General features: G+C 55.2%; 3 protein-coding genes and 1 long non-coding RNA gene across 6 annotated transcripts; 1 reads left to right on the forward strand and 3 right to left on the reverse strand.

Moving 5' to 3' along the window:
* Positions 1-356: 356 nt before the first annotated feature.
* LOC122430150 (EMI domain-containing protein 1-like) lies at positions 357-4,320 on the reverse strand. Of its 3 annotated transcripts, XM_043450969.1 has the most exons (5): positions 4,104-4,320; positions 3,647-3,802; positions 3,453-3,520; positions 1,886-2,096; positions 357-1,002 (listed from the first exon to the last, which is right to left on the reverse strand). In XM_043450969.1, exons 4-5 carry the CDS (start codon positions 1,967-1,969, stop codon positions 400-402), a joined length of 687 nt encoding a protein of 228 aa, XP_043306904.1. In that variant the 5' UTR covers positions 1,970-2,096; positions 3,453-3,520; positions 3,647-3,802; positions 4,104-4,320; the 3' UTR covers positions 357-399. The 3 variants fall into 3 exon arrangements, with proteins under 3 accessions (XP_043306904.1, XP_043306905.1, XP_043306903.1); XM_043450970.1 differs by lacking the exons at positions 3,453-3,520; positions 3,647-3,802; positions 4,104-4,320 and adding an exon at positions 2,685-2,701; XM_043450968.1 differs by lacking the exons at positions 3,453-3,520; positions 3,647-3,802; positions 4,104-4,320 and having other exon boundaries at positions 1,886-2,393.
* Positions 4,321-16,019: 11,699 nt separating this feature from the next.
* On the forward strand, positions 16,020-84,123 carry ITPR3 (inositol 1,4,5-trisphosphate receptor type 3). Its single transcript, XM_043450965.1, has 58 exons — positions 16,020-16,402; positions 30,487-30,557; positions 43,100-43,221; positions 45,029-45,115; positions 45,590-45,748; positions 45,936-46,034; positions 46,861-46,944; positions 47,473-47,619; positions 47,855-47,950; positions 48,478-48,528; positions 48,721-48,863; positions 49,734-49,833; positions 50,150-50,310; positions 50,920-51,061; positions 52,545-52,706; positions 54,857-55,029; positions 55,539-55,658; positions 56,007-56,189; positions 56,872-57,123; positions 57,213-57,357; positions 57,893-58,034; positions 58,692-58,891; positions 60,888-61,017; positions 61,601-61,658; positions 62,851-63,016; positions 64,358-64,522; positions 64,597-64,671; positions 65,058-65,183; positions 66,234-66,356; positions 66,438-66,638; positions 67,616-67,867; positions 68,128-68,253; positions 68,366-68,491; positions 69,770-69,890; positions 70,399-70,589; positions 71,062-71,210; positions 71,348-71,456; positions 71,578-71,668; positions 71,772-71,941; positions 73,095-73,269; positions 73,424-73,608; positions 73,993-74,193; positions 74,338-74,448; positions 74,908-75,003; positions 75,125-75,226; positions 75,304-75,390; positions 75,887-75,997; positions 76,092-76,284; positions 76,506-76,631; positions 77,020-77,192; positions 78,033-78,197; positions 78,851-79,043; positions 79,495-79,599; positions 79,687-79,814; positions 80,478-80,643; positions 81,215-81,375; positions 82,605-82,766; positions 83,347-84,123. The coding sequence occupies exons 1-58, from the start codon at positions 16,314-16,316 to the stop codon at positions 83,413-83,415; spliced, it is 8,016 nt and encodes a 2,671-aa protein (XP_043306900.1). The 5' UTR covers positions 16,020-16,313; the 3' UTR covers positions 83,416-84,123.
* LOC122430154 lies at positions 45,597-47,303 on the reverse strand. The gene is made up of 3 exons (XR_006266245.1): positions 47,138-47,303; positions 45,914-46,024; positions 45,597-45,727 (listed from the first exon to the last, which is right to left on the reverse strand). It is a non-coding gene; the product is annotated as an uncharacterized LOC122430154 (long non-coding RNA).
* An 892-nt stretch (positions 84,124-85,015) lies between the features above and the next one.
* LOC122430153 (ubiquinol-cytochrome-c reductase complex assembly factor 2) lies at positions 85,016-110,979 on the reverse strand. Its single transcript, XM_043450974.1, has 4 exons — positions 110,804-110,979; positions 89,200-89,274; positions 88,378-88,447; positions 85,016-85,196 (listed from the first exon to the last, which is right to left on the reverse strand). The coding sequence occupies exons 1-4, from the start codon at positions 110,939-110,941 to the stop codon at positions 85,069-85,071; spliced, it is 411 nt and encodes a 136-aa protein (XP_043306909.1). The 5' UTR covers positions 110,942-110,979; the 3' UTR covers positions 85,016-85,068.
* Positions 110,980-122,468: the final 11,489 nt, after the last annotated feature.

Consider the following 122,468-nt stretch of genomic DNA (forward strand, 5'->3'; position numbering starts at 1 on the left):
GGGAGGGCAGGGACCGTCGGGGAACGCCCCGGGCCGGGGAGCAGCAGGGGCCGATGCCCTGAGGCAGGAGCAGGCCTGGGGCCTGTGAGGGACGGGAAGCAGACCTGCGTGGTGTGGCGACAGGGGCAGTGAGATCAGGAAGGAAGGAGATCACATCCTTTGTTGATCCGGGTTTTGAGAGTTTATTTTTATTTATCTTAAAAGTTTCTCTTTATCTGCCTGTGGCGGGTCTTAGCTGCAGCAGGCAGGGTCTTTAATTGCAGTTTGCAGGATCTAGTTCCCTGACCAGGGATCGAACCCCGGCTTCCTGCATTGGGAGTCTTAGCCGGTGGATCCACCAGGGAAGTCCCTTGAGGGGTTTAAGCTTATCAGACCGAGTGACCAGACGTGGTTAACATTTTAAAAGACCCCCTTGGCGGCTGCATAGGGACGAGACCGTAGGAGTGAGCGGGGGTGAGGCGTGGGCCGCGCAGGAGGTTGCTGGGGTCCGGGGTGAGTTCCTCGCTGGCTGCTGCTGTGAGGAGGGCAGTAGGGCGGCGTTGAAAGCGGCAGTGAGGAGTACCGGAGGGGCTCGACCACCAGGGGGCGCCCCCGGCCCTCGGCGCTCAGCCGGGCCCCCGCCGCCGCCTCCGGGTGGGCAGGGTCAGCCTCGCGGTGTGCAGTCGGAGGAGGGCCTGCCGGCCACCGTGGGCGACGGCGGCCGGGGCAGGCGCTTGGCCTCAGCAGGGCCTGTGCGCGCTCAGGCCCCGCAAATGCGCCCTGGCCTCGACGGCCCCGCCATCCGAGGATGCCCCCGCCCACAAAGGTGTGCACCTGGGCCAGATGCCCAGCAGTGGTTATTTTCATGTCCCCCTCACCCCGCACCCCCGGATCCCCGGGTCGCGGAGGGCTGGGGCTGCCTCTGCTGAAGGCAGTTCCATTTAACCTGTCCGGAGACCAAGCAGAAACGATTCCTCCCTGTCCTCCTGAAATCCACAGTGGGCAGGTGGGGTCAGGGCAACCCTGCAATAAAAATCAGAGCAGGATGTTGCTATATCACAGGATTGGAAAGCAGAGGAAGGAGCCAGTGATTCCATCAGGGAGGAACCTAGAAGGCCTCAAAGAGGAGGAGGCACCATCTGTGACTTGGGCTTGCAGGAGCAGGAGGGATTTGACAGGTGAAGCAAGGGGAGAGGGCATGCCTGCCAGGGGGACCCGCTGGGGATGGGGGGAGTGTCCAGTCGGCACTGGGGCCCCACTATCTGCCTCTCTGACCCACACGGAACCGCCCCGGTCTCCCCTCTCCCAGGTCTCCCTGTTTGGTCCGCCCGTATGTGAACTGGGCTCCCTGACGACTGTCTCTCTGTACACGTGCGGCCTCGGGCCTTGGCTGGGCTCGGATCACAGCCACACTTCCCGAGCCCCTCACGGCTGCTGCCCCCAGGTCTTCCCGGCTCCTTCTCACAGCCCTGCCCACCCTATACAGCTCGACTCTGGCAGCTCCTCTTCTGGGGTCCTCACAGCTCCCTGCCTATGGAACTAATGGGGTCCACGTGTTTCCCTGCTCCCCCCTCCCCTGGACAGATGCATCGTGAAGGCAGGCCCCGGGGGGCTTTGTCCCCAGGCCTGCATGCCCAGCACGGTGGCTGGCACAGAGCGGGCTCAGCAGTACCAGGCTGAGAGAGGGAGGGCGGGCAGCGGCAGGAGGGCCTCGAGGGCAGAGCTGGAGTGTAGGGGCCGGGCTACATAGGGCCGACTAAGCCAAGCTCAGCGGCTTGCTGTGCATCCTCAGGGCAGTGGGAGCTGTCGAGGGCTATAGAGGTGGGGGAGCGGCTCTATCGTGGCATCTAGGATGAGGCGTGCGGTGGAGAGGCAGTGGGGGCAGGGGGTAAGTAGGGGCGCTTACACTTGTTGTAGTGAGAGGTGCGGGGCTGAGCTGGGACAGAGGCAGGCGGGGTGGCCGGGAGGACCCTCCGGCAGCGCTTCTCATCGGGGCCGTCGTGTCTGCCCAGGGACATTCGGCAGCGTCTGGCAACGTTTCTGGCTTGTCACAGCTTGGGCCGGGGTGCTCCCAGCATCTCGTGGTGGAGACCTCCCTAGTATCAGTGTATCCTCATCTTTAATGAAGATTATTGGGAAGAGTAAATGGGTTAATGCACGTTCAGTGTTTCGAAAAGTGGCTGATGTATTAAGCACTAGGTAACATGAGTTACTGTTGCTTTTTCCTTTTTAGCCACACTGTGCGGCTTATAGAATCTTATTTTCCGGATCAGGTCAGAGATTGAACCTGGGCCCCAGCAGTGAAAGTGCTGAGTCCTAGCCGCTGGACTTCCAATGAATTCCTGAGCTCCTGTTATTTTAAAACATAAACGCTTTAAAAATACTAAAAAAAGAAAAAAAAAACAGTTTAAAAAAACAACTAAACAGTTAATATTAATAATAATTCCTCTGTCGAAAGCCCTACACTGAATCTCCATCACCCAAGTGAGAGCCAGTTCCTTCCAAGGCCCCTTCCCGTCTGGGCCCTCTCTGTCTTCAGCCTCATCTGTCTGCCCTCCTGCTGTCTCTGTGTGCTCCGGCCATGCTGGCCTCTGCTGTTTCCGGCACACTCAGCCGGCTCCTGCCTCAGGGCCTTTGCACGTGCTGTTCCCGCTGTGTTGCCAGCTCTGCTCCTAGAAATTTACATGACTCACTTCCGTACCTACTTGACGTCTTTCCTTTGCTGTCATCTGTCACCTTCTCAGTCACCTGTATAAAGAAAAAACCTCTCTCTCTTCCAGGCCACTCCCTCTCTGTGCCCCTCCCCTGCTTCATTTGTCTTCACAGCACTTCCATCATCTGACACATGTATTTAGTTTGTTTATGTGCTTAGGGCCACTCAGCTGGAACATGAGCTTCACCAGGGCAGGCAGTGTTGCCTGTTTTGTTTGCTGCTCTGTCCCCAGGGTCTAGAGCCTTACCAGTACCTTCCAAACACCCTTACACATTGCTTAAATGAATGAATGGAGTGAATGCAAAGCCCCTCCAGGAGAGGTAGGGCAGGCATGGAAAGAAGGTAGGACTGTGAAGGGGAAGGAGGGGCCTGAACGTATCTCTGGAAGGGCCAAGGTCCTGGCACTGCCTGGAGCGTGGAGCTGGCGCATCCGCCCTCCCCAGACCTCCCGCCCCAGCCCGCTGGCTGGGACCCTCCCGCTATCAGTGCCCTGCCCTACCCGCCAGGCCCCAAACACGCCACCCCCAGTCTGGGCAAGTGACCAGGTCTGAACAAAGTGTCCTTTCCCCTTTGATAAGCTGCCTCCTTCCAGGGGCACTCAGGCCAGGATATGTCCTGCTGCTCAGGAAGTGCCTGAAGGCCTGGGTGGGCCCCTGGAGTGGGCACTGGCTGCTGCAGCAGCCACCCTGCCCAGAGGCCCAGCAGAGGAGCGAGGGCAGCGGCCGGGGGCCCCCTGCCCACAGCCAGCCCCAGCACGCACCTGCGCCTCGTTCCTTCAGCGGAAGTCTCTTGAGAGCCTCTTGGGTGCACAGCTGTGAGCAGGGGGCCCTGGTGGGCGTGGGTGAGGGAGGGCAGAGGCTGGGTGACAGGCTGTCACACGTGGGGTGCTGGCCTGCCTGGGGCACTTTGCCCTGGGGACTGTGGGGCAGGCGGGGTGCTGGGGGGACATTTTACCTCTTGGTTCAGGGAGGAGCTGGAGATGACGTGTTTGTCTGGCCTCTCTGGCCCCCCACACCCCCTCCCCCGTCTCTGCAGGTGTTTCCGTGGTTGACTGTGCCACCAGGAAGCTGTCCATGGTTTCTGATGATCGTCACCCTCTTCTTGAGAGCCCTGAATCGTGAGACCCCAGGATCTGACTCCCAGCCCATAGGCTTCCTTCACGCTCAGCCCCTCCCCCTGAAGCCCTGTCCCCCCATACTGCCTTGACTTCCCCGTCAGCTCTGCAGAACCTGGGTCCTCAGGGAGGGGAGGACCTGGGTCCTTGGTGATGGAGCACAGTTTCTTCCAGGGAGTGGGGCAACCCTCCCACCTCCAGCCGCATGCACGAGTCCTTGTGGGCACACACACTCACACTCAAACACCGCTGGGGCACTTGCACCACCACCCACACACACCTCTCCAGGTCACTCACCCATCCTGGGCCTCAGGGCCCAAGGGCCCCTTGGCCTTCACTGTCACAGACGGGCTGGATGGAGCTGAGGCAGGTGCAGGGGCCCAGGCTCTACACTCTCAGGGCCCCAGTCTTTGTAGGACGGATGCTGCCTCGAGGTCTCCTGGTGTCCCCCATGGCCTGTAACCTGTGAGATCCCAGGTTGCACGGGGAGAGAGCCCTGCTCTGAGACGTCACCTGAGGTCAGTCTAAAACATGGGCCCAACACCCTTTGGCTGTCTTCCCAGGGAGAGGGGATCCGTGTCCTTCTCCGCTTGCTTCTGGAAGGGCCATGACTGCCTCCATCATCAGGTACCGTGGGAGTGATGCTCTGTGACTGCTGAGGCTGAGTTAGAGAAGACCACCCAGGTTCCACCTCTTCCCTCTGGGATAAAGCAGCCCCTCTGTAAGAAGTCAGAAGCCACGTGGAGGGGGTCCCATCTGCAGTTCAGGGGCGCTCCTCCTGCTGGCCCTGCCGGGAGCAGCCATTGTGCACCACCAGCCCAGGGGAGCCTTGAGATGACTCCACCCCAGCTGGCATCTGACGGCAATGACTCGGCAGACCCCCAGCAAGACCCAGTTTCTGGAAGCCAGGCCCTTCCCAAACTCCTGACTCACAGAACTTTGAGCAAAATGAAATGGCCGTTGTTTCACATGACCAGGTTTTGGAGAATCTGTTAGGTAGCGGTAGTCATTAGAACATTGTACCCAAATATTTCTCGGTTCTTCCCTTAGTTCTCTCCCCAGCTTGTCTCTCAGGCTGAACCCGCCTGGACTGGACTCAGAGGCCTCAGAGATGTGGCCTGGGGTCTGAGGATGCAGGGGGAGCTGGGTCAGGCTGCCCACCACCCACCCCGGGAGCGCTTCCCGTACCTGATAGCAGTTACCTGCCAAGATCTGACAGTGAGCCTCGGCAGCACCTCCACTGGCCCCTCCTGTTTGGCCAGGACAAGGGCTTCCCTCCCTGCAATGCGGGAGACATGGGTTCGATCCCTGGGTTGGGAAGATCCCCTGAAGGAGGGCATGGCAACCCACTCCAGCATTCTTGCTTGGAGAATCCCCATGGACCGAGGGGGATTCAGAGCCCCCATGGTATCTGCGGGCTACAGCCCATGGGGTCGCAAGGAGTCGGACACGACTGAGCGACTGAGCACATTCACATACACAGGGTGTCCTTGATGCCTATCTCTGTGCCCGTGCTGGCTCTCAACCAGGCTCAGCCCTCAGCCTCTGGCACCCCTCTCTCCAAGGCCTGGCCTCCTGTCCCCGTCTCTTAGCTGAACAAGGCAGAAGCGCAGGATGGCCGGTCAGCAGGGCTCAGAGCTGCAGGAAACTGGGGCCTGGCACATGACTGGGGTTTGAAGCCAGCGGGGGTGAGAAGGGCACATCAGAGACTGACCCGGCTCCCCGAGCTCCCCAGGGGGACTGGGCTCCACATCTGCCTCGCCTCTCCCATCCTCTATTGGGGTTCACTCTGGTCACCTCCATTTGTGTGTGTGCCCTTGAATCTCTGTGTCCTGGGGAACCCAAACCAGGACTGAGATGGCCAGGCGAGGCCTCACTGATATTACAGAGTTAAGACGATGAGATGTCAATAAGAGAGCGTATGAGATAAACTCAGCAATGACAGCTGCCTCTGTAAAGTGCCGCCTCTGTGCCAGGGACTGGTTGCAGGGCCCGATGTCTGTCACCTCACTGGACGCTCACCACCATCCTCTGCTGTTTGGTGCTTCATCATCCCTCTTGGCAGGTAAGCAAACAGATTTAGGGAAGTCACTTATTCCAGGTCAAGAGCTAGGAAATGGCAGGTTGGCCTGGAGAGCCGGGGCTCTGATTAGCAGTGGTCCCTGTGGGCAGCCCCGCAGAGGGCAGAGGTCCTGGGCAAGAAGCGGGACATTTAAACTTAACCTTGAAGGACGAACAGATGTTGGGAAGATGGGGAATCCTGAAAAAGGCCTCGAGCCTCGGTTTCCTTGCTGTCAAGTGGTCAGAAGGACCATAGCTTTCTGAGGGCCATTTGAAGGTGACATGAGCTGATAGAGGGACCGTAGTACATGTTCAGTGAGTGCTCATTCTTCCTGCCGCTGAATGGGACCAGCGTTTGCTGCTGGTATAGGCCTGGCTGCAGGTCTGAACAAGCTCTGGAGGCAACCTTCCAGCTCCCATCCCAGCACTCGGGCCTGGAGGGGAGGAAGCTGGAGGAGCCAGAGGAAGTGGATTAGTCCGGAACCCCTGAATTTGGAATCTCACTCAGGCAGCCTAGCATATTCCTCTTTTAAAGGACCCCATCTCCTCAGACCCCTAATTCTCGAATCTCCCATTCCTGACAGCCTGGACGTCCTCCCTGCTGTCTGACCCTTTTCCTCATGCTGTGCATTTTGTCTGTTGGGACAAGGGGGAGCTAATGAATCACGGTGGTTGGCACTGGAATCTGCTGGAATCAGGGCAGGTGCACCCTGTGTGTGGCCCGCAGATGGTGGTGCCCAGAGGCAGCCTGTCCTGGGTGCGGAGGCCCGCCTGGCCCAGGATGGAGGGAGCCAGGCCGGTCCCCCTGGAAGGTGGAGTCGGAGGAAAGAACTGGGCGGCAGCTGGAGGTGGAGGCTGGAGGCACAGGCCTTGGTGGGATCCCTGTCCCAAGTGCGAGGGTCCCCCCCGCTACCACTGAGCAGGCATTTGGGGCAGGGTCTGCGAGGGCAGAGGAGCCACTCTCTGCCAGGAATCTCTGAGAACAGAGTCCTTCCAGGTCCCCTCTCTGGGGCCCTCTGAAGCCTGAAGATGAAGCCGTAGGCTCCCTGGCCAGGCCCGCCTGAGTGCGAACCCCCCTCCGTCACTTGCTAGCTGTGTGACTTTGGGTGGATCTCTTCACCTCCCTGAACTTTCTTCCTCTGAAAAACGGAGACACCTTAGTAGCTGGGCAACCTCTACTGACCTGTTCAGTAGCGGAATTTCCCCGTCCGTCCATCAGCTATTTGTCTCCTTGGCTACAGTGAGCCGCAGCCTCCTCACCTATAAAAGGAGGATGGCAGGCTAAGAAGGGAATGGCAACCCACTCCAGTCTTCTCGCTTGGAGAATCCCATGGACAGAGAAGCCTGGAGGTTTAGGGTTCATGGGGTCGCAGAGTTGGACACGCCCGAGCGACTAACAGGCACGCACAGGCCGCGTGCGCTAGTGCAGCCAGAGCGCCACCTAGGGGTGGATGCGAGGTGTCAGCAGTGGGTGGCAGTTTTTGTTTCTCTTTCTGCCCCGCCAGGCCCCGCCAACCCCCGCCCCGCCGCCGCCCCTGCCCCTCCCGGTCCAAGAGCCTGGGCTTCGGGGGCCGTCCTCTCTGCACCCCCAGCCAACCCTGACAAGTGCTGAGGGCTGGCTGAGGTGCTGGGGACGCTCCTGGGGGTGGCTACGTTTACAAACAGGGTGTAGAACAGCAGCAGCGCCAGGCCAAGAGCTGGGCTCGGGGCTGCCAGGCCCAGCCCTTTGTGTGCTGGGGGTCAGGGGCTGGGCGGGAGCCGGGCTCCTGGTGACCAGGCTTCTCAGGCCCTCAGGGAGCTCTCCTCCTCCCTCCCGGTGGCACAACTTTCATCAGTGTTTGTCGGGTCCCGGGCTCAACCCTCCTCACCGGAATGCGGCTCTGAAGGCCCGAGGCTGGGTTCATTCACTGCCAACCAGGAGACTGCTGCCAACGCAGGAGACGCGGGTTCGATCCCTGGGTCGGGGAGATCCCCTGGAGGAGGGCGTGGCGACCCGCTCCAGTGTTCTTGCCTGGGGAATCCCACGCACAGAGGAGCCTGGAGGGCTACAGTCCGTGGGAGGGCTACAGTCCATGGGGTCAAAAGGAGTCAGACACCTCTGAGCACACGCACATAGGCATAGACCAGGAGAACCGCTTCCAGAGAGAAGCCTGCCCAGCGTCAATGGCCCAAACCTGGGGGGTTTTTGCAGCGTTGGGGCCTCAGCCCTAGGACTGCCTTTGGAGGTTCTGTATCTGGGTGGGAGTGGGGTGCCCTTCCTTGGGTCTCGGGCAGGCCTGGGAGCTGGGTGGGGGCTGGGAGGAAGAGGCTCATGGCTGGGCCTGGAACCCCTCCTCTCCCTGGCCCCAGCCCCCGGCCGCTCTCCATCTGGCCAGCAGCTCCCCCGCTGCCCCAGGACAAGGGCCCCAGTGTCTGCTCCCTTCCTGGGCAAACAGCAAGCCTTTCTCTCCCTCTCCCCCTAGAGCGGAGTGCCTCGACCATGACCTCCCCCGCCCCCTCCAGAGGGCAAGGCACACCCCTCGATAGGCGACCTCTTCTGAATGCTCCAGAGACAAAGGCTGGCAAGCCGGGTGCAGGAGCGGCCCGCAGGCCTCTGTCCTGCCGAGGTGGGTGTGGGGTGCAGCTGGAGGCAGGGCCCAGCCCAGGTGGACCTGACGTCACCCTGCTCGTCTCCTGCCAGACAAAAGCTGCTCCTGCCTGGCCCTGGTCCCGGGAGGGTTTTCTCACTCCTTTCTCAAAAGGCTCACGGTGGCATTGACGTGAGCTCACCCCTCCAGACCTGCTTCCCTTGCTGGCAGGTGGAGCGTAGGGACCTAGACAGTTTCCCCTCACGGGGCAGGCCCACCCCCACCCCCGAGCCTGGAAAGACACAGAACTGCCAGAGGCCTCCCTCTTCTCTGGGGCTCCTGCCAAGGTCCCGACCTGGGCACCAAGATACGGTAACCTCAGAGGGTAATGGGGAGCTGTAATCAGACAGCCTCCCCTGGAGCCTCCACCACCCCCCAGTTCTGACTCAGAATGGTAGGGGGCGAGTGCAGCCCAGCCCTGCACCCCTTACTTCCTCCTTCTGGCCAGTGGCTACTCAGCTGATTATTCTACTGGGGAGGGGACACAGAGGTCTGCTTTGTGGATAAAATCTTCTGTCTCATAAACATCTCTCCCCCAAAAATTCATGTCGATGTATGGCACGTGTGAGTGCTCAGTCACTTCAGTCGTGTCCGAGTCATTGCGACCCCTTGGACTGTGGCCCACCAGGCTCCTCTGTCCATGGCATGCTCCATGCAAGAATACTGGAGTGGGTTGCCATGCCTTCCTCCAGGGGATCTTCCCGACCCAGGGATCGGACCCACATCTATTATGTCTCCTGCATTGGCAGGCATGTTCTTTACCACTAGTTCCTCCTGGGAAGCCCTGATATATGGCAGACACCACCGATTAAAAATAAATACATTTAAAAAAAAGTCCATTCTTCGCTCATCCTAGAAAATAAAATTCCACTATTAGGTTGTCATTTCTTTAGGTTCACTGGTATTTCTCTTTATTGAGAACCCTGAGGACTATGCCAGCAAGGACAATTATAGAGATATTTGCTGCTTGAGCTAAAGGTTTTACAAAGTAGTTACTTATGTTATCAGCAGATACTCTCCATTCATCGCCCCACTCCGGATCTGCTGTCCACTATTCCGTGCTTGCTCTGTGTGCTGGGTGGCTGGCCTCTGTGGCCTGAGTTACCCAGGTTCCCTTGTCCTCTGAGTCAGTGGGAGGCACTGGAAAGAGACCAGAGCACTGGAAGGGGGAGAGGGTCAATGACTGGTCCACTGGCTCCTTTCCAGGCCTGGGCTGATAACAGCTCTCCCCGGTCACTAGCTCCCGGGAGCTGCACCACCTCTGGCTGAGCCCTGAACCCTGCCCACACCTCTGCAAGTCTGTCCATTCATTAACCTATCTTTAACCACCCACTGGGGACGTGGTGCCAGTTTCCTGCCAGGATCTCACGAACACAGCTCTCTATTCTTACTCCTCAGGGACACTGAGGTCCAGAGAGGCGGGCCAGCTTCTCTGCAGAGCGCTGCTTGGAGCCAGGACTCTGTGGTCCTGCTCCAGGACTTCTGCTTTTCACAGTTTGCCCAGGGAGGGGTCGCCTTATCTGCTGGCGACCCTCTCAGGGCAGAGGAGGAGGAAAGATCAGGCCCCTTGGATTCAGGACTTCAGAACCAGTGGCTTTGCTCTCAAGAGGCCGTTGAGTGGAAGGACGGGATCACTCTCTTCTGGGACCGGGGGACCAGCAGCCACAGGCTCTTTGATCTCTTTCTTCCCCAGGCGGGGACCGCGCGCGTTCGGGCTAGCTGGCTGCATTCCTCTGTCCGTTTCCTCTCCAGCCCCTTGCATGTGGTCAGTGGTCAGCGAATGTCTGAAATGAATAGATATGACACTGAAGGCTGGGAGGTGGGGGTGGGGGATGACCAACAGAACAAGTTCTGTCTCCTTCCAGGCTCCCTGGGAGGTTGAGCATGTGAATGTGAGTGTGTGTGTGTGTGTGTGTGTGAAGTCTGGCCGGGCAGGCAGCCCTGGCTGTGGCTGAGTGGTTGCTGCGGGCTGGGGTGCCCGCCCAGGGCAGCTTATGGCATGGGGAAGGAATTCTTTGGGAACCCCGGCAGGCGGTGGGTGGGGTGCCCGGCTGACCCGGCAGGGTGGCTGCTGCACTGAGTCAGCCCTTCTGGCCCAACTCCGCCTCCCCTCCCGGCCCGGCTGCTACGTCAGGGGCGAGGGCCCGAGGAAGCCCTGCAGATGACCTCTTATGGCCCCAAACCCTGAGATGGCACCGCCAGCATGGGGGTGGCCATTCTGCCCCTCGCAGGCCCCGTCAGGGAGGACCAGGAAAAGCTCCAAGAGCAGTCAGCACCAGGGGTGAAGTCTGGGAAGGTGGTGTGAACTCTAGCTACAAGAAGGAACCCGAGACTCACAGAGGTCTGGACCCTCTGCAGAGTCGCATGGCAGAGCTGGGGAGAAGCCTAGAAAGGCAGGTGTGGTGGCGGGGAGGCGGGGGGCATGCTGGTGACAGGGCCTAAGAGTCAGACCTGGTGGCCCCTTCCCTCAGCACACGGCCCGAGTTCCTTCTGAGTCTGGGCAGGTCTGGATTGGATGGAGGATAGAAGTGGGTTCCTGGAGGTCTTTCTGAGGGTTCTTGGAGCTTGCCACTTGGAGGGTAAGAATTTGAGCATCTTTAGTTTGGGTTATAGGTTAAACATCCACATGGTCCAAAATTCAAAAGGTTAAAAAAAGAGAAAAAAAAAAAAAGATATGCTGAGACGAAATCCGCTCCCCCCCCCGCCCCCACCCCACAGTCCAGGCCCAGCGCCTCAGTTTCCCATCCTGGAGGCGCCTGCAGTCACTGGCTCCTTGGGAATCCTGAGTTTGGGCTTTCTGACCGGACTGTCCCATCCTCTCTGTTTTCCTTCTAGAAGAGGCCCCTTTGGGAGGTGGTGCTAGAGGAACCTGGCCTTGGAGGTTAGGGCCTGAGCCAGGTAAACCAGTTGCCATGAGGATGGAGGCAGCCTCCTTCCTGGGCTTGATCTTTGCCCCCGCTTCAGGGCATCCCACTGAAGCCCCTCAGGAGGGGTGGGCCGGTCAGGTCTCCTTTCCAACCACTTAGAGCATCCCTGGAAGCTCCCGCCTCCTGCCTGGGGACCCAGGGGTCTGATACCCTGATCCAGGGCTCCCACAGTCTCCTATTATTTCTCAGGATTATTTATTTATTTATTTAAGTTTTTATTTACTCTGGCTGCACTGGGTCCTCTCTGCTGGGAGCGGGCTTTCTCTGGCTGCGGAGAGCAGGGGCGCCTCTTCTTGCGGTGCTCGGGCTTCTCACTGTGGTGGCTTCTCCTGTTGCACAGGCTCTGGGGTGTGCGGGCTTCAGTCGCTGCGGTGCGTGGGCTCAGCAGTTGTAGCTCCCGGGATCTAGAGCACAGGCTCAATACTTGTGGCACACGGGCTTCGTTGCTCCACGGCACATAGGATCTTCCTGGACCAGGGATCTAATCAGTGTTTCCTGCAACGGCTGGTGGATTCTTTACCACTGAGCCACCGGAGAAGCCCTCCTGGAATAATTTTTATACTCTCCCCATCCTCCTCCTCTTTGAGAGTTCAATTCTGCATAGATTTTGTGAACACTTGCTACATACCAGGCCCAGTGGGGACACAAATTAACGCAGACACAGCCTCCTCTATCTAGGAACTCATGGTCTAATGGGGAAGGCCAAAAAGGAGAGAGAGCATTACCATTCAAGATGGCCCCAATCTGTTCTCTGAGAGTGGAGAAACAAAGAAATTCCAGGCTAAGAAGCCTGACAACAGCAAGTGTTGGTGGGGGAGGCATATCTCAACGGACATACTTCTAGTGACCCATGAGAAGATGACTTAGAAAGGCCACTTTGGAGTGCAATTCATCAACTCCCAGGAGGTCGAACTGCACCTTCCCTGAGATCCAGCAAGTTCACCTTCTAAGTTCTCACTCCGGAGTAGAGTTTTTAAATCACTTTTGAACAGGTATCCTCAATAGGCCCACACTGAGATCCAGAACACACATGCCCCTCACGACACAGGACTTTCACCCTAATGGTGACCCCGAAGACATGTCATGCTGGTTATTTCCTAATCAATTCTGAGTTTTAAAAAGTGCTGATCTTTACCCTTTCAGCTGATTTCAGGACTCACTGCCCTAGAGACACTCAAGCGTCTGCATAAGCAGACAAGAATGTACACTGCAACACGGTTGTGGTAGCCAAAACCTAGACAGGCCTTTCATGGTCACCGACCAACAGATAAACAAATTGTGATGTGGACAGGAAGTGGGCTGTCACCCTGCTCCATGTGCCAGAGCATACATGCAGGGTGACACTATTTATTCAACATGTAAAGCCCCGCGGAGAGATAGCGTACATTGTTTATGGATACATCTGTACCACCTGTAAAAACTGCAGGAAACAATATTCCCAAATCAGGGTCCTGTCTGGAGGGGGAAGGGAGAGCTGGGGCAGGGCCCGGCGTAGATGGGGAGGTGTATGTAGGGACAGAGGAGCCTGACGGGCTACAGTCCACAGGGTCGCAAAGAGCCGGACACAGCTGAAGCAACTCAGCACGCATGCACCCATGGAAGGAACCTCAACTGAATTTTTTTTTTCTTTCATTTTTTAACTGAATTGTTTAGTTTAAAAAAATATATGTTGGAACTAAATTTTGCAAAATATGAAGATTTGACAAAGTTGGAGGATACGTACAGGGCACTAACTCTCTTTTTAATCTATTATTTTAAATATAATCTTACTTCTGAAAGTATTTCATAATAAGATTTAAAAGATTGCTGCTCTGGGCATCAGGGAAGGAGAATTCCTTCTGACCACGGGAATAGAAAGCGGGGAGTGGTGGAGCAGGAGTGGATGTGGTCCTGGGGAAACGAGCTTGAACGCGCTCAGTCCTTCTTAACCAGGGGGGTGCTGTGCTGACCGCTTTATCCCACTGCCCCCACGTGTCGGTATGGTATGCTCCCCATTTAACTGATGGAAATGGAGGCTGGGAGAACGGCCTCTGGAAAATCGGCAGAGCTGGGCCTCGATCCCAGGCCCATGAGGATCAGCCTGTGCACTTCACAGCACCATTCTGGAGCAGTAACCTTTGTGCCTGCCAAGGGGTGGGTGGGGACAGACAGGGTCTGGTGTGCTGAGCTAAGTCCTGTAGATTTGATCGTGTGGGTGATGAGGAAACACAAGGGGTGCGTGAACTCACTGCAGTTGTATCATCAGTTTCTTCATTTTATTATTTTTTAACCAACTGAACCTTTCTTTAAACAAACCCTACCTCAGAACCCAGATGCATAAAAGCGCTTCCAGTGGAGATGATTTCTAAGAGGCAGGTGACAGGGGTCTGGAGCCCAGGGGTGTCTCCTCTGGGAACACGGGATGGGTGCCGTGGTCCAGAGGAGCACCCCAGGCAGTGTGTGTGTGGGAGGAGGCTGCCGGGGCATCCCTCCCAGGGCTTCTCAGCCAGGTGACGGTTGCTCTCCCCACCTCTGAGTGCTCTCAGTGGTGGAGGGACAGAGGCTCAGAGCACTCCTGACCTGGGGGTGAAGGGGGAACCAGTGGCAGGTACTTTGGGCAAGATAGGCCTGACCTCCACTTCAGGGCTGTCAGACCTTGGCTGAGTTATGGAACCCTCCGTTTGAATCTTAGCAGAAGGACACGGACCCTTGGATGTGGCTGGGACAAGGAAGGCACAAGTCCAGAGTGAAGCTGCTGGAGGGGGTGTTTCCAGCGCACTCCTCTTCGTCATCACTGACTGGAGCGGGGACTGGCAACTGGCCCGGCACATAGTGGGCCCTCGAGAAATGCTTGTGGAACAAATGCATATGTTTCCTCTCTGTCTGCAGGAAATGCAGTGGAGTCCTGACTTCTGGGAGCAAGTGAAGCTGTTTCAGGGGCTGGCCCTTCCCAGCTGGGCTCCGGGGACAGATGGCTGAGGCTCCAGGGTAGTGTGAGGCCCTGGAGAGACTACTGGGCAGGCGGTCAGGAGCTGGGGGTCAAGGGCTGGGCTTCTGGTTCCAGTTGCCATGTACGGGGCTGTGTGACCTAGAGGTTTGGTTCTCCTTCTCCAGGATTTGCTCATCTCTTTTTGGCAGAGTGGCCAGGGTGAGGTCTTTCCAAGTGCAATTTGCAACTCATTTGGTACATTTAACGGAGCAATTTAGTGGTTCACAATCAGTATTAAAAAACAAAACGAAACAAAACAAATAGAACAGAAAATATCAGAGTGCAATCACAGGTCATAAGGGTAAGTATTGTTTTGTGAAACTATTGTTTTGCTTATAGACAGATGACGGTGCCGACAGGTCTGAGGTAAAATTGATTTGCTATTGTGGTGAAATAGACTGGTGAAAAGACTGGAAAACACTGAACTCAGCAATCCTGGAGGGGTCCTCCTCTCCCATATTCTAGGGGTCTTCGTGAAAAAGCCACAGGCCCAGGGGCTCCCCACTCTCTCCCCCTGGGTCAGCAGCTGTCTCTGGGCTCCTCGTCCTTCATCCCCCCGGGGCCTTACCCCCCCACCCCCAATCCGCAGTCCCCTCCTCCCTTTCTCTCAGGGTTAAGCCTTCCCCTTCCCAGGAAGTCAGGGTGGGGGTGTCGGAAGGGAGTAAACGTGATCCAATGGGTGGCGCTGGGGACTCTATCCCAGAAGCTAAAATAAAAGGACTAGGAAGCAAACACCCCAGCGCCCCGGGACAGAACAGAAAGCAGGAGACCTGGGGACGTGCGTTTGAGGGGAGGACTTAATGAACAAAAGCTCAGCGGCGACACCGCAGTGGGTCACTCCTAGGGGGCTGGCCCTGGTCTGGTCCTCGTTGGCGCTCGGGTGCGCAATTAACCAGCGAAGGTAGTTTTCACTCCTGTCCCCCTCCTTCCCCCCTTAAAAGAAAAGAAAGAAGAAGCCAGGAGTTTCGGAGCCAACTCCTGGAGAGGGAGCGGCTGAACTGATTCGGAAGTTGGATCTCTTTGTACACAGGAATGCGGCGAGGAAAAACAAAACCCACCCCATCGCTTCATTTCCCCTCCAAGCCCTAGCACTTTCTATTGTGCAATGAAAAGGCTTTTTACGTTAAGAAAAATGAATCCCGATGTGCGCTGCGAAGGAATGAGCGCGCCACTCCGCGCAAGACGGCTCTCAGCTGGGAGCGGAGACGGCGAGGTGGCCGCAGGGCGGCCGCAGCCAGGGCGCTCCGGGGCACGTCCTCCGGGCGCGGCTCAAGGGAGCGCCCGCTGGGGCGCCCGGGCTCCCCCTTCCGCGGCCGCCCCCCCAGCCCTCAGCGACTCGAGGGCCGAGTAGACTTTTCGGGGAACCTCGAGGGCGGAGAGCTCCCGCTGGGCCTCCCAGGGATGGCGGCTCCGCAAGTCTGGCTGCGGACTCGCCGGAGCTGGAAATGTCCCGGGAGCCGTCGGGATCGCGCGGGGACGGCGGCCGCCTCGGCGTCCGGGAGGCTGGGCCGGGACGCGCGAGGGGCGCGGGAGGCGGGTCGGCGCACGTGGGCGCCGGCGGGCGGGCCGGGGGGGCGGGGTGTGGCTTCCCCGCCTCCCGGGTGAGATTTGCATGTGTGTGCCGCCGCCCCAGACTTCCTGCTCCTCTGCGCCGCAGGTACGCGCGGGCCGGGCCGGGCGGGCGGGCGGCGGGTGTGCCGAGACGCGGGCACCTCCTCACCCGGACGCCACCTCCGGCTCCCGGGCCGCGCCGCGCCGCCTTCCGCTCGGGGGCCGCCAGCCCGCCCCGGCCGCGCCGAGAGCCCGGCTCCGAGGTGGGGGCGCGCCCCGCTCGGCCTCGCGGGTCTTCTCCGCCTTCCGCACCGCGCCTGGCCGCGCGCCCCTGGGCGCCCCCACCGCCCCGGCTCCCCCGAGGGCCGCAGCCATGAGCGAGATGTCCAGCTTCCTCCACATCGGGGACATCGTCTCCCTGTACGCCGAGGGCTCCGTCAATGGCTTCATCAGCACTCTGGGGTGAGCGAGCCGAGTTCGAGGGGGGCGCGGGTGGGGAGGGGGCGCTGTGGGCCCCGGTGCCGTTTGCGTGCGTTCTGCTGCCTCCCGCCGTCAGGGGACCTGGTCGTCCCCCAGCTTCAAGGAACAGGGCAGCGGCTTGCCTCCTTCTTTAAGAGAAAGGAAGTGAAATATTTGCCCAGGTAGCAGTCGGGCGCCCCGCCTGTGTTGGCAGGAGGCGCCCCCATCGCGAAGCCTCCACCCTCGCACGCTCGCCTTTCTTCCCCAGAGGCGGGGGCGGGGGTGGGGGGCCTGAGACTTCCTCTGCAGGTGGGCCGTGTGCGGGGGGCAGGTGGGTGGCTGTGGCCTTAGTCGGGGACAGTCCGGGCCTGGACGTGGCCGACTCTGGAGCGGGGCGGAATCGTGATGGTGGTGATGGTGAGCGGGTGGACCAGAAGCCCGGGCCGTCTAGTTACAGACCTGCTGCTACTTTGGAGGGTCGTACCTTCTCCTCCGAGCTCTCTCCTGCCCTGTTCCCTGTCTCTAGGAGCCTCTTCGCTGCCCTCTCCTTCCAGGCGTCCCAGGTCCCGCCAGGCGGCCCCTTCTTTCCGCCTCTCCCTGGCAATTTCCTGCTCAGCTCATCTGGCGCCCCTGGGTCCCTAGTCCCAGGATCTCTGGAGCACTTTGCAAACATTAATTAATTCTGGCCGCCACCCCACAGGGTCTGGATGAGCAAGGAATCCGGTCACGTCCCTGGAGAGGGCCAGGCCCAGAGCTGGCATAGGGCAGGGAAAGAATGAGAGGAAATGGGTTTATCTTACGAAGGGCAGTTGAGTGAGTCGCTGGGGCGGAGGGGAGAGTGGCTCCTACACCTCTCCAGCCCCAGGGTGGGGCCTGTTACCTGTGTCCCGTTTTAGTCTGTGGACTTGTGTTAAATGGTCTCATCTACCACACCCAGCGGTTCTTTAGGATGAACCCACCCTTGTCTGCTGACCCGACTCATCTGGACGCCAACTGGCTACAAGGTGCCTTCTCCCCGGGGGTTTTGGAGGACAGCCTTGGCACCCTCAGCCCAGGGCGAGCTGACCCTGAACTCAGGAGGTGGGAGTCACCTGGCTCCCTTGGTGTCTTGTTGGGAGTTTAGCTTTAGTCGTGTGGGAAAGATCTCGCGGGCTGGAGGGCTGAGTCAGCCAATGGGGGACGCGGACTGGGAATTCCAGCATACCTTGCGCCTTATCTCAGCACCTCCAGGCCTTCCCAGCTCCCTCCCCGTTCAGATGCGGACTCCCCAGCCCGTCGACCTCTCCCCACTAGTCTGCCTTCTCTTGGTCGGTTTCCCAGAGGATGGGAATGGGTGAGCGCTCGGTGAGCTGACCTCCGCCAGAGAGCGATGACTCTCAGACTGCCCCTCTGGCCAGACTGCCTGGCTGGCACGGAGTCAACACCTCTGATAACGCCAAGGGAAGGAGCAGAGGGTGTGGGGGGCACACGGGGGCAGATGCTGGAAGCCTCCTTTCTGCTGTCTGGACAGGTCCAGGGCTTTGGGGAAATGACCATTTTCTCTGTTGCTCAGTGTTAGGGCTAAGCACACTCTTGGGGGCTTTTTCAGCACCCGTGAGATCTAACAGAATCAAGGGAAATTTTTGGCCGGGCCGCACTGTCTGGCAGGTGGGATCTTAGTTTCCTGACCAGGGACCCAACCCACGCCCCCTGCTGTGGAAGCGGGGAGTCCTAGCCCCTGGACCACCAGGGAAGCCCAAGGGAAACGTCTCCTCCTGCCATTCACACAGGCCTCATCCGCTTGCCAGGGATTCCCTCTATTGCTTCCTAACACAGCTCCCTCTCGCCCCAGCCCTTCCTGCCCCAGGAAGCGGCCTCTTGCTCGCCAATCTGATTCTGAGGCTGGGCCTGTGACTGCCAGAGCCCTTCTGCTCCGGGGGCCGGTTCCCAGAGCTCCCAACTTGCCGCTGACGCCTGCATGCCTGCCCTCCCAGACGGCATTCTAGCACCGGCATGTGCTGGCCCCAAATTAATTGTCTTTCTTTTTTTTCACCTCCTCTTCACACCCCCGATGCACCACGTGGATTGAGATTCCTGGAACCTTGTCCTGTCTCTACCTTTGTTTCTGTGTTGCCCCCGCCCTTCAGCCAGTCTCCACCTGGGTAAATCTAACCCACCCTCTCAGACCTGGTGCAAAGCGCCTCCTTTGTGAGATCCAGCCCCCCACCCTACCCCCCTACCCCCGCCCCGGACCAGGGCAGAATTTACCCCTTTTCTCTTGTGCTTCAAACTACTTTGTACAAGTTCCTCTACGATGTTAATTGTATTGTTTGATGCTTTATGATTAGTTGGAGGTTTGTCTGTAGGGCCTTCTAATGCTGGGCTCTCTGCCAGGACTGACTGATTAATCACCCCATTCATCCACTCCAGCACTGTGCTGGGCACATGCTCAGAGCCAAACTCAAGGGAAGAATGATTTCTGAACACCACAAAGCATGGCCACTCGAAGTGTGGTCCTTGGCCCAGCAGCATCAGCATCACGGAGAAGTTTGTTAGAAAATACATAATCTCACACCCAAGCCTGTCCTACTGAATCAGAATCTGCATTTTGAGCCTAAAATTTAGACTTGGTGTCTAAAAGAGAAGCATCACTCTCTGTGATTCTCCCTCTGCTCCACCCTCGCTGGAATCTTTCTGCCTCCATCCTCAGCTCTGGCCCCACTTTGCCTTCACCCTGGCTGTTGGTGCCCATGTCTGTGAACCCTGGAGGGTGATTTGGTTCAGTTCCCAGGCGATCCCAATGCTTGGTGCCCCAGAGGTGCCCAGTGAGTGCTGGAGGAAGTGACTTTGGTGAGGACAAGTGCAGCCTTGGGGGCCAGTGAGGCTGCTCAGCTGGGAGGTGGGAAGTGCAGGCACTGGTGGAGGAGGGAGTCTGGGGCAGCCTTCAGATTCCAGCTGGGCTCTGCGAGCCAAGTGGAGGAGGCCAATTAGAGCCGCCTGGGTAATTAGAGCTCCTGGTGACGATTGTACATTAACTCTGGGTTGGAAGGACGGGAGGGGTTTGGGGAGTGGATCCCGGAGCAGGCTGAGACCTCGGGCGGGAAGGGAGAGCAGGCCCATGCGTGTCCTTGGCAGGAGTGCATGGCCGGGACCCTGCCTCATTCCTCCCCCTCCCCGCTGTGGGAGGCAGCAGAGGCGGAGGGGGGGGCCACTGCTGGTGAAGGATTTACTATGGCTTCTGGCAGTGGCTGGGGGGAACTGGCCCCGAGTGTGGGATGGGCCCCTTGGGTCTCATATGCAGTTCCCTGAAGGTCTGTTTTGAGTGCCCGGAGGAGGGGCCCCCAGACTCCTTCGGTAAGCTGGGGAGTGTGGGTGGACGAGGTCGTGCAGTTGAGCTCCCAGGATGGGTCAGATTGCCTCTGACTGCCTATGGCTGAGCCTTGGAGCACCATTTGGGGTCAGGGCCTCTGGACAAGTGTCATTCAGGGCTCGGTGATCACAGGGGGTGTGATCTGCTTTTCCAAGAGGGTGGGCCTTGGAGGTCAGGACCTAGGGAACGCAGAGGTCAATGTGGAGGAAGCTCCGGGTCTCAGGGTCAGGACCTACTTTGTCACTCACCGGAGGGGTGATTTTGGCAAGGCCCTGCCTCTCAGAGTGTGTTTCTATCACCTTGATTGTCCTCTAAGGTGCTCTGTTGCATCTGAGAATCCCTGTGTGTCTTTAAAAAAGAAAAATCCAGTTCCAGCATCCCATGTCAGACCAACTGTATTAACACTTGTAGGGGTGGGGTCTGAGGTCTGCTCCTTGGTCCAGAAAGCCCATCTCTTAGTTTTCATCAGACGTCACTAAGTCATTCAGCAAACATTTAATGGGCACCTACTATGTGCCAGACACTGTTCTAGTCACTGGGGAATCAGTGGTAACCAAGACAGAGTCCAGCCTATTCTAGTCTGTACAGTGGAGAGCTGGGAGAAATGGTCCCTAAGAGCCTGTTGAGTCTTAAGTCTCTGAGACAAGGGTAATTCCAGGAGGGGGCGCTGGCCCCCCCATGCAGACCGAATTCCATGGGCAGATGTCTGAACTGCCCTTGGCTTTCATTTAATTGTGATTTCACTGGAATGAGATGTTGGACTTACCCCTGTCCTGCGCCCTAAGGTAGGTCTCAGCCTCCTCTAGACCAGTCCATACAACTCATTGGTTTTTGGAAAATACATATTTTTTTTCCTTTCTTAATTAAAAAGTTTTTGTTTTTGCTGTGCTCCACGGCTTTCAGGATCTTATTTCCCCCACCAGGGACTGAACCCCAGGCCCCGGCAGTGAAAGCGCCAAGTCCTAACCAGTGAACCACCAGGGGATTCCCATACTGTTTTTTTCCTGATTTAAAAATAATATATGCTCCATGGAGAAAACTTGAAAAAACTAAAATAAAAAGTTATCTGTAATACCACTGTGATTATCTTGACAGCCTCTATATGGACTTTCTAGTCTTTATGCACCCACAAATAAACATGTACAAAATGGTCAAACTGCACATCTGGCTTTGTATACTGGCTTTTTGGGGAGAATACATTAAGCTGTGTGTTTCCCATGCATGCTGGCCTACGAGTGTTGTGGTCGCAGAGGGCCCCGCTGTATGATGTACCTCACTTATTTAAGCAACTCTAGTCTTGGGCATTTGGCTTGTCTGTACATTTCTTGCTGTTCTACACAATCTGCACTGAACATCCTAGTCCATACCGGAACACCAACTTGTCCAGTTAACCTTTTGGGACAGGTTCCCCGAAGTGGAAGTCCAGGATCAAAGGGAAGGCACACCTTTTTTTTTTTCTCCTGTTCTGAGTGGCTTGTGGGATCTTAGATCCCTGACCAGAGATTGAGCCTGGGCCCTCAGCAGTGAGAGTGTGGCGTCCTTTCCTCTGGACCAGCGGGGAATGCCCAGGCACATCTCTTCCCTTGCTGGCTCTCTCTAACTCTGGTGATGGAGGTGGTGGAGGAGGAGGAGGAAGCTGGGATCCAGTGCCCCAGGGATGCTCACTTCACATCAGGAGTCTGAGAGGACTGCACTAGGGGTGTGGGGAGTAGGACCAGTCTCTGCCCTCCAGGCGGGACCAGGTCGGGCGTGGTGGCTGCGACAGGGAGGGCTGCAGTGGAGACAGTCAGTGTGGGCGTGGCCCAAGGACAGAATCAGCTCCAAGGTCCTGCCGTGGGGCTCCAGGGACCCAGCTGCCTGCTCCTCCTGGGCCCTAAAAGAATCCTGCTGTAGCCAGCTGCTCCTGCTCTGCCCTGCCCTACATTCCTGACCCACGTCCCCTCCCCTCCCCTGCTTGGCCTCGTGAGGCTGTGGGTGGGTGGGGCAGAGGCTTGGGCTCGGGGTGGGGTGATATGCTGGATTTCAGGGTGGGGTCTTGGCAGCTTTCTGCCCTTCCTTTGGGGGGAGGCGTCTGTGTTTTGATTACTCCTGAGCAGATTCCTCCTTGCAGTCCACCCCCAGGCCTGCTCACCACACTTCACCCCGTGTGGACCTGGGGGGCTCCTCTCTGGAAGTGGGGGCTAGAGCAGGGCCCAGATCTCCAGTAAGTTCATCACAGGCCTCAGCTCCGAGCCCCCCACGTTTGTCACCCTGGTCGCACCCAGGGTGGCGGTGGTTCCCAGCATTTGTACCTGCAGCCTCCTGTGTGGCGGACCCCTGGGGAGGTGGGGGGTGACCCAGCAGGAGTCCGCCATGGCTACTGGAGAAGAGGCTGCAGGATTTTCTACACCAGGGCAGAAATGGTCCACCCCAGTGGACCTGGGGTGTGGTGGGACTGGGGCTTGGAGAGGGGGACACATTGCAGAGGGGTTGCCACTCGGGGAGATGGGCTGTGGGGACCCCTGGCTGGGGCCTGAGTGGGGAGTGAAATGATCACTCGCGTGCAAAGGTTCACATTTGTTTGGCTGGCAGGTATGCAGAGCCAGAAGAGACAGTGAACGTAAATCTTAGCCCAGGGGCAGCTGCAGGTGTTTGAGGCAGACACCTGTGCATATTTGGTTTACAAATCGCTCTCCCATCACTCAGCCAGCCAGCCAGCCAGCCATCACCCCCTTCCTCCAGCCTGCAGGAGAGCCAGCTTTACAGGATCTGAGTTTAGAAATAGGGTGACGGGGGTGACAGGTCGTGAGAGGGAGAATTCGGTCTGTGTCTCAGAGATGCTGTTCCTGCTGGCAATGGGTGGACTTGGCCGAGTATTTACAGCTCTGGTCAGTGCTGTCCCTTTGACCCCTTACCACCAACTGGAGGCATATATATAATTTATAAAAGCAGGAAAAGGGACTTCCCTAGTGGTCCAGTGATTAAGACGCCACACTCCAGTGTAGGGGGCACAGGTTCGATGCCTGGTCTGGGAACTAAGGTCCTGCATGCCTCGCAGTGCTGCAAAAAGAAAAAAAAAAAAGGAGAGAATCATTCAGAACACTTACATATCCACCACCTAGACCGAGTCATTGTTTACATTTTGCCATATTTACTCAGCTTATTTTTTGTTGAAGTATTTCATGGTAGATTACATGCAGTGCATGTTTTTGCCTCTACATCTTTCATTTTACGTTCCTAAGAAATAGGCTGTGTTCTTGCGTAACCACAGTACTGTCAGCACACCAGTTAGTAATTTCCGAATAGCATCCAATGCCGGATCCATGGTCCAATCAATCCACTCCATTGTTCTCAGTCTGGCCTCGACCACTGGTGTCTTTAAATTAGGATCTGATCAAGGTCCATGTGTTAATTTGATTCATAATGCCTCCTGAGTCTCCTTTAATCTGAAGCAGCGCCTGCCCCCACTTCTTTCTTCCTCACCCTGATGGGGAGGCTGTAGACAGTCTCCCTTTGTGGAGTCATCAGGGCTGCCCTTGCTGCTCTGTTTCCCAGAGAGCCCCGCAGGGTCTGCAGCTGGGTGGCCTAGGCCTCGGGGCTGCCCTGCGGAGGCCCCTCCAGCCTCAGTTACGAGGCAGGTTGGACAGGCTCAGAGCCCACTCCCTGGATGGAGTGTAGGAGAGAGGCCTGGGGGTGGGCTGGGTGGCCCACGGTTGCCCCTCTTCTGTGCCTTTTCTCAGCTCTCTTGTCTCCCCTGCTCCCCGTCCCTCTCTTCCTTGGCCTAATAGAGACCCCAGGACTTGCCAGAGCCCATCCAGCCCTGAGAGCCAGAAACCCAGGCTCTCAGAGGGTTGGCCTCACAGGCAGGCCTATGGGCAGAGGCAGCGCTCTGAAAGCTTGTGCCCTGGCCAAGGGTCTTTATTTCTGTCTGGTCAGGTTTAATCACATTTGCTGCCTCTGTTCCTCACTGGGGAGACTCTTGGGGTTCCCCGAGAGCCCGAGTGTGTGGCTTACTGTCCTTTCTAGACATAAGCTCTCTGAAAGGATGAGCCATGCTTATTTTAAAGTCCATATGCACTGGTCCCTTTGGTGGCTCCGGGTGGATCCTTGGTAAAGAAAGACGTGTAGAGGTCAGGTTTATGGGTGTTTTTCTGCAGGGATGCAGAAGTGGACTGCTTTTCTCTGATGAGCCAGGGATCTCAGCCAGTGAATCTGGGTTACTTGCCCAGCATTCCTCCCCACCCCCACCAGCAGATGTGACTCTGAGTATTTGGGGAGGGGGAATCCAAGGCCTCCATCCACCACCAGCTGATCCCAGTGTTCTGACAGTGCCTGCTTTGGGAGTGGCCTTCCGTGGGTCTGGCCTAGATCTGTGGGGTGGTGGCCAGTGCCCTGGGCTGGGAGTCAGGAGATCTGGGGTCTGGAACTGGCTGTTCCTTTAACTGTGCGGCCTGAGCTCCTTGGTCTCCCCCTGCACCTCTCTTTCCCAGGCTAGATCAGGAAGGGGCTGTCTAGGGATCTTTGGGGGTCTCCCCAGTCTGCAGGCCTCCTTCCTCAGCTGCTCCTCTGATAGTCACTGGCACCACTTCTGGCTCCCTTCTTCCTCCTCCTTATCTAATCTTTCCTGGCAGCACTGACCCGCCCCACTGCCTTTTCCGTGGCTTTCACCTGATCTCAAAGTCCACCCCAGGCAGAATGGGGCCAGCTAGGCCCCTGGATGCATCTGCCTTTCTCTCTTCCTTCCTACCAAGGTCTAGGGGTGCATACCCTAGGGCATTTTCAGGGCAGCGCCCTCCACATCCTTCTAGAGCAGAGCTGTCCACTAACTCCTGTTCAGAGGGTCCAGGGCAGGCCTGCCCACCGACTTGGTGCCGGACCCTCTCTCTCCTCTCACGCCCTCCCCTTGCCCACCATGCCGATTCCTCCTGGGCCCTGTACGGTGCAGGCTTAGACCCATCTTCTGTCTCTCACTGTCCTCAGTTGGCGAGAGTGTAGAAGGCAGCTCCTGTACTCACAGGAGCTCCCACCCAGCACATCCTCCCTTCGCAGTAAAGTTTTGTGGGACCGATGGAGACCTAGATTGTACAAGTGCCATCAGCTACCTCCTGCATGGTCCAGGTGGTTCCTTTAACTTTGTGAACCTCACTGGACTGTGGTAAGAATGGGATGAGGTACTGGGTGTAAAAACGATTTATAAAGTAAACGTGTTCTGCACAGTGGAGCGTCAGTTCTTCTAAGGTGATGTTGGCTGAGGCGCCCCCGCACCTTTAGTTGGTGGGGACAGACAGGGACTCGCAGGATCGGAGGTGTGGCCCGCCTTGAATGTGGCAGGACGCAGGGCTGGCTGAGCGCCGGCGGGAGTAGGCCATTCCCCAGCCCTTGGACGGGGATGGAGGCGCTCAGGCGGGGAGGGGTTACCTGGTTACGGCGCCAGGTGCGCATCGGAAGCCAGGCTAGTACAGTGCACACAGATGCCCCCACCTTGAGGGAGAATGGGGAGGGGTACGGCCGGGATGTGGGTGCCACCAGTGAGAAGGGATCCCCCGGGGCGGCCCCCCGCGGGCTCCCCGGCTCGGGAGGAAAGCGCCGGCGCTGGCGGCTCGTCCCCACCCCTTCGCGCCCGCCTTCTGCCACCCCCGGGCGCGCCTGGCCGGGGCCCAGCGTCCTGGCGGCGGCTTGCAGTGGGAGGCAAGCCGGGGCGAGGCCGCGCTCGCATTCCCTCCGCGACGCGGCTGGGGCGACGGCCGCACGCGGGGAGGCGAGTTTCGCTCCACTGCGGGGGCGGGGCCGGGGCTGGCCGGGAGCGTTCTGCGGCCTCCGCGAGTAGGCGGGGCCTCGGCGGGCCGGGGCGGGGCCTCGGCGTCCGGGGCGGGGCTTCAGGGGGCCTCGGCGGATCGGGGCGGGGCTTCAGGGGGCCTCGGCGCTAGCTCTAGCTCTACCCAGAAGCTCGAAAGTCCCGGCCGCGCCCCCTGAGGCTCCCCCTCCATCGAAACTTAGCCGTCGGGTGTCCCGGCCCTCGTGCCTCCCTCTGGCCTCAGGGTCTCCCTCTCCGCAGCCCGTACGATAAGGGCTTTCCCGCTTATCTGTTAATGGCTTCACGGGACACCCCTCCCTTCCCCACCCTCCCGATAGCACCTTCTTGGGATGCCTCAGCCCTGAGGAGGAGCTTCTGAGGGACGGAGGGGAGACTTCCGCGGGCGCGCTGCGAGGCAGTTTGGGACTTCCTAAAGATCCTGCCGCTGGCTGCCCTCTTTGTGGTGGAGGGCTGCGCTCCAGATGGGAAATGAAATGATGGGGAGGGCAAGGTGCCATCCCTCAGAGACTGCAGGGGAGGGGTTCAGAATGTTCCCAGGCTGTGTTGATTTTGCTCATCCAGGACCCGCACTTGGAGAAGGGAGGGAGTGGGATGTTGGATCCAGGAGCAGGTCCTGAAAGTCCCATCTTCCTGAGTCTGTTTTCCTGATGCCTTCCAGGAGCCCCCTGCCTTTTTTTATTTCATGGTCCACATGGCTTGCTTTTCTGTTCTGGTCGTCCATACAGACCATTCCTGTCCCCTGTTGGCTGCTGATTTGGGGTGTTTTCCTTTCTGACCTTGCTTGCAGTTCTGCTGGAGGCCACACTACCCTCCTGACCAACCCCTCCCCTTCTCTAAGTGGCTTCAGCTTGTACTCCCCAAATGTGCCCTGCTCTGTAAACCACTGGGCACTGGGGAGGGGCTCAGTTGGAGACAGCAGGGCTTCAGAAGCTATGCCAGAGTAGGTGGGGACAGAAGGACATCCACATAATGACCAGGGACATTTATGCCAGGGGGATTAGGAAAAGCACGCCAGGCATCCAAACTTGCATGTCTTCTTTTCTGCATGTGTGACCCAGACAAAGAGTTCCCAGGGGAAGGATGGAGGGTTTCTGAGGTGAGGATGGGTTTTCCTCAGATTGGTAGTCTCTGGGGAGATGTCCTTTACAAGGGCCTTATGCACTGGTCAGGATGGAGGCCGAGGGGGTACCCCAGCCTCTCTCGGTTGCCCTGACTTCCATAATGCCCTATGGCTGTCCAGTACCCCCAGCAGTGCCAGGTCCCAGCCCCGCCCCGGCTTCCTCCCCTCCCCTACCAAAACTTACCCATCCTGCAACCCCTCCTCTCAGGGCTTTGGCAAGAGACAGCCAGCTAATCTGATTCACTAATGTCTTACAGGAAATTCTATGAATTATTCAAGGCTCTGCACAGCTCTTGCCTTTTCTCTCACACCTTCTCTGATTGGCCAAGCTCTGACCTCTCCCTTTCTTGGACGAAGTCCACAGCTGGTAGCATCACTTGGCACCCATGCGTATTCCTTAGATCATGAACTCTTCTGTGTCTGTGACTTGTCTTCCCAGTGAGGTTTTGAACTCCCTGAGGCAGAGACCTTATCTTTTGCTTCTTGTGTGCTTCCCTTAGTAGCCAGTAAAATGATTAATTCACTCAGTATGTATTTCGAGTGTGCCACTCCGCGCCAGACAGGTGGTCCAGGTGCTGGGGATACAGGAGGAAGCGATACAGATGCTGAACTCTGACCTTGACATTCACCAGAGGAGGGCGCAGCAGGCCAGCGTCAGGTATGGCTGTGTGTGAACCTGGTTGGAGTCCCTCCACGGGAACACTGGCACAAAAGAAGGGGCCGAGGTAAAACAAGTCTTTGGGGGAATGATTCCCTTTAAAAGTGGATCTCTCTCTTCAGGTTGCCTCAAATATCAAAGAATTGCCAACACAATATTTATTCACAGATTTCCAAGCAACTCAGACGCATCCCTGTCCTCATGAACCTTCCATCTCAGGTCGGGGAGGAATAGGACCCCAAATAAACTGTAGCAGGCTGGGTGGTGCTATGGAGAACAGTGAGGCGGGCAGGGGGATGAGAAGTGTGAGAGAGGCAGTCCACAGTTTTTAAAAGGATAGGGAGGGAGCCCAGCCAAAGGAATGGGTCATTTGAGCCAAGATCTGAAGGAGATGAGGGAGGGGTGGAGCCAGGAAGGTGTCTAGGGTAGAGAGTGCCAGGCAGAGGGAAGAGCTGGGTCAAATCTCCTGGAAGGTTTGAGGAGCCTAGAGGAGGGCGGTGGGCTGGAGCAGACTGGGCAAGGGGCGGGGGGTGGGGAGGAGATGAGGTGTGAGAGGTGAAGGGGTCTTGTGAGTTCTTGCCTTATCCTCTGAGATGGGTGGTTTTGGAGGTTCCCAGGAGAGCACTGCCCTGATTTGACTGACCTTTTAAAGGAATCCCTTTGCTGCTCTGTGGAGGACAGGCTGTAGAGGTGAGGGGGTGTCAGGAGACCAGTGGGGAGGCAGTGATATCCAGGTGAGAGCCGCTGGGGGCCTGGACCAAGTGGTGTTGGCGTGATGAAAAGTCAGATTCTGTACATATTTAAAAACATTTTTATTGAAGTCCAGTTGATTGACAGTGTTAACTTCTACTGTACAGCAAAGTGACTCATTTATAATATAGATTATTTTCCATTATGATCTCATCACATGATATTGAATATAGTTCCCTGTGCTTTATAGTGGGACCTTGTTGTTTAACCCTCCCGTATATAATAGTTTGCATCTGCTCATCCCAAACTCCAGTCTCTCCATCCCTCCCTGATGCCCCCCTGCCCACCCCGTGGCAACCACAAGTCCATTCTCTATGTCTGGGAGTCTGTTTCTGTTGCATAGATAGGTTCATCTTTGTCTTTAGATTCAGATTCCATACATGTTTTAACGATAAAGCCCACAGCATTTCCTCACAGGTTAGCTGTGAGAGGTGAGTGAGAGGACCAAGCGATTGGAAGGAGGGATTAGCTGGATGGAGAGAGGACTTCAAGAAGAGCAGGAGCTCCGCTGGGAATGTGCTGAATCCAAGTGGAGACGCGGAGTGGGTGGTTAGATTACGACTCGAGTTTGGGGGAAGAGGGACAGAGGAGGTGGAGGCGGAAGTTATCAGTGAACTTACAAGTGGTGCTTTGAACCCATGCTGTGTGGCCAAGATGACCAAGGGCCTGAGTGCTGGTGGAGGAGAGAGGATGGAGCTGGAGGCTGGGGACGGGGAGCCGTCTGAGTGGGTCCTCACCGCAGGCCCTTCTCTCCCCTTCCTGAGGCTGCACCATTGCCTTCAAAGCCCAGCTCCGCTGCTTGCTGGCTCTGTGTCCTTGGCCAGATCATTGCCCTCTGCAATCTGCCCTCCTGCAAAAACAGGGGAGACTTAGAAAATTAAATAATATGTGAAAACATTAGAAGCAAAATCCTGCTAGCTGTCATTATTGTTACTGTGGACTATGTCGTGCTGGTGATTCCAAAGGGGAAACCCCAGGCTCCTGTCCTCAGGGAACTCATGGTATAGACACCGCAAGGAGCCTCAGAGGAGACGTGGCCTCGGGAAAGGCCAGGACCAGGTGCTGCGGGAACGCGGGGCTGGGTGGGTCGGGGGACGCCGAGGGCGGGAGGGCACTGGCCAAGGAAGGCTTCACCTCAGCAGGGGCTGAGGATAAAAGAATGAAAGAATGGAGGGGCTTGGAGGGGTAGCGGTGGGGCGGCTGCTGGGACCACTCTGTGGAGGCGAGAGGTTTAGCACAGTTGGGGCAGGGAGGTTGTGAGGCTGGCTCTGGTGAGGTCAGATCACAAAAGGCCTTGTTGGCCAATCCAAGGAGGGGAGGAGCAGAAGGAGGCTTTGGAATTAGTTCTGTGACTTGAGACAGACTAATGTTCAAACCCAGTTTCCTCTTCTATAAAATAGTGCTCATGACTAGCCCCCTGCGGGGAGTTGGTGAGAATTCTGAGGCGGAGGTTGTGAAGTGCTGAGACAGAGTTGGCCTCTGAGATGGTGGCTGGTCGTCGTCACCATCATTGTGTTAGAGCCTTGTGTGACGTTGAAGAATGTTAAATGTGGGGATGGATGGATGGATGGGTGGGTGGGTGGGTGTCCTCCAGAGACTTGGGATTAACCCCAGCCAGGATGGAGGGGAGGAATTTCAGGCCCAGGGTGACCACAGCAGAGGGTCTGACAGAGGCTGGGAAGGTGCAAGGTCTGTTGTCTTGTCTTGGAGACTCAGAGGCTGTCCCCTAGTTTGGTGTCTCATAAGCGTTTCTCACCGGCTTGTTTCTGGTCTCTCTCTGCCTCTGCTTCTTACTCCGTTTGTCTTTCTGACTCTGCCTTTTCTGTCTCTCTGTGTCTCTCTGAGTCTCCTGTCTCTCGGTCCCCTTCTCTCTCCCTCCTCCATCTGGTCTGGGTGGGATCTCAGGGCCTTGCCAGGAGTTACGTGGGCAGTGTGTGCCAGCGCAGACTGGCTGCAGACCCCCAGGACGCAGCTCCAGCTCCATCAGGGGAGGGTGGTGGCAGATGGCATGTGCCTCTGAGCTTTTTGTGGGGGCTCCCCCACCCCCACCCAGGGGACCTCGCCTTTTAACAGTGCTGCCCAGAAAGGGGATGACTCGATGGTACGGGATTATCAGTGATGGAGAGAGAGGTTTCTTTCTTTTTTTTTTTACAGCAAGGTGATTCCATTTTACATGCATGCATTCTTTTTTCTTTTAACATTCTTTTCCATTCCAGTAACTGGATACTGAATGTAGTTCTCTGTGCTGTTCAGTAAAACCCTGTTGCTTATCCACTCCATATATAAAAGTTTACATCTGCTAACCCAGCCTTCCACTCCGTCCCTCGAGCGGTCTCTTTGGAGGCCGTCCTGGTGCCTGGGGCCGCCTGGGCAGGTGGGGGTCTTCTTTCTGCTGACTGGCTGCCTCGTCCCGCAGGTTGGTGGATGACCGCTGTGTGGTGGAGCCCGCGGCTGGTGACCTGGACAACCCGCCTAAGAAGTTCCGAGGTGAGTCCTCTGCACCCCCCGCTGACTCTCCTGCCCCGTGGCGTCCTGGGCGTGGACGCAGCCCGGGCCCAGCGGGTGGGTCAGGCCGGGCGCCCGCAGCCCTCGTGTCTGTGGAACCCCCGTCGGCCGAGGACGCCATCTTGTCAGGGTGGCCTCTCTCTCCACTTTCATGGGGGCACGCGGTGCTTCTCAGGGGCGCACCACCTCTGGCCGGGGGCCTGTCCTCCCCTGACCTCCCCGCACCGTCCGGGCTCTGTGCGTGACTGGGGACCTGCTCAGGCCAGAGGAGGCCCGGCCGGGGGCCCACGTCCCCTCCTCCCTCCTCCCGCCCCAGGCGGCGCGGGGGACTCCTGCCTGAGGGGGCTTGTGGTGCGGGCTCTGGCTCTGCTGTGTGACTCTGGGCGTCTGCCTCCCGGCTCTGTGTGCCCTGTGGTCCGTGGGCGCCTCCGCCCGCCCCGCAGGCCTGGGGTTGAAACCCTGCTGCCCCGAACCCTGCTGCCCCGGTGCCCAGCAGGGGAAGCTGTCATCGGTGACTCCCTGTGAGGCTGAGGCAGGCAGACGGATCCTGGGTGTGGTGGGCAGGGTGGGAGCGGGCCAGGACACGCCGGGCGGTGCCGCCTGTCTGCCCGCGTGGCTGCTCCTGGGGGAGAGGTCAGCTGGGATTGTCCCGAGAGGGATGCGGTTGAGGGAGGGGGCAGGATTCAAGAGGGCCCTGTGGCCTCCTGGGCATCTCTGCCGGGGCCTTGCCCATCCGTCGGAGTACGGAGACAGAGGGGGTCCCCCCAGGCCACGGGGGGCCCACATCTGCTGTTCTGCTTCTATCTGTGCCTGAGTGGGCTCTTAGGTCGGGGTGTGCCTGGCCACATGTCCCCTGTGTCTAGCCCCGTCTGGTCACACTCCCTCACCTTTTCCCCGACCCCGGACCCCTCCCCGGTTCCCACCAGCGCCGCCGGTGTTCTTTATCGGCCTTGCTCCTGATAAACGTGGACGGCTCAGGGTGCGCATGCGGGCCACCTGCTCGGACCACCCTGGTCCATGAAGTCGGGGTGGGGGGGCAGTTAGGGTGAGGGCGGGCACACGGGCACGTTCCTGGAGCCGGAAAGAGGACAGCTGGCACTTCTGCTCTGGCTGAGGGCTTCGCGTGAGTTCTTAGGGAGAACTTAGGGCTGGAGGGCTTGGTGAGGGTCCCGAGGCTGGGCTGTGAGGGGCTGGGGGGCGGGGTCCGGGGCCGACAGGAGAAGACAAGGTGGCGGTGTGTGGAGTCAGCTGTGTGGCGAGGTGGGCGGTGGTGACGGACAGTGGGGTGTGGTGGACCAACGCTTGCCCTGGAGTTCCCGGAGACAGAGTTTGGGGCCAGTTTGTGACAACAAAACCTCTACTTAGCAGAACAAGTGCTCCTTTGACTTCTTGCCCTCCTCCCGCCCCCTCCTTTCTCTTCCTCCCTATAGTCCCAAAGCCCGTGAGCAGGGCCCCCCCAGCCTCGGGGGCTGCCCCATGATCCCCGGAGACACCCGGGGGGCTCAGCCTCCAGCCTCCTTCCTGCCCCCTCTGCCCTTGGCCTGGGTGTCGGGGTGAGGCGGGCAGAGGCCCCTCCGGACCCCCTGGGGCCCTGTGTGGACCTGAGAAGAAGCCCACTCTCCGGGACAGGGCAGGAGTCCGTGCGACCCCCTGGCTGGCGGGTGTTCGCTGGAGTGTGAGAACCTGGGGTCAGAGACGTGGGCACAGACCTTCCCAGCTTCGAGACCACAGTCCAGGGGAGAGAAAGGCCGATCCTGGCCCCCAGCCCGGGAGCCTGGTCTCTCACTGTTCTGTGTTTCTCCCCAAAACAGCCCTGGAGGGAGACCCCCCCGCCCAGGGTGTGGGGGCTGCGGCAGGCATCTAGAACTTGCCCAGAGCTCTCAGGGATGGCTGGCCATGTCCTGAGGCCGCCGGGGGTGGGCCTCTCCGTGGCTGGGAGCTGTGTCTCGCCCTCTCTCCCCACGCGGCGGGGTCCCCCTTCCCCTGCCGACCCTGGAGGTCCCCAGGCGGGTCGGCCAAGCCTGTGAAGCCGCCGCCCGGCCTCCATCGGCCTCTGGTTAGCTCTCTGCTTGTGGTCTCAGCTCCGGTACCTCCCAGGGCCGTCCCAAGCCCCGACACGCTCAGGAAATTCTTTCCGGAGCTGGCAGGGCCCCGGGAGGCCCAGGCTGCGGGCGCCCCAGTGTGTCGGGTACCACACGCCAGCCCGGCCTCCATGGCCTCCGCTTCGCTGCGGGGGCCTCAGGTTATGGCTCCCCCGAGTCCTGCTCTCCCTCTGGGCCGGGTCTGGGCAGGGCCCGTCCCACAGCCCTCTTCTCCTCCACGCTGGCGCGGGAGGCCCAGTGCAGAAGGACGCGCCTCCTTGTCTCCCTGGGAAGCTCCGCGCTCACATCCCTGCTACGGCAACCCCATGAAGAGTGTAGGGGTCACCTACCCCATCCAGTGGGGGGCAGGTGCGGGGCTGGATGAGGGGACTTCCAGTTCACACTGGGTGCTTCACACTGGGTGCCCTCCGCCCCCAGCCTCAGGCCTCTGCTCTCCCTGACCATCTTCCAAGCCCGGTTCACTGTTACTTGTATTGTGATTAAGATCCATTTCAACTACTAAAAAGAGCACGTAAGCAAAAATAACACACATCGGTGTACCCACGACTGAGCTGTCTCAGATCCTTTCTGCCATGGTTATTTCAGGTCCTCTGCATTCCTAAAGAGACAGCATCTTATGCCGAAGCCCCCTGCGTCTTCCCCAACTGCTCCCCCTTCCCCCTCCCCAGAGGCAGACACTCTCAGAAAGTGGGGTACCTCATCCAGGGGCCGGCTTTTATGCTTTTGCTACTAATCTGTAGAGACATTTCTTCGAGTTATATAGGGTATTCTTTTCCATTTTTCCGACCCCATATGTTAAAGGTAGCCTTCTGTACAAATCTTCCTGCAGTTTTTTTTTCATGCCGCACTGTCTTTGGGGATTTATCTGTGTTGATCCCTGTGGCTGTAGTTCATCTGTTTAATTGCTGCGTAATACTCCACTGGGGGAGTCAGCTGCAGTCCTTTATTCGGTTCTGTTGTGAGGAGCCTTTGCTTCATTTGCAGTTTTTGACAGTTGCCAACAATGCTGCAGTGGGCACCTGGTGCACACGTGTCTCCTGGGCTCGCGGGCAAGGGTTTCTCGGTGTGTTCCGAGGCGGGTGACCCCGGTGGGGGGCCTCTGTTCATCTCTCTAAGAACAGCCTTCCTCGGGGGCTGTGCGCGTTCACCCCGGCTCACCCCCGACACTGTGGCTGCCCTTTGCTGCAGCCCCATCCTGGTTTGGTCCCACTGAAATGTCTTCCAGCCCGCTGGGTGTGAAATGGCATCTCACTGTGGTTTTAATTTGCATTCCTCTGACTACTAGTGAGACAGAACATCTTTTCATATGTTTATGGGGTACTTAAAATTTTACTCTTCATCTTTTCTGTTTTTCCTTCTTGTAAAAGGAATACAAATACAGACTCTAGGATCCAGATGAGAGCACTGGTGCCCCCACCCCACCCTCTCCTGTCCCCATTTCCAGGGACTGCCCTACTGGAGAATCCAACTAGGTAATTTATTCATTCGGTTACACCTCAGAACACTGTGCAGACATCCATCAGGGCTTGCTCTCACGCCCTCTTCCATCTCCATTGTTGTTCCTGTAGGTAACCACTTTGTTCAGTGTCTTATGCATCCTCCAGTGGTTCTTGCAAATGCAAACATATATTTAGACTTCCCCCCTTTTTCATACTGTTTTTTGGGGCCATACCCACGAGGCATTGGTTTCCTAGTTCCTCAGCCAGGGATCAGGGGTCAAAGCCATGTCACTTGCAGTCAAACACTAGACCACGAGGGAAGTCCCTAATTCTATATAGTCTGTTCTGTATCTTTGCTCTTTCTACTTAGTGAGTCTTGCTGTGGATAGATCCTACTGGAGACCTTCTATATTCAGTTCAGTTCAGTTCAGTCGTTCAGTCGTGTCCGACTCTTTGCTACCCTATGAACCACAGCACACCAGGCCTCCCTGTCCTTACCAACTCCTGGAGTCCACCCAAACTCATGTCCATCGAGTCGGTGATGCCATCCAACCATCTCATCCTCTGCTGTCTCCTTTTCCTCCTGCCCTCAATCTTTCCCAGCATCAGGGTCTTTTCAAATGAGTCAGTTCTTCGAGACAGGTGGCCAAAGTATTGGAGTTTCAGCTTCAACATCAGTCCTTCCAATGAATACCCAGGACTAATCTTTAGGATGGACTGGTTGGATCTCCTTGCAGTCCAAGGGACTCTCAAGAGTCTTCTCCAACACCACAGTTCAAAAGCATCAATTCTTGCGTGCTCAGCTTTCTTTATAGTCCAACTCTCACATCTGTACATTAGTACTGGAAAAACCATAGCCTTGACTAGACGGACCTTTGTTGATAAAGTAATGTCTCTGCTTTTTAATATGCTGTCTAGCTTGGTCATAACTTTCCTTCCAAGGAGTAAGCGTCTTTTAATTTCGTGGCTGCATTCACCATCTGCAGTGATTTTGGAGCCCAAAAAAATAAAGTCAGCCTTGAACTCTCTTTCCTCCCCCCCTTTTTTTTTCTTTTAAAAACTCATTTGTAAAAAACAAACAAACAAAAAAACTCATTTGTATTCATATTCCTGGACAACTGTGAAAACTGTTCCTATAGATGATCTAGTTTTAAGCATTTCAAAAATATTTATTTTTTAATTGTGGTGAATAGCTACACAAACTTTACCGTCTTATTCATTTTTAAGTGTATCATGTAGTGTACTGTTCAGTCACTAAGTTGTGTCTGATTCTGTGACCCCATGGACTACAGCACGCTAGGCTTCCCTGTACTTCACTGTCTCCCGGAGTTTGCTCAGTCTCATGTCCATTTAGTCGGTGAGGCCATCAAACCATCTCAACCTCTGTCATCTCCTTCTCCTCCTGCCTGCAATCTTTCCCAGCATCAGAGTCTTTTCCAGTGAGTTGGTTCTTCACATCAGGTGGCCAAATCATGGGAGCGTTAGCTTCTGCATCAGTCCTTCCAATGAATATTCAGGGTTGATTTCCTTTAGGATTGACTGGTTGGATCTCCTTGCTGTCCAAGTGACTTTCACGAGTCTCCTCCAGCACCACAATGCGAAAGCATCAGTTCTTCGGCACTAAGCCTTCTTTATGGTCCAACTCACATTTGTACACGGGTACTGAAACGACCATAGCTTTGACTATATGGACCTTTGTTGACAAAGTGTACAGGTCATAGGAATTCCATGGCAGATCAGTGGTTAGGACTCTGTGCTTTTATTGCTGAGGGCCCCTGTTGGATATCTGGTTGGGAAACTAAGATCCTGCGAGTTGCATGGCCTGGCCAAAAGAAAAAAAAAGTGTATAGGTGTATGGTCAGTGGCATTAAGCGCTCTCTCATCAGCCATCACCACTGTCCATCCACAGAACTGCTTTTCCTTTGGTAAAAATGAAGCTTTATATCCGTTAAATAATAACTCCCCCTTCACACCCCATTCCCCTCACCCCACCATCCGACTTCCTGTCTCTATGAATCTGATTAGTCTAAGTACTTCACATGAGCAGCATCATACTGTATTTGTTCTTTGGGGACCGGCATATCTCTCTTAGCCTAACCGGTCCAAGGTTTACCCAGGTTGCAGCCTGGATTTCTGGCCCTCCCCCGCCACGGCGCCACAGCCGCCCTCGCGGGGCTCCCCTGTAATTTATGTAACTAGTCCCCTTCGACGGGCGCATGGCCTGAGACCAGTCTCGACCATTCTCGACAGTGTTGCTGCAAGACCCTTGTCTCTCGTCACATTTTTTAAAACGGAGGTTTGTTGATTTATTTAGTTTTGGCTGCGCTGGATCTTGTTGCTGCACAGGGACTTTTCTCCAGTGGCGACACGGGGACTCTCGTTGTGGTGGCTTCTCTTGTTGGGGAACAGAGGCTCTCGGGAGCCCAGGCTTTGCTGGTTGTGGCATGCAGGCTCCGTTGCCCCATGGCATGTGGAATCTTCGCAGACCAGGGATCAAACCCGTGTCCCCTGCGTTGGCAGGCGGATTCCTGACCTCTGGACCACCGGGGAAGCCCTCTCGTCGCTTTGTACAACTGTGACTGTGCCGTAGGAATGCAGGTGGTCGCGGCTGTTGTTTAAGGACCAGTGGCGAGATTGCTGAGTCCCAGGGAGGGGACGTCTGTGGGTTCTGATCCAGACTGCAAATTTGCTCCCCGCTGGGATGGTCCCGTTTAGTGCCTCCCGCAGCGGTGTAACCAGAGAAGGCAAACCCATTCACCCTGTCCATCATTTCTTCTGCTGGCTACCCCAGGTCACCAAATGTTGTGCTTATTCCAGGAGAGGTTTGCTCACTTGGCCCATCCCTCCACTTTCTGCCCCCACCTCCCCCCAGCAGCATCCTGTGGCTGGTGTAGATTCTCCACTGACTGTCACCTTTATAAACCTGAGTATCACGGTCACACCTTTATTTCTCATCCCGTCAGCTCCTACAGTGCTCTGCCCGGCATGCACCTTCTACCAGCCACGCACCCTGTAAGTTTCACATAGTTAAGGCTGAATAAGCTTTGCGTTCTCTTCTGTAACGGCAGTGGAGTCTTCAGTGTTCTGTAAGTTGAGTCTAAAAGTTAAAGATTAGAAACAGGTGTTTACATGATTTATGCAGAGTTTATGCATAATTGTGTTTGTGTAACTTTATTCCCTGTGCTTTGTTCTCATCTCAAATCCCCTGCTAGTGTTTTTCAACCTTGGTTGAGCAGAAGAACCACTTGGGATTGAGGGTGTGGGTGGGGTGTGCCTTTAAAAATGCTAGGCTTCATCCACTGCCCAGCTCTATGGGGGACCTGAGAGTTTGTGTTTTTTTAAATCTCCCAACTCCCCTGTATGATTCTACACAGTGGTTTTTGGAGTGTTATATACCATAATCAGGAGGAGAAGGGGATCACAGAGGACAAGATGGTTGGATGGCAACCCTGACTCAATGGACATGAGTTTGAGCAGGCTCCAGGAGATGGTGAAGGACAGGGAAGCCTGGCGTGCTGAAGTTCATGGGGCTGCAAAGAGTCGGACATGACTGAGTGACTAAACAACACCAACAGTCAGTTTCCAGGAATGTCAGTTGATTTTGTTTAATAAATGACTGTCCTCTTGTCTGCAGCCTCACCAGCCCTACGCCCGGCACCCCTGGTCCATGCCCAAGCACACAGTCCTTACTGTAGGAAGCCTCCCTGGACCCCGACTTTCCTTTGGCCTTTGATGCTGCTGCTCCTGTGTGGGTCCAATCCCCTGCTGCCCTTACACCTTTCCTTCTCTCCGCCCTTCTGCCCTGAAGTCTGGTGAAAAGGAAGGTGCTGGCCCCTCCTGGGTTTGGGCAGGGCCACCTCTGGGCAAAGAGCGAAGCAGAGTGGAAGCATGGAGATGTGCACCGGGGTGAACCTCAAGCATTAATTTATTTATTCATTTTACTTTTTGCTGTGAGGGGTCTTTGTTGCTGTGCACAGGCTTTCTCTAGTTGTGGTCAGTGGGGGCTACTCTCTAGCTGCAGAGCACAGGCTCTCAGGCACGTGGGCTTTATTAATTGCGGCTTGAGGGCTCAGGAGTTGTGGTACATGGCCTTAGTTGCCCTGTGGCATGTGTAATCTTCCTGGACCAGGAATCGAACCGATGTCTCCTGCATTGGCAGTCAGATTCTTAACCACCAGACCACCAGGGAAGTATCCCAGAAACATTTTAGTGGGCTCAAATCATTTATTCATTCAATAAGCAATTTTTTTACTTGCATTTCTCCTCTGTTTTTTAAACTGTTTTAAAAATTGATGTGTAGTTAGTTTATAGTGTTGTGATAGTTTCAGATGTATAGCAAAGTGATTCAGTTATATATACTTATATATATGTATGTATGTATGTATTTATGTATGGGTTTCCCTCATGGCTCAGACAGCAGAGAATGTGCCTGCAATGCAAAAGACCTGCGTTCAACCCCTGGGTTGGGAACATGCCCTGGAGAAGGGCATGGCAACCCACTCCAGTTTTCTTGCCTGGAGAATTCCATGGACAGAGGAGCTTGATGGGCTACAGTCCATGGGGTCGCAGAGTCGGACACGACCGAGTGACTAACACTATATGCTATGTGTATGTATATGTATTCTTTTTCAGATTCTTTTCCATTATAGATTGTCGCAAGATACTGAATATAGTTCCCTTATCCAGTAGACCCTTGTTATTTGTCTGTTTCTGTGTATAGTAGTGTGCATATGCTAATCCCAATCTCCTAGTTTATCTCTCCTCCCACCCCAGCCCTCACTCACCCCTTTTGGTGACCGTAAGTTTGTTTTCTGTATCTGTGGATCTCTTTCTGTTTTATTTTTTTATTTTTATTTTTTTCTTTATGTTTTATAAATAAATTCATTTACATCACTTTTTAGATTCTGTATATGTGATATCATATGGTATTTGTATTTCTCTTTCTGACTTCACTTAATATGATAATCTCTAAGTCCATCCATGTTGGTGTAAACGGCATTTTTTTTTTTTATTGCTGACTAATATTCCATTGTATATATATACTACACCTTCTTTAGCCATTCACGTGTAGATGGACATTTAGGTTGATGCTGTGTCTTGGCTATTGTAAATAATGCTGCTGTGAACATTGGGGTGCATATATCTTTTTGAATTAGAGCTTTCTCCTAAATATGCCCAGTAGTGGGATCAACAGGCATTATATGTTATGTATTGTGGGCAAGGCTCTAAGGGAGGATCTGTGTAAGAGAAAAAGACAAATTTGACAAGTTCTAGGTAGCAAGTTTCCAAGAAAGATAAAGAGGAAGCGGGAGCAGGGAGGGATCACTTCTGGCGTCAAGTCTCTGCTGGGATGCTCAGGGCAGCGTATGTTCTTCAGATCCAGGTCTGACCCCTTGTGGGCCGTTAAGTCCCTGTCATGGGGTCAGCCATCCTTCAAAGAATGCGATAGAATAGCATTAGGATGCATCTCCTGATCCATCCAGTGAGTTTTAAACGTGAAGCTTTTTTATTTCTAGAAATTCTGTTTGGTTCTTTTTCTGCTGTGTCATATTTTATAGTTTCCCGTTTCTTGCAGAGACCCTCAAGCTCTTCTTTCATTGATTTAAGCAGAGTTTTATGGTGGTGGCTGTGTTTGAGTCTCCTCGGGTCTGTTTCTAGTGTCTTGTTTTGGGCTTGTTTTCTCTTGTGGCGTCTGGTTCCCAGGAATTCCTGGTTATCTTTGACTGTATATGGGTCATTGCATTTGAACATCTGGTCTGAGGGGCTATAGACCAAAATGATGGTATCTTCCTCCCGAGAAGGTGTGTATATCCTGTCCTCAGATTTCTGGGGACCCCGCCTGCCCAAGACGCGAGCCTGAAGCCAAGCTTGAGTTTGGGGTTTCTGGCACCATCCAGGGGACTCCGTGGGGCCCTAGTTCCAGGAAGGAGATGTTCTCGGGGGTCAGCCTATGCTAGGGGTGTAGCCCTTTGAGGGTCCAGCTTTTAAAGGGAGGGTCTCCTGTTATACTTCCCACCTTCCCTGGACCTGGGCTTGAATACCTGCCTTGTCACCTGGCAAAGCCGTCCAGATGAGTTCGTTTTCTCTGGACTCAACAAATGCCTGGTAAAGTTGCTTGGGTGTTTACATACCTCCTTGGTTCCCCTTTCGATCTTCTGTTCTGGCTGGATGACCCCTCACTCAGTTCTTGGCTTGTGCTAAAGTTGCTTCAGTTGTGTCCGACTCTTTGTGACCCTGCAGACCATAGCCCGCCAGGCTGCTCTGTCCATGGGGTTCTCCAGGCAAGACTACTGGAGTGGGTTGCCATGCCCTCCTCCGGGGATCTTCCCCACCCAGGGATTGATCCTGCGTCTCTTACGTCTCTTGCATTGGCAGGCAGCTTCTTTACCACTGAGCCACCAGGGAAGCCCCTCTCGGTTCTCTAAGAAGTCTTAAAATAATACACGTTTGAAAAATCTGGTTGTTTTCATTGTTTTCTGGTGAGGTGGGACCAGAATGGATTATAACCAGGGTTCTCTGCCCTGTCAGGCCTAGAGCCTACTCATCACCACCAGGGACAGGAAGTCCCCATTTGTTTCATGAAACGGTGACCTCACAATCTCTTTCCTCCGTGAGTCAGGTCAGAAGAGTGAGAACTCTGCTTTCAGGCACCCACGGCAGCGTCTGTCTCCCCTCCATTTCTCCTCTCTGCTTTGGGTGTGGCGGGGGTCAGCTGGGTGGGGAGGGGCGGGTTGCACCCCATCACCAGGGCTTGCTGCCCTCCCCGGCTCCAGGCTCACTCAGGGCCTGGCCTGCCCCCTCCTGTCTAAGTAGACCAGCCAGCCAGACTCAGAGCCTCCCTTTAATATTATAAAGTGGAATTAAAAAACAATACAATCTATTCATATGCATATTTATGTAATATAAAATGGGGGTGTCTAGGGCCAGGATCTGAGTGAGCCTGGAGCCTGGGGGGCGGGGCGGTGGGGGAGGAGGGTTTGCGGGTAGGGAACAGGGACAGTGTAATGCCCCAAGCATGACTGAGAAAAAGATGGACAACAGTGATAAGCAAGTAACACACAGATTTTAGAAGGAAATCTTGGGCACAATTAGAAGACTCCAGGCAGCAGTCAGAGCTGGCCTCTGACACGGCCACAAACATAGGTGGTGGGTGCAGCCATGTGATACCTCCTCTGAAACAGCACAAATCTCCCTGTGAGGTTTGAATAACAAAGGACAACACAGATCCCTGTTTGTATTGGAGTTGCATTCCTGGAAAAGACAGTGTTTGCTAAAAGCATACAAAAAAGACTGCTTCTGTGCACCACGCGGCCCAGAGCGCGCCGCAGGCATCCACCTGTGAGCGGGCGGACCCCTTTGTGTTAGGAGCGCTGGCGCCTAGCATCCCTTGTCCTGCCCCCTACAGGCTAGCTGTGACCTCACTGGTTGGGAACAACAAAATCACCCCTCCCATTTCTAAAACAACCCAACTCCCCAACTCTACGAACTTATGTGATGACAGGGGACCATAGAGCCCTGAACACTCACTCATTTAGCCTGGGAAAGCACGGAGACTTCCTGGGAGGGGTGACACCCAGCTTCTTGAAGGTTTGGCAGAACCTGTGAAGACATGCTCTGTGCGAAGAAATTGAGTGTTTCCGAAGTGATGCCCTCTCACGCTGGTGGCACCAGGGTGGGCAGACTAGGGCAGCCTTGTTGGCTGCATCTGCTTGTGGAATTGTCTTTTCCCCCCTGCTTTCAAGGAAGTTCTGTGTTCTCTGAACTTTGCCTCACTTGGTTTCCCTTCCTGATGACCAGGGGCCTCTGCCTGCTTGTGGGCTAGGCAGAAACCCCAGTTTTGTTTTTGGTTTCCAGCGGCTGTCGGACTAGCTTTGACCAGAGTGGGGACATAACCTTCCCTTAGAGGGTAGAGGGAGGGGCCTGTGGTGGGGGCGCCCCGACTCTGTGATCTGCCTCCCCGGGGGCCCTGTCTGGGTTCCCAGCACAACTGTCTTCCTCCTGTATTGCTGCTGGTCAGGGAGGCACAGCACTGCAGCTGGAGAGGGGTCTTAGAGGCCATGAGCTCAGTTCTCTGCTTTCCTGGGATTCCCTCCTGCGACAGAGAGCTCACTGCCTCACAACACAGCCCACGGTATTGTCAGACAGGCGCTGTCCCCATGCCAGCATTTCACAGCACCCCAAATCCTGTCTCTTCTCACCGCACTTCAGGGTTTTCCAGCTCATGCCTCCTTTTCATAGGTAGAAAAATCTTAACACTCTTTCTGGAGTTTGGGCTTATGAAAATCATTGACGTTGTATCTATTTCCAAAATAAAACCCAGCTAATAAAGAACTTATTTCTGGAATTTTAATTGGCTCTGTCCTAGGTTGAATTCTCTAGAAGCAGAGCCTCAAAGGGAGAATTATGAAGAAGGGGTCCCAGGCAGAGTATCAGGGAGCCCCCCTCCTACAGGCCAGGGACGAGCCGAGCAAGGAGGTGGTTTCAGGGGAAGACAGGCCTCAGGTTGATCCCACAGGGACCACCAGACAGTCTCCTCCTCCTGCCGCGGGATGGAGGCCACCTCTGCTGGGGGGGTGGGGGGGGATGTATTGATGACTTCCCAGGGAACTGTGGGGAAGATAGTGGTGGTCCAGAGAGGAATGCTGCTGTGAACTGTCGGCCGCCAGAGTACAAAACGTGGAGCCAGACCGGGCACAGGAGTGGGGTTTTAAGGGCTTCTGATAAGCCTCCCGTGGGGAAGCGGGCATGCGTCCGCCCCCAGGTGAGGGGCCGGTGCTTCCCAGCCCCTCCGTCCTACTCAGCACGATCCAGGGTGCTTCAGGTTCTCCGGGGGTCTTCCGACGCTGCCTCTTCACCCCGGTGGGGCCAGGGGCAGTGGTGGGGGGCAGGGCAGAGGCGGGGTATATGGGCAGGGCTGCAGGCTGGGGTCTTCCCGGAGCCCCGCATGAACCGATCTCCCTCTTTCTGCCCCCCAACCCCCCAGACTGCCTCTTCAAGGTGTGTCCCATGAACCGCTACTCAGCCCAGAAGCAGTACTGGAAGGCCAAGCAGACCAAGCAGGACAAGGAGAAGATCGCTGACGTGGTGCTGCTGCAGAAGTTACAGGTGTGGGCGTGCGGGTGTCCACTGGCCCGTGTGTCTCACGAACCCGGGCACACGCACAGGGCTGCCACTCATCAGGGCCGACAGGGCCTAGTGGCCGAGTCCTGAGGTTTGACCCATCAGGCCAGAGACCTATGTGTGTCGCTGTGAAGGAGGTGGGGGGTCTGAGCCCGGCCAGAGGCCCACTCATCCACCCCTCTGTGCCAGTTGGAGGCAGGTGTCTTCTCCTCCAAGCCAGTGCAGCCCTGTCCCAGGACCCGTGGCACAGTGAGCTGTGGACTGCCTTCAGCGGGTCTTAGCTAGGTCTTCAGCGGGACATCGTAGTGCAGTGAGAAACCTGGGCAACTGTACATGGAGTTACTGTGGCTTCTAGAGAAGTGCTTTCAGTGAACCTGATTTGAGAACTAGTCTTAACCTCTCCCTCATTCTGTAGAGTTGGAGCCTGGGGCCGTTTGAGGGGACTAGGCTGTTGGGGCCATCCTACGAGTTGGCATGGGGCTTAGATGGTCCCTGGGTCTCTGGCCGATGTTGTTGCGTGGGGCCCAGCTGTGGCTCTCTAGGCCTGGCATTCACATCCTGGCTAGTTCTCTCCGGACCGAGCTCAGGGCTCCCAGCCCAGTCCCCGTAGAAGCGAGTGGGAGGCTTACCCAGGGTCAGCAAGGTTGTAGCATGCTGCTGGGACCCTCCCCTGGGCCTGGAGCCCCAGCCCCTCCCACCACCAGGCCGGCCTTGCTTCCAGTATCGCCTTCCCCCAGGAGGTGGGTGTGAAATGGGGAAGAGGGCCCGCCCCGCAGCTGTGAGCCATGCTGGAGAGGGGGCTGGGTGTGCGCTGCTGAGCTGTTTTACCCGAGACCGTCTTCACCCCCGCTGGGGGCTGTCGCGAGCTTTTTCCCTGCTGCTGCCCTGCTGCCGCATGCCCAGGCTGGGCTGTAGGTCTGGCAGGGTGTGGGGCATTCACGTGTGGGCAGATCCTCAGCACCACACGTGCTCACACAGCCAGGCACTGAGGTTTGTGCAAAGTCACGTGGTACCTGGCACGGTGCCCCGCAGACACCTTCCCACTAGCTTCAGGCCTGAGGCCCAGATAACGGGACTGAGGAGGTGGAAGGGGCAGAGGGACCACTGCTTTAAGGAGAGCTGGTCTGATGGAGGAGATAGCGCCGCCCCCCCACCAGCAGGACCCCCCCGCCCCAAGTCTGATGCAGGAGGCATGGTGTATCCTTAGGCAGCTTCCAGGCTCATGGGACAGAAGAGCCTAAAAAGGTGTCCTTAACGGGAGGCAAACCAAATCCTGGAGGACCGGAGCTGGATCCTTCAGAGTTGGCTGTGGCCCGTCAGGGAAGGCTCCCTGGAGGCGGTGGGCCGGGAGCACACGCAGTGCTGGGGAGGGAGAGTCTCAGAGGAGAGGGAGGAGGAGGAGGAGAACATGGTGCCCAGCATACCTGCAGGGCTGGGCCAGGGGTCCTGAGTCGGGGCCCCAGGACTCTGGTGTGACGGGGGAGGAGGCCCAGCCTTAGGTTATCTGCTGGGGGTGTCGGGGCTGTAGGGGGCTCAGGGGTCTGTTGGCTGCCCCCTGCCCCAGAGTGAGGTGGTGGGAAGGGGGCAGAGAGGAGGGGCCTAGTGCCCCGGGCTGCCTGCTGGGTGCCCAGGCTGCCCCTCTGCACTCTGAGCCTCATTCTCCCATAGCAGCAGGAGGAACAGGGCAGATGGCCTGGGGTGGGCGGGGGTGGGTCCCTCTGGGTGCAGTGGCAGGGCCTATGGGTTCGGGGGTTTGGGGGGCCGCCCTCCACTGCAGCCTGTGTCTGTGCAGCATGCGGCCCAGATGGAGCAGAAGCAGAACGACACGGAGAACAAGAAGGTGCACGGGGACGTCGTGAAGTACGGCAGCGTCATCCAGGTGCGGGCGGGCAGCTGCGGGCTGGGGCTCCCCCCGGCCGGCCTGTGGGACGACTGCCCGCCCGCCTCTGCTGTGCCCGGTGCCTCTGAGCCGTGTCCACGGGGGTGTGTGTGTGTGTTCAGCACGGTGGTCGCCAGCGCAGGGCCTGGAGCCCCGGGGGCCGGGCTCACGTGCTTCTGTGGCCTGGGCGAGTCGCTTCCCCTCTCTGGGGCTCTCCTTCCCCAGCCGGACAATCAGGCCAGCGATAGTAAATACTTTTGTCCAGCTGTTCCAGGGTTACGGGAGCTAATACGAATACGGTGTTTAGAGCAGCGCTTTTTTGTGTGATCACCTGGGTGCCAGACTGGGTGTGGTGTGACTGTGCGTGTGGTCGTGTTTGCGTGTTTGTGTCCTGTGTGTCCAAGGGTCCTGTGCACCCCCTGCTCTGATGGGCCGGCCTCCTGGGGTGACCTCACCACCCCCCCGCCCCCCCAGCTCCTGCACATGAAGAGTAACAAGTACCTGACCGTCAACAAGCGGCTGCCGGCCCTGCTGGAGAAGAACGCCATGCGGGTGACGCTGGATGCCACGGGCAACGAGGGCTCCTGGCTCTTCATCCAGCCCTTCTGGAAGCTGCGGAGCAACGGGGACAACGTGAGGATGGCCTGGGGGGAGGGCCCAGGTGGAGGGCACAGGCCGCAGCTCCGTGGGGGCTTCTACAGGGTCCTTGGTGGGGGGGCTTGCACAAGCTCAGGCCTGTTTCTCAGGGGGCAGAGTGACCAGAGAGAAGCCTGGGGGCCCGGCCCTCCGCACACTCACCCTGCTCCGTTGGTCCCTGTAGGTGGTTGTGGGGGACAAGGTGATCCTGAATCCCGTCAACGCCGGGCAGCCTCTGCATGCCAGCAATTACGAGCTCAGTGACAACGCCGGCTGCAAGGAGGTGACCGGGGAGGGGGAGAGAGGGGTGGGCTGATGTAGGCTGGGACCTGGGATGCATTACAGGAGTGCCTGCACCTGGCCAAGCGTCTCTCGAGCAACACAATCCAAAGAAACTATGAGACTAAGCATAACAGCATGCATTCACAGTGGGGGCAATTATGAACGGTAGGATGCAAAAAGGCCAAAAACCAACTGCTATTTCTGAGATACTGGGAGCGAAAGCCAGGCACTGCGCGTGATGGCTGCACAGGCACCAGCAAGGGGGCGGCAGGCCGCCTCAGCCACACCTCCGGCCCGGCCCGGCCCGGCCCGTGGATCCACCCCCGCTCTCACCCTTTATAAGACGAGCTAGCAGGGCGCCTGGGACTTGTTTTTGCTCCCTAGGGCTGCGGCATGAATCCTGCTAAAGCCTTGTCTGAACTGGTTGTCTGGCCTCTTATTAATTTCTGTTGATTAAAGAGTCCAGGGACCCTCGTTGGTAGTCTCTTTGGGCCGACCCTGCAGTGGAGGAGTGTCTATACACCCCCTCCCCGCATGGTCGCTCCCTGTGGCCCTGTCTACCCCTGGAGGGGCTGGGTGGGCTGGGTGGGCCTCCCCGCCCCCCTTTCTGTCTCCCAGCATCTGCCCACATGCTCCACCCCACAGGGTGGCCGCCCCAGGGCCGCTGGGCTGGGGTCTGGGGGCCCTGGCTGGGAGCAGACACCCCCTCCCTGTGCTCATTACTGGGGGCTGGGCTGGTTTCCCCTCACTGCTCTGGGCCTTCAGCCCGGCCCACTCCCCAGGGGCTGGGGGCCTGCGCAGCCTCACGGGTCTCTGTGCTTCCTCAGGTCAACTCTGTGAACTGCAACACCAGCTGGAAGATCAACCTGTTCATGCAGTTCCGAGACCACCTGGAGGAGGTGCTGAAAGGGGTGAGGACTGCGGACACCCCTTCCCCTGCCGCCCCGCCCGCCCCGGGTCCCCTTGCCTGCCTGTGCCCACCTGCTGGCACCCGGCTCTGCTCCCTGTCCGGCCCCCCCTCCACACACCCCCTTCTCTGGCTCCACACCCCCTCCAGCCCCCCCACCCAGCAGGGCCGTCCCCAGCCGCCCCGGCTGGCCTCACCTCATGAAGAGAGGCTCCATCCTCTCCCAGTCCTGGCTGAGCTCACTTTGTTCTCTGGGAAGGGGCTGTGGGTGCAGATCCTCTGAGCGCTCTCCCCCCTCACCCACGCCTCTCCGCAGTCCCAGCCCAGGCCCCCTACCCTCTGCCCCGTGCCCGTTCCGGCAAGGACGCCAGGCTGCCCGGTCAGGGCCTGTGCCGGCTAGGGTGGGCGCTCGGACACGCGCGGGGGTGGGCTGGGGCTCTGTGTGCCTGCTGGCTCTGGAAGGCGTCTGAGACGGGTGAGCTCGCCCACCGGGAGGGTCCCCGGCTGCCCTGAGCCCACGGCCCGCCTGCAGGGAGACGTGGTGCGGCTGTTCCACGCGGAGCAGGAGAAGTTCCTGACGTGCGACGAGTACAAGGGCAAGCTGCAGGTGTTCCTGCGCACCACGCTGCGCCAGTCCGCCACCTCGGCCACCAGCTCCAACGCCCTCTGGGAGGTGGAGGTCAGAGCCCCGCTTCCGGCCCCGCCCGCCCTGCTCTCCCTCTCTGGGCTCCCGCCCCTGCCTGGTGGGAGGCCACGCCCCCGCCCCCCGCCCTGCCCCCCCCCCCACCCCCCCAGCGTCTGTCTCCTCTGAGCCCCTCCGTGGCCAAGGGGCCGGAGAGGATCGCAGAGCCGCCCACCCAGAGCCCTCCGGGCCTGCAGTGCTCCTCCCATGCGTTTCTTCCTGCCTCGCCCAGGTGGTCCACCACGACCCGTGCCGTGGAGGAGCTGGCCACTGGAACGGCCTCTACCGCTTCAAGCACCTGGCCACCGGCAACTACCTGGCTGCGGAGGTGGGTGGGGAGGCAGAGGGCATCCTGGGAGCCCCGGCCTGGCATGTACGAGCGTGTGTGCCTGGCACACGCCTGCATGCAGACACGCGTCTGTGGACCCTGGTTTATTTGTGCTCGTTTATCTATTTAACCAGTATTTGTAGTCATGCTCGGGTGATAAGTCTCATGGGTATGATGATGCCCCTGCTCTGTGCTAGCAGCTGTCCTAGGCCCTGGGGCTACAGCAGTGAGCACGACTCCCAGCCCTTGTGGAGCTTACATTCTGCATCTGTCTCTGTCTGTGATGCACGGCCTTGTGTGTATTGGGGTGTGTGTGTGTGTGTGTGTGTCCGTCTGTCCGTCCAACTGTGGGTCTGTGGAGGGCAGTGATCTTGTGGGTGCGTCCTCCAGGGCTGGCATGAGTCCTGGGGCTGGGCTGGGCACCCCTGGGAGGGTAGGGGCTGCCTGTCCCAACCCAGGGTCGTATGTGGACATTGTTTTGGAGCGGGGATCATGTGGCTAACTCCCCACCTTGAATCTCTGAGCAGGAGAACCCCAGCTACAAGGGTGACACCTCTGATCCCAAGGCAGCAGGCGTGGTGAGGATTGGAGGAGGGTTTGGGGGCGGGGAAGGGTGACCATGCGTGGCTCTGGGGTAGGGGGGTGGGGAGTCCATGAGACCCTGGGAAGTGGGCTGGAGGGAGAAGGCCTCTCGGGTGGGATCCCGAGTGGTTTTGGGGGGCCTGAGAGGAGGGAAGGGCTCCTGCCTGAGTCGGGGTCCCTGCCCCCAGGGCGCGCAGGGCCGTGCAGGTCGCCGGAATGCTGGGGAGAAGATCAAGTACCGCCTGGTGGCTGTGCCCCACGGCAACGACATCGCGTCCCTCTTTGAGCTGGACCCCACCACGCTTCAGAAGACTGACTCCTTCGTGCCCCGGTGGGTGGGCGCTGTGTGCCTGGGGTTGGGGGGGTTGCCTGGGCTGGTAGCCGGACCCCCAGTACCCCCTGCGCCACTGTCCTTCCTTGCAAGACCCGTCCCTCTGGAGATCCAGATCCGAGGCAGCTGTAGGCAGCTCACCCCCACTGAACTTGGCATGTGCCGGGCCGCGGGCCCTGCACCCTGGGTGCTGCCTTCTCTCCCGTGTTCTTTACAGCTAGTCGGTCTGGGGCTCAGGACACAGTGGGTGCAGGGGACGGACTCCCTGACCTTTAAGGTCCTCCAACCTGGAGATTTTAGGATGGAACATCAGGATGCTTCCTGGGTGTCAGTGAGGCTTTAACATTGACCTCAGGCAGCTGACTCGGTCACTTGGCCCTGACATCCTCACCTGAGTAGTGGGATTATCGAGTTACCCATCAAAGGGCTGATGGGAGGATTAACCAATCCCTTATCTGCATCTTGAGGCCAGATGTACTTGGAGGTTCAGATTGTTTCTCATTTCTGAAAGGTAATTGTGTTTCACAATCAAAGACATGACTATTTCTGACGCGAGACGCAGGCGTGTTGACACTGAATGGGATAAATAGTGTAAATAACCTCATTTGTCCAAATGAATTTGGGTCGCGAGCTTGCACGCATGCCTGGCCTCTTGGAGCGCGTGGGTCTGGGGAGAGCAGGCGAGGTGTGAGGGCCTGGGAATGCATGGCAGTTAGCACAGGGCCTGGGGTTTCTCTCCTCTGGCTCCTCACCTGGGGGGGATGGGTGCCCCTGGCCCACAGCCACTGGCCGTGGAGCCAGGAGGAAGACGCAGGGCCGCGGGGGTTAGAGCCGGGAGGTGCTGCAATGTGTTCCCTGTGCCGCCTGCAGGAACTCTTACGTCCGGCTGCGGCACCTCTGCACCAACACGTGGATCCAGAGCACCAACGTGCCCATTGATGTTGAGGAGGAGCGGCCCATCCGCCTCATGGTGTGGGCCCTGGGGGCTGGGGGCTGGGGGCCGGGCTGGGAGCTGGGGGCCGGGCTGGGGGCCGGGGGCCGGGCTGGGAGCCAGGGGCTGGGCTGGGGGCCGGGGACCGGGCTGGGAGCCAGGGGCTGGGCTGGGGGCCGGGGGCCAGACTGGGAGCTTGGGGGCCGGGCTGGGGGCCGGGGGCCGGGCTGGGAGTTGGGGGGCCGGGCTGGGAGCCAGGGGCTGGGCTGGGGGCCGGGGGCTAGGCTGGGAGCTGGGGGGCCGGGCTGGGGTCCAGGTTGGTCCCTGGAGGCCCTGCTGACCTGTATTCCTGCAGCTGGGCACGTGCCCCACCAAGGAGGACAAGGAGGCCTTCGCCATCGTGTCGGTTCCCGTGTCCGAGATCCGAGACCTGGACTTTGCCAACGACGCCAGCTCCATGCTGGCTAGTGCCGTGGAGAAGCTGCATGAGGGTTTCATCAGCCAGAATGACCGCAGGTGGGCCGCAGGGGCCAGGTTCCGGGGGTTCCCCGAGAGTCCTCGTCCTCCTGGGGTCTGTGTCTCATGGACAAAGGTGGCAAAGCAGAAGCCGGACAGGCTGGGTGGGGTGACAGGAAGGGACTAGTCCCTGTCAGGTGCTGGCTGACTTTGGGCCCCAGGCTCACTGCTGACACACTCCAAGAACCAGCTCTGTGATGGAGTCACCATTCCCCCTGTTTCACTCATGATGCGATTGAGGTGCAGAGAGGTTCAGAGACTTGTCCATGGTCACACAGCTAGTAAGTGGCAGTCAGGATGGAAATGCAGAGCCCTTCTCACCAGACACCCACCGTGTGCCTTACTGGTTTTTCTCCAGGTCGGAGTATCCTGGGATTCTGTGTCCAGAGGGCACTTTGGAATCCAGGGTGGATGGGGGCAGGGGTGTGCGTGGAGAGCAGCTCAGGGTGAGGCTGGGAGAGAAGTGGAAGGCAGGTGTCAGGCTGTGTGCTGTGACAGTAGGGCTGGCATGTGGGGAAGGGCTGGTTGCCCTTGGGGGCCGCAGGGGGGTCCTCAGGGTGTCCAGGGTCAGCCCTTCACACTCCTCTCGCCTGGTGTCCCTTTGTGAAGGTTTGTCATCCAGCTGCTGGAGGACCTGGTGTTTTTCGTCAGTGATGTCCCCAACAATGGGCAGAACGTGCTGGACATCATGGTCACCAAGCCCAACCGCGAGCGGCAGAAGCTGATGCGCGAGCAGAACATCCTCAAACAGGTGGCCGCGCACACCTGGGGCTGGGCGGGCCCCGGGGCCGGCCTATGGCCGGCGAGCAGGACGTCTTTTATTTATTTATTTCTGTATATGTGTATTCTCTTTATTTTTGGCTGTGCTGGCTCTAGTTGTGCACGGGCTTCTCCTTGGGCTGGCTTCCGTTGTTGCAGAGCCCGGGCTCTAGAGCACAGGCTCAGTAGGTGTGACCCACGGGCTTAGTTGCTTCATGGCATGTAGGGTCGTCCCAAATCAGGGATTTGGCATTTGCAGGTGGATTCTTTACCACCGAGCCACCAGGGAAGCTCATCTTTTTGACATGAGCTTGCTTTTCACGTCTCCAGCTGAGCTGTGGCCTCCCTTCTGTTTTCTCATCGCTTCTTTAAACATTTTTAAAAAATTATTATTATTTTTTTAAAAATTTGAGGTGTGGCTGATCTCATCACTCTTTTTTTTTTTCATCACCTCTAAAAATAAGTATTTATTGCACTCTTACCATGTGCCAGGCTCCGCCCTTAGTGCCCTGCGTGAATCACCTTATTTAATCCTCCCAACCCAGCGAAAGTCTTATTAATTATTATCCCCATTGCACCCTCGAGGCATGCAGAGGTTGGAGTCACTTGACCGAGTCCACATCTAGGAAGCAGTAGGGCCAGGATTTTCGTGCAGATGTTAGAGAACTTGTGCTTTAAACAGATTTTTTTTTCCCCAAATTTTTATTATGAAAATTTTCAAATGTTGAGCAAATATTGAAAGAACAGTGAACATGCACTCGTTACCACGTTGCCAGTCTGGCTTTCTATAACTCTACATCACCCCCGTGTCCACGCGTCTCCAAAGAGGGTGCACCTTACCTCTAAACGCTTCAGTGTGCATCTCCTAAGGATAAAAGCATTGTTCTCTGTAAGCAGAGTCTCGTTACCACACCTAAGAAAACTAGCAACAATACCCCGTCCAGATCAATTTTCTGTACCTTTCCCCAAATGCGTCTTTAAAGCTCGTTTTTTTGGGGTGGGGGAATCAGGATCCAATTAAGGTTTTCTCACTCCGTGTGACTCTGGCTCTGTGGTTGCTGTTCTGTAACAGCTTTTCACCCACACCCAGTCCCTGAGTTAAACTTGTTTTTGGACAAGGCAGGCCTGCTTCTCACCTCTTAAGCTCTGGCTACCCTGCTGTGGCCTGCCCTTTCTCTTAGCCTCAGACCCCTGAGCTGCAGCCACCCTCAGCTCTCCCCCCCAGAGGCTGAGCCAGGCCTGGGACCTGAGTAGAGATTCAGATTCGCAATGGGGAGGGACCGGCCGAGGCCAGTGTCCCGGGGACTCCAGCCGGGAGAGGGGAGCGGGTGAGCGGTGGGCTGGGGCCATGTCCAGCTTAGAACCAGCTGGGGGTTAATGTCAGGGTGGCCTCCGGGCAGGGTCAGCATGAGGCTGAGGGTGATGAGTGGTGTGGGCAGATGTGGGGCTTCTTCCCGACTGTCTGTGCTCCCTAGATCTTCGGCATTCTGAAGGCCCCGTTCCGCGACAAGGGGGGCGAGGGCCCCCTGGTGCGGCTGGAGGAGCTGTCGGACCAGAAGAACGCGCCCTACCAGCACATGTTCCGCCTGTGCTACCGCGTGCTGCGCCATTCCCAGGAGGACTACCGCAAGAACCAGGTGGGCCGCCCGCCGCCTGGCCTGCTGCCCTCTGCCCGCCGGCAGGCTCCCGCGCTCCTGCTTTCCTTCACCCCGCGCGTGCTCCCCAAGGCGCACCCCGGTGTGCCAGGCGCTGTCTCATGGGGATCGGACTGTAGGCTGGTCCTCACGGCACACAGCCTGGCTCCGTCCTTTGAGGGACCTCACACTGGGTTTAACGTTCCACGGTGGCTGTCTTGAAATTCTTAGTTTTTGAATAAGAGTCCTGCTATTTCTTTTCTTTTTTTTTAAATATTACCTCTAGTTTAATTTATTGAAGTACAGTTGATTTATAATGTTTTTAATTGCTGCCATACATCTGTGTTTCAGTTATATATATATATATATATGTGTATATATATATATATATACATACATATATACATTTAAAAAAAATATTCTTTTCCATTATGGTTTGTCATAGGATATTGAACAGAGTTCTCTGTGCTATCCGTTAGGATCTTACTGTTTATCCATTCTATATATAAAAGCTTACATCTGCTAGCCCCAACATCCACTCCACCCCTCCCCCAGCCCCTCCCCTCCCCAGTCTGTTCTCTGTGAGCCTGTTTGTTTCATGGATAAGTTCATTTATGTCATATTTTAGATTCCACATGTAAGTAATATCATATGGTATTTGTCTTTCTCTTCTTAATTTCCCTTAGTATGGTAATTTCTAGTTGCATCCATGTTGCTGTAAGTGGTGTTATTTTGTTCTTTTTTATGGCTGAGTAATATCCCACTGTGGGGTTTCCCTGGTGGCTCAGTGGTAGAGAATCTGCCTGCCAAGGCAGGAGACATGGGCTCGATCCCTGTGTTTGGAAGATGCCCTGGAGAAGGAGATGGCAACCCACTCCAGTATTCTTGCCTGGAGAATCCCAGGGGCAGAGGAGCCTGGGGGGCTGCTGTCTATGGGGTTGCACAGAGTCGGACACGACTGAAGCGACTTAGCAGCAGCAGCAGCATGTCTTGGCTATTGCAAATAGTGCTGCTGTGAACATAGGGGTGAATGTATCTTTTTTAGTTACAGTTTTGTCTGAATATGTGCAAGGAATAGGATTCCTGGATCATGTGGTAATTCTATTTTAGTTTTCTGAGGAACCTCTGTACTATTTTCCATAGTGGCCACACCAACTTACATTCTCACCTACAGTGTGGGAGAGTTCCCTTTTCTCCATACCCTCTCCAGCATCTGTTGTTTGTAGACTTTTTAATGATGGTCATTCTGGCTGGTGTGAGGAGGTACCTCATTGTATTAATAGTTTTGATTTGCATTTCTCAAACGGTTAGTGATATTGGGCATCTTTTCATGTGCCTATTGGTCATTTGTATTTCTTTGGAGAATTGTCTATTTAGGTAGGTCTATCCATTTTTCAATTGGGTTCGTTTTTTTGTTGTTGAGTTGTATAAGCTATTTGTATATTTTGGAAGTTAAGCCCTTGTTAGGCACATTGTTTGCAAATATTTTCTCCCATTCTGTAGGTTCTCTTTTCATTTTGTTTATGATTTCCTTTGCTGTGCAGAAGTTTATAAGTTTGATCAGGTCCCATTTGTTTATTTTTGTTTTTATTTCTATTGCCTTTGGAGATTGACTGACAGAAACACTGGTACAGTTTGTGTCGGAGAATGTTTGCCTGTGATCTCTTCTAGGAATTTTATGGTGATGTGTCTTACATTAAAGTTTTTAAGCCGTTTTAAGCTTATTTTTGGTGAGATGGTGTGTTCTAAGGTCATTGATTTACATACGGCTGTCCAACTTTCCCAATGACACTTGCTGAAGAGACTTTCTGTTGTATATTCTTGCCTCCTTTGTTGAAGATTAAGTGACCATAGGTGTGTGGGTTTATTTCTGGGTAGAGTCTACTATTTCATTTTCACCAGGTCCCACCAATCATGTAGCTGGTCTGCTAACAGACAGGGTCCCTCCCTCATGGGGGTTTCATTCTGGCACGGAGCTAGATGGGAGCTAAATAACGATGTTACAGAAACCCACCCTTGGCCCAGGGCTGGTATCCTCTCCTGGACCCCTTAGCTTCCTAGGGTCTGGGTCCCCTACTGGTGTCTGGGGGCCCGGGAGGCAGCGTTCTGGAGCAGAGCGGGCCCCCTGTGACCCTTAGCCTGGCTGTCCCTAGGAGCACATCGCCAAGCAGTTCGGGATGATGCAGTCCCAGATTGGCTATGACATCCTGGCCGAAGACACCATCACCGCCCTGCTGCACAACAACCGCAAGCTCCTGGAGAAGCACATCACCAAAACAGAGGTGGAGACCTTTGTCAGCCTGGTGCGCAAGAACCGGGAGCCCAGGTGGGCCCCCTCGCTGGTCCCACCCCGCTGTCCCTCCCCGCTCCCAGCGCTGCCTGGGGAAGAAGGCCACTGACGCTGGCTGTTAAATCTTGAACTCCTTCTGTACTTGTTGGTAAACTGCCCCCTCTCTGAGGGGGCCCTTCCTGAGTCCCCTCCCAAATTTGGCCCAATTTAGCAGTAAGAGTGTTGACTCCCGGTACAGTGGGAGGCCCCCAGAACCTTTTTTAGTAGGTGAGTCAGCGCGCGCAGCGAACCAGTTAAATATTTTGAATATCGCTCCTCCCCTGGGCGTCCTTTTCTCTGCCCCTCGGCAGTTAGCCCCAGGGTGATGCCCACGGGTTGTCCCTCTCCCGGGGTAGTCCGCAGCCCCAGCTCTAAGCTTTGGAAAGGGAGGAGGAGCAGTAAGCTGCGAGCTCCAGGGAGCTGGTGCTGCCAGCTGGGGGAGCAGAGGGGGCTTTGCCCCATCCGGGGGGCCGCCTCTGAGCCCCTCCCGGCTGTCACCTCCCCAGGTTCCTGGACTACCTGTCCGACCTGTGTGTGTCCAATCACATCGCCATCCCCGTCACCCAGGAGCTCATCTGCAAGTGTGTGCTGGATCCCAAGAACAGCGACATTCTCATCCAGACCGAGTGAGCTGGCTGCACTGTCTCGCGCCCGCGGTTCAGTCTCCCCAGGGCTCCCCCCTGCCCGGCTCCCCGGCCGCCTCAGAGCTTCAGGCTAGAACAGGCTCTCCGCAGACACCAGCGCCTGCTGTGGGCCCAGCTCGGTGCCTGGCATGGTGTGGGGAGGGCGGAGCCGCAGAGGAGAGGGAGCCGAGGCCCCGGCCTTCCTGGAGCTCCTGGTCCGTCTGAGGTCCTGACCGCCTGGGAGCCGGCCAGCCCTCAGCGCAGCTCCGGGAGGGGAGGCCGGTGTGGCTGCGGTGCTGGGGCAGGAGGGCTCCGGGCCCCACTCCGATCGATGGTGCCGCGCGTCCACAGGCTTCGGCCCGTGAAGGAGATGGCGCAGTCCCACGAGTACCTGAGCATCGAGTACTCAGAAGAGGAAGTGTGGCTCACGTGGACCGACAAGAACAACGAGCACCACGAGAAGAGCGTCCGGCAGCTGGCTCAGGAGGCGCGGGCCGGCAATGCCCACGACGAGAACGTGCTCAGCTATTACAGGTGCCCAGGGTCCCCCCGGCTGGCCTCGGCCAGGCCCTGCCCTGGGATGAGCCCCAGAGGCTTCTGGGGGTGCTCCTGCTTCCTTCTTCACCCGAGAGGCCAAGTCAGGGTGACTGGGTGGCCCGAGGAGCATTTGTTGGCCTGAGTACAGGCTCAGCACAGTGGCCTGAAAGAGACCCACACCCGTCTCCCAACAGCCATATTTTAAAAATAAGAACACTAGGTAACACTCATCAGACCCTCACTGTGTCCCTGGCACTGGTCAAAACACTTCACCCGATCACTCAGTTCAGCCTCACAACAACCCTGAGAGGTAGGGCCTGTCATTACCCACATTGTAAAGTTGTGGGGGGCAGGTGTGCATGCGTGCTAAGTCACTTTCAGTCATGTCTGACTCTTTGTGACCCTATGGTCTATAGCCCACCAGGCTCCTCTGTCCATGGGATTCTCCAGGCAGGAACACTGGAGTGGGTTGCCATGTCCTTCTCTAGCGGATCTTCCCGACCCAGGGATTGAACCCTTGTCTCTTTATATCTCTTGCGTTGGCAAGTGGGTTCTTGACCATTAGCGCCACCTGGGTAGCACGCACGCAGTGCACACCAGTCTTCAGCAGGCCCAGGCATGTGCTAGAAGCCCTTGAGAGCCCACCTGTCATGTCCTCACCGTCCTCCTTGCCCCACAGGTACCAGCTGAAGCTCTTTGCCCGCATGTGTCTGGACCGGCAGTACCTGGCCATCGACGAGATCTCCCAGCAGCTGGGCGTCGACCTCATCTTCCTGTGCATGGCGGACGAGATGCTGCCCTTTGACCTGCGCGCCTCCTTCTGCCACCTGATGCTCCACGTGCACGTGGACCGCGACCCCCAGGAGCTGGTCACGCCCGTCAAGTTCGCCCGCCTCTGGACCGAGATCCCCACGGCCATCACCATCAAGGAGTGAGCTGGGTGGAGGAGGGCGGGCAGGGCCTGGCTGGAGTGGGAGGACCCCGGGGACGCTCACGCCTGGCCACCTCCACCTCCTCCAGCTACGATTCCAACCTCAACGCCTCCCGAGACGACAAGAAGAACAAGTTTGCCAGCACCATGGAGTTCGTGGAGGACTACCTCAACAATGTGGTCAGCGAGGCCGTGCCCTTCGCCAACGAGGAGAAGAACAAGCTCACCTTCGAGGTGGGCTGGGGCTCCGCGGGATGCTGGCGTGGTCCCGCCCCTGGTCTCGGCCACCCCTGGGGTGGGCCGTGCGATCCGTGACCTAACTTCCCTCAGCGTTCCTGTCAGGGCGGGGAGACCGTGCAGACCACTGGGACTCCCCAGGAGGGAGGCTTCTCTCCTGACTCCCTGGAGAGGGCTCCCTCCTGGTCCACTCACCCTATCAGCGCAGGGCTGGGTCGCAGGCGGGAGCCCCCACCCCCTGCTTCCTGCATTTCTGCCCTGTCCTCCCTACAGTAGCCTCCTCTGCAGGCCAGGCTTCCTCGGTAACTCTCTGAGGTCTGGAGGCGCTGATCTGGGACCCTTGGCTCCGTGTCCACGCCTCCCTGACATCCTAGCGACCGGACTGTGGATTATACCAATTGACTGTCAATTATACCAGCTGAGCCCGGCTTGCGCGGGGCGGGCCCCGCCCCCACGAGACCACGCCCCTTGCGAGGTCCCACCCATCACTGTTTGGGCTCACGCTGGCCTCGGTCGTGCCTTCTCTCCGCAGGTGGTCAGCCTGGCGCACAACCTCATCTACTTTGGCTTCTACAGCTTCAGCGAGCTGCTGCGGCTCACGCGCACTCTGCTGGGCATCATCGACTGCGTGCAGGGCCCCACGGCCATGCTGCAGGCCTACGAGGACCCAGGCGGTGAGACATCGCTCCCTGGCGCTCATCGGCTTCCCCTTAGCAACGGAAGTCCTCTCCCATTCACCCTCCTGGGCATCCTGCCTCCTGGCTCTGCTGCCAGGGGACGTCTGGGGTCCCTGTCTCCTCCAGACTTGGCTGGACCGGAGAGACCCTTTCTCTGAGCAAGCGCTGTGGAGACCCTGGGGTCTGGGCGAGTTGCCTTCCAACATATCCTGGTCTTGAGGGAGATAATGAGGCCCTGCCTGGGGAACTCCGGGTCAGGTGGGGAGACACACCCTGTTATCCAGGAACAACCATTTGAGAGGAGACACAGCCTTGCTGTCAGGGAGGCATAAACTCATCTAAACAAAAAGCGCCCAGAGACTGACCCCAGGCTTTGGTGCGGTCCACACATTGTCCCTTGATCCCTCGTGCTCTGTAATAGCTCTTGTGATTTTTCCACCGGAGGATTCTCACTGATCTCCCCACACGGTTCACCTTTGCCCAGCCCTCCCTCTTTTTCACAGATTTGGGAAAGCTCACCTCCCCCAGGAAGTCTTCCTAGGTTAGCCCTGCCCCTGCAGGGTGGCTTTGCCCTGCAGCTGACGGAGACAGAGGTGGATGAGGTGCCCCTGCCATACACCCGCCGTGACCCCCTTGCTGCTCCCCACCCCACAGGCAAGAACGTGCGGCGGTCCATCCAGGGCGTGGGGCACATGATGTCCACCATGGTGCTGAACCGTAAGCAGTCTGTCTTTGGTGGCCCCAGCTTGCCTGCCGGTGCCGGTGCCCCCGAGCCGCTGGACAGGAGCAGGTTTGAGGAGAATGAAGACATCGTGGTGATGGAGACCAAGCTGAAGATCCTGGAGATCCTGCAGGTGGCAGGCGCACCGGGAAGAGGGTGGGGCGGGGGCAGGTCCGCGTGGGCTGGTGGGGTGAGCCCCCTCAAGGCACAACCTGTCGTGCTGGGAGGCTCCACACGGAGCTGTTTAGCCCAGTGATTCTCAAATCCCTGGCCAGGAGCGTCAACCTCACCCGGGGACTTAGAAATGCAGGTTCCTGGGCCCTGCCCGAGATTTGCGGATGAGAGATGTGGGAGGCGGACCCGCAGTCTGTGTGGTGAGAAGCCCTCCCGGTGATCCTGATGTGCACCAGGCCTGGCTGTGCCCCCTCGTCGTACAGACGAGGAAAGGGACATGGCGAAAGAACTTTCCTGCAGTCACACAGACTTTGAGGCAGAGCTAGAGGTTTGAGAGCCCATTTCCTGGTGGGGTGGACACAGCTGGCCTTCTTCTTGGTCTGAGGCCCCCAGCAGCACTTGGGGAAGGGGCTGACGGGTCCTGAGGAGGGAGAAGGACCCTTGCTTTTGCTGTGCTGCCACCAGGGGGTGGGAAGCGTGATGTGGCCTTCCTGGGGACCCCATCTGTGCAGGGCCTATTTAGAATAGTCAGAAGAGGGGACTTCTGACTCATTCTTGGGGCTGGGGGCTATCAGATCTGAGTCCTGGGCTTGGCCGGAGGCACACAGAGGACAGAGGCAGTCAAGGGTGTCTGAAAACTCCTGTGTCCTCAGCCCCACCCCGCAGTGGTCTCCCCTGCTCCCCTACATTCCTTGGTTCCCTCGGGCCCCTGGGAACCCCAGGGTCTGTTTGCCAGAGTGGGATGGGAGGACCACAGTCCTCTGGATCTGGGGAACTTCCTTCCTATCCGTGTCCATGTCCAGCCTGGGAAGGAGCGACTCAGTGGGCCAGGATGGGGGTGTCTGCCTTGTTCTGAGATGAGTACCGCCCCCACCAGTGGGGCAGGAGCTGGGGACAGGCGCCCTGGACCTCCCTGGGAGGAGGAGTCTTTATTTATATGTTTTATTGAAGTATAGTTGATTTATAATGTTACTAATTTCTGCCGTGCAGCAAAATGATTCAGTTATATGTATGGATATACATTCTTTTTGTATGTTTTTCTGTTATGGCTTATCACAAGATAGTAAATGTAGCTCCCTGTGCAATACAGTAGGACCTGTTGTTTATCCATTCTGTATATAATAGTTTGCCATATATTATCTGCATATATTATATAATATATTATCTACATGTATTACATGTAATTATATTACATATAATGTAATGTATAATATACATATACATATATTACATATAATATGATCTGCAACCCCGAATTCCCACCCCCTCCCTCCCCCCCCTCCCCCTCCCCCTGGCAACTGCAAGTCTGTTCTGTCTGTGAGTCTGTTTGTGGTCCACAGGTAGGTTCCTTTGTGTTGGTCTAGTTTCCACATATAAGTGGTATTATATGGTGTTTGTCTGCTTGAGTCACTTCATTTAGTATGATAATCTCTATCTACATCCATCTATGGTGCTGCAAATGGCATTGTATCGTTCTTTTTTATGGCTGAGTAGTATTCTATCACACACACACACACACACACACACACACACACATTTTCTTTATCCATTCCTCTATTGATGGACATTTAGGTTGCTTCTTTGTCTTGGCTATTGTGAATAGTGCTGCCGTAAATAGAGGTGCATGTATCTTTTTGAATTACAGTTTTGTGCCGGTACATGCCTAGGAGTGGGATTGCTGGATCATATGTGCCTAGGAGTGGGATTGCTGGATCATATGGCAGCTCTATTTGTAGCTTTCTGAGGAACCTCCAGACTGTCCTCCACGGCGGCTGCACCAGCTTGCATTCCCGGGGGAGAGGAGTCTTGCTGCCTTGGTTGTAATGCCCCACGGAGTCCTGAACATCCGTGCGGGGCCTCCCCAGTGCTGGGGCTCATCTGGGGTGGCCCTTTACCCCTCCTGCCGCGAGGTTGGCCTCAGACCTGTCCTCACCCCATCCTCTCCCCTTCTCCAGTTCATCCTCAACGTCCGCCTGGATTACCGCATCTCCTACCTGCTGTCCGTCTTCAAGAAGGAGTTTGTGGAGGTGTTTCCCATGCAGGACAGCGGGGCCGATGGCACGGCCCCCGCCTTCGACTCCACCAGTGAGCCCCCGCCCCTCCCTGCACCCCAACTTCAGGCTGAGGCTGTGTGACTCGATGCACCACAAGGGGCTGCGGTCTGGGGCCACCTCTGGCCAGTGCCCAGCCCTGCCCTTGTTTCCCAGGCTGCAAGGGCCTTTTTCCTCCCCATTGTCCCACTTACTCGCCCCAGAGAGGGAGCAGGGTGGGGGTCATTCCCTCCAGTTCCTAAATGAAACTGAGGCCCATGGGAGGCAGGGGCTTGCCCACGACCATCGTCAGTGAGAGGCTGAGCCAGACCAGCTCCCCCAGCCAGGACCCCGCTCGCACCTGCAGGGCTGTGGGCCGCCCCATGGGCCCCTGCCCTGGGCGGTTCCGCCTCCACCCCTAGGAGAGGCAGGCAGACCTGTAGGGCCATGGGCCGCCCCACTGGTACCTGCCCTGGGCGGCTCCACCTCCACCCCAGAGGCAGGCAGAGGGGTGGCCGCCCAGCCAGTGTGGGGGTGAGGGTGGTCTGGGCGTCACCCTGCTCCCTCTGCCTGTGCTCCCCATTGTCCTGTGTGCGGACAGCTTCCAGCCTCCATCTGCCCCCCCTTACTCCCCGCAGCCGCCAACATGAACCTGGACCGCATTGGGGAGCAGGCGGAGGCCATGTTTGGAGTGGGGTGAGGCCGGGGTGAGGCGGGGGGTGTGGGTGGGGTTGGGTGGGTGCTGAGGATGCAGGCTGGAGACCCTTCACTCCTCGGTTAATCTTCCTGCAACCCCTTAACCAGGCCCTGGGGCGGAGGTCCCCCGACTTTGTGCTCTGACTCTCCCTCGCCTGCCTAAACCCAGTGTTACCAGGGCTCCTTGGGCCCCGGCGTCATTCTGGCCATCCCCCTGCCTCCACTCAGGGCAGTTTGTGCCTATTTATTTGTCAGGACCTGGGCCAGGTAGCTGGAGGTGCATCCCTGTGTCCACAGCAGGGAGGCCAGGCTGCTCTTCATAGGGGGTGGGCGTCACTCCAGGAGCTGGGGGCTCTTAACTATTTCTGTGCCGTACCCTTGATGTCTGGTGAGGCCTTTGGCTCCCTTCCCAGGATGGAGTTTTTTTTTTTTTTTAATTTTTGGCCCACTGCGCAGCTTACAGAATCTTAGTTCTACAACCAGTGATTGAACTCAGGCCCTCGGCAGTGAGAGCACTGAGTCCTAACCACTGAACCACCAGGGAATTCCTAGAGTAGCATTTTAAAATTCAGAATGGAATGCACATAGGATGATTATTACAAAGGAAATCAGTGGCATTGGGATGCAGTTATCAAAATATTGGAGAAAACAAATTTGAAGTGACAGTTATATATGTGCTTCTTTATTAACACATGAAATAACAACCTGCACCAGGGGTGTAATTAGTACCATTCCTTTGAAGTCGTGATGAATGTAAATGATATTTTGTAATTTCTGTAACAACTCTGAAGTGATGGGAAAACATCTGTGATTTTTTTATTGGTGACAAAGTCACAGGTACTGCTCATTTTTCTCACCGAAGGAAACACTACATTTTGGTGAAAAGAAAGATCAGCTTTCCCCCAATCTCTGTTCGCAGCCTGTGCCTCTTTCTGTGAATCCCTTGGAGGGGTCTGTGGGTCCCCTGTGAGGCATCCTGGCCTCAGCTGCATCCCCGCGGAGCATCATGTGGACCTCAGGGGACACGGGGTTCCCCAAGGTGCTCACGGTGGTGGCTGTTTGCAAAGTCAGCAGGGGGACAGGGTGCCCTGGCTGTCTGGCAGGTGGCAGGGAGCCTGCGTATCCCCCGACTGTCACACCTGCCTGCCTCCCCTCCCCCCTCTCACACCTCACACTTCCTCCCTCCCCGCAGGAAGACCAGCAGCATGCTGGAGGTGGATGACGAGGGCGGCCGCATGCTGCTGCGCGTGCTCATCCACCTCACCATGCACGACTATGCCCCACTGGTCTCGGGGGCCCTGCAGCTGCTCTTCAAGCACTTCAGCCAGCGCCAGGAGGCCATGCACACCTTCAAGCAGGTGTGCCCCCCACTCCCCCAATGGAGCACCCAGCCCTTGTGGAGGTGCTCTCACCTCCCCTGATGGAGCACCCAGCCCTCATGGAGGTGCTCCCCCATCCACTGATGGAGTGCCCAGCCCTCGTGGAGGTGCTCCCCCTCCCCCGATGGAGCACCCATCCCTCGTGGAGGTGCTCCCCCTCCCCCGATGGAGCACCCAGCCCTCATGGAGGTGCTCCCCCATCCACCAATGGAGTGCCCCCCCATCCACCAATGGAGTGCCCAGCCCTCATGGAGGTGCTCCCCCATCCACCAATGGAGTGCCCAGCCCTCGTGGAGGTGCTCCCCCATCCACCAGTGGAGTGCCCAGCCCTTGTAGAGGTGCTCCCCCATCCACCGATGGAGCACCAAGCCCTTGGGGAGGTGCTCCCTCATCCCCCGATGGAGCACCCAGACCTCGGGGAGGAAGGCCTGAGGGGTCTTCCTGGGGGCCAGAGGGTCACCCAGCCCTGGCCACACACAGCGCTGGGTGGGGGGAAACAAGGATGGGGCAGCTTGAGATGCATCCCTGGGGTTTGGCCTTGCTGAGCTCCTTGCAGGTAACACCACCTAGAGTCTTGGCAGCTTTGATCTCTCAGCCTGACTCCAGGCCTTATGTCATGTCTTATGAGACAGCATATTATAGAACTCTATCATGGGCACCTTTGCTATTTCGCATCGTGCCTGGCACAAAGTCACCTCTTACCAAGGGGACTGGCTTTGTCACTGTGATGTCACGCAGTCTTGACAGCTCCCAGTGAGAAGGAACTGGCGTTTAACAGGTACGCCCGGTACCAGGCACTGAGCACCGGGCTTGCATTCGTGGAATTCTCCAAGCAGCCTGACAGCGGGGTTTCGACTCTCATTCCTGCTTTACAGATGGGGGAAATTGACGCCTGGGGGAGCTTTCCTCCCTTACCCACTGACCCAGAGCAAGTGAGGTGGTGACGGAGTCAGGCTCAGGTCCTGTCACTCGGTGATGTCAGCATGCTTTGCTCTGCTGCCCTGTTCTGTTCTATGTGAACAGGTGACAGGCCACAGCAGCGTGTGACATGAGCCAGTGAGTAACTGAAGCCAGGTGATGAGATAGCTTACTACCAGGGATGCAGGGAAGTCTGTGGCCAATCAGGGAAAGCTTCCTGGAGGCGGTGGACTTAGAGCAGAGCCATAAACACCAAGTCAGATCTGGCTCAGTGGAGAGGAGCAGGGGTGGAGAGGAGAGGCCAGAGCAGAGAGGCCTGGACAGGGCATGTGCTGGCGTCTCTACGAGGCCATGGACCTGGGGGTGCCCACCTCACCAGGCACGCTCGTGGTCAACCTTCAGGTGCAGCTGCTGATCTCGGCCCAGGACGTGGAGAACTACAAGGTGATCAAGTCTGAGCTGGACCGACTGCGGACCATGGTGGAGAAGTCGGAGCTGTGGGTGGACAAGAAGGGCAGCGGCAAGGGCGAGGAGGTGGAGGCCGGCCCCGCTAAAGACAAGAAGGAGGTGCGTGGGGTGTGGGGGCCAGGGCAGGGCCCCGAGGGCCGGGCCTGGCTGACCCCGCTCCCCCGTCCCCTCAGCGGCCCACAGACGAGGAGGGCTTTCTGCACCCGCCTGGGGAGAAGAGCAGCGAGAACTACCAGATCGTCAAGGGCGTGAGTCCGGGTCCTGGGGGTGGGTCTGTGGGCCCCCTGCCCCGGAGGCCCCATGCCGCCTCTCCTGCCTCCACTCCAGCTGGCTTGCAGGAAATCCTCCAGCGTTCTCCGAGTGTTAAACACAGCCCTGCCAAGGTCCAGATGGAATTATTTTAAAGCTGAAGGAATTTAGTGAAATTCCACTTCACAGTCAAGTTGTTCTGTTGACTTTTGCAAGTGGAATTGGCTTTTCCGTGCTCGCAGCCTTGTCGCGACGGTCGGGTTTGGTGGCCGCAGCCCCCTTCCCTCTTCCTGGCCCCGTGTGAGCCGCGGCTCCACTGTGGTTGGCCCCGGGGAAGCCTGAGGAAGTGGGCAGGGGCTCTGGGCTCACCCTCCCCGCCCCCCAGATCCTGGAGCGGCTGAACAAGATGTGTGGCGTGGGGGAGCAGATGAGGAAGAAACAGCAGCGGCTGCTCAAGAACATGGACGCCCACAAGGTCATGCTGGACCTGCTGCAGATCCCCTACGACAAGGTGAGCCTGACCTCTGACTCCCCAGGGCTACTGCACCCTGAACCTGGACCCAACCCAAACCACACACTGACCCCGGATGCTGACCTGACCTGCCTCACCTGACCTTTTTACCTTTTTTTACCCACATACGCAGACCCTTGAATCCAATCTTAGTATTCTTGACCTTTGACCTTCCACCCCTCATCCTGATCAACTTGGACTTTGAATTGACTCCAGCCTCACCCTGGTTCATGACCTTGACCCTAGCTTCTATTTCTGTCCCTGGGCTAATCCTCATCCTCTCAGCTTCATTTAAAAAAAAAAATTTTTTTTTAATTTATTTGGCTGTGCTGGGTCTTCATTGCTACGTGGGCTTTTCTCTGGTTGCCGTGAGTGGGGCTGCTCTCCAGTAGTGCTGCTGTGGCCTCGCATTGCGGCGGCTTCTCTAGTGGAGCGCGGGCTCCAGGGTGCTCTGGCTTCAGTAGCTGCAGCACAGGCTTCAGTAGCTGCGGCTCCCGGGCGCTAGGGCACAGGCTCAGCAGTTGCGGAACACGGGCTTAGTTGCTCCTTGGCATGTGGTATCTTCCTGATCAGGGATCCAGCCCGTGTCTCCTGCGTGGGCAGATCAGTCACCAGGGAAGCCCACTCTCAGCCTCACTTTAACCTCTGACCTTCAGCTTCGTTACCCTGACCTACGTTGACCCCAGCCTCTCCTTGACCCCTGACTTTCGAGTTGTCACCCTAGCCTTACCCTATTGTCCCCAAGCCCACCCTGGCCCCTCACTCCAAACATTGCCTCATCTCAACCATAGACCCCTTCCTATGACTCATCATGATCTTGATCCGCCCCCAGGTTCGCCCCGACTCTTGACTCTGACACCCGCTCAGTGTTCACCTGACCTGACCCCTTAGCCTTGCTCCCTGACTCCAGCCTCATCTCAGCCTCTGACCCTCAGTTCCTCCCACCTCTCCGTCTCCTGACCCACCTTGAACCTGGCCACCTTGGGGTCCCAGTGCTGAGCCCTGACCCACCCCCGCCTGGGCACCCTCTCCCCTCCTCTCCGCGTCCAGGGCGATGCCAAGATGATGGAGATCCTGCGCTACACACACCAGTTCCTGCAGAAGTTCTGTGCGGGGAATCCCGGCAACCAGGCCCTGCTGCACAAGCACCTGCACCTCTTCCTCACGCCGGGGGTGAGGGCACGGGGTCGGGGTGGCGGGCGGGGCGGGACCGCGAGACCCCCCCTCTCTGACAGCCACCCCACCTGCCCGCAGCTGCTGGAGGCGGAGACCATGCAGCACATCTTCCTGAACAACTACCAGCTCTGCTCCGAGATCGGGGAGCCCGTCCTGCAGCACTTCGTGCACCTGCTGGCCACGCACGGGCGCCACGTGCAGTACCTGGACTTCCTGCACACCGTCATCAAGGCCGAGGGCAAGTACGTCAAGAAGTGCCAGGACATGATCATGACCGAGGTGAGGGCGGCCAGGGCGTGCGGTGGGCGGGTCACAGAGGGGCCCCGGGGCTGCAGGGGACACGGGGACAGGACTGAGGACGGCGAGGCTGGTGGAGTAGAACTCGGGCTGCGGCCTAACGGAGCTGGGCCTGCGAGAGCTTAGGTGCCTGGTAGAATTCAGGTCAGAGGCCTGAGAGAACTCAGACACTCATTCCTTCATTTGTCATTATTTATTTACAAATCATGAAGCACCTGCGGCATGCCAGGCGCCGTGTACCTGTGGGGGAAACCACTCCAGTATGAGGTCCGCGGGCAGGAGCCGCAGCGGGGGCAGGTCACAGCCTTTGTGCGCGTTGCCAGGGCCCCGGTGTCGGGCACATAGTAGGTGCTCAGTAAAGAAATGAAGACCGAAGGGCTGAGGCTAAATCTGGAACAGACATGCTCTCTGCCCTGGAGCATCTTGTAGCCTGGGGAGGGGCAGGGAGAGGAAGGAGCAAACACCAAAGGGAGACGAGGAACTTAATCAGTGAGCCGTGGGGTCCGGGAGTGCCGTGCGGTGTTCATTGCTGACTGCTATTATTATATTAACTGAAGAACAGAATTGCTGACACAAGAGGGACGTGGCATGTGCTCCTGGAGGGTTTAAATTACAGCGTTGGAGCACAGGGGAGGACAGCATGAGTTGGGCTTGCAACGGGCTTCCTGGAGGAGGCGCCTCTGAGACAAGCCCAAGTGGGACTTCTTTCCTTAGGAGAGGAAGGAGGTCCTTCCTGGGCCTGGGGTTTGATGTCCCAGCTGATGGCAGAAGGTCTGAGATATTAGCTTAGGGCCCCGAGGGCCAGGAAACCCCAGACACTCAGGCGGGGGAGGGTTTTCTTGCGTGTTGGGTGCAGGCCGGGCTCCGAGCCCCGGTCCTTCCCTGGGGAGGGCAGGTGAGGGCTGGGGTCCCGGGCCTGCTGGACCAAGGGGCCTGACATGCCCTCTTCCCGCCCACAGCTGACCAACGCAGGCGACGACGTGGTTGTATTCTACAATGACAAGGCCTCGCTGGCCCACCTGCTGGACATGATGAAGGCCGCTCGGGACGGCGTGGAGGACCACAGCCCCCTCATGTACCACATCTCCCTGGTGGACCTGCTGGCTGCCTGTGCCGAGGGCAAGAATGTCTACACCGAGATCAAGTGCACGTCCCTGCTGCCCCTGGAGGATGTGGTGTCTGTGGTGACACACGAGGACTGCATCACCGAGGTGGGGCCCGCGTCCACGTGGGGACGCGGGGGGCGGGGGGCGGCCACGGGGATGCAAGTGTGGGGGAGCCAGGCCGGGGCAGCCCCTCGGTCCTGCTTGGGCAGGGGAAGGGACGGGCTGGGAGGTGGGGAGACGGAGGGGATGCTGGCAGAGGAGCCAGGGAAGGTCGGGTGGAAGCACAGACAGGGAGAGCCTGGCCGGGGCTGGGGTTGGGTGGTGGGTGCTGCTGGCGCCCTGACCTCCCAGCCCTGCCTGCCCAGGTGAAAATGGCCTACGTGAATTTCGTGAACCACTGCTACGTGGACACGGAGGTGGAGATGAAGGAGATCTACACCAGCAACCACATCTGGACCCTCTTTGAGAACTTCACCCTGGACATGGCTCGGGTGTGTGCCTGTGGGAGCGTGGGCCCGAGCTGGCCTGTGGAGGGGGACCCGGCCACCTTCGTCGTGAGGCGTGAGTGGAGAGGTCCCCAGGCATCGGTCTCTCCTACCCCAGGTTTGCAGTAAGCGTGAGAAGCGCCTGGCCGACCCCACCCTGGAGAAATACGTGCTGACCGTCGTGCTGGACACCATCAATGCCTTCTTCAGCTCACCGTTCTCTGAGAATAGCACCTCCCTGCAGGTGAGCGCCTGCTGCTGGCGGCTTCAGAGTTGGGAGCGGGGAAAGTCAGAATGTGTATATTCACGTTTTCTTGCAGTGCGTGAAGATGCAGCAGCAGGATGTGCACGTGCATCAGTTATCAATGCTGTGTAACAAATTACCCCCAAACCACAAACATTATCTCACAGTTTCTGTGGGTCGGGAACTACAGTGGGAACTGCCATAGGTCAGGAATTCCTAGATGCGCTTGGGTCCCGGGGTGGCCAGGGACACCTGGCAGCCCTTGTGCACCAAAGACAAGGCGCGATGATACCATAGTGGCTGCGGAGCTGAAGCAGGGGGGTCGGATGCGAAGAATCTTCCAAGTTGGCCTTGCTCCTCTGCAGAAGAGCTCTAGTCTGTGAACAGGTGTTGGACTTGGATCTCTGAGAGTCACAGCCCCCCAGTCAATCCTCAGACTAGAGCCGGGTCACAGCCCCAGAACCCCTTGAGGAAGGAAGGAGCCTGCTACCTAATTCATAAAGAAACTCCAGATGGACATGCAGGAAACCAGTCAGAGGGCTGCCTGTAGGTAGAGGGGCTGAGGGTAGAATAGGGATAATGTGTCTTAGAGTAGAAAGAAAGTGCTGGGTCCTGCCCTTCTAGCCAGGATGGGCTTGTTTGACACCTGGGTTTGGGCCTTCGGACCCCTCTGGGACTCGAGTGATATGTATCAGTTTTCCCCTTCGCTTATCGGCTGCAGGGCAGAGCATGGGAGAGTGGGGTGAGAGGATCACAGGTTGGGGGAAAGACTCCCTGAAGTATTCCTTTTTTATTTTTATTTTATTATTTATTTTGGTTGTGCCATGTGACTTGAGGGATCTTAGTTCCCTAATCAGGGATCAAACCCTGGCCTTGAGCAGTGAAAGCAAGGAGTCCTAACCACTGGACTGCCAGGGAATTCCCAAAGTTCTTTTCTATAACCTTTTTGTTTAGAACCATGTAAATATTTCCCCTTTTCACAGCATTTAATTTATTGGAAATTTTTTTAAAGGAAGAAGAGGGTCAGCAATAGAGTTACAAGCCCCAGGCCTGGACCGTGGGCAGTTCTCACAGGGCTGCCATGTACAGTTGGGCAGGTTGTGCACTGCTGAGAGGAAGGAGGGTGCCTTCTTCCAGCTGGCACACAGGCCCATGGTAGCTATGGGCGGTCCTGTCCCTCTGCCCACACCCAGACTCGGTGAGCCTGGCCCCGGGGTGCAGGGCCGCCCAGGGAGGAGGGTGGCCGGGCTGCAGCAGCAGGCACGTTGCCTCTTGCAGACGCACCAGACGATCGTGGTGCAGCTGCTGCAGTCCACCATGCGGCTGCTCGAGTGTCCGTGGCTGCAGCAGCAGCACAAGGGCTCCGTGGAGGCCTGCATCCGGACCCTCGCCATGGTGGGTGAGTGTCCTGGGGCGCTGGGCAGCCCCCACCACCGCTCCCGTCCCCTGCCTCCACCCGGGGACGCCTGCCCTCCCAGTAAATACCTAATCCCCAAGTTTGTCGGTCAGCTGCTCCTGGGTGGTGCTCAGTAAGTCCTTCCTGGTGTCTGACTGGCATCGGGCAATCCAGAGAAGCTGTTTTCTGCTCTGAGTCAGTTCCCTGGAGGAGAGTGCTGGGGGATATCCCCAAGCAGAGTTTTTTGGGCTTACAAATGGTCTCAGGCAGGAGGGAGGTTGTAGGTTGTTAAGGAGGTGGGTGGAGTGGAGGAGAGGGGTCCGCATGGAGCCAGGGTGGAAACAAGGAAGCAGGAACTCCCTCTTTTTATCCCCAAAAGGGAGGAGGGCACCTCGGTCCAAGTGGGGACCAGTGTGGGGGCCCCAGCACCCTTGGCCCTTGGCCCCCTGAGCCTGGCCCTTCTGGCTGAGCCCCTGCCAGCCCTCCAGCGCCCCGACCCCTCTCCCCTCAGCCAAGGGCCGGGCCATCTCGCTGCCCATGGACTTGGACGCCCACATCAGCTCACTGCTCAGCAGTGGCGCCAGCTGTGTGGCTGCCTCCCAGAGGAATGCCTCCAACTACAAGACGGCCACGCGGGCCTTCCCCCGCGTCATGCCCACCGCCAACCAGTGGGACTACAAGAACATCATCGAGAAGCTGCAGGTGGGCGGGGCGCTGTGCTTGGGCTGCGTCCTTTCTGGACTGTTTATGCCCCACCCCCCAGAGGGAGCTGGCTAGCTTGTCCCGTCCTGGGGGCCACCAGGGGCCAGGGCCCCATTCCAGGGTTGGTGCTCACCAAGGGGGCTGGGGTCCCTCTCGCTTGAGATAGGACCTTCGTGTTTCTGTCTCACCCTGCACACTGTCTCACTGGCTTCCCGACGGGGCGTGGTGGCAGAAGACTGAGGCCCAGGGAGGGCGAGGGGCTTGCCCAGGTCCGCATGGAGCTAGAGGAGGGGCTGGGGGAAACGGCAGGGTGTGCCGCGGGCTCCGCAGGCCCAGGGCCCTCAGACAAGGGCGGTCAGTCTGTGGGTCCTATGGTGCTGGGGTGAGGGGAATGGTGGTCACGCCCCCGTCATCCCTTGGGCCTGGGCGGCCTGCAGCTCGCCGAGCAGTGACCCTGCCTTGCCCACCGTAGGACATCATCACTGCCCTGGAGGAGCGGCTGAGGCCCCTGGTGCAGGCCGAGCTGTCCGTGCTGGTGGACGTCCTGCACTGGCCTGAGCTGCTCTTCCTGGAGGGCAGTGAGGCCTACCAGCGCTGCGAGAGCGGGGGCTTCCTGTCCAAGTGAGTGCAATGCTGGCCCAGGGCCCGGGGGTGCAGGGGCGCAGCAGCCCACGTGGGGAAGGCCTGGGGGGTCGGGGGTGGTGGCCGCGCGGGTGGCACGGGGCTGCCCTGAGCATGGCCCCCTCTGCTGCGGCCAGGCTGATCCAGCACACCAAGGACCTCATGGAGTCAGAGGAGAAGCTGTGCGTCAAGGTCCTAAGGACGCTGCAGCAGATGCTGTTGAAGAAGACCAAGTACGGGGACCGGGTGAGTACCTGGGGGGCTGGGTGCCGGGCGTGCCTGGCCACAGGGGGTCAGGGCCAGGACCGCCGGGCTGGACGGTAAAGGGTGGGATGGGCGGCCGTGGGCCTCACTCTTTTCCCCACAGGGCAACCAGCTGCGCAAGATGCTGCTCCAGAACTACCTCCAGAACCGGAAGTCCAGCGCGAGGGGGGACCTCCCGGACCCCATGGGCGCCGGTCAGTCCTCCGTCCCTGCTGCCAGGCCTCTGGGGCCAGTTCGCCCCAGGCCCTTCCTCCCCCTCCCTCCACACTCCTCCCTAAGTTAGTTCCCCGCCTCCAGGCCTGGACCAGGACTGGTCGGCAATCGCAGCCACCCAGTGCCGGCTGGACAAGGAGGGGGCCACCAAGCTGGTGTGTGACCTCATCACCAGCACCAAGAATGAGAAGATCTTCCAGGAGAGCATCGGCCTGGCCATCCGCCTGCTGGACGGCGGCAACACCGAGATCCAGGTGTGCGGGGGCGGGGCTTCGGGGGGCTCGGAGGATAGCGTGCCAGGCGCTGAGGCCCTGTGGGCGGGCATCCAGCCCCAGGGAGCAGTGTGAGTCCGACTACTCCGAGGCTCTGCCTCCCGTGTCTGCTCTGTGTCATGTGGCCGGCCGTCTTCCATCCTACACCCCTGCCCTGCTCCATCCTGGGCCTGCTGCCCACCATCTCCGCCCCAATTACGTCCACCGTTCTTGCCTTTCAGCCTCTGCCCAGGCCTCCTTCCCTGCCCTCCCACATGCTCTTTAGCCTTTGGTATCCAACCAAAACCCTGTTTTCTCCAGAAGCCCGCTGTGATGGTCTTATCTCTGTTCATTTATTCCTTCATTCATTCTTCTGATAAGTCTGTGTTGAGTGAGCACCTTCTGTGTGCCTGGCAGTGTTCTAGGCTCTAGAATAAGAGCCAGAACCTGTGTTCCCTTAGTTCTTGTATCCTAGTTTGGGGACAGCAGTCCCTACCTGCAGTCCCCATGTAATACGGAGAGCATGCTGGATGGCGATAATGCAGGAAGGGGCTTCGGGAGTGCTGGGCAAGGGGAGTCTTAGGGGGGGTCATCGGGAAGGCCCCTGGGAGGGGAACGTTTGAATGAGGACCTGGAAGTGAGGACGTGTAGAAGTGGGGCAGGGTGCAGGGGGCAGAGCAGGCTGCGGAAGCTGTGAAGGGGAAGTGGCTCCTGTGGCTGGCGGGGCTGGGGGAGGGGTGGTAGGCGCTGGGGTCAGGGAGGTGGCAGGTCATCATGTGGCCTCGTGGCCCCCATGGGCCTGGGCCTGCCTCTGGGAAGATGGGGTAGCTGCAGGATTTTGAGCAGAGAAGGGACGTGACTTTGACTTCAGAGTGACCCCTCTGGCTGCTGTGTGGGGAACTGATGGGGGGCCAGAGCAGGTGCCAGTAGGCAGGAAGGTCATGCAGGCCTCCCGCATGGCTTGCTGGTAAAGGGTTGCTGGCCCTCCCCCTCTACCTCTGCTGGTCTTGACTGTCCCCAGCCTGGCCTCAGGCACAGGGCGCCAGAGCGTCTCTGTCTCCCCGCCTTGACCCTGCAGCACAGGGGGAGCCTCCCGGGACCTCACCCAGGCCCAGTGCTAAGGCGCCCTGTCCCTCCATCTCCCCGTTCACCCCAGAAATCCTTCTACAACCTGATGACGAGCGACAAGAAGTCAGAGCGCTTCTTCAAGGTGCTGCACGACCGCATGAAGCGGGCCCAGCAGGAGACCAAGTCCACGGTGGCCGTCAACATGAGCGACCTGGGCAGCCAGCCCCGTGAGGACCGTGAGCAGGCAGACCCCACCTCCAAAGGTCAGGCTCAGGGGGGTGAATGATGGGCCCCAGGGATGCAGACTGGGGCGGGAGGCAAGGTGGGTGGGCCGAGTTGTGAGCGTGGGAACGGAGGGTGAGGGCGAGGGCCTGAGAGCTCCCAGCAGCCCCAGCCTCACCAGGCCTCACCCCGCAGGCCGCGTGGCCTCCTTCTCGATGCCCAGCTCCTCTTCACGCTATGCGTTGGGCCCCAGCCTGCTCCGGGGCCACGAGGTGGGCGAACGCGTGCAGAGCAACGAGATGGGCACATCCGTGCTCATCATGCAGCCCATACTGCGCTTTCTGCAGCTGCTGTGCGAGAACCACAACCGGGACCTGCAGGTGAGGCCCCGCCCCTACGCCCCTACGCCCCTACGCCCCTACGCCCCGCCCCTACGCCCCGCCCCACCCGGGCTCCGCCCCACCCCGCGCCCCGCCCTTCCCCACGCCCCGCCCACTTCACGCTCCGCCCCACCCCGCCCCGGGCTCCGCCCCTCACCTCCCCTACACCCGCCCCCTCCCCGCGCCCCGCCCACTTCACACCCCGCCCCACCTCCCGAAACCTACCCCTACTCTGCGCCGCCCCGCGTCAGCCTGGGCACCACGGTATGTGGCTCCGAGGCCGGCGAGGCCCCCATCCCTGCCGCCCACATGATCATGGTCCCCAGGCGGGCCCTCCCTCCATGCTGAAGCGCTGCCATTCGCACCCCTCCCCATACTCTGCAGAACTTCCTGCGCTGCCAGAACAATAAGACAAACTACAACCTGGTGTGCGAGACGCTGCAGTTCCTGGACATCATGTGCGGCAGCACCACGGGCGGCCTGGGGCTCCTGGGGCTCTACATCAACGAGGACAACGTGGGCCTCGTCATCCAGACCCTGGAGACCCTCACCGAGTACTGCCAGGGCCCCTGCCACGAGAACCAGGTGAGCCATGGAGCCGCGTGTGGTTGCGCGGACGTGGGGGAGGACGGAGCAGGCCCGGCAGGGCCCAGTCCCAAGCCCTTGGAGCTGCCATGGGCTCTGAGAGGCCCAGGGCCCCGTGTCATCCTCACCCCTCCCTCCCACCAGACCTGCATCGTGACGCACGAGTCCAATGGCATAGACATCATCACCGCGCTGATTCTCAAAGACATCAGCCCCCTATGCAAGTACCGTATGGACCTGGTGCTGCAACTCAAGGTGGGGCCCGGGGCAGCCCACGTGAGCATGCGTAGGTGTGCCTGTGATGTGTGTGTGGAGTGTGCATGCTGGTATGTGATCTTAGCATTCTGTATATGGGTGCCGTGTGGATATCATGTGTGTAAGCATGGGTGATGTGCAGGTGTGTGATATACACGTTTATTGTGCATACGAGTGCGTGTGTAAGCAAACATGCTGGATGTACACTTGCTCTAGAAGCGGACATGCTCTGGGTTTTTCCGAGGGCCTCCGTGTCCATGTCTGCTACAGCAGGTGGGCGTGGGTGTGCTTACCACAGAGTGGGGGAAGGTGGGTTGGATACACAGCACCCTTCTCAGCAAGCCCTGGGGGTCAGTGGGGAACAAGAAGGCCTTGAGACTTGTGGGCAAAGAGACTGTTACAGAGTGGTCAGTGAAGGGGTTGGGGGCCCTCAGACTGTGGCCTGTCTCCCCACCCCAGGACAATGCCTCCAAGCTGCTCCTGGCTCTGATGGAGAGCCGGCACGACAGTGAAAACGCCGAGCGCATCCTCATCAGCCTGCGGCCCCAGGAGCTGGTGAGGCTGGGCTGGGGGTCAGGTGGGGCGGTGGCCCAGGTGGGTGTGCTGGGCGGGCGGTCAGGGCCCAGCCCTCCCTGCGCCCCAGGAAGAGGGCACTCAGCAGGCTCTGCCCTGCCAGGTGGACGTCATCAAGAAGGCCTACCTGCAGGAAGAGGAGCGTGAGAACTCAGACGTGAGCCCCCGTGAAGTGGGCCACAACATCTACATCCTGGCGCTGCAGGTACCAGCCCCACCCCCCGAGCCCTGGCAGGTGGACACGCCCCTCGACCGCTCCCCATGACTCTGCTGCCCTCCCAGCTCTCCAGGCACAACAAGCAGCTGCAGCACCTGCTGAAGCCTGTGAAGCGCATCCAAGAGGAGGAGGCTGAGGGCATCTCTTCCATGGTGGGGGCCCAGAGGACAGTGCTGGGCGTGGGGCGTGGCTAATGCTGAGCCGGGGCGGGACTTACGTTTAGGGGCGGGGTTAGGCGGGAAATTGGCTGGGATAGTATCTGGGGGTGAGGCTAGGGGTTGAGGGTGGGGCTGAGGGCAAAGCGGAGACCTCGGAGACCTCAGAGCCCGGCTGGAATCTGGAATGGGGGCGGGGCGGGGGAGGGGGTGCAGGCTGAGAACCCATGGGAGCAGCCCTGATCCGGATGTAACCGAACAGCAGAGTGGGGACAAGGCTGCAGCCTGGTTCTGGGGCGGGTCTGGAAGCCTAGAGCAGGGCCTCAGGGTGCACCTGGGCAGGGTTGTGGAGGGCCCTGACTGTCCTGCAGGAGTCTCCCCTTTGGGGCTTGATCAGGTCTAGCTGGGGGTCACTCACCGCGGTGTAGCTCAGGGCAGGGCTCAGTCCTGGAGGCGGGGGCTGCCAGGCCTGACCCGGGCACCCCCACCCTAGCTCAGCCTCAACAACAAGCAGCTGTCACAGATGCTCAAGTCCTCAGCCCCGGTGCAGGAGCAGGAGGAGGACCCGCTGGCCTACTATGAGAACCACACATCCCAGATAGAGGTGGGGCCCGAAGGACCCTGGCCGTAATGAGGGCGGGGCCGCCAGCGAGGGCGGGGCCGAGACTCGGGGCTGACCGGGCACCGTGTCTGTCCAGATCGTGCGGCAGGACCGCAGCATGGAGCAGATCGTGTTCCCCGTGCCCGGCATCTGCCAGTTCCTGACGGAGGAGACCAAGCACCGGCTCTTCACCACGACCGAGCAGGATGAGCAGGGCAGCAAAGTGAGCGACTTCTTCGACCAGTCCTCCTTCCTGCACAACGAGATGGAGTGGCAGCGCAAGCTCCGCAGTGAGGACCCGCGGGCGGGCGGGCGGGCAGGCGGGATGAACTGGGCTGGAGCTGCTCACTGATGCCCCTGACGCCTCCCTCACCTGCTGGTGAGGGCCCCACCGCCCCCCTAAGGAGGGCCCCGATCATGTTTTCCTCCTTGAGGCTGGTGGCCCCCTGCATGGGGTGGGCAGATGATATTAACCAAGGACTCCCCCTTCCCCTACCCCCGCCTCTCCCAGGCATGCCACTCATCTACTGGTTCTCCCGCCGCATGACCCTCTGGGGCAGCATCTCCTTCAACCTGGCAGTTTTTATCAACATCATTATCGCCTTTTTCTACCCCTATGTGGAGGGTGCATCCACAGGTGAGGACACAGGGCTGGCAGTCAGGGGGCCCTGAGTCTTCCATGCTCCCTCTCCTCTGATGTGAGCAGGGGCTTGGGGCCAGCCAGGCTCCAAGGGAACTGGGTGCAGCATGGGGAGCAATGCCCTCTGGGTTCTGCACCTCATCAGGGGGGCAGACAGGGCCCATGCTCTCTGTAGACAGTGCACACACATGTAAGGCAGAGAACAGTTGGTAGCAGCAGCTGGAGGTGGTAGCAACACCTTCTCCAGATGCAGGTGTGATGGGCGGAGCCCTGCAGCCAGGCGACCGACTTACAGGGAAGGCTCCTGGAAAGGGGGAGGCTTCTTGGGGTCTGTGGGGTGGGTGGGCTTGAGTGAGCCGCCCTGTCTCTGCTCCTGGGCCCCCAGGAGTGCTGGGCTCCCCACTCATCTCGCTGCTCTTCTGGATCCTCATCTGCTTCTCCATCGCGGCCCTGTTCACCAAGCGCTACAGCATCCGCCCCCTCATCGTGGCGCTCATCCTGCGCTCCATCTACTACCTGGGCATTGGGCCCACGCTCAACATCCTGGGTGCCCTTAACGTGAGTGCCAGAGGACCCCAGCCCCCACCCCTCAGGGTTCATCACGCAGTCGGACCTGAAGCGGGCCTGCCTCCCACCGGCCCCTGCTCTGCCCCATCCCTCGGTCCCTGCGCCGGGATCATTACAGACCTGAGGTTGGGACCACTCTATGTCTCCTCCATCCTCCTGGACAGCTCAGGGCAGCAGACAGTTGGAGCCAGCCAGCCAGGAGCCACTTTGGAGCCCCAGCTTCAGGGCTGCTGGGTACCCGGTGTTGTGCACTGCCCAAAGGCACATTGAGGACATCAAAGATTTATGTGTTATGACAGTTTCCTGACAGATAGAAGTAAAGTGCCTCAAGCAAGTGGGGGTACCTTTTCGTAACTTAATCATCATTACGGCCAAGGGTGTTCTTCTCTGACCTGTTCTCCTTTTCTTGCATCTTACTTTCTTTCTGGTGGCTCAAACGATGAAGAATCCGCCTGCAATGCAGGAGACCTGGGTTCGATCCCTGGGTCAGGAAACTCCCCTGGAGAAGGGAATGGCAACCCACTCCAGTATTCTTGCCTGGAGAATCCCATGGACAGAGGAGCTGGTGGTGGTCTACAGTCTATGGGGTTGCAAAGAGTCCAACACGACTGAGCGATTAACACTCACTTTTCACTTCTTCCTGAAGCTGGGGTCCCCCAGGGGCCTTCCACTATTCTGTCCCAGAAGCATTTCAGGGAGCCATGTCTGCCATGCTGAGCAAGACCAGCTTGGACCCACTCTCCTGAAGACCTGCTCTGGGCCCGGCCCCAGGAGTGGGGGTTCAGGGTGGGAGCTAGGGTGCTGACCCCCATGCCCCGCACTTGCCCACAGCTGACCAACAAGATCGTGTTTGTGGTGAGCTTCGTGGGCAACCGTGGCACCTTCATCCGGGGCTACAAGGCCATGGTCATGGACATGGAGTTCCTGTATCACGTGGGGTACATCCTGACGAGCGTCTTGGGCCTCTTCGCCCACGAGCTCTTCTATAGCATCCTGGTGAGGCCCGGTGCGGGTGGGGCCGGGCAGGGAGGAGGGGCGGCTGGGGCTTCCTGCCGGTTGCTGGCCGTTCCCCAGGACCAGGCCTCTTGCTGCTGGGTTGGGAGGAGAGGATTTCCAGTGTCCTCGTCTGCTGGACCCAGCCTGGCCTTCAAAACCCTGATGGCTCCTCATGGTCCCGTCTCCCTTGTACAGTGGGGGTTCAAGCCTGGACTCTGGAGCCAGACCATCTGGGTTTGCATCCCAGTGTGGCCCCTCCTAGCTGTGTAACCTTGGGCAGGTTTCTTAACTGCCCATGCCTTGGTTTCCCCATCTATAAAATGGATCATTAACAGCACCTGTCTTCCAGAATAGTTGTGAGGAAGAAGTGAGCTGCTGCACGACAGTCTTGTAGAGTGTCCTCGCAGGTAGCGAGCACGCTGTGAGAGCTAGCCATCTTTCTCCGGCTGCATTTGATGCTCATTCCACCCTCATGCTTTCCCCCGGGCCCCTTCTTGGGCTTTAGGACTCCAGGCTCCCCAGAGATGTCTCCCGTGATGGGCCCGTGGGCCTGGTTCCACCCGCCTAAGCACAGACCTCTCTGGGGGGATGTGGGACCCAGTGGGAAGCAGGCAGCCTGTGGGTCCAGCGGTGTCCTCATTTCTGCCCCACAGCTCTTTGACCTCATCTACCGCGAAGAGACACTGTTCAACGTCATCAAGAGTGTGACCCGCAACGGCCGCTCCATCCTGCTGACCGCCCTGCTGGCCCTCATCCTGGTCTACCTCTTCTCCATCGTCGGCTTCCTCTTCCTCAAGGATGACTTCATCCTTGAGGTGGACCGGCTGCCCAGCAACCACTCCAGAGGTATGGGGCGCCTCTCCCGGGTCGGGTGTGGGGATGAGAGGCCTGCACAAGCGGAGCGCTTATCCCGCCAGCCCCGCTGTTTCTCTTCTTGGGTTCTGGGTGGGGTCTTAACTCACACCAACCTGCCTCCCTCTTCCCTGGGACAGACTGTGGGGGGTGGGAGCGGCTTGAGTCACTCTGGTTTGCAGACCGTCTGGTTCAGGTTAAACTTGGTACTTGTGGGAGCTGCCCATGTGCCAGGGCTGGGGATGCAGAGCCCCTTCCCTGTCCTTGGAGCACAGCCTGGCAGGGGCAGGTACATGTAGACCCTTCACATGTAGACCCTTCCCCGACAGTGGGGAGCTGGTAGCATCAGGGCAGGCTTCCTGGAGGAGGTGATGCTGGTGTCAGAACTAGGGACATGATGAGGCCAGGTCCTTGGACCTCCTGACCTTGACCCTGTCCCCTCCAGACAACCCCCTGGGGATGCCACACGGAGCTGCCACATTTGTGAACACGTGCAGTGGGGACAACGTGGACTGTGTCTCAGGAGTCTCCGTGCCTGAGGTCCTGGCAGGTGAGGGCAGTGTGTCTCAGGAGTCGGGTGCAGTGGGGGTGGAAGCACCTGGCCTGGCCAGGGTCTGAGCATGTGCCCCACTTGTAGAGGACGAGGAGCCAGACAGCACGGAGCGGGCCTGTGACACGCTGCTCATGTGCATCGTCACCGTCATGAACCACGGGCTGCGCAACGGCGGCGGCGTGGGGGACATCCTGCGCAAGCCCTCCAAAGACGTGAGTGCTCCGGCCCCGCCCTTGGCCCAGGGGGCTGGCCTGCCCCCAGGTCACGGCCAGCAGGGCAGCCCGGTCCGCCCCCTTCACGTCCCCGCCCCGCTGTGTGCCCCCTGCTCCCGGGCAGTTACGGGGTAGCTGTGCTCAGGGTGGATGCTCTGAGGGAAGACCTTGGCACCCAGCTTTCTCAGGCTGGGAAAGCCGTGAGTCAGACAGCGGGCGGGTCCCGGGCCGCAGGGCTCCGTCTGGGGGGGCTGGGCCCCGTTCTGCAGCCAAGGCGGCTGGGCGGGGAAGAGGCCTCGGGGTTTGGCCTAGCGTGTGCAGGCAGCCAGGATAATAGTCTGTCCCCAGTGGCACGAGGGTGAGAAGCTGCTCCTTGGCCAGGGGTCCCCTAGAATGAGTGAGATCACGTGTCCTGAGGGCAGCAGGGTTCAGAGCCACCCGTCCCCTCCCCAGTGGTCAGGGGTGGGCACAGCCGAGGCCTGGCCCCCCACGCCAGACTCCTCCCCGAGGGCCTCTTCCTGGCCGCTGAGTCCCTGTCCTCGCACGTGGCCTCTGGTGGCGATTTTGGCTCTGTGCAGTGAGGCGGGTCCTCTCTACCGTCTTCGGGGCCTTCGCGCTCTTCTGGGAGCTGCTGGGCCCAGCCTCCCTGCGTCCCTCCTGTAGGAGTCTCTCTTCCCCGCCCGAGTGGTCTACGACCTCCTGTTTTTCTTCATCGTCATCATCATCGTGCTGAACCTCATCTTTGGGGTGATCATCGACACCTTTGCTGACTTGCGCAGCGAGAAGCAGAAGAAAGAAGAGATTCTCAAGACCACGTGCTTCATCTGCGGTGAGGCTGGGCTCCCGCCGGGAGGCCTTAATCCGTCCTTCCTCGGTCCTGTGGCCCCAGGGAGTCCTGCGTTGGGCCGGCGGCTTGGTGACTGTTCGCTTATCCCAGAACTGGGGGGATCAGAGCCCTGCCCGAGTGTGGAGTCATCGAGGGAGCAGGGAGGGGCCTCGGAAACCCTTCCTTTAAATTCTGGGTCTCAGATGAGGAAACGAGCCTGGCCTCGGTCTGGGGCCTTTCTACCCCCACCAACCCATATGAAGGGCAGGTCCTCTCCTGGCCCCTGTGGGTGAAGGAGCAGGGTCCCCTGTGGGACCAGGCCCCTCGTCAAGCCCTTCCCACGCCCCCGACCCTGGGGTCCCGGCATCTGTAGGGTCCCCACGGCGCTGTGGCAGGGCAGGGGCTGCTGCTTTAAATGGAAGTGACCTCAGTGGCTCAGAGCAGGCTGTTGCCCGCCCTCATCAGCATGTTCAGCCCAAGAACAGTGCCCCTGCTGCGTCAGGAGGCCCTGCCCGCCCACCGGGGCTCTCGGAGGTAGGGAGCCCGCCTTCACGGCCGCCCTCTGCCTCCCCAGGTCTGGAGAGGGACAAGTTTGACAACAAGACCGTGTCGTTTGAGGAGCACATCAAGTTCGAGCACAACATGTGGAACTATCTGTACTTCATCGTGCTGGTCCGCGTGAAGAACAAGACCGACTACACGGGGCCGGAGAGCTACGTGGCCCAGATGATCAAGGTGAGGGCCTGGGGGGCGAGGGGCAGGGTGGGGACGGCTGTGGGCCCTCGTTCAGAGGCAGCAGGGGGCGGGGAGCAGCTGGAGCTGGCTAGTCCGGAGCCCCCCAGCCCCTCTGTGCTGCAGAGGGGGGCCTCTGGAAAAAGTCCCCCGAGGGTGCAGGTGGTGTCTGGGGCCTGTGGACGCCCGGTGCCAGGTGACCCTGCTTGTGGCCCTTTCTGAGGGGCCTTTTCTGTCGGGGGCGAGAGGGAGGGCGGCTTCCTGAAGCCTGGGTGGTCGCAGGCCGCGAGGGCGCCTGGATGAGCTTCACAGTGTCAGACTCAGGAGACTCAGCCATCACTCCTGTTCAGTGTAGTCATGAGTGAGTGAAGGTCTGGAGGGTAAAGTCCACCGGCCATGAGGCAGGGCGTCTTCAGATTGCCGCACACAGTGTGCGTGTTTCAGCCTAGTCCCAGTCTCTGCGACCCCACAGACTGCAGCCCCCAGGCCCCTCTGTCCGTGGGATTCTCCAGGCAAGAATACTGGAGTGGGTTGCCGTGCCTGCCTCCAGGGGATCTTCCCGACCCGGGGATCAAACCCACGTCTCTTTAGGTCTCCTATATTGGCAGGTGGGTTCTTTACCCCCGGTGTCACCTGGGGAGCCCACACAGCAGAGGTTGCAGCCTCTAAAAGGAAAGAAAATAACTCGGGAGGGGCTTCTGTACGTGTTTTGAGCCTGTATTTGGACCGGTCTTGAGTGCAGGTGTGTCTGTTGGCCTGAGAATTCAGCTTGCAACAGGTGCCCCCCCAACTCTGCCTCTTAGTCTTGGGAAGTGCGGCTTCGCCTGAGTGTCAGAGGCCACTGCCCCCCGCAGAGCCCACCCCTCAACGTCCCATCTGCCTGACTCGTGCCTTTCTGGGGTGTGGGGCCCGCTGGCGGGGCGGGGCGGGAGGAAGGAAGGAAGGAGAGATGGGCCTGACCTCCGCCTCGCAGGGTGTGAGGAGTAAACATGATCCCAGTGATGCAGCAGGAGGAGACACAGGCTGGCGGAAGTCGGCCTGTCTCAGCGCGTGCCCCGCCCGCACAGGGTCACTCTGGCCCCGGGGGCAGGACCCGGGTCAATTCAGGTTTTCCCAAGACACGTCCCTGGGGGGTAATTTGGCCACGGGTGTGGCAGCAGGCTTCCCCCACATGACTGCTTTTCTAGAGGCCTTCTTGGGCTGGGCGTTCACCCCACGGGGATGTTTTTCAGAACAAGAACCTGGACTGGTTCCCCCGGATGCGGGCCATGTCCCTGGTGAGCAGTGAGGGGGAGGGGGAGCAGAACGAGATCCGCACCCTCCAGGACAAGCTCAGCGCCACCATGAAGCTGGTGTCCCACCTCACCGCCCAGCTCAACGAGCTCAAGGAGCAGGTGCGCCCCCCACGTCCTGGCCCCTGCTGGCAGCCCCCGCTGTGCCTGAGGTCCCAGCCTGCCTGCCTGGGGGTGGGGAGGGTGGTGGGGCCTTTCTGCTTCCTCTGCCCCCTTCCTGCTGGTCCTTCCTCTTGGGTCTGGGGTGGAAGACCCTGTGGAGAGCTGGATGGAGGGGAGACGAGAGGGAGGTGGCCCCTCCCCCCATGCCCCTGAAGGGCAGTCTGGCAGGGCTGAGCGCGACCTCGTGCAGGTGTGGGGCCTCTCTCGTGTGCCCCCTCACCCCCAACCTGCAGCTGCTAGACTCTGGCCCAGGCGCTGACGGGTGATGGGGAAGTCAGGGCCTCCTTCCACTTCTCAACACCCACTCTTGCCCAGAGCGTCCCCTGCGCCATCTGGCAGTGACTAAATACAGTCAGGCGGCCCCTTTTAGGTAGGGCACTCTCCCAGCTGCACCAAATCAGTGGTTTGTGACACGCTAATTGAGGACCAGGGTTTGGGGTTGACGGCCCTGCAGCAAGGGCCGCGGGGAGGGTGGGCTCTGGGCGGCCTGACCCGACCGCTGGCGTTTGTTTAAACCCAGATGACGGAGCAGAGGAAACGCAGGCAGCGCCTGGGCTTCGTGGATGTGCAGAACTGCATGAGCCGCTGAGCCGCCACAGGAGGCCTGCTGGCCGCACGGACACTGGCCACCCCTTCAGGCTAGGCGCCCACCCAGCCGCCGGAACCCACTTGGCAAGACCCCTCAGGCCAGCCTGGAGGGGAAGCTACAGAGCGGACAGCCCTGCCCAGACCGAGCCCCTAGAACTCAAACTCGCTGGGCCTCGCTCACCTTAGTGCCTTAGAGGAAGTCCGTCCTCACACAGGACTGTTGCTTGGTCCCTTAAAGCAGTAACTGACATTGCTTCGTATTCCTCCTGGTGGGTGATCAGGAGTGGGGTCTCCTCTGTACTCCAAGCACTACGTTTTGGTCACTGCCGCCTCTGGCGGGGCGCAGTGATGCTGTTGCTAGTGATTTTAGGGCTTTGTTATTTAACTTATTCATGGTGCCTGCTCGGCCCTTCCCCGGGCTGCGCCCCTCCCCCGGGCCCCAGACCTGCTGTAGACCGTGTAGACCTCAGTGTCCGAGGCCGGGCCAGCCTCGTGGGCAGCCCCAGGAGGACGGGAGACTGCAGCGTGGAGCCTTGCTCCTCCTGGGGGCAGGCACACGCCCGGGGGACGGGCTGGGGCGTGTCAGGAGGGGCTGGTTTTCACTGCCTGTTTGCTCCTTTTGGTGTGATGTTTTACAAATCCTTTGGCCCGAGAACTAATACGTTAATTGCCTTAAATAAATTAATAAATCTAGTCCATTAGAAAAGGATGCTGGCTCCCGTGCTGCTTGGGGGCTGGGCTGTGGGAACACAGTGCTGGCGCAGGGCAGTCTGAGCCCTGCCTGCTGGCCTGGCCTCACCATGCACTTGGGAGATGCTGAGTGCCGTCCTGTCAGCGATTCCAGGGCAGAATGCACCGCAGTATAACTGGTTTCTGTCATCATCCTATGTATTTTATTTTATGCAAAACACAGTGAGGAGTCCAGGTACAGACGAGGTTGAGAACCCACTTCCACTTCCCAAGAAGAGGTGCTGTCGGCCCTGCCAACCCCTCCTCTCAGCTCTGTTCTTGACAAGAAAGCTCAAGTGGGACCGTGACCATCCACGGGTGAGCGCTGAGGCTCTGTGGAGCAACGAGGTGACCCTGCGGTGTCCCCGCCGGGGCCTGCCCCCAGCGTTGAGCCGACTCGAGCCAAGGCCCCACCCGGCCCGCCGGCTGCTCTGCCCCGCCCCTCGGGCCGACCTGGGACACGCTGTGAGGTCGGGCAGAGGGCCGAGCAGGCTTTCCGCAGCCCTCTGCCACAGAGCGCCGCTGCTCTGTTGGCGGCGGGACAGGATGCCTTCTTTGCTGCCTGCTGCTATGTTTGGCTTTCCCCCAGGAGCGCCTACAACAAACGGGAGCCCGAGACTTTGCCAGGAGCCAGGCAGACCCCTGCTGGCAGGTGGGGCCCCGTGGCCGCGCAGGAAGCACCTTGCCCAGAGGCCCTGTCACCTTCCCCTCTCGGGCCCAGACGCAGACCCGCGCTTCCTCTCCCAGGGACTCCAAGCCTGGCCGGTGGGCGGGCGGATGCTCGACCTGCATCCCTTCTCAGGCCGCAGCTTTCTTTAGAGAAACAAAGGCTTCCTCTCTGTGAAGGCCAGACGAGATTCCCGAACCATGAGGATGGGGAAATCAGGGCGTTTTATTGATGATGGCAACACACACGACGCCACGCTTAGGTGCGCGGGCGCGGAAGGGCCCGCGCCCAGGCTTTGTGCTTTTCCTCGGGGTCCCCGGGGGCAAACTTCTCCTGCAGCTTCTTCCACATGCCTTTATTCATCTCCTTAAACTCATCCAACGTATCTGCAAAAGGAGAAGACAACAAAAAAGGGTGAACTGTAAAATGATTACACAGGTTGGCCCCAAGGGCTTTCGCCATCAGGCAGGACTCTTCACGGAGAAAAGGACGTGCGGCCCCAGCTTCTGAGAAGCGAGCAGAGCAGGGTAACGGACGAATACCGTGAGTGGGCACGAGCACGGGTACCAGACCGTGTCCTGACAGCGGCCTCTGCTCACATCGTCCCCATGCAGCAGCCAAGCAGGGCCCACTCTGCCGCCCGTGAGCCAGGACACAGTGCTGCTGTGTCGGCTTCGCAACCCACGCGCCCTGAGGCTCGTCACAACACTCGACCTGAGCCTCAGGGGCTGTCTCCGTTGTACAGACGTGGGGACTTGAGGCAGAGTGGGGTAAGGGAACCTGAGCAGGCTCCACGGCAGGAAGCGGCAGAGCTGGGGTCTGAACCCAGGCACTTACATCCACCCACACCACGGGGATGAGCGGACACCCTCGACTCCAGCAGGAAACTGGGCCCGGGCCCCCGTCCCCACCCACCATTTCCACACTGGGTCCCCTCAAGCAATCAGGTTCCTCATCGCTGAGCCTCAGGTTCCTCATCTGCGAAGTGGAGACATAAACACCTGCCTCACAAGCTGTGAGCTGTGTTCTGTAGTAATTTTACTGATTTCTGACTGTGCTGGGTCTTCGTTGCCGTGCGTGCGGCCTTCTTTCTAGTTGCAGTGTGCAGACTTCCCACTGGGGGGCTTCTCTTGCAGCGGAGCACCGGCTCTAGGGCTCACGGGCTCTGGAGCACAGGCTCAATAGTTGTGGCTCAAGGGCTTAGCTGCTCTGAGGCACGGGGGATTTTCCAAGATCAGGGATTGAACCCGTGTCTCCTGCATTGCTTCTGCATTGACAGGATTCTTTTCCATTGAGCTACCAGTGAAAGTGAAAAGTTGCTCAGTCGGGTCCGACTCTTTGTGACCCCATATACAGTTCCTGGAGTTCTTCAGGCCAGAATACTGGAGTGGGTAGCCATTCCCTTCTCCAGGGGATCTTCCCAACCCAGGGATCAAACCCAGGTCTCCCGTATTGCAGGCGGATTCTTTACCAGCTGAGCCACCAGGGAAGCCCCCAAAGTTGTGACCTTTAAAGGAAATGATGGAGGTGATGTACTTGGCACCTGGCCCACATTCCAGAAAAGGGAGCCCTCTTCACAGACATGAAGGTGGCAGGAGCCAGTGGGGCCTTCATTCAGAAACATACACCCAGCCCTCCTCCCCACCCCAAGCAACCAGGGCAGGGTATCTCAGTCAGCACCAGCGAGGCTTAGGGCCAGGTAGCCCTTTGTTGCGGGGCAGACCCGGCACTGTGGCCGCATCTCAGCCTTGACCCACCGGACGGCAGTAGCCCCTTCCCGCCAAGCCTGATGACCATCACAGTCTCCAGACGCTGCCAGAGTTTCCTTGCAGGGCAAAATTGAGTCTGAATTGACAACCACTGGTCTAAAGTCTCCCCAGGGCTAAAGTTCTATGATACCTAATTTTACTTATATTTTAAGTTTAGATTTTATTTATGAATTAATTTATGAAATTAATTTTTATAGCCTGGATTTCCATCTCTTAATGAAACTTATGGAGAAAAAGAATAGCTGTTCTGAACAAAAAGGTAACTTACATTATTACAATTATTGTCAGTGGACTCTTGACTAAATGAGGACTAGCTCTGTACCCCAGCCACGAGCCCAGCATCCTACCCCAACTTTTCCAGAAGTCCAGGTTGCCTCGTGGGGCACAAAATGGGATGCCGTAGGCTCCCTGTCTCAACAAGCCCTGAGGCTCCTTCAGAGACTCCCGGGACCCCACCTCAGGGTGGACACACTTGGGACCAACACTGGGGCCACATTTCAGACTTGCCAGGCCCTCAAATCCTCACTACGAACAGTGCAAGGTGTTCTCCTGCCCTGTCAGAGGGAACATTTGGTAAGCTTATTCCACAGAGTCACAACAAAAAGATGAGGCTTGCTGTGAAAGCTAATTATCAGCCAATTTCCTAAGGCTGAGCTCCCTGCCGTCGCAGAACAAGCCACAGCACAGACCAGTGGGGGAGGTCTTGCGTCTCCCCGTCGTGGCGTCCCTGTTCTCCCCCAACCCAGCGTCCCGAGCGTTAACAAAGGGCAGAGGCTGAGCTTCTAGAGCTCCTTTCCGTTCTGATTTCAAGTTCAAACTTTGCTTAAACTCTTTGGGGTCCTCACAATGACACTGTGCATCGAAGCTTGTAATTACATGGGCCTGGGGACAGGGGGGTATACTCTTTGGATATACATAAAATTGCCAATAAAGTGATTCTGCCTGGCCAAAGTGTCTTTACCCCAGTTTTTCAGAGTACTGTAATAAAAGTAGGATCAGGGTCAACACACAATGGCAGATGACACCACCAGGTTTTAATCTGTTCAGAAGGCTGAGTTTTCTGGAAGCCTAAATCCTCAAACCTTAGTGGCTGAAGCATACCAGAGAAATAGGAAACAGAAATTTCTAGAGTACCAGAAAGCAAATGTTTCAGGGCCATGCCCTCCCAGAAAAGGTTAGCCTATTTTTATATGTGGTGTCCTTGGCAATAAAAATAGTAATTTTCCAGAACCTGCCTGTTTCAACCCAGGCTCCCCCGGCCACCACCCGCCACGTGCCCCTCCGGTGACAATGGACGTGGGGAAGAAGGAGGGGCTGGGTGAGGCAGGGTATTTCCTTTCTTGTTAATCAGGGTCTGTCAAGGACTCCAAAACAAACCTAGTTAAACTCGTATCTAACCCGCAGCCCATGTCTCCATACACGTCCACTGAATGGCTTTTTGTTTTAATTAAAACCCTCATTGTTTATAAAGGCCTCTTAGGACCATAAAAATAAAATTATTTTCCTTCCATCCTGACTTCAACTACTTCCATTTGGCAAATACATATTCCCCTGTTCCCTGCTGCCCAGTCTTGAATTTAAAAGCTCTGAAGATAAATTTGCTTTTTTTAAATAACGCCTTTGACCTTCTCCATATTCTATGACCAAAAAACATGAGCCCTGTAGCTTCAGAATTTCCTGTGGGCTATTCCACAAGACTTTCCATCAAGCAAAGCTGTCTTATTAGATGATTCCCCGGGACCACTCAAAAACCCACTTGCAAACCAACCAGAAGCGGCAGCAGCTGCGCTTCCCATACCTGTGGACAGGATCAGCTTGTACTCTTCCAGGGACAGGCCGCTGAAGCTTGTGTCTCGGGGGCGAGGGTACTGGTCACAGGGGCAGAGAGGAGGGAGGGGAGAGGTTAGTTCCGTGGCACACGAGAGAGGCGAGCTCTCAAGGGCAGTTCACAGGCCCTGGTGTCCAGAGGCCAGAGGGAGGGGAGCAGCGCCACCTGGAGGCCACACTGGCGTCCACAGCAGAGGCGCCTGAGCCTCTGGAGACCCAGGCTGGGGCCGGGGGAAGACCCAGACCTGAGGCCGCGTCCCCGACCAGCCCCCGGGCAGTGCCACGCTGCGGCTGACCATACTTTGGGTCATGAGGATTTAGGAGAAATCCCCTTTTCATGCAGACTAGGCCTTTGGCCATGTGTATCTGTGGAGTTACTGAGCACATTTTTCAAGACTGGGGAAGAAACACACTTAGTGGAATTTGACAGCAGTCACGTCACGGCCAAGGAGAGGCCCAGCGTGTTCTGACAGGACTTCCGGTCACTTCAACTCTGTCACCAGCGTGTCAGGAGGGTGGGCCAATCTGTGCGAGACCCAACAGCTGTCGGACACACCCAGAAGCACCCCCTGGCATACAAAACGTGGCTTTTCTTCAAAATTACAAAGACCTTTCATTTAGGTGACCTAAAAGCCTCTACCAAGTGCCTTAGTTGGCTTGGTTGAAATTACTGGTTACATTCGAAACCAGCAAAACCACAATTCTATACAAAACATCACATAATCAGATTCCCTCACTCTTACTGGCTGTCTGCAGTCAGAGGCCTGGGGACAGAAAAGACTGGCCCACTCACCTTGTGTTTGTAGTAGTTTGAGTGCAGCCGTGCCAAGCTCTCGTACATCTGATCACAGGCCTCAGGCTCTGCAATCTGAAAAACAAAGGACCCCGAGAAAGTGAGCAAACCAGCCCCACCCGCACGCCGGCCTGCACCCTGCACCTTGAGGGGGACCCCCCAAGTCAGGCCTTCACAGGAAGCAGGCCTGCAGCTCTGCGCCGGCTTCTCCGACTACAGGTCTTGCTGTTAGAAATCTCCTTTTTGGAATAATGATTCCACCTCAGCAACCCCCCAACCTGCAAAAAAACTCAATCGGCAAATCAATATTTGTGGGGCACCCGTGATGCGTGAGTCAGCAAGCCACTGAGGTGGGAGGCACTGCAGGAAAAATCCAACACTGGCAGGAGCGCTGAGGGCAGTGCGGGCCGCAAGAAGTCAGAGGAGGCGAGTTCCCGCGTGCTCAAGTGGCCAGCAGGTGATGGAAGTGGGACTAAGCAGGGATCTGCAGAAGGCACAGGAGTTGGGGAGAGTGCAGCGGGCCTTCCCGATGGAGGGGGCGGCCGGCATGCACAGGGCAGAGGAGGCAGGGGCAACCTGTGCCTCAGACCGGGCCACCTGGCCGCGGGCCTGAGGGTGCACGGGCAAGAAAAAGATGAGAGCTCTGTGAGTTAAACCTTCAAAATACAGATTCTCTTATGAAAGGGAAAAAAAAAAAATCATCTGAACTTTCATCTGTGGTGAGTAGGGAGCTGTTGAGTGTGATAAGGAAAGAAACATGAAGAAAGCAGTGTCTTAGGATGAGACAGGTAACTGAGGAGACCTGAGAGGGAGAGTCAGGTGCTGTGAGGAAGGACAGAAGGATGCCTTGCAGACAGGCAGGAGGAAGGTGGCCCCACTGGGAATTCCAGGCAAGAAGGGTGACACACGGAGGAGACACGGGTTTTCCCCTTCCATGTCTCTTCCTGGTTTTCCCTTCCTTCTGCCTTTGCCATTATTTAGCTAGTTCCTTATATTATTCTGCCAAGAATTCTGAAAGCGCCCCAGAATGAAACTTCCTCTTCAATGTTTTATCCCAGAATTCAAACGATGGATTTTTCCAACTTAAATCCTTTCTCGAAGAAGAAAGAACATAAATAAATCAGTAGTTGAGTGTTTTAAAAAGGTAGCTCTGCTTCTGCCTCCGTGTGCACGTCAGATAATGTCCCCACTTGACAGCAGACAAAAGGACAGCCTGTCACCGAGTTCTGCCCGCGCCATTCCCCGGCTCAGGCCACCTGTCGGTGGGGCACCCAGGCAGCCACATCGGGAGAGAAGAGGTGAGGGGCTGAGGAGGCAGCCGGTGTTTGCGGAATAATAGTCAAAGGCACTATTTGAACGGATCGGGGTTAAAGGGCTGAAAAGAAAGAACGGATGGAAAAACAGGAGGCCGGTGACTGAGTTCTGATTCCCCGAGGCGGGGCTTTCAGAGAAAGTCCAGCTGGAAAAGAATCTGCAGCATGCACTTTGCGGGAAGAGCATTTTGAACGCTCTGTCTTTGGCAGCGCATGCAAAACCGAGAGCTAACCAGACGAGAGACGAACAGAAGGCGCAAGGTGCAAAAGGAAAAAGAGTAACACCAGCCAAACTTCCAGCGACTACTGTGGAGACCGTCACAAGACAATTGGATGGATGTGTTCACTTCTAAGCTGACGAGAACTCCCGTATGCCCGGCCCATTCTGGAGCTGGCATCCGTGGCTGTGGGCAGCAGCCAGGTCAAACCACTGTGTCTGGATCCTGTCACTTAGGAGCTCTGGGGTATCGGGCAAATCACTGTCTCTTTCCTGACACTTAATTTCCTGAGAATGATGACATTCTCTCATATAACCACAGATCCACGAGCAAATTCAGGACATTCGACGTTGACACAACACTTCTCTCTATCCCAGTGCCCATATTCCAACTCTGTCAACTGTCTCAGTAAAAATCCTTGTAGGAAAAAAGTACTTTCGGCCCAGGCTCGCCTCCAGCACTACCTGCTGCATTTCTTTCTCTTGCAGCCAGGACACCTCGGTCTTTGTCTTTCCTGCATTGACATTTTTGAAGCATACTGGCCAAATTAACCTTTCTTTTAAAAGAAAACGATCTTCCCTATTTCTGAGGGCCATGTGAGGATAAGTGAGGTTAACACCTGGACTGCTCTGAATTCAGGGCCTGGGACGCTAACGAAGGTGGTTACTATTAGCAGTCAACAGTTACGGTAAACACAGCCCTCACAGCACTACCTACCAGGCTAAAGAGAAGACTTCAGGATGATCCCTGCAACAGCGGAGTGAGGGCGTGTGGAGGGCACCCCGACGCCACTAGCGGAGCCAGGGAGCCCACCTAGGGTCCTGGCGGGGGCAGGCAGTAGTCCCCACGGGACGGGGGCGCTCCAGGCACGGGGCCGGCCCGCGCCCACGCTGAGGGGACCGCAGTGAGGACACATCAGTGGATTGGTGCTGCTGGCGTGACTGCCGGGTGTGGCGGGAGGTGGAAGTGACTCCTCAAGCTTCGCCCCGGCCCTCGTCGAACCTCCAGTCCTGACCCTGATGGCTCTCAGTGGGCCCCAAGTGCTCCACGGTCACCCCAGTGGAGATCACACGCCGACCCTGTCTCTGCCAGGCGAGTGGCCGCCTGCAGCACTGTCCCCCACCTGCAGGCCCCGCGTCCTGACCTTCCCCTCCTACACCACTGACCACTGTCCCAACCCAGCTCTCACAGCGCTGCCTCCGGCCAGCAGCCCGCCCGGCTCCCCCGGGGACAGACCGCCGGCACGCTGCGTCCTCCCCAGTCCCAGCTCCCACCAGACCCTCGCCCTCAGGGTCCCGCCAGCAGGAGTCCCCTCCTGCCCCTCCTCTGAGTGCGATGGTGACGGCGGGCTGGAGGCCACCTCCTCTGTACCCTGGGCGGGGGGCAGGGCGCGTGCCACCTCTGGCAGAGCAGGAGGGCAGAGGGGAGGGACAGGGAGAGGAAGGGGTCACCTGCAGTGCGACCCTCTGGGTTCCCTCGACCTTTCAAAAGTCTTTCAGTATTAAACAGACAGTCTCCCAGATACTTTCCGTAAAGTCTGGCGCTCACTGAATAATCAGAATCACCTCTAAATGACCAATCACCAAAAAATGAACTTGTCACTCAATTTCCCATTTGAGGTCAGAAGATGTCTATACAAGGCCGTAAAGGTAGCTCAGTGGAGGTGATGGGAGCTGAGGGATGGCAATTTCTGGCCAGTTATTACTGCCGCCTGAGCAGAGATGGAGCCACGGCCAATTCTGGGTTTCTAGTCACACCCAACCCAAGCTCAGCAATTACAAAAAAGAGTCTTATTTACTACTTAAAACTACATCAATAGAAACCATTCTCTCATTCCGGAAGCCTTACCACATACCTACATCCTACACTTTATTCACAGATATCAGCACAAACACTGAATTCTGAAATACAGTTTTCCCTGATGAAGTGTACTGTGCATTTAAGGAACATTTTCATACAAGCTTTAAATTACCTGATTTTGCATTCACACCTAATGAGATTATGGACATTTTAGGACTAATAGCAGCACTGGGTTTGAAAAAGGCAGCAAGGGATATTATGAAGAATTCAGCTCTGCTCCCTAAATGTGAATAAAATAGATGTTCGACGGACAAAGTGTCCTTTATGGCTCTATTTTCGCTCCTTTCGCATTTCCCCTGCTCAGTCGTCAGTAAATTTCTCTTTACCATATTAAACTTTTATACATACAAATCTACATCGTTGCCGCAGGCACTGACTTCGATTTTCAAAATTGAATTTTGGGTGGTGACAGCAATTGGTACAGCGGCCCCTGTTCTAGTCACACAAAGGGATGCATAAGCACTTTTGGGAAAGGGTGCTGCAGATTGCTTTGCTAATTAAGGTAGGGCTGGATTCAGTCCAGGAGGATCTGTGAAAAAAGGTTTTCATGACTTGGTAATGAACTTCTGAAATGAGTTCATTCTGTTATGGGAGACTATTCCCTTGAGTTCAACTGAAAATCTTTCCTGAGCACCTACTATGTAGAGTACTCTGCTAGGCGGCTGCCAGGGGACGTAAAGACCCAGCCTCGGCTCCAGAGAAGTTGACGATCAAGCTGAGACAAGATACACACACAATAAAAATAAAAAATGACCAGGACAGAGTGTAACTGAGTGCCACAGTTACAGGAGATCAGAGGCAGCAGCTGGTGACCAGGCCTGCTTCCCACGGCAGGTGTGGCGGGGAAGGTTTGGGTTTCACTGCAGTGACAGCTCAGAGTGATACAGAGTCAGAGGCCGTCACTTTGAAGAGTACAGACTTCAGAGCTGGACTCGGTGGAATGGGGATTGGAGGGACTGGAAGCAAGAGGCGTGAAAAACCAGGGGGACAAGGATGGTCCAGGGTCTTAAGTGGCTCCAAGGAGTGCTTCAAGGCCTGGGGAGCCACCAGATTCCTAACAAGCCCTGTGTCTGCGCTTTCATCCACGGGCACCAGGTTCTCAAAGGTTAAGAACCACTGAGGGGGCTTCCCTGGCGGCTCATCTACCCGCCAATGCAAGAGACACGGGTTTGATCTCTGATCTGGGAGGATCCCACATGCCAGAGAGTGACTGAGCCTGTGCTCCACAGCCTGAAAGTCACAACCCCTGAAGCCCACGCGCCACGACTCCTGAAGACCACAAACCACGAGCCCTGAAGACCATGCACCACGACTCCTGAGCCCACATGCCAGAACTCCTGAAGCCCACGCACCACGACCCTGAAGCCCATGTACAACTCCTGAAGACCACACGCCACAACCCCTGAGCCCACACACCACAACCTTGAAGCCCACGCACAACTCCTGAAGACCACACGCCACGACTCCTGAAGACCACGCACCATGACTCCTGAAGACCATGCACAACCCCTGAGCCCACTCACCACGATTCCTGAGCCCACATGCCCTAGAGCCCATGCTCAGCGCAAAGAGAAGACACGGCGATGAGGAGCCTGTGCACTGCAACTAGAGAGTAGCCTGGGTTTGCCGCAACGAGAGACAATCCTGTGTGGCAACAAAGACGCAGCACAGCCAAAAAAAAAAAAAACCACTGGGGGCAGAGATCAAGATGGCGGAATAGAAGGATGTTGAGCTCATCTCCTCCCACAAATACATCAAAAAATCTCCATGTGGAAAATTTCACAGAATACCCACTGAACACTGGCATAAGATCTTGTATAACCAAAGCTGTAAGAACGGTCACCACATAACTGGATAGGATGAAAGAAAAAAAAAGCAAAAGGAATCAGGACAGGAGGAAGCTTTCATTTCAAAGGGAAAAGGTTCCCGTACCCTGGGAAGCCCCTTCACTGACCGGGAGGCCCACCGGGAAGACAGGGAGCCTCAGAGGAGAGTGCGGCGGCCGGCCTGTGGAAGGCAGGACAGAGGGGGACAAGCAAGGCAGCGCGGGCCACCTTGCTGCACTTCCCAGCCACCCAAGACGCACGCCTGCTGGTGTGGAGAATGGCTGGGGCTGGAACTGGGCCTTCAGAGGACTCACCTGGGCTGTGCAGAGACAGCCCAGAGGGCCTGCAGTGTGGTCTGAGTTGCAATTGTGGGGCGTGGGGTGGGGTGCATGTCAGGACAGAGCCTAGCTCTGCCACAGAAGCCACCCTTCAACGTGGGGGCGGGGGGAAGCACGAGCCCACCACAGCAACCTCGTTCTCGGGGGTCACAGTGGGCACGGCTCTGCCCCTGTGAGCTCTGGGAGTGTGCAAGCGCCAGCAGATTGCCCACACATGGAGGTGGGGCTGAAATCTGAGCCGATTCTTGGCAGGTGAGTGACCAGCAAATATATGCCGGCAGCAGCATCTAGGGGACATCTGAGCTGATTACTGGTGCTCCCCTAGCTGAGGCAAGTCTGGCGCCAGCAATAACAAACGTTGTGGGCACGCATACAGGGAAGCGGGGCTGAAATCTGAGCTGATTACTGGTGTTCCCACAGCAGAGGTGGGGCTGAGGGCAGTACCAACAACAGTGTACTTGGAGAGCATGCACAACAGGTGACAGGAAATGGCACAGAACACATGTCCAGGGAGACACCTCCTGGGGAGGAATACACAGCAGCTCCTTTTCCCGTGGGAGCACTCCAGTCCCACCAACCACACACCACAGCTTACAACTGGATTTGGGGCTTCTGCTCCAACAACTGGGGATTAGACCCTGCCCCTAACGGGGCTGTGACAACCACAGAGCAAAGAGGAGGCCCTGCCCAACACCCAGGGCAGGCCGTGGTCACCACAACATCAGACACACTGCCATCAAGGGGGGACGGGCCAGCACTCTGTGAGGAAAGACATGGCAGGCATCCATAACAAAAACAGCCCTCACACCAAAATATTCGACTCAAACAGGCTACACAGGGATGTCCCATTTAAAAACAGCTGTTCATGATCACAGTCGATAACCGTTTTCCCTAGATTCAGAGTCACAGTAATATAAGTAAAATAGAAGAGCAGAGGAACCATTCTCAATGAAAAGAACAAGAGAAATCCCCTAAAAGAATAAACAATGAAACACACCTCTCCAGTCCACCAGATCCTGGGTTCAAAAGAAAGGTAAAGAAATGGCGAAGGAATTAAGGCGATCGACAGAAATGCAGATAACTGTAACAAGGAACTAACATCAGATAAATTGGCAACCCACTCCAGTATTCTTGCCTGGAGAACTACTTGGACAGAGAAGCCTGGCAGGCTACGGTCCATGGGGTCACAAAGAATCAGACACGACTGAGTGACTAACACACACTGTTAGATTTGCAGCTGATACCACTCTAATGGCAGAAAGTGAAGAACTAAAAAGCTCTGTGATGAGGGGGAAAGAGGAGAGTGAAAAAGCTGGCTTAAAACTCAACATTCAAAAAACTAAGATTATGGCATCCAGTCTTCATGGCAAACAGGTGGGGAAAAATAGAAATGTTAGGGGAAGCACACTGACTCAAACTGCCCACCCTGGCCAGGTACCAGTTTTACGACAGGAGGCCCTGGTAAGGAACACAGAACTAATAAGCCACCACTAACAGGGAGAGTTCGGGAAAGGTCAAAAAGGGATACCACGTGCCCAACCACCTTCCAGAATCCTTCTCGCTGGCATCCATTCTGGCTGAACAAGGCGTGCACCACCAGGAAGGACTCTGAGTCAGAATGACTGGCTAAGGACAACCCGGAATTAATCCCATCACCATAAAACCAGAGCCTGTGGGCCAGTTCTGCAGAGCTGTTCTCCTGGGTCCCCTTAGCCCACTGCTCTCTGTCCAGGCGCCCCTTCCCAATAAAGTCTCTTGCTTTGTCAGCTCATGTGTCTCCTTGGACAATTCATTTCCAAGTGTTAGATAAGAGCCCACTTCAGGCCCTGGAAGGGGTCCCCATTCCTGCAACAGAGACAGTGGCAGAGTTATTTTCTTGGGCTTCAAAATCACTGTGGACGGGGACTGCAGCCACAAAATTAAAAGACGCTTGCTCCTTGGAAGAAAAACTATGACAAATCTTGACAGCATATTAAAAAGCAGAGACATCACTGTGCCAACAAAGGTCCGTCTAATCGAAGCCATGGTTTTTCCAGTGGTCATGTACGGATGTTAGAGTTGGACTATAAAGAAAGTTGAGTGCCAAAGAATTGATGCTTTTGAACTGTGGTGCTGGAGAAGACTCTTGAGAGTCCCGTGGACAGCAAGGAGAATAAACCAGTCAGTCCTAAAGGAAATCAGTCCTGACTATTTATTGGAAGGATTTATGCTGATGCTGAAGTTGCAATACTCTGGCCACCTGATGCGAAGAGCCGACTCACTGGAAAAGACCCTGATGCTGGGAAAGACCGAAGGCAGGAGAAGGGGGAAACGGAGGATGAGATGGTTGGATGGTATCACTGACTCAATGGACATGAGCTTGAGCAGGCTCTGGGAGATGGTAAAGGACAGGGAAGACTGGCGTGCTGCAGCTCATGGGGTTGCAAAGAGTCGGACACGACTGAGCGACTGAACAAGAACAAACATGAAGAAGAGGCAATCAAAATCAGAGAGCTCAACTGCCGAGATGAAAACTAAGCTAAAGGCAATCAATAGCAAACCAAGTAATGCAGAAGAATGAATAAGTGATCTGGAAGACTGTCAACTACAAATTGGCATTTGCCAAGAGCATTTGCTAGCAACTGAACACCACCACGGGCATTTGCCATCCACCGCTGTGGAGACGGAAGCCTGTGCTGCTGCAGCCGCTGACCTTCAGCACGCCCTCTGTGCTCCAGGGCAGCTGGCGGAACAGGTCTTTAGATAGCAAGGTGTCTGCAGGAACTGATTTCATGATCCCAGCCTTGCATCTCTTCATATCTAGACGAGATCGGGCGCGTTCAGGGTGGTATGGCCTTCATATCTAGACTCTTCATATCTAGAAAAGCACTAACTTCCTTCCTGGTGACATCAGCTCCTCATGACTAGCAGAAAACCTTCTGTAAAGTAAGCACTTAATTGCATTGAACTCCCCCTTCACCAAAATCTTATATATTGATCTTCCCCACTGCCTCTTTGCAGCAGTCTCTCAGAGCTATCTGAGGTGCTGTCTCCCGGCAGTCCTCATTATGCCCCAAATAAAATATAACTTGCAACACTCACATTGTACATCTTTTTAATCAACAAGACAAAATAACAGAAATCATTCAGTTAGAATGGTAGACAGAAAGACAAATGAAAAAAGAAAATGAAAGCAACATATAAGGTTTATGGGATACAAAGCGTGCCAATCTATGCATAAGGATTTCAGAAGAACGTTGAATTATGGCTGAAAACTTGCCAAACCTGAAGAAGGAAACAGGTATCGAAGTACAGGAAGAACAGAGGGTTCCAAACAAGATGAATCCGACAGACCTAAACCAAGATGTATCATAATTAAAATGGCAAAAGTTAAAGATAAAAAGAGAACTCTTTAAGGCAGCAAGAGAAAAACAAAAGAGTAAGTTACAAGGGTGTCAGGGAATGTTTGACGGGAGGATTCCTACATGCTGTCTCTCATGAGTCCTTTGTCCCTCTTCAAGCGGAACAGCACGCTGCTCCCAGGGACTGAGGTCATTGCGTGAGGCAAGCATGAGTCTCCTTTAGTAAACATTCTCCTTAGGACAAAACAGCTTAATCTCCTTCCCCTTTCTTGAGATATGGATTGTCTCCTGACCTTGTGGTAACAGTTGCTGTACATTTGGTTTTCTGATCTCTATCATTCCCGAAAGAAGTTTCTTGTACTGCAGCCTATATATACTCATAGAAAAATCATTAAAGCACCTTTGCTCCATCAGAGCTTAGGTCCCCGGGTCTTTTTGTCTCTCTCTCTCTCTCTTTCTCTCTTTCACTTTCTTATCGTCGACTCCGCACCACAAGGTTCCGGTCCATTAAAGGACCCCAACACAAGGGAACCCCCATGAGTGTATCAGCTGATTTCTCTGTAGAAACTCTGCAGGCCAGAGGGAGCAACAAGATATATTCGAAGTCCTGAAAGGCAGAAATCCGCAACCTAGGGTACTCTACCCAGCAAGATCATTATTTACAATAGAAGGAGAGATAATGGATCTCTCAGACAAGCAAAAACTAAAAGAATACAGCAATACTTAGAACTATCCTGAAAAAGAGTATTGAAAGGTCTTCTCTGAATAGAAGAGAAGCAAGAACCTATAGGAAAGGGAAAATCACAACAGAAAAAGCAAATATATGAAAGGATTGTAGATCACTTAAATAAACCAAAACATACATTAAAAAAACAGAAAAAAAATTTGTGAAAGCAATTATAACCACAATGAACAACAAAAGGATAAACATGAAAATGTAAAACAGGAGATTAAAATCACATCATTCTTACTTGGGAGAGTGGAATAAGAAAAGTGTAGATTTTTTGTTTTTAATGTGTTTGAGCTTATACGACTACCAGTCTAAAGCAAGCAGGTACCATCAAACCACAAAAGGAAAAACAAAAAGAAAGGAACAAAGAAGCAATATAAAGTCAACTGGAAAAGCAGGTTTAGAATGGCAATAAACACATACCTATCGATAATTACTTAAATGCCAGTGGACTAAATGCTCTGATCAAAAGACATAGAATGGCAGGTTGGATAATAAAACAAGAGCCTACAACATGCTAAAGACCCATTTCAGGGCTAAGGATAACACAGGTTGAAGGTGAGAGGATGGAAAAAAATATTTCATGCAAACAGAAATGACAAGAAAGTGGGGATCACAGGATCGTATCAGACAAAATAGACTTTAAAACAAAGGCCATAAAGAAAGATACAGAGGGACACTATATAATGATAAATGGATCGATACAAGAAGAAGATATACTTAGTAATATATATGAACCCAATATAGGAGCAACTAAATAAATAAATTCTAACAGACATAAAAGGAGAAACTGATGGGAATACAATAAGAAGAGATTTTAACTGATGGGACTACAATAACAAGAGATTTTAACACCCCTCTGACATCAACCAGTAATGCTGAAGAAGCTGAAGTTGAACAGTTCTATAAGACCTACAAGACCTTCTAGAACTAACACCCAAAAGCAATGTCTTTTTCATTACAGGGGACTGGAATGCAAAAGTAGGAAGTCAAGAGATACATGGAGTAACAGGCAAATTTGGCCTTGGAGTACAAAACGAAGCAGGGCAAAGGCTAACGGAGTTTTGCCAAGAGAATGCACTGGTCATAGCAAACCGTCAGAAGAGAAGACTCTACACATGCACATCACTAGATGGTTAATACCGAAATCAGATTGATTATATTCTTTGCAGCCAAAGATGCAGAAGCTCTATACAGTCAGCAGAAAGGCCAGGAGCTGACTGCAGCTCAGATTATGAACTTCTTATTGCCAAATTCAGACTTGAACTGAAAAGAGTAGGGAAAACCACTAGATCATTCAGGTATGACATAAATCAAATCCCTTACGATTATACAGCGGAAGTGACAAACAGATTCAAGAGATTAGATCTGGTAGACATAGTGCCTGAAGAACTATGGATGGAGGTTCGTGACACTGTACAGGAGGCAGGGATCAAGACCATCCCCAAGAAAAAGAAATGCAGAAAGGCAAAACGGTTGTCTGAGAAGGTCTTACGAATAGCTGAGAAAAGAAGAGAAGTGAAAAGCAAAGGAGAAAAGGGAAGATATACCCATTTGAATGCAGAGTTCCAAAGAACAGCACAGAGAGATAAGAAAGCTTTCCTCAGTGCTCAATGCAAAGAAATAGAGGAAAACAATAGAATGGGAAAGACTAGAGATCTCTTCAAGAAAATTAGAGATACCAAGGGAACATTTCATGCAAAGATGGGCACAATAAAGGACAGAAATGGTATGGACCTAACAGAAGCAGAACATATTAAAAAGAGGTGGCAAGAATACACAGAAGAACTGAACAAAAAAGATCCTCACGACCCAGATAATCACGATGGTGTGATCACTCACCTAGAGCCAGACATCCTGGAATGTGAAGTCAAGTTTGGGCCTTAGGAAACATCACTATGAACAAAGCTAGTGCAGATGATGGAATTCCAATTGAGCTATTTCAAATCCTAAAATATGATGCTGTGAAAGTGCTGCACTCAATATGCCAGCAAATTTGGAAAACTCAGCAGTGGCCACAGGACTGGAAAAGATCAGTTTTCATTCCAATCCCAAAGAAAGGCAATGCCAAAGAAGGTTCAAACTACTGCACAATTGCACTCATCTCACACGCTAGCAAAGTAATGCTAAAAATTCTCCAAGTCAGGTTTCAACAGTACGTGAACTGTGAACTTCCAGATGTTCAAGCTGGATTTAGAAAAGGCAGAGGAACCACAGATCCAATTGCCAACATCTGTTGGATCATCAAAAGAGCAAGAGAGTTCCAGAAAAACATCTATTTCTGCCTTATAGGCTATGCCAAAGCCTTTGACTGTGTGGATCACAACAAACTGTAGAAAATTCTTCAATAGATGGGAATATCAGAACACCTGACCTGCCTCCTGAGAAATCTGTATGCAGGTCAAGAAGCAACAGTTAGAACTGGACATGGAACAACAGACTGGTTCCAAATTGGGAAAGGAGTACATCAAGGCTGATACTGTGACCCTGCTTATTTAACTTATATGCAGAGTATATTATTTGAAATGCTGGGCTGGATGAAGCACAAGCTGGGAATCAAGATTGCTGAGAAATATCAATAACCTTAGATGTGCAGATGACACCACCTTTGTGCCAGAAAGTAAAGAAGAACTGAAGAGCCCCTTGATGAAAGTGAAAGAGGAGAGTGAGAAAGTTGGTTTAAAACTCAACATTCAGAAAATGAAGATCATAGCATCTGGTCCCATCAGTTCATGGCAAATAGATGAGGAAATAATGGAAACAGTGAAAGACTTTATGTTTTTGGGTTCCAAAATCACTGCAGATGGTAACTGAAGCCATAAAATTAAAAGACGCTTGCTTCTTGGAAGAAAAGCCAAGATCAACCTAGGCAGCATATTAAAAAGCAGAAACATTACTTTGCCAACAAAGGTCCATCTAGTCAAAGCTATGGTTGTTCCAGTAGTCATGTACGGATGTGAGAGTTGGACTATAAAGAAACCTGAGCACCGAAGAACTGATGCTTTTGAACTGTGGTGTTGGAGGAGACTCTTGAAAGTTCCTTGGAGATCCAACCCTGAATACTCACTGGAAGGACTAATGCTGAAGCTGAAGTGCCAATACTTTGGCCACCTGATGTGAAGAACTGACTCATTGGAAAAGACCCTGATGCTGGGAAGGATTGAGGGCAGGAGGAGAAGGGGACGATAGAGGAGGAGATGGTTAGATGGCATCACCAACTCGATGGACATGAGTTTGAGCAAGCTCCATGAGTTGGTGATGGACAGGGAGGGCTGGCGTCCATGGAGTCACAAAGAGTTGGACACTACTGAGCAACTGAACTGACATCAACGGACAGATCTCCCAAACAGAAAATCAATAAGGCAACAGAGATTCTAAATGACACAAGAGAACAGTCAGGCTTAATTGATATTTTCAGGACAGTACATCCAAAAAATCAGAATACACATTCAGGTGCACATGGAACATTTTTTAGGATTGATGACTTACTAGGACATAAAACAATCTCAACAAATTTAAGAGCACAGAAATTATTCCAAGCATGTTTTCTTTTTTTTTTTCCAAGCATCTTTTCTGACAATAACAGCATGAAACAAGAAATCAACCATAGAAAGAGAAACGGGGGGGAAAAAAAAAGATTACATGGAGACTAAACAGGATACTGAACAACCAATAGGCCAATGACAAAGTCAAAGAGGAAATTAAAAAATACCTTAAGACAAATGACAATGAAAATGCAACCAGACAAAATCTATGGGACACGGCAAAAGCAATTCTTGGTGGAAAGTTCACAGCGATGAAGGCATTCCTCAAAAAACCAAGAAAAATATCAAATAATCCAAAATACCAGTTAAAAGAATTAGAAAAAGAAGAACAAACAAACCTAAAGTCAGAAGAAAAGAGACTGAAAACCTCTGGCTAGGCTCCCCAAGAAGAGAGGGGACCCAAACAAAGAAAATAAGAAATGAAAGAGGAGAAATAACAACTGACATCACAGAGATATAAGAAGCCATAAGAGGATACCATGAACAATTATCTGCCAACAAACTGGATAATCTAGAAGAAATGGATGTTTCTAGAAACATATAGCCCACCAAAACTGCATCAGGAAACAGGAAATTTGTTTTGTTTTTTGGTTGCACTGTGTAGCTTCTGTAATCTTAGTTCCCTGACCAGGGATTGAACCTGGGTCATGGCAGTGAAAGCTCTGAGTCCTAACCACTGAACCACCAGGGAATTCCCAAGAAGAAATAGATAATTTGAACAGACTGATCACTAGAAGTGAAATAGAAGCTGTAGTATAAAAAAACTCCCTGCAAACAAAAGTCCAGGGCCAGATGGCTTCACTAGGGAATACTACCAAACATACATAGAAGAACTTATACTGACCTTCTCAAATTCTTCCAAGAGACTGAAGAGGGACCACTCCCAAAGTCATTCTATGAAGCCACCATCACCCTGATACTAAAACCAAAGACACCACCAAAAAAGAAAACTACAGGCCAACATCTTTGATAAATACAGATGGAAAAATTCTCAGCAGAATAGCAGCAGGACTTCCCTGGTGGTCTCGTGGTTGAGAACTTGCCTGCCGATGCAGGGGACGCAGGGGCAGCCCCTGGTCTGGGAAGACGCCACACGCTGCAGGACTCCCCTCATGCGCCATGCCTCCCGGAGCCGCGTGCTTCAGAGTCTGTGATCCGCGCTGCTGAGCCTGCGTGCCGCAAACGTGGACGCTGGCGAGGGTCTGTGTGTCTCAACGAGAAAAGCCACTGCAATGAGGGGCCCACACACTACAACTAGAGAGCACTCCCTGCTCACCAAAACCAGAGAAAGCCCATGCACAGCAATGAAGACCCAGTGCGGCCAAAAACAAATAAGTAGTTAATTAAAAAAAAAACAACTAGCAAACCAAATCCAATAACACATAAAAAGGATCGTATACCATCATCAGGCTGTATTCATCCAAAGTTAACAAGAATGGCTCAACATACGCAAATCAGTGTGATACACCCCATAAACAAAAGACAAAAATCACATACATGATCATCTCAATAGGTGCAGAAAAAGCATTTGATAAAATTCAATGTCCACTCATGATTAAAAACTCCTCTCAAAGCAGGTATAGAGGGAACATATCTCAATATAATCAAAGTTTACTTATGACAAACCCACAACCAATGTAATACTCAACAGTGAAAAGCTGAAAGCCTTCCCACGAAAACCTGGAACAAGACAAGGATGCCCACTCTCACCACTTCACAGCAATCAGACAAGAAAAATAAAAGGTATCCAAATTAGCAGGGAAGAGGTAAAATTCACTGTATGAAGAAGATATGATCCCCATACAGAAAACCACAAAGAGTCAACACAAAAACTTTTAGAGCAGATAGATGAGATTAGCAAGGTAGGGCTTCCCAGGTAGCTCAGTGCTAAAGAATCCATCTGCCAATGCAGGAGCTGTGGGTTTGATCCTTGGGTTAGGAAGATCCCCTGAAGGAAATGGCAACCCATTCCATTATTTTTGCCTGGGAAAATCCCACGGAAGAGTAGCCTGGCAGGCTAGTCCATGGGGTTATAAGAGTCAGACATGACTTAGTGACTAAATGACAACAACAAAGCAGGATACAAGAATTAATGTACAGAAATCAACAGCATTTCCCTACACTAACAATGAAACATCAGAAAGTGAAAAAAAAAAAAATCCTTTTAAAATCTCATCAAAAAAACAAAAAACATCCTAGGAATAAACCTCACCAAGGAAGTGAAAGACTTATATGCTGAGAACTATAAAATACTGCTAGAGGAAACTGAAGATGATTCAAAGAAATGGAGATGTATCCCATGCTCTTGCATTGGAGGAATTAAAATTGTTAAAATGGCCATAGAACCCCATCAAATTACTCATGATATTTTTCACAAAACTGGAATAATCCTAAAATTTATCTTTAACCGTAAAAGGCCCAGAATTGCCAAAGCAATCCTGGGGAAAAAGAACAAAGCTGGAGGCATAACCCTCCCTGCCTTCAGACAATAATACCACAAAGCTACAGTAATCAAAATAGTATGGTACTGGCACTAAATCTGACAAATGCATCAGTGAAACAAAGTAGAGAGCCCAGAAATAAACCCATACACAGGTCAATTAATCTTCTGCAAAGGAGGCAACAATACACAACGGAGAAAAGACATTCTCTCTTTAGCAAGTGGTGCTGGGAAAGCTGCATAGCCTCCTGTAAATCAATGACATTAGATTACTTCCCCATACCACACACAACAAGAAACTCAAAATGGCTTAAAAAGTTAAACCTAAGACATGATAATATAAAACTCCTAGAAGAGACATAGGCAAAAGAAAAAACAAACAGAACCTAATCACTTACAAGCTTTTGCAAAGCAAAGGAAACGATAACAAAATGAAAAGACAACCTATGGACTAGGAGAAAATACGTCCAAACAATGCAACCAACAAGGGCTTAACTTCTAAAATATACAGAACAGCTCATACAACTCAACAATAAAAAAACACACAACCCAACTGAAAAATGGGCAAAAGACTAAACAGACATTTCTGCAAAGAAGTAATACAGATAGCCAATAGGCACATGAAAAGATGCTCAACACTGTTAATTATTAAGAGAAATGCAAATCAAAACAGAAATAAGGGATTACCTCACACGAGTCAGAATGGCAATCATCAAAAAGCCTACAAACAACAAATGCCGGAAAGGGTGTGGAGAAGAGGGAGCCCTCCTTCACTGCTGGTGGGAAGGTAAACTGGTTCAGCCACTATGGAGAACAGTATAGAGTTTCTAAAAAACTAAAAATAAACAGTTGCCATGTGATTCAGCAATCCCACTCCTGGGCATATATCTGGAAAAGACTACAAATCTAATTAGAAAAGATACATGCACCCCAATGTTCACAGTAGCATTACTTACAACAGCAAGACATGGCAGCAACCTAAAAGCCCATCAACAAATGAATGGATAAAGACGATGTAGTACATATATACAATGGAATATTATAAAAAAAAAAAGAGTGAAATAATGCCATTTGCAGCATCATGGATGGACTTAGAGATTACCACCCTAAGTGAAGTCAGTCACAGAAAGACAAATGTTATCTGTGGAATCTAAAAAATGATACAAATGAACTTATTTACAAAACAAAAACAGACTCATCTACATAGAAAACAATCTTACAGTTACCAGAGGGGAAGCAGGGGAGGGACAAGTTAGTTTGGGATTAACAGATACACAGTACTATACCTAAAACAGATAAACAAGGACGGACCACATAGCACAGGGACCTATATTCAGTGTCTTGTAATAACTCAGAAGGGAAAGGAATCTGAAAAAGAACATATATACGTATAACTGGATCACTTTGTTATATACCTGAAACAAACAGCACTGTAAATCAACTATACTTGACAAAAAGAACTGACTACATCACGGCCAGTTTAGGAGGCAGTGGGGAAAGGCCCCCGCTGGGCTGGGGTCCGGTGCGGGGCGGACACAGGCCATCAAAGAGTGAAAGCCTCACCAAGCTGCACTAGTCCAGGAGGCAACAGGCAGACCCTCAGATCTCTAAGGGGGGACCCACTGACAGTGGTGGACGGTCTAGACCTCCAGGAGGCACACTACATCTCTGAACATGCCTAGAAAACTGCCATGCCTTGGTCTAAACACTACCTTAACTCCCTCCAGCTCCATCCAGAACCAGGGGAGAGAAAGAGACAAGATACCTGCATTCCCTCTCAGGCCTGATTCTCTTCACAATGGCTGCTTTGCAGTGGGCTCAATATTACAACTAAAAAATAGCACAATCTGCCCTCAGGTCATTCATCAATAAATACAGAGGAGCCACACGGTGGGTGACGCTGGATGGCAGCACTTGCCAGCAGACTCCACACTGAGCCACAGGCCCAGGCCTTGACTGGATGACTGAGAAAACAGGAGAGGAAACCTTTCAGTGCCCCTCTGAGGACCTGGATGGAGGACCTATGTTACCGCCACCCCCAAAAAAGTTCAACTCCTTTCAAACGGGGCTGCTATTATTTCCACTTGGATATTTAACAGAAGAACTCCCTGGTGGGTGAGCCCCTTCCTGGGAGGCTCCTCCGAGCTGGTCCCCATTCTAGTTCAGTGGGCGCTGCCAGGAAGCCGCCTGCACCTAATGAGCTCATTAGAAGCGCTGGCGCCTTCCCCTCTACTTAAGTCAACAATTACTGTTGTTTTCGCCACCTTCTCCCGTGTTGTGATTCTTTTATTAATCTCTTGGTGCTGCAGGGAACATGCACTCTCTTAAGGAAACTGGACTGAAAGGAGGCAAAATCCATGAACATTCACTTTAAAAAACTGCACAATAGAATAGAGGATGAAAGAGGTGTTAAGCGTGTTCTCTCTTCCCACCAACCCCTCCCTCTTGGTGGGCTGAGGGTGGAGTGGACCATGAGACTCCCCAGAGGGCGAGCTGCAGGAGGATAAATGGAGGCAGCTATTTTTGTGCTCTGGTTTGTGGTCTGAAGGATTAATTTGCTTTCTAGGCGATCTGGCTTTTCTGTGCTCCGATCCCACTTGAGGATGGTCTTTCCCCCATGTGCGCTGGGGAGGGAGGGGTTGGGCCAAAGAAAAGCAGGTGGGTAAACAGAGAGATGTTTCATTCTTTGCCCAAACTGTCCATGGGCCAAAGAGGTTCTGAGCAGGGAAGGAGGGGAAGGGAGGGCTTGAAGTGCAGGGAACAGGACTCCTTTCTAAGAAGAAGAAACAACTCGGGAGGAATGGGAGCTGAGGAAAGATCGGGCACAAAGGAGACTATGCGCCCTTGTCCCGCCGCTTAACTCCCAGGGACTCCAAATAAGTTACTTTTCTGATTTCGTTTCTTTGCAGAGTGAGGATCGCAGTGGTGACCTCAGCTCAGCTGCACTAAGCATTAGACTAAGTAAGCTCATGCACACAAGTGTGCCATGCACGAGTTCAGCGTTACCGTCCAGATGCAGGGAGCCACGAGGCTGACAGCAGGACTGCCTGTCCCTCCCCTCTATGGGAACAAACACAGAGAGCCTCCCCGTCCCGTCCTGTCTTTCCAGCAATCTCGGCAAAACCAAGGGGGAGAGCCACACCGATCAGCTGACTGGGTTGAATGCCTACCCCTGGCTGCCAGTTTAATAAACCACCTTTCTTTCTCAAGGTCTTTATAAATGATCCGGGGGTGTCAGTGGGAGTGACTCAATGCTGTTCTCAATTCCGGCAAGGGACTACTCCTTCTAAAAATTACTGCAGATTTACTAAGCCTGGGAGCATTCTCAAGCGGCAGAAGGATGAGGGACCACGATAGTGGTCCTGAGTAATGTGCCTGCTGCCATCATGATGCACTGGTTCCCTCTACCAGGGACGCATTCATCAGTGGTCGGGAACCATCAACCGAGCCGCGAGTCGCATCTGCAGCCGTGACTCAAATCTGTGTGGGCCTTCTACTCTTCAGAACCGTCTCCCTAAGTGATGACAAGGGATGACAATTCCAAAAGAGAAAGCGCAATCCTCCTTTTCTGGCTCTTCTCACTCTAACAATCAAGTAGGTGAATGTCAGACTCTCACCTTCCCAGGGTCTAACCTCTGGCAGCTTCTCTGCTGGCTGGTTTCACCACTCGAATTTCATCAGAGTTAAGTCACGTGCCTGCCCAACCATAACCTCCCTGTTGATAAGGACTAGGTTCTGTCCCTCTTCTGCCATTCCTGCAGTTCCCCACAGAGTGAGCTCTCAAATTAATTCTCACCTCTCAGGACATGGAAATATTTCCATCTCGCTCTTCACTACTTCTCTCCATCTAGATCTGCTACATCTGCAGCTATATTCAAATGATTTTTGTCTCATGAGCCATAATCATAATTTATTTACCCATTCATTCATTTACTGAGTGTCTTTTATGTGCCAGGAACTATGCTAGACGCTCTGGGGAGAAAGATAAAAATAGCACCATCTCTATTCTCAGGAAGCTCACACTGAAAATACATAGGAAGCAGAGCCCTAGAAAGACTATGGGATTTGAAGAGTTGGGAATAGTTATGACTCCTGCCTTCAAGATCTTTATACTCTGGGCCAGTGAAGACCACTGTAAGAAGTGTGAAGGCCCTCACTGTTGTGGGACCCTCACCCCATTCCCAAATCCCTGAAACAGACATGCTGTCCACGCCCACCACCCAGTCAGCATTTGGTTTCTGTGATGCCACTGGGCATGTTGTTCTTGTTCTATCAGGTAGGCTGGCTTGGCTCTGGGCTGGGCTAAGTTGAAAAAAGGCAATGTTCCTGCTTTGACAGGTTGTGGCCAAATTTCCAAAAAGTCATTTCTTCACAATGTGTGTGTACGTGCATGTCACATCTCATGTATCTGACCTCTTGCCTGAGCCCCAGGCTCAAATATCCCACTGTCAACTTGACATTTGCACTTGGAAGTAAATCCACTTTGCATCTCAAGTTAAACACGTCTAACACCAAATTCAGGATGCTCTTCCCACACCCCACCTGCTCTTTATCTTGCTTCTTCCTCAGCTCAAGAAACAGCACCACCCTGCACCCAGCAGCTCAGGCCAAAACCATCTATCCTTGGTTCCTCTTCCCCTTTACCCTACATCTAATACATCAAAAAGTCCTGCTGATACAACCTTCACATTGCAACCCCAATCTGGCCACTTCCATCTCCTGTGCTGTCATCTTATATCCAAGCCACCACCATTTCCTGCCTGGGCTACTAGAGGAGCCTCCTCTCCAGTTGTTCCTATTCCTGCCTCCCTATAATCCATTCACTGATACAACCAGAGTGGTCTTAAAAAAAAAAAAAAAGAGTACATTAGGTTACATCAGCCTGCTGACTAAGCCTCCAGAATAGCTTCTCTCTGGTATTTATGATAAAATCCAACTCCTAACCAGAGCCTGCCTAGAAGATCCTATGACACCTGGCTCTTGTTTTTTTTTGACTGACACCTCTTAGCAAACGCCATTTCACTCACTACCCTTCAGCCACTTGGACTTTCTTTTTGCTTCCTGCCTCAGGACCTTTGCACAGCCTAAAAGGACACCAGGTGTGTTCACTGTCGGCTCATCATCTTCCCTTAGGCCTCATCTATGTCTCACCTCCTCAGTAAGGCTTTATCGATCATACCTAATATTACCCCTTTACCAGGGTACTCTATCTCACGCCCATCACAGTACTTATCTAGACTGTCCTAGGTATATCTACCTGCTTACTGTGTCCTGAACTAGGACCTAAACAAATTTCACGTGGGGGGGACCTCATCTAGTTAACTGCTGTCTCCCCAGCACCTGGCACAGTCCTGGCACATAGCGGGTGCTCCATAAGCACGTGCTGTGTGAATGAACAAATCCCAGAGCCGCAGCACCGACCTGGAGGAGAGCAAGAACACAGGTCCACTACTCACACACAGGGACACAGCGTGAGGCCTCAAACCTGCCGGACGGGTTACGGGGGCCCAGGAGACACACCAAGACTTAGCGGGCGTCCTGCGGAGGTCCTTGGACATCAGCTCAGTCACTGAACAACACTCCGAGGTACTGGCTTCGTGTCAGGGGAGCAACAAGCCTATGACTGTCATTACCTAAGGCTGGTGCCGTGCGACAACCTGGCTGCAACCTGAGTCATCGAGAGCGTTTAAAAACAAAGGCCCTAGAGATTTTGATTCAGTAAGGTTGAACGGTCCCAGGCTACAAGATTTTAAAACTCTTCTTTATGAGCCTGCAAAGTACAGCCGGGTGAAAGGGCCGAGCAGAAGCCGGGGCCCCAGCTCTCCGCGGGGCCTCGGGGCGTTAGGGGGGTCCCGCGCACGTGCGCCCGAGCAAAAAGGCGCGCGCATGCGCAGGCCCGCCGCCGGCCCGCTCGCGGCCTCGCCCCGCCTCGTCCTCCTCTCCCCTCGCCCCGACCGCCTCCCCGCCACAGGCGGGCCCCACAGCCTGGTCACCTGGGTGTTCTCTCCCTCCCGAAAGGCCTGCGCTACCCGCTGCCGCAGATAAGCGCCCAAGTCCCGGCCCCGTTTGGTCTCGTCCACTGGCCATTCCTCACACAGCTTAAGAAACCGCCGGTAGCGGCTGGCCGCCATGTTAGGCCCCACTTGACTCCGCCCCTGAGGGAGGAGTCGGCGCCGACAGACGGCGCTTGCGCACTAGGCGTCGCCAGCTTCCCGAAGAGGGGGGCCGGGAGGGACGAGCGAGCATGCGCCGCTGGGCGGCGCGCTTGCCGCTCTGAGGGAAGGACAGCGGCTCGCTTGCCTCTGCAAGTCAATTCAGTGTTCCTCCTCCAGGAACTAGTCCAGCTCCCAGGGGCAAGCCAGGCGTGGAGTATCCTGGGGACAGCTTTGCTCCTCTTTTGCAATGACTGCACAAGCTCCAGACTAAAACAACCTTCCTCTGAGACCTCTGCTAATTTGCGTAACTGATTAGGTTGCATGTAAATACAGGTTGTTGTTCGACATGTGTTTGAACTTAACCACGTGGCATGCACAGGTGGCTCGAAGCCCGAACAGCACTCCCCCTCCCCGCCCTTCTCGCAGGCCCTGTCCTTGTCGCTACCACGTGGTTCTCTGCCACGACTCCTTGAGTGCTCCTCAGCCCTCGTCCCATTTCCCCCAGCTCCTATTGGTGTCCTTCTGATGGTCCCCTCCCCAAGCCTGCCACTTTTCCCTGCTTGAGCAATATCTGCTGGGATGATTCAATTCGAAAAACTTGTTTTACCAAGCTGTCTCCTCTACATCTCCAGATGCATGTAATATCCAGAATTCTTTTTTTTTTTTCCTCCTAAAGATACCTCTCCTCTTCCAGATTTTCCTTAAGAAAACCTGAACCTCCTTTTGCGTTTTTACTGTCCTGCATTTGGGCTTCCCAGGTGACTCAGTGATAAAGAATATATGCCTGCCAATTTAGGAGATGCTGAAGAGGTGAGTTCAATTCCTGGGTGGCGAGGATCCCCAGGAAGAGGAAATGGCCACCCGCTCCAATATTCTTACCTGGAGAATCTCATGGACACAGGAGCCTGGCGGTCTACAGTCCATGGGGTTGCAGAAGAGTTAGGCATGACTCAGTGCCTGAGCATGCAGGCGTGTGCACATGACACTTGGCTTGCCCTAAGTCTCTTCCTTCTCACCTTGCCTAATTGTAGAGGTGAGTCCAGGAGACTCCTGCCCTGAGTCAGGAAGTGAATACATAACCAAAGAGAGTGAAGTCGCTTAGTCTCCTGCACTGCAGGCAGACGCTTTACCATCTGAGCCACAGGGAAGCCCAAGTGAAGTCGCTCAGTCGTGTCCGACTCTTTGCGACCCCATGGACTGTAACCTACCAGGCTCCTCAGTCCATGGAATTTTCCAGGCAAGAGTACTGGAGTGGGTTGCCAATTCCTTCTCCAGGGGATCTTCCCAGCCCAGGGATCGAAGCTGGGTCTCCCGCACTGCAGGCGGACGCTTTACCATCTGAGCCATAGGGAAGCCCCACATAACCAAAACACAAAGTTAAAAACAACAAGGGCTTTAATTGAAGTGTTAGAGAATAATAGGAGTTTGTAGAAAAAAATGGTATTTCTAGTTGTTCAGGAGATTAGTGTGAGAAAGATCAAGCATTGATTCTGAAGGATATAGCGTTTGGACTGGGCCTTGAGGATGGTTAGGATTTGGATATGTGGGAATGGAGGGACATTCCCTCCATAGCAAGAGACAGGCCTGGGGCAGGGATGGGAGAAAAATGAAGAGGGAGAAGGAAAGAGCAGTGGGTGGTTTTAACACGGAACATCTCTGAGCTGTCTGAAGTCATTAGGGGTAAAGACATGTGACTGAGAACCTTTGGGGACCCAGGGTGTGTGATGCCTGCTTGAGATGAGCTAAGTGGGAGTGGAAGACGAGGCATCAAAGGCACCCCCACACATTTCCAGCCCAACATTACCTCCTGGCTCATCCTCACCATCAGCTGTATTTGTAACAGGGAAGAACAAATCTGACTCCGTATTGAATCTATTTCTGTTACTTTAACCTTTGTAGCTACAATAAGTCTCCTACAGATGAACACATTCCATTCTGAGAGTGCATTCATAAGTCCAACAAAATAGCCTAGGTACCCAACTAACACAGTAAGCTATGTAGCACTGTACTATGATAGGTTTATAATACTTTTCACACAAATAACATGTTAAAAAACAAACACAAAGAAAGCATTTTAAATCTTTACCATGAAAAGTACAGTAGTACAGCACAACAGCTGGTATACAGGGGCTGGCAGGAAGAGTTACTGGAGGAGGGAGAAGGGGTGGAAGATGGTAGAGCTGAAGGATCGTCAGCAATAGGAGATAGACTTGTTCAGTCACTCAGTCATGTCCTACTCTTTTCGACCCCATGGACTGCAGCACTCCTGGTTTCCCTGTCCCTCACTATCTTCCAGAGTTTGCTCAAACTCATTTCATTGAGTTGATGATGCCATCCAACCATCTCATCCTCTGTCTTCCCCTTCTCCTCCTGCCTTCAATCTTCCCCAGCATCAGTTTTTTTCCAGTGAGTCAGCTTTTCTTACCAGGTGGCCAAAGTATTGGAGCTTCAGCCTCAGCATCAGTCCTTCCAATGAGTATTCAGGGTTGATTTCCTTTGGGACTGACTGGTTTGATCTCCTGGCTGTCCAAGGGACTCTCAAGAGTCTTCTCCAGCACCACAGTTTGAAAGCATCAGTTCTTCGGTGCTCAGCCTTCTTTATGGTCCAACTCTCACATCCATATATGACTACTGGAAAAACCACAACTTTGACTATATGGATTCTTGTCAGCAGAGTAATGTCTCTGCTCTTTAATTTACTGTCTAGGTTTGTCATAGCTTTTCTTCCAAGGTGCAAGGAGCTCCTTCCAAGGAGCTTCCCAGGAGCATGAAATCTTTTAATTTCGTGGGAGGGCAAGCTGCAATTTCAGTCACTCACATCCTGGCTTGAAATAAAGACACTGTACTACTGTAGTCTGTGTAGCGCTGTAGTGTAAGGTTCACAGAAGCACAACCACTGGTAGGGCATGCACGCACGTGACAGTGTATGCCAGACACATGAACTCACTTATGTGATTGGACATGTGAACGGGTGTTCACAACTTGAACGTTCGTGTGTAGGGAACTTACCGTATTATTTTTCCTACAAGTTGAGTATTGCCTGTTCCCTGAAATAGGATAGTCCATTCTCAAGGCTATCTTTAAAGGTGTAACACTTTTTCATTCATATAGAGATTAAAAAGTTGCAGAACAGAGAATACCATTTGTCTTGTTGGAGGTTTATAGGAACATTGTGACAAGACCTATGTGGACAGCTGCAAGAATAAAGGATTCTGGCACCAAGAAGTTTGCAGCAGCCAACCACATCCCATCCCACTGTGGTGTGAAAGAAGCCTGGATTCTAACTTGGGGAAGATGATTCTTTGGGACACTAGTTCACCATCTTCTCGGTCTGCTGGTTTTCCAAATAAAGTCACTGTTCCTTCCCCCGACAACTTGTCTCTTGATTTGTTGGCTCATTGTGCAGTGACCTTGGACAAGGGTAACCTAACCACATAGTTTTGATGGCTGCCCCAAGGTTCAAAGAGTGGGGTTATATCTATTTACTATCAATATCAAGCTCCAGGCACCTAGGGCCATTCTGGGTGCCCTGAGACCTTGTCATTCTGCCTGAGGCCCTACACGGCTGTGGCTTTTGAAGAACACTTGACCAGCCAACAGCCATCCTAGGAGGCAGGGACTGAGTTCCTTCTGAAAGAGTAACAAGGTTTTCACCAAACTTGAGGCAGTAAGATCATGTCATCTGGTCCCATCACTTCATGGCAAATAGATGGGGAAACAATGGAAACAGTGAATTTGGGGGCTCCAAAATCACTGCAGATGGTGACTGCAGCCATGAAATTAAAAGATGTTTGCTCCTTGGAAGGAAAGCTATGACCAACCTAGACAGCATATTAAAAAGCAGAGACATTAATCTGTCAACAAAGGGTCTGTCTAGTCAAAGCTGTGGTTTTTCCAGTAGTCATGTATGGATGTGAGAGTTGGACTGTAAAGAAAGCTGAGCACCGAAGAATTGATGCTTTCAAACTGTGGTGTTGGAGAAAACTCTTAAGAGTTCCTTGGATGGCAAGAAGATCAAGCCAGTCAATCCTAAAGGAAATCAATCCTGAATATTCATTGGAAGGACTGATGCTGAAACTGAAGCTCTAATACTTTGGCCACCTGATGCGGAAGAAGTGACTCATTGGAAAAGACCCTGATGCTGGGAAAGATTGAAGGCAGGAGGAGAAGGGGAAGACAGAGGATGAGATGGTTGGATGGCATCACCAGCTCAATGGACATGAGTTTGAGTACACTCCGGGAGTTGGTAATAGACAGGGAGGCCTGGCGTGCTGCGGTCTATGGGGTCACAAAGAGTCAGACACGACTGAGTGACTGAACTGAACTGAACTGAGGCACAAGCGTGATGAGAAGGTGAGAAGGACATGTGGAGCAGGAGAAGCCTGAATCAGCCCCTCCAGGGATCAAACCTGCGTCTCCTATGTCTCCTGCATTGGCAAGCAGGTTCTTTACCACTAGCGCCACCTGAGAAGCCAATAATAATGTAGTCATTAAGCAAAGTCAAGGACGTTTAGTTCCTCTTCAGGAGCACTAGGTAATATTTTGAGCCATATCCTACGAACTGTCTTACAGACGCTGAGGCCCTCACCATGTGGAGGAGGTTAAAGACATGGTAACCAGACTGTAGCCGTGACTTAAGGGGCCACAATTCTGAGAAGTGGCCTCGAGGAAATGGGAACAAGCCGGCCATGGAACTGAAGAGTCACTGTACTCAATCAAGATGACGCTGATCAGACCACTGATGACCAGCTTCCAGATGACTCTCAGAGCTGACTGTATGTGTCTGTGTGTAGTCCCCTCCGTCAGCCTATCAGCGCTCTTGCCCACCGGCTGTCAGCTGGGGATGGGTGGAGTTGGTCTTTGGACAGGCATCTGCCCTCACCCTCCCTGGCCCCTGATGCCGGCATCCAAAATAAAGCAAACTTTCCACCAACCTGGCCTCTTTAATGGCTGTTGAGCGGTGAACAGCTGCACCCCACTCTCAGTTACAGTCCCATGGGTTTTACACTTAAGTGGAGGAAACAGACAACAACCAAGCAGACATACAATAACTACAATAATAAAACTAGTAGTGCTTTTTATATATTCAGTCCTTCAGTGAATGAACAAGATAATTTCAGATGTGATAAATGCTAGGGAAGGGAAGGGTCAAGTCAGGGTGCTGGGTCCACAGTGACTGGGGCAGAGGTGGGGTCTGGGTGGCCTGGAGGAGCTTGTGTTTGAGAGATTGAGTCATGCAAGGGGCAAAATGACTTCCAGGTAGAGGGGCAGCAAAGGCAAAGCCTTCCTTCGGAGCAGCCAACCTTGGTGGCTATTTAATGACTCTGAGCTTCAGCTCTTTATCTTAAAACAGGAATTAGCATGATATATTGACACGAACTGAGTAATTTCTGTGTGCTTGGCACTGTTCTAAGGGCCTTCCTATTGAGTCATTTAGTCCTCACGGTGGGTTCCACTTTTATCCCCATTTTACAGAACTGGAGACTGAGGCACAGAAAGGACAAGGACTTGCCAAGGTCGCCAGGTGGGGGAGTGGCAGAGCCTGGACGTGAGCCCCAGCTGGCTGACCCCAGAGTCCGTGCCCTTGCTCCTGCATCAGGTGCCTCTCAGGCCTCCATGCGGTGTCACTGGCGTGAACTGTGTGCAGGGTGTGTTTCCCAGGGGTGTCTGGGGGCCTCTCTGGCCTTGTTTTACCTCCTCCCCCCGCCCCCCAGGCCTATGGGTGTTTGGAGCCAGTGTCCGGGCTCACTGCCCTGTCAGTCAGCGGGCACCATTCTGGGCACATTAATAGGCACTGCCTGGAATGTGGCTTGGCAGTGCCAGCCCCTCAGCAAGCTGATGACCATTTCAACACCCACCTGCTGGTCGTCACTCTTTCCACACTGAATGCAGCCTCCCCTGGCTTCTTGAAACCCCCCAGCAGGGTTGCGCCTCCCGATCCATTTGGAATGGGTATTTGGGCCTCTTGGAGCCCTGCCAGCTCTTTATAGAAAGGAGGCACAATCAGGGGGAGGAGAGAGGCGGGAGGGAGCTCCGCATCGGGTTTTCAAGTCATAATGATCCCAGTCATTGAGACATCGAATCGCACATTGAAATCGGTTGAAAGTAAAAATATCGTTTTGTAATGCTGCTGTTAATAATGTAAACATTAAAAGCGAATTAAATACTTAGCTGTACTGTGGGGCACAATTGCCTGATTTTTCTTCTTTCAGCTTCTTCAACTGGAGGACATGATTGGCTGCAATACCCAGATATGCTAGCATAAAGAGCTGGTCTGGGCTTGCACTGGGGGACCTCATCATTTGATGCCCCTGAAAGTTATGCTGGCAGCAGATTGCTGCCTTTTTCTGGAGATGAGCTTATTTCTTTTCAAGCTATGAAGGTATTGGAGGCGTGCTGGGAGGGGCTGGGGTCTTAAGTTGCAGCCGAATATCCAGACCCCTTGGCCCTGGTGAGGTCCCTGGCCATCTGCCCCAGGGACCTGCCTCCCCGCTCCACTCTGCCCTCTAGTCAACGTCACCTCAGAGAGGCCCTCCTTGGTCTCCAGCCAAAGTAGCAACACTCTCACTTTGGCTCCCCTGCGGCCTCCAAGGGGCAAAACTCACTATTGGACAACAGGCCCCGGTGAGCAGTCACCTCTTACCAAAGGAATCTGAGGAGAAAGGACATTAGAATAGACCCGGGTCTCCCAGCCCACCAGTCCCCACCCGCTCTTTAGAGGTTTTAAGGAAACAGGTGGGGGGCGAATCAGACCAGGGAGATGTCTGACTTTTGTTCCTGGATGAGCTCTCAAGCCTCCTCTCCCATCTCGGGGCAGCTTGGTGACAGAAGGGAGGATTCTGAGTGACGTCTGGTGGGAAGGACCCAGCCCCGGTGCAAGTCAGCCTGCCTGGCCAGCTCCCCATGGGGTAGCTTCCAAGAGCTGCTTGTCTTCCTCCCTTCCTCTTGAATTCTTGGCACCCACGCTTTCATTTTTGCTCTTTCCCTCATCTTCTGTTTTATGTTTTTGGCCACAGAGGATGCAGATTTAAATCAAAAGTCCGAAGTTCAGATCATTCTGAAGAGCTGCTGATGAGTGGTCTCGCCTTGCCGGGTGTTTTATTAGCGCGCCTCCTGCCCTCTGCAGCATCGTCTGAAAGGCGCTGAGCAGCTGGGAAGAGTAATGGGGCTGCCAGGGCGCTGCCCAGAGGCCCGGGCCTTCCTGATGACATTGCATTATGGAAAAGCTGTAATAACACTCCGCTTGTGAGCTTCCTCTTCCATCACACGGGCGATGTCGGCGGGGCTGGCTGAGTGTGGCCCGGGCTGCCTTTGTGCCCACCACCCCAGCTGGCAGGAGTGGGGCGGTCAGGAGCAGCTGCTTTTCCACATCATCTGTCTTGAAGACCACGTCAGAGGGCCCGTGGGGCAGATGAGGAAACCGAGGTCGCGGAGATGCTAAACCCATCTGCCAGAGCTCTGGCATACTTGTTATGTGAGGACGCGGCTGGGGGAAGGAACTGGATTGGAATCCGCAGTCCTGACGCCGCCAGTCCCTGCTGTCCCCACATGCCCCCCTCTTGCTGTTTATGTCCTTGCTTCTCCCTCCATAAGTCAGGTGTCAATTTGATGGGAGGATCATGGAGAGAGAGGTTACAGTAAAGACTGGCTAGGGTCTCATCAAATCCACTTGCTCATCCTATGCATACAATTAAATGACTCTCCGCCCGCCCCCGCCTCCCCCCACCCTGGGCATCTGGGTAGGGCCACCTCGCCCAGGGGATGAGGGTGTGCCTACTCCGTGTCGTCCGTCTGGCTTTCAGGCCTGTGGTTGAAGTGGGGTCACAGAATGGAAGCAGCCTGGGTCCTGGGATGACCATGTGGAGCAGAGGCTGTCTGCTGACTCAAGTGGATTGGAGCATAAAGCACTGATATTTGAGCCTTGTTTGTAAACAGACTCCCTTGACTAATACCTCTGTGTTTCTCAGTTCAAAAAGAAGAGAGTGGGACTTCCCTGGTGGTCCAGGGGCTAAGACTCCCAGCTTCCAATGCAGGAGGCCCAGGTCTGTTTCCTGATCATGGAACTAGATCCCACATGCTGCCACTAAGAGTTCACATGCTGCAACTAGAGAACCCACATGCTGAAACTAAGACCCAGCGCAGACAAATAAATAATAAATATTAAAAAAAAAAAAAGAAGAGAACGTAGCTAGTGGTTAAGAACCTGCCTTGTGATGCAAGGGACATGATTTCTATCCCTGGTAGGGGAACTAAGATCCCACATGCCTCGGAGCAACTAAACCCTCGAGGGGCAACTACTGAGCCCATGCTTGGCAACGAAAATTCCTGCATGATGCAACAAAGATCCTGAAGATCCTGCGAGCCATAACTAAGACCCAACACAGCCAAGAAAGTAAATAAATATTTTTTTAATAAAAGGAGAGCTCCTCAGTCTGTGTAAGAGAGGCTCTTACGGTGACCTAGGCGAGACCCAGCAGAAAGGCGGAAGGTTCAAAGGCCCTTTCCAGCACTCACGTTCTGGGGTTTCTTCATTTCCCATCTTAATCTCCTATGGCCAGCACAGGGCTGTGCCCTGAGCAGAACGCTCGATTCCCGTTCCTGGGGTGTTGCTCCTTTTCCTGGAACACTCGCCCTTCTTTCTCATCTGTCAGTCCTGCCTCCCTTCCAAGGCACAGCTCCAACACCACCTCCGTGATCACCCCACAGGGCAGGGAGTCCTCACTGCCTCTTCTCCTGCGTAACCCTCTGTGCAGCTGAGCAGAGGGCCCCCAGCCCCCACTGAAGCACCAGTGATATTTTCATATGAGGATCTTCAGTCTCTCATTAAATCAAAAGGTTCTTATGAATAGCATCACCATCCCCACACTTCTGGTTTCCTACAAGGCCCTAGCACCATGTAGCTTGTACCAGGCACTTGGAAAATATCTGTTGGATGAATGAATGGAAGGAGAGAAGGACAGATGAATGACCTCATAAACAAATGATTGAGCTACTCAGCCAGATCTCCAGGGGTCTCCACCCTCTGGGCTCACTCCATCTCTCTACTTCATTTCTACTCCCAGCCACAAACCCCACTCGGAATGGGCTGGTCTGTCCACAGACTCACCAGCCCGCTGGACCTTCCCCTCCCTCTACTCCACACCCCCACCAATGCCCCAGCCCCTTCCCACTCCTGTCCCCCTTCAGGGCCCAGAGGAAGTCCCACCTCCTCCAAAGGTTTCCGTGACAACTCCGCTCTCCGCACATGGTTCAACTTTATTACAGGATTGATCATCTGTACCACGTGGATTAATCCGCTGTATCATTGGGTATGTCCCACGTGGTTTGCGGTCAGTTCATTTGTGTTTTTCTTGCCTCCTCAACTAGAATCTAGCTCCCAAGGGCTGAACCGTCCACAGCACTTAGCAAAGAGATCAGCAGGGCACAGCCGAGCAGAACAGGCATGCACTTGCAGATTGCTGGATACCCGGGGCTCCCGCACCTTTTTGCCCTTTTTCAGTAAACACAGATTGGAGAGCTAATACACGCATGTGCATCTCCTTCTCCTCTCCGTATCTTTCTGTTCTCCCTCTCCCCAGATTTGCAATACTTGGGTGGACTCATCCACCTGAGTTGCTGAATCTGCAAAGCCTGGCACAAGTTTCAGACCACAGCTGACCCTCTGAGTCCAGGAGTCTAGGAAGAACAGTCTAGAATGGTAGCCAACTTAGCCCCTTGCCACAAACTGCACTTTTGTTGGTGACATGTTCAGGAGGAGGAGGGAATCATTTGGGCTGGATCTCGGAAGAGTTGCAAAGGAGGAAGAAGGCCACTGTGAAGGGGACTGTGGGATAAAGAGGTAGCAGGGCATCACAGTGGCAGGAAGACGGAGCCACCATGGAGACCAGCTGCAGCGTAGTTAGCCACGTGGGTGGCCAGCCCTAAAAGACTTAGATTCCAGGGACTTTCCTGGTGGTCCAGTGGTTAAGAATCTGTCTTGCAATGCAGGGGGCATGGGTTGGATCCCTGGAGGGGGAACTAAGATCTCACATGCCGAGGAGCAACTAAACCCACATAAAATAAAATCTGCCACAACTAGAGAGCCCACGTGATGCAACAGAAACCCTGGGTGCTGCGACTAAGACCCGACGCAGCAAATAAATACATAAATGTTGAAAAGAAAAAAAGACTCAGATTCCAGCTGACATTCCCACCTCACCCTCAGGCAGCTCCCACAGCACCCAAGGCTGAGAATGGGAACAGGAATCAGAAGCTCAGCCAGGGAGTTTTGGACTTAGTTGATGCAGTACTAAGTTCTCAAGCAAGGAAGCGGCCCAGAAAAAGCAGTATTTTGGGCTCCCTTTCATCATTAGGAAATACTTCGTTTTCAGCTGACTTCTTTTTGCCACACAGCATTTGTTGTTCAGTCGCTCAGTTGTGACCGACTCTTTGCGACCCCACGGACTGTAGCCCGGCTTCCCTCTCCTTCACTGTCTCCTGGAGTTTGCTCAAACTCCTGTCCACTGAGTGGGTGATGTCATCCAACCATCTCATCTTCTGTTGTCCCCTTCTCCTCCTGCCCACAGTCTTTCCCAGCATCAGGGTCTTTTCCAATGAGTTGGCACTTTGCATCAAATGGACAAAGTATTGGAGCTTCAGCTTCAGCATCAGTCTTCCAATGAATACTCAGGGTTGATTTCCTTTAGGACTGACTGGTTTGATCTCCTGGCTGTCCAAGGGACTCTCAAGAGTCTTCTCCAACACCACAGTTTGAAAGCATCAGTTCTTCGGTGCTCAGCCTTCTTTATGGTCCAACTCTCACATCCATATATGACTACTGGAAAAACCATAACTTTGATTATATGGACCTTTGCAGACAAAGTAATCTCTCTACTTTTTAATACGCTGTCTAGATTTGTCGTAGCTTTTCTTCCAAGGAGCAAGCGTCTTTTAATTTAATGGCTGCAGTCCCCATCTACAGTGATTTTGGAGCCCGAGACAATAAAATCTGTCACTGTGGTTTGACTCAATTTTCTCACCAAGGATGCAGGGCATGAACCTCAGTCACAACTTTACAGAGGCCAAAGATAATCAGGCAAGTTACCTTGCTTGGAAATCCATACAGTATAAACTGAAATGTAAAGAAGTTTTTTTTTTTTATCCAGGTATTCTTTCTTTCTGCTGGTGTGGATTTTTTTTTTCTTTGCGGGAGGGGCAGAGAGGCTGTGTGGATTTTTGAAAGTTGATTAGCTATGAGCATACAAAAATTGTTTCCTTTTGCATTGTGTAAGGTTCACATGAAGAGACCACTTACTTCTCAGGTCTGGGCCCTGACTTGTGATACACGAACATTACTTTATTAGCCACCATTTCTCATCCAGGTTCCCTGAAGGACTGCAGGAAATCGCTGAACTGTTCTTGCGGTGGTGTACTCTAGTCACCCATAAATTGGAAATACCATGCAGTGTGATGATCAGAAACAAACAGAAAGGGTAGTGAAAGTGAAAAGTGAAAGTCGCTCAGT

The sequence above is a fragment of the Cervus canadensis genome, chromosome 28 (assembly GCF_019320065.1).
Source record: "Cervus canadensis isolate Bull #8, Minnesota chromosome 28, ASM1932006v1, whole genome shotgun sequence".
Taxonomy (NCBI): Eukaryota; Metazoa; Chordata; class Mammalia; order Artiodactyla; family Cervidae; genus Cervus; species Cervus canadensis.

Excerpts from the sequence above, each read along its gene's own strand:
- LOC122430153 (XM_043450974.1), bottom strand. The coding sequence starts at position 110,941 with ATGGCGGCCAGCCGCTACCGGCGGTTTCTTAAGCTGTGTGAGGAATGG. Across the intron at positions 88,448-89,199 it reads CAAACTACTACAAACACAAG|TACCCTCGCCCCCGAGACAC; the intron begins GTGAGTGGGCCA and ends CCCTGTGACCAG. Across the intron at positions 85,197-88,377 it reads CAAGCTGATCCTGTCCACAG|ATACGTTGGATGAGTTTAAG; the intron begins GTATGGGAAGCG and ends CTCCTTTTGCAG.
- ITPR3 (XM_043450965.1), top strand. The coding sequence starts at position 16,314 with ATGAGCGAGATGTCCAGCTTCCTCCACATCGGGGACATCGTCTCCCTG. Across the intron at positions 47,620-47,854 it reads ACGCCCTCTGGGAGGTGGAG|GTGGTCCACCACGACCCGTG; the intron begins GTCAGAGCCCCG and ends TGCCTCGCCCAG. Across the intron at positions 67,868-68,127 it reads ACGAGGACTGCATCACCGAG|GTGAAAATGGCCTACGTGAA; the intron begins GTGGGGCCCGCG and ends CTGCCTGCCCAG.
- LOC122430150 (XM_043450969.1), bottom strand. The coding sequence starts at position 1,969 with ATGAGAAGCGCTGCCGGAGGGTCCTCCCGGCCACCCCGCCTGCCTCTG. Across the intron at positions 1,003-1,885 it reads CACCTCTCACTACAACAAGT|GGTTGCCCTGACCCCACCTG; the intron begins GTAAGCGCCCCT and ends TTTTTATTGCAG.